This window comes from Aethalodelphis obliquidens, unplaced genomic scaffold (genome assembly GCF_003676395.1).
Source record: "Aethalodelphis obliquidens isolate GAN/ISIS:26980383/991018 unplaced genomic scaffold, ASM367639v1 scaffold57, whole genome shotgun sequence".
NCBI lineage: Eukaryota > Metazoa > Chordata > Mammalia > Artiodactyla > Delphinidae > Aethalodelphis > Aethalodelphis obliquidens.
Genome location: NW_020838001.1, coordinates 10,437,896 through 10,581,698, shown reverse-complemented (window position 1 = coordinate 10,581,698; position 143,803 = coordinate 10,437,896). Strand labels below are relative to the sequence as shown.

Below are 143,803 nucleotides of genomic sequence, written 5' to 3'. Positions count from 1 at the left end.
GCTGTAGGACTGAGGTTCCCGTCTTCTCCCTGCCGTCAGCAGACTCTTGCGGTCTGCTCCTAGAAGCTCCCCGTAGTTCCTTGTCATACGCCCCCGCAAGCAGTTCAGGACGTGGCTACTTGCTTTCTTCCAGGCCAGCAGGAGCACACTCCTCTGACTTCTTCTGTCCCTGATATCTAGATAACAGTTAAAGAACTCACCTGATTAGGCCAGGCTCACCAAAGATAATCTCCTTTTTGATGATGAACTCAACTGATTAGGGCCCTTATTTACAACCACAACAACCCTTTTTGCCTATAATGTAACTATTGGGTGAGTGGTATCCCTCGTATCACACTCAAGGGCATTAGTGATTGGGGATCATCTTGGATTTCTGCTTACCACATCATTTTATCCATACATGTTTTTTAAAAAACAAAGGACTTAAAAAAAGCAATAACTGAAATACCATTATTGTATGTTGAGTAATAACTCTTTAATATTATTAAATATCCAATAAGTATTCTAATATCCAGTTGTCTCATAAATCTTAGAATTCTAAAAATGTTTGAATGAGGATTTAAATAAAGTCTACAAATTCCAATTGGTTGATATATGTCATCTATCTTTTTTTAAAAATTTTTTTATGTTGCAAACATTTTAATGATTATTGTTGAACATACATTTTAGAACTTTTTTTACTTCAAACTGCAACAAATTAAATCAATGCTTATAATATACAAGGAAAATACAACCAAAAGTAAGACTTGCATTAAGTTTGCCTCGTATCTAAACCAGTATTTACCACCACCCCCGCCTTAGTATATCTTTATTTTTGAATTGCACAAACACACTTAAGAATTTGATCTTTACAGTATGGCATTTAGGAAATAAAAATATACTCCCACCTCAAAGAAATAAAAAGGTTGTGCATGATTTTATGCCAAACAAAAGAGAGAACACTAGATATACTCTGATAGTGCAGGCATCATTAAAAAGGGAAAGAAAAAGCTTGAGATGCTCATTAACTCTCTCTGTCATCTATCTTTTAATCTACAGATGTCACCCTCCAACTTTTCCTTCTCCCTGGCAGTATGTTTGTTGAAGAAACTGGGTTGTGTGTCCTGTAGATTTTCCCACAGTCAGGATTTTGCTGATCGCAGCCCTGTGGTGTAATTTAACATGTTCCTCTGTCCTCCGTATTTCCTATACATTGGTGTTTAGGTTTAGTGGCTGGTTCAGATTCAGGACTTATTTTTTTTGGCAAGACATCTTTACAGGGGGCGGTGTGTTCCTGCAGCAGGCGGCAGAGAGTCTGGGTGTCTCTTTGTTTATGATGTTAGCAGCCCTTGATGATGGACATAGCCCTTGCCTATACTGATGTGTTCACTAGGGTTTGCAAAATTGTGACCTGTATTGATTTTCATTCTTCCACTGTTCCTGCTCTGACAGTAGGAATGAAGCTCATATGTTTCAAACCACCTTCATTCCTCCTTAATTCCCTGATCAAATCGGATTTGGGGAAACAGAGTTCCAGGCAGAGCCCATTTTGATGGTCTTCTCAGACTTTGGATTTGCCTTAATTTCATCAAACGATTTCTTTACTTCCATCTAAGAAGTTGGCACATTATCTCTATATTAAGGCTCTTGTTCCTTATTTGGTTATTAGTAAACTCTATCACCTGTCAGTGGGTGAAGCCACACTATGTGAAGTCATGGTCATAGTTCATGTAATTGATAAAGACACATGGAGGATGGTGCCCTTGAGAGCCTGTGAAGCAGCCATGTGAATTCCAGAAGCTTCTTCTCTCAGTACCCAAAGCCATTAAAAACAACAATTCTCTCAAAATAGTAATAGAGTTTGGGGCAGCCAATTGGGCAGAACCTGCTTGGGCCGGGCAGCACTTCTTTAAAGCCAGACTCTCTGTAATGCAGTTGAGAATCCCAGCCTGCAGACCGGCTGAAAGCCACGGTAAAATCCACAATCATTGTTATCAAAACCCTGCCTCTTAGAGGTGAAGCGTTACTGGAACCAAAAGATGGTCACTTATAATCAAATCACAACCTAGACCCAGACCTGATCTCGTTACCAATAATCAGTCATGTCTCCTCCATAACGAATTTCAAGGTCCTAGCCAATGGTGGATTCACCATGAAGACAACGACGTTTAAGCTTTGGACCTCTCACCTGCCTGGACCCTCTTCAAAGCCCTCAATGAGATCCTACTAATTTTGTAATTTTTTTTTTTTTTGGCCACACTGCATGGCTTGCAGTATCTCAGTTCCCCTACGATTAAACCCGGGCCATGGAAAAGTCTGGAATCCTAACCACTAGGCCACCAGGGAACTCCCTGTAATACTTTTCTTAATGAAAGTCCCTAAATTATATAAGCATCAGGGTCCCCACGCCTGGCCCCACCCCGTTCCTAGCCTTTCAACTCACTCCCTCTATTGCCTCAATTCCAACAATGCCTTGGCCCACCAGACTGTACAAATCCATGGCCCTACAACCTACTCACTGTACTCCCCAGCTCCCCTCTCCCCATATTTTCACTTTCCTCTAACCCATTTTAGATTCTATTTTCCATTGCTTTAATCACTTTCTAACATACTCCACACCCTTGCCCCTTTTGCTACATTTATATACTCTATTGGCAAAATCCCAGCCCTAATTAAATTCAGCCTTCTGGTCTACTCCTGCACCTGTGCAGCTCAACGTAGCAGGAGAAAACACCACCCTGCTGGTGAGCTGAGCCAGAAGATCAAAGCAGAGAGAGACATCACCCTCTCAACGACTCTTTCCCAATCCTTCTAACTAAAATCTCAGGACTGACTCTCATTGGACATTTAATGATGGCAAGCAGGGACGGGATACTCTGATTGGCCAGGTCTGGGTCATATACCCACCCCTGAAATGGGGCTGGGGGTAGGGTAGCTCCATCCAGACCCATGGACTGCAAGTGGGAGAGAGGTCATTTTTGTTTTGAAACGTAGGTTTTATTATTATTCAGGAATGATGAGGCTAACAGATCAGGAGGTGGCTGCCATTGAAAAGATGGTTTTGTACCCACAGATTCCAAAAAAAACTAATGTGTCATGGGGGAGAATGGGGGTTGGTCAGAGTGAGGGGGTGGGAGAAACATTGCCAAGAGCCTTTCTTGTGGTTTCCATGAGAGGAAACAAGGAAACAGGGTAAGCAGCCTCAGGACTGGCTAGTTTGAATAACTTCAGTGGGCTCTGGGGCAGAAGGGCTGTCCCTAGTGGCTTGGCCCGTGGGCCAAGTGATCAGAGCAGGTGGATAGTGGCCTGGAGTGTGAGCGCCAGCAGGGGAGGTAGTGCGGGTGTGGCTCTGAATTGGCTGGTTTGCATATGAAAAGCAAGCTCCAGGGCAAGAAATTTACCATCTTTAGGAACTGACTAACTCTGGGAGGGGCAGTCCCTCCAGGGTCTGCAAGGCCCCAAACGTCAAAGCATCAAAAATACAGAATAAAAAAATGTAATTAATACAGTTCTCCAAATAAACATCGAATTTCTGTGGCCAGAAGTGGAGACAGATGCTGGTCAGGCAGAAACAAAAGATCCACTACAGAAATACAATTCCAGCCGTTCTCACCCCAAATTAGGACTCTGCTTACCTTGTCAATTTTTTATCCTTGATCTCCCAGAGGGATGCTCCCTCTTTGTCACTGGGATTTAGTGCACCCTCAGGCCTCCTGCTTGGTCCTGTCCTGGGATCCCTCACAGAATGTCTAGGTCTTCTCCAGGTTTCTCAGCCTCAGGTCACCGGGTCCTGGGCCCGCACCTGCTCCTGCCATATTCATTCTGGATCACTGTGGGGAAAAGCTGACAGTTGACAGTGGCCGTGGTTCTCACTTCCCCTGGCACCAGGCCCTCTTGTTTTGTTTAATTGTGACCAGAAATTGTGCCTGCTGTCGCCAGGAGCAGGGGGTGATCCGAGCCACATGAGATGTTTGTCTTCAGGCGGTAACGGGATTGTCAGTCACCTCAGAGGCACGAACATTGGACAAAGTGAGAGACGCACCATCAGGGCACCTGCCATTCGTTTTGAGACGCTTTGGGCTGTTCAAGGGACTGGGCCCTTTTTGTTCCCACATCCGTATGTGTGTTGAGCTCTTTCCCAAGGGAGCTGGGCATTCATTAGAAGCTGCGGATTAGAAAGTGCCTCCTTTGTGGTTTTGAGGTTGAATCATGTCCGAAGTGGGAGCTGATGAGCCAAGGTGGCAAGAAGCGGGGGTCCGGGATTCTGCGTGGGGAGGGGGCTCAGGTGCACCCCCTTCCTCCTGCAGGAGGCTTTTGTGCTCAGCAATCATCCTTCTCTTTTCTCTAGCAGCCCATTTTATCTCTCAGCTTCTTCCAGCAGGAGCTTCTGAAAACTGAATTCAACAGTTTTCTCTGCTGCTTGTAAATTGCGTGAACTGAGCAGTTTCCCTGGCGCTGGACTGGTGTTTGGGTTTTTGTCAGTGGTTGTTTTGGGATCACCTTGATCTAGATGAGTCCAGATGAGTCTGGTTTACTACGCTGATCTTCCCCCAAACCCACCCCTCCTACAGCGGAGTCCGCAGCTCTGAAAGTGGTACCACGCTTGCAGGTGCTGAGGCCACGAACCTTGTAATCATGCTCTCTCTCCCTTATTCCCACATCCCATGTGCCATCAAACCCTGTCCGCTCTACCTGCAAAATACACCCAGAATCTGGACCTCTGCTGGTCTAAGCACCGTCACTTCCAGCCGGAACTGGTGCATCCCTGGTCTCTGCTCCTACCTTGCCTGCCTCAATCTGTTCTTCCAAAGCAGCCAAAGGGAATCTGTTAACACCTAGGTGGTTCCTGCCACACGGGTGCTCAAAGCCCTCCCCTGGCTCCCATCTCACTCAGAGTAAAAGCCAAGCTGTCCAGAGGACTGCCAGCTGCCCTCTCACTTCTACGGCCTTGTCTCCTCTGCTCTCTCCTGCTCACTCTGCCCCAGCCACACTGCCTCACAGCTGTGCTGCCAACATGCCAGACTTGTGCCTCGGGGCCTTTGCATCGGCGTTACCTTCTGTTTTGCCCAAATGTCACTTTCTCAGGGAGGCCTTCATTTACTTAATTAAATTAAAAAATCAAAAATTTAAAATGCAATTTTAAGTTACACATTCTCTCGGACTTCCATGCTTTGTTTTTCTCCATGGCATGTCACCCTCTGACATAATTATATTTTTCCTGGTTTATTTGTTTACATCTGTCTCCGTCACTAGAATGGCAGCTCTGTAAGGGCGAGACTTGTGTCTGTTTTGTTCCCTGCTGTATATCAGTGCCTAGAACACAGGAGGTGCTCAATAAATATTTGTCAAATGATTGGTTGAATCACTCTGGCAACCATGTTATGGTCTGAATAAGGGTTTGGAATTGGTGATGACCCATCAAAAAAAAATCTGCGTGTGTGTCTGTTTTGAGGATGCATGAGGGTTCCCTTTTGTCCGCTGCTCTCAGAGGCAAGTCACTTGCCAATTCGGTGGCTGAGGCAAGGAGTAAACCGATTACTCTTCCCTGTGAGTGAAAAGTTCCACTGATACTGTATCTACACATTCTTTGCAAATGTCAGTGGGGGTGAGTCATGGGCTGAGGGATTGCTCCATGGAGCTGGCCTGAGCCGACTCGATGACTAAGTCTCCCCCATGTGATGTCACCAGAGTCAGAATGACCCCCCGACCCTCGCCAAAAGGGAAAAGCATTTTCAGTGAGGATGCCTGAGGTGACTCGGCTGCCGCCAGGCTGGACCTGGGTAGTGTGGCATAGGTCAAAGGTGTGACCTTCGGGGACACCTCTAACTGTCTGGCAAGTCACTCCTACTCTTGGAATTTCCTTGTGTGTGAAGTGAGGATACCATTTATTCATTCAACAAATATTCATTGAACACTGAGTAGAGGCTGGAGATGTTTAGTGAGCCAGACAGACAGGTACCCGTTTTCAAGGAGCTCACAGTTGGCGAAAGATGCAGATGACAAACAGGTGAGGAGAGAAGGACAATACTTTCTCTATTGGGAACGTCATGGAGGGAATAAAACAGGATAGTGGCAGAGAGAGTTGGGGGCCAGCGTCAGCAGGACAGCCAGGAGGAGATGGCAGCAGGCAGAGACCTGCAGGTGGGGAAAGAGCCATGTGAAAATCTGGGTGGGGGAACCAGCAGGGGTAAAGGCTCTAAGGTGGGAGAAAGCTCTGTGCATTTGAGGACAGAGGCTGGTGTGGCTGGAGGTGGGAGGGGGTGAGGGGAGGAGACAGTGTAAGGTCAGGGTCAGAGGACGTAGGCACTGGGAAGGTACAGTGAGAAATTTGGGTTGTGTTCTATGGACCTACCAAGTGCTAACTGCCATGACGTATAAAGATCACAAGGGCAAGAAAGGTGAGTCCTCCCTTCTGATGTGTCTGGTGGGGCCTAGACCCCTGCTGGAGTGGAAAGACCTCTGGTGAGCGTTCCCTGGGCTTCCTCAAGCCTGCAGACATTCCCGGGAGAAAATCAGGCTGTCCAGAGCAGTGCCATACTGGGGAACCAGAGACGGATCCTGGAGTGGGTGCAGGGTGGCTGGCTGAGCATGGGTTACCTTCACCTGGGCCACATCGAGCCCTTGATTACCAGTGAACAACAGTCTCTGACGAAGGTGAGCTACGGAGCTGACATGGTCCGTCTCTCTCATTTTCTGCTTCTCAGAGGATCAGCCCGGCGCTGCTGCCCCAGTACCAGGAGGGGGCACTAGTTTGCTTTGAAAAAGCTTGTCATTTTGTACACTTGTACTTTTAAAAAAATGGAACATTCTTTAAATCAACTTTTAAAAATTCAGAACATATTTTAGTCGAATTTTAAGCAATTCTATTCACGAAGTCATAGGTTTGCTGTACTGGTTTAATCTTTTCCCTAATATACATGAAAATAAATATGTCCCAACCATCATAACTATAGCCATCCTTTATATAGTACTTCCTGTGAGCCAGGCATTGTTCAAACAGCTTTATTAATAGGGCTTCATTTAATTCACACAAGCTTGTGAGGTGAGTCCTTTTGTCATCCCTGCTTCACAGATGAAGAAAAAGAGGCAGAGGTTACCTGACTTGCTCTGGATCCCACTGTGGCCAGTGGCTTCAAGGCTTATATAAGGTACCTTGAGTAGATAAAATCATAGGAACAGAAGGTTGAATGTGGTTACCAGGGGCTAGGGGGAGGGCAAATGGGGAGCTGTTGTTCGATGGGTATAGAGTTTCAGTTTTGCAAGTTCTGAAGGTCTGTTGCACAAAAATATACTTAATACTAATGAACCGTGCATATAAAAACAGTTCAGGTGGTAAATTTTATGGTATGTGGCTTTTTAAAACAACAATTAAAAATTAAGGGACTTTGGAGATTGGTTCAAGGTGGCAGAGTAGAAGGACGTGCGTTCACTCCCTCTTGTGAGAGCACCAGAATCACAACTAACTGCTGGACAATCATCGACAGGAAGACACTGGAACTCACCAAAAAAGATACCCCACATCCAAAGACAAAGGAGAAGCTGCAATGAGATGGCAGGAGGGGTGCAATCACGATAAAATCAAATCCCATAACTGCTGGGTGGGTGACTCACAAACTGGAGAACACTTATACCACAGAAGTCCACCCACTGGAGTGAAGGTTCTGAGCCCCACGTCAGGCTTCCCAACCTGGGGGTCCGGCAACGGGAGGAGGAATTCCTAGAGAATCAGACTTCAAAGCCTAGCGGGATTTGATTGTAGGACTTTGACAGGACTGGGGGAAACAGAGACTCCACTCTTGGAGGGCACACACAAAGTAGTGTGCGCATCGGGACCCAGGGGAAGGAGCAGTGACCCCAGGGGAGACTGAACCAGACCTACCTGCTAGTGTTGGAGGGTCTCCTGCAGAGGCAGTGGGTGGCTGTGTCTCACCGTGAGGACAAGGACACTGGCAGCAGAAGTTCTGGGAAGTACTCCTTGGCATGAGCCCTCCCAGAGTCTGCCATGCCATTAGCCCCACCAAAGAGCTGGGTAGACTCCAGTGCTGGGTCGCCTCAGGCCAAAGAACCAACAGGGAGGGAACCCAGCCCCACCCATCAGCAGACAAGTGGATTAAAGCTTTACTGAGCTCTGCCCACCAGAGCAACACCCAGCTCTACCCACCACCAGTCCCTCCTATCAGGAAGCTTGCACAAGCCTCTTAGATATCTTCATCCACCAGAGGGCAGACAGCAGAAGCAAGAAGAACTACAATTCTGCAGTCTGTGGAAAGAAAATCACATTTGCAGAAAAATAGACAAAACGAAAAGGCAAAGGACTTTGTACCAGATGAAGGAACAAGATAAAACCCCAGAAAACAACTAAATGAAGTGGAGATAGACAACCTTCCAAAAAAGAATTCAGAATAATGATAGTGAAGATGATCCAGGACCTCGGAAAAAGAATGGAGGCAAAGATCAAGAAGATGCAAGAAATGTTTAACAAAGCCCTAGAAGAATTAAAGAACAAACACCTAGAAGAATTAAAGGAGAAACACCTAGAAGAATTAAAGAACAAAGAAACAGAGATGAACAATACAATAACTGGAATGAAAAATACACTAGAAGGAATCAATAGCAGAATAACTGAGGCAGCAGAATGGATAAGTGACCTGGAACACAGAATGATGGAATTCACGGCCGTGAAACAGAATAAAGAAAAAAGAATGAAAAGAAATGAGGACAGCCTAAGAGACCTCTGGGACAACATTAAATGCAACAACATTCGCATTATAGGGGACCCAGAAGGAGAAGATAGAGAGAAAGGACCCGAGAAAATATTTGACAAGATTATAGTGGAAAACTTCCCTAACATGGGAAAGGAAATAGCCACCCAAGTCCAGGAAGCACAGAGAATCCCAGGCAGGATAAACCAAAGGGGAAACACACTGAGACACATAGTAATCAAGTTGACAAAAATTAAAGACAAAGAAAAATTATTGAAAGCAACAAGGGAAAAATGACAAATAACATACAAGGGAACTCCCATAAGGTTAACAGCTGATTTCTCAGCAGAAACTCTACAAGCCAGAAGGGAGTGGCACAATATATTTAAAGTGATGAAAGGGAAGAATCTACAACCAAGATTACTCTACCAGGCAAGGATCTCATTCAGATTCAACGGAGAAATCAAAAGCTTTACAGACAAGCAAAAGCTAAGAAAATTCAGCACCACCAAACCAGCTCTACAACAAATGCTAAAGGAACTTCTCTAAGTGGGAAACACAAGAGAAGAAAAGGACCTACAAAAACAAACCCATAACAATTAAGAAAATGGTAATAGGAACACACATATCGATAATTACCTTAAATGTGAATGGATTAAATGCTCCAACCAAAAGTCATAGGCTCGCTGAATGGATACAAAAACAAGACCTATATATATGCTGTCTACAAGAGACCCACTTCAGACCTAGGGACACATACAGACTGAAAGTGAGGGGATGGAAAAATATATTCCATGCAAATGGAAATCAAAAGAAAGCTGGAGTAGCAATACTCATATCAGATAAAATAGACTTTAAAATAAAGAATGTTACAAGAGACAAGGAAGGACACTGTATAATGATCAAGGGATCAATCCAAAAGAAGATATAATAATTATAAATATATATGCACCCAACAGAAGATCACCTCAATACATAAGGCAACTGCTAACAGCTATAAAAGAGGAAACTGACAGTAACACAATAATAGTGGGGGATTTTAACACCTCACTTACACCAAAGGACAGATCATCCAGAGAGAAAATTAATAAGGAAACACAAGCTTTAAATGACACAATAGACCAGATAGATTTAATTGATATTTATAGGACATTCCATCCCAAAATAGCAGATTACACCTTCTTCTCAAATGCGCACGGAACATTCTCCAGGATAGAACACATCTTGGGTCACAAATCAAGCCTTGGTAAATTTAAGAAAATTGAAATCATATCAAGCATCTTTTCTGAAGAAAACGCTATGAGATTAGAAATCAATTACAGGGAAAAAAATGTAAAAAACACAAACACATGGAGGCTAAACAATACGTTACTAAATTACCAACAGGTCACTGAAGAAATCAAAGAGGAAATTCAAAAAGTACCTAGAGACAAATTACAAAGAAAACACAACGATCCAAAACCTATGGGATGCAGCAAAAGCAGTTCTAAGAGGGAAGTTTACAGCAATACAAGCCTACCTCAAGAAACAAGAAAAATCTCAAATAAACAATCTAATCTTACACCTAAAGGAACTAGAGAAAGAAGAACAAACAAAACCCAAAGTTAGTAGAAGGAAAGAAATCATAAAGATCAGAGCAGAAATAAATGAAATAGAAACAAAGAAAACAATAGCAAAGATCAATAAAACTAAAAGCTGGTTCTTTGAGAAGATAAACAAAATTGATAAACCATTAGTCATCAAGAAAAAAAGGGAGAGGACTCAAATCAATGAAATTAAAAATGAAAAAGGAGAAGTTACAACAGACACGGCAGAAATACAAAGCATCCTAAGAGACTACTATAAGCAACTCTATGCCAATAAAATGGACAACCTGGAAGAAATGGACAAATTCTTAGAAAGGTATAATCTTCCAAGACTGAACCAGGAAGAAATAGAAAATATGAACAGACCAATCACAAGTAATGAAATTGAAACTGTGATTAAAAATCTTCCAACAAACAAAAGTCCAGGACCAGAGGGCTTCACACGTGAATTCTATCAAACATTTAGAGAAGAGCTAACACCCATCCTTCTCAAACTCTTCCAAAAAACTGCAGAGGAAGGAACACTCCCAAACTCATTCTATGAGGCCACCATCACCCTGATACCAAAACCAGACAAAGATACTACGAAAAAAGAAAATTACAGACCAATATCACTGATGAATATAGATGAAAAAATCCTCAACAAAATACTAGCAAACAGAATCCAACAACACATTAAAAGGATCATACACCATGATCAAGTGGGACTTATCCCAGGGATGCAAGGATTCTTCAATATACACAAATCAATCAATGTGATACACCACATTAACAAATTGAAGAATAAAAACCACATGATCATCTCAATAGATGCAGAAAAAGCTTTTGACAAAATTGAACATGCATTTATGATAAAAACTCTCCAGAAAGTGGGCATAGAGGGAACCTACCTCAACATAATAAAGGCCATATACAACAAACCCACAGCAAACATCATTTTCAATGGTGAAAAACTGAAAGCATTTCCTCTAAGATCAGGAATAAGACAAAGATGTCCACTCTCACCACTATCATTCAACATAGTTTTGGAAGTCCTAGCCACGGCAATCAGAGAAGAAAAAGAAATAAAAGGAATACAAATTGGAAAAGAAGAAGTAAAACTGTCACTGTTTACAGGTGACATGATAGTATACATAGAGAATCCTAAAGATGCCACCAGAAAACTACTAGAGCTAATCAATGAATTTGGTAGAGTTGAATGATACAAAACTAATGCACAGAAATCTCTTGCATTCCTATACACTAGCAATGAAAGATCAGAAAGAGAAATTACAGAAACAATTCCATTCACCACTACAACAAAAAGAATAAAATACCTAGGAATAAATCTACCTAAGGAGGTAAAAGACCTGTACTCAGAAAACTATAAGACATTGATGAAAGAAATCAAAGGTGACACAAACAGATGGAGAGATATACCATGTTCTTGGATTGGAAGAATCAATATTGTAAAAATGACTATACTACCCAAAGCAATCTACAGATTCAATGCAATCCCTATCAAATTACCAGTGGCATTTTTTACAGAACTAGAATTAAAAATCTTAAAATTTGTATGGAGACACAAAAGACCCCAAATAGCCAAAGCAGTCTTGAGGGGAAAAAACGGAGCTGGAGGAATCAGACTCCCTGACTTCAGACTATACTACAAAGCTACAGTAATCAAGACAATATGGTACTGGCACAAAAAGAGAAATATAGATCAATGGAACAGGTTAGAAAGCCCAGAGATAAACCCACGCACCTATGGTCTAATCAATGACAAGGGAGGCAAGGATATACAATGGAGAAAAGACAGTCTCTTCAATAAGTGGTGCTGGTAAAACTGGACAGCTACATGTAAAAGAATGAAATTAGAACACTCCCTAACACCATACACAAAAATATACTCACAATGGATTGGAGACCTAAATGTAAGACTGGACACTGTAAAACTCTTAGAGGAAAACATAGGAAGAACACTCTTTGACATAAATCACAGCAATCTTTTTTGATCCACTTCCTACAGTAATGGAAATAAAAACAAAAATAAACAAATGGGACCTAATGAAACTTAAAAGCTTTTGCAAAGCAAAGGAAACTACAAACAAAATGAAAATACAACCCTCAGAATGGGAGAAAATCAATGGACAAAGGATTAATCTCCAAAATAATTAATCTCATGCAGCTCAATATTAAAAAAACAAACAACCCAATCCAAAAATGGGCAGAAGACCTAAATAGACATTTCTCCAAAGAAGACATACAGATGGCCAAGAAGCACATGAAAAGCTGCTCAACATCACTAATTATTAGAGAAATGCAAATCAAAACTACAATGAGGTATCACCTCACACTAGTTAGAATGGGCATCATCAGAAAATCTACAAACAACAAATGCTGGAGAGGGTGTGGATAAAAGGGAACCCTCTTTCACTGTTGGTGGGAATGTAAATTGATACAGGCACTGCAGAGAACATTATGGAGGGTCCTTAAAAAACTAAAAATAGAATTAGCAGGTGACCCAGGAATCCCACTACTGGGCATATACCCAGAGAAAACCATAATTCAAAAAGACAGGGGCTTCCCTGGTGGCGCAGTGGTTGGGAGTCCGCCTGCCGATACAGGGGATACGGGTTCGTGCCCACGTCCGGGAAGATCCCACATGCCGCGGAGCGGCTGGGCCCGTGAGCCATGGCCGCTGAGCCTGTGCGTCCAGAGCCTGTGCTCCGCAGCGGGAGAGGCCACAACAGTGAGAGGCCCGCGTAACGCAAAAAAAAAAAAAAAAAAAAAAGACACATGCACTCCAATGTTCACTGCAGCAGTATTTACAATAGCCAGGTCCTGGAAGCAACCTAAATGCCCATCGACAGACGAATGGATAAAGAAGATGTGGTACATATATACAATGGAATATTACTCAGCCATAAAAAGGAACGAAATTGGGTCATTTGTAGAGATGTGGATGAATCTAGAGACTGTCATACAGAGTGAAGTAAATCAGAAAGAGGAAAACAAATATCATGTATTAACACATATATGTGGAACCTAGAAAAATGGTACAGATGAACTGGTTTGCAGGGCAGAAATAGAGACACAGATGTAGAGAACAAACATATGGACACCAAGGGGGGAAAGTGGAGGGGGTGGTGGTGGTGGTTGGATGAATTGGGAGATTGGGATTGACATGTATACACTAATATGTATAAAATAGATAAGTAATGAGAACCTGCTGTATAAAAAATAAATAAAACAAAATTCAAAAAAAAGAGAAATAGATTTAAAGAAAAATATTGATTATAAACAATAGTAATACATGCAACAAAAACTGTGACAATGGTAGGCAAATAACAGAAGTTTGCTGAGTACTGCCTTATCTCCTAACTAGTTTGGGACATTAGCCAAGTTAAAATCAGTAAGTGCTATAAACCACTTTATAATGTTCTTGTCAGATTTCACCACCAGGGTGATAGATGGTTTGTGTTTGAAATGTATACACAGCTTGTGTAGAAAGGTTTGAATCAGTTTACAGCTTAAACCAATCCAAACAAGCCAAGTGGAGACTGAATCCAGGTACGGACTCAGGAAGAGTGGACACCATCATGCTTCGAGATTCACAGATCACTATCTACAACTTGGCCCCAAAGTCATGGCAAACATTCCTGGCAGCAAATGCAAAAACAATAAATGTTGTGCACAACCATTTCTGTTTTCTTAAAAAAAAAAAAAAAAAAAAATTAAGGGACTTCCCTGGTGGTGCAGTGGTTAAGAATCCGCCTGCCAATGCAGGGGACACGTGTTCGAGCCCTGGTCCTGGAAGATCCCACATGCCTTGGAGCAACTAAGCCTGTGTGCCACAGCTTCTGAGCTCACGGGCCACAGCTACTGAAGACCATGTGCCTAGAGCCTGTGCTCTGCAACAAGAGAAGCCACCGCAACGAGAAGCCCATGAACTGCAACGAAGAGTAGCCACTGTTCACCGCAACTAGAGAAAGCCCACGTGCAGCAATGAAGAGCCAACGCAGACATAAATAAATACATTTATTTTTTTAAAAAGTAGAATAAATTTTTTTTCTTATTCAAGGTCCAGCTGCTTATATATTCTCCAACAGAATACAAAGGTTCAAAGGAAAAAGGGTGTGTGTGGGATACTCCACAGCATGGTATCTGTGGGAGAACACAGAGATTGGGGACCTCTCCATCCACTTTGTGACAGCCATGCTCCACTGGTGTCACCCCAAGGGCCCTTTTCTGGGAGAGGATTCTGAGCAGGGTGGACCATGTACTTGACCTAGTAATGTGTTTTTTTTTTTTTTTTTAAGTTTAAGTATGTAGTCATTTTATCACGTATTTAATCTCTTCCCAACAAATGTCACGAGACTCTATTAAGTGTTTTGGCTTCAAGGATTAAGCCTGAGATTTATTTAAACTTTGCAAATTGAACTTTTTAAAAAAGAGATGTTTGCAATGTTTAAAAAATCCCAAACAATTCAAAAAGATAAAGAGTAAAAAGGAACTATTATTCCCACCCCCAACTCTCAGACCCCCAGTTCCCTTGCCCAGAGCAGCCATGGTTATCAGCATCCTGTGTCTCCTTCCCGAGATGGTATGTGTGTGCACAACCACAGATGTAAAGATACCCTTCTCTTAAATATAAATGTGACCATAATACACACCATTCCACACCGTTAACAATGTCCTTTTAAGATTGTTCTAGCTCAGTACATGTAGATAACCTACTTCTTTTAAATAGCTCAATGACTATTCCACGCTATGCATGTACCCCAATCAAATCAACCAGTCTCTTTGGATGAAGGGGCTCTTCAACTTTTTTTGTGCCATTGTTACTGAATACAACTTCGTGTGCCTGACACATAGTGAGGCCAAACAAGTCGAAATATTGGAGTTGGGAGCAGAGAAGGTTTTACTGCGGGGCCAAGCAAAGAGAATGGGTGACTCACGCTCAAAAACCCTGAACTCCCCAGCGGCTTTTGGGGGAGAAGTTTTTATAGGCAAAATTTGGGATGAAGGCTGCAGGATGTGTGACTTTCTCCTGACTGGTTGGTGGTGAGGTAACAGGGTGGTGTTCCAGGAATCTTGTGCTCAGCCTGATGTTACCATCCTCCACCTGGGTGGGGGCCTTAGTTCCAGCAGAACTCAAAGATATTGTTATGTGTATCCGTTGAGGAGGAACCAGGATCCTACTTTAATCGTTGCACTATCATTTCTTTCTTTCTTTCTTTCTTTTTGCGGTCCGCGGGCCTCGCACTGTTGTGGCCTCTCCCGTTGCGGAGCACAGGCTCCGGACGCACAGGCTCAGCGGCCATGGCTCACGGACCCATGTGGGATCCTCCCGGACCGGGGCACGAACCCGCGTCCCTTGCATCGGCAGGCGGCCTCTCAACCACTGCGCCACCCGGGAAGCCCTGCACTATCATTTCTTGATTGCTCCGCCTTTGTTTCTGCATTCTCCTACTTCCCTGATCTGTAAATGTTTGAATCTGCCCTTTGGTACTCCGGGAAGGCCTAGGAGGCTGAAGCCTTTACCTGAAAATAAGAAATGGGGGACCTGAAAAGAAATGTGCCCAGGAGAGCCCCACAGGGTCCCACTTGGTTCCACCATAGTTCCCTTTGACAGGCTGGTGAAACTAAAGGACATCTCAGAAAAAAATGTTTTTAAGAGCATAAAGTAAGATACATGGGGACACAAGAGAAACCAATTACATGGAAAAACATATCTGTCCATGGACACTCTGGGAGTCTGTGGACCCTGGGATAAGGACCCCTAACTGGTTCCCAGTCTTTTCTTCTACTATAAACTGCTTCAGTGAACATCTAGGTACATATACTTATTTATTTCTGTAAAATAAATTTCTAGAAGTTGAATTGCTGGGACAAAGATCTCAATTTTCCATGAAAAAGTACTGCCTCTACATTAAAAAGTGTATTTATAAAAGTAACACTGTCATTGGGAAAACACTTTGTATTCTGTTACAAGTTAATCACTAAAGGGATGTTGCCTATAAACTTAAATTATCCATAATGGCCCATCTCTGGGAACCCTGCCTCCCAGGTAACAAGTGTTAAACTAAAATACTTTTGTTTCGCTCACAGGAAACATACTGACCAGGCCCACCTGTGAATGGCTTCAGGAAGGAAGAAATGAACACATCCCATTCAGAGTCTGGCTGGAACCAGGACTTTACCCCCTCCCCTTTTAGTATGAAAGAAGCCTAAATGAATTCTAGCTCCGGGAAGATGGTTCTTTGAGACACTAGTCTACCATCTTCTTGGTCTGCTGACTTTCCAAATAAAGTTGCTATTCCCTGCCCCAGCAACTCATCTCGTGATTTATTGGCCTGTCATGTGGTGAGCAGTACGAGCTTGGACTCGGTAACAACACTAGTCCCCGAAAATGATAGTGAGGGTCAAATTAGACCAAAATAGAAGGATGCTTACCTTATGCTTGGATCAACAGGTGATCAGGAAGAACATACATAGGTGATAACTAATTTTATCTATGAGGGGATTCAATCCTTGTGATGTGATAAGGAGGTTCTAGGTGGGCAGGTGGGTGATACCTTCTTAGAAAAGGATGGCCAAGGCAAAACTATAGACGGGGTGGCACTTGAGTTTGAGGACTAAAGAAAGAGAAGTAGCCAGACATGTAAAGATATGGGAAGAGATTGTATTTTTCTCATGCTTACATTATCCAAGTTTTAGGACTGATTTCTAATCTAAGGTTGAAACCATGAAACTATTGTGAAGAGAGCCCATCAAACGTCTACATGACATGGAACAGATGTTAGAGACCACTTGAATGATTTCCCCCTGCCGGCATGGAAGGGTCTAGAAGAACATGGAGAATAAAGGAGAGCCTAGGAGAGAACTTCTTCCGGATGCACAGGTATTTTAGGGTTCTTACCTCCTTTATGGAACTTTACAGACCTGAACCTTCACAAGCAGGGTCAGTGGGAAGAGCGGTCTTGACTCCAGGTTGTAGTTCTCAGAAAGACCAATAGGTGGGGCTGAAGGACAAGAAACAGCACTTCGTAGCGTCTATAATAGATGGTTGCCGTTCAGGTTGAACTAATTACTCCCACAGTGTAGCTCAGGAGTACACGAATGCCAGCTTCTGGTAGATTAATACGTCTGAGGACATGGGAGCTCCAAAGGAGGAAATTAATAAGGGTTTACGTAGCACTTGTTATGGGCCAAGGAACCTCAAGCTTATTTGCTTGCAAACCTTTTCCTCCCTCCTCCCTCCTCCTTTCTGCTGCTAATCAGGCTTGGTTCTAAGTTCTCCCCAGGCCTGAGCTTCTTTCATCCTGATTGCACAGCCATGAAGTTTAGACAGTGCGTTTCAAAGTTTACCGTGCACACCAGTCCCCTGGCGAGCTCATTAAAATGCAGCCTCTGATGCAGTGGGTCTGGGTGGTGGGGCCTGAGAGTCTGCCTTTCTACAGGCTCCCAGATGAGCCTGGTGCTATAGGGCCTTGGACCTTGCTTTGCACACTGCGGGTTCATTAAGTTTGAGTAAAACAGGCACAGAGGTCTTAAGGAACTTGGCCAAATCCTCATATATGGCCGAGCTGACATTTTTTAACTCACTCAGGTCAGCTACACATCAGGGGAGGTGGAGAGGCCACTAATTGATGCTGAGCAGTTAGCTAATTGTTAAGTGTTTCTTTGTGTTGGGTCAAGCGTTGTTTTTTACTGAGGGTGTAGAGTTAGCATTCAGATGGGAGAAAAAAATATCCATCTTTATTTCACTAACCTCTAACTGAAGTTTAGTATTTCCTCCCACCACGAATGTAGCAGCAAACCTCTGTAGTATTAGCCATGTCCCGTGACCTAGGATGGAGTTCAGGACCTGCAGAGGAGTTCAAGACGTGCCACCTCCAACTGCGCTGCTTTGGCACATTGATAATGTTGGGCTTGAAAAGCAGCAGATGCAAAGAGGGCTCTCTGGCCTCTCCTTTTCTTCCTGAAAGCAGGGGATAAACTCCCAGGTGAAAGAGGCCCTCCCTGGACCAGGAGGAAAGAAACAGTCCTATCACCAAAGATGAGGAGGCCGAGAAAAATCTGTACAAACAGACCTTGTGAAAATATTTCACCTTCCTTTATGTTTTTATTTTAGTTACTTTTATTTTTGGCTGTGTTGGGTCTTTGTTGCTGTGCGCAGGCTTCCTCTAGTTGCGTCGAGCGGGGCTACTCTTCGTTGCGGTGAGCGGGCTTCTCATTGTGGTAACTTCTCTTGTTGCGGAGTGTGGGCTCTAGGTACGCGGGCTTCAGTAGTTGTGGCACGCGGGCTTCAGTAGTTGTGGCTCGTGGGCTCTAGAGCGCAGGCTCAGTAGTTGTGGCGCACGGGCTTAGTTGCTCCGCGGCATGTGGGATCTTCCCGGGCCAGGGATCAAACCCGTGTCCCCTGCATTGGCAGGTGGATTCTTAACCACTGGGCCACCAGGGAAGTCCTTATCTTCCTTTAGTCTCCCCATAATTTTAGTTATTTTTTCCATAACTGCTACTCTTTCTTTAACCTAGTATATAAGCACTAAGGCCTGGTCACTTCTTTGGGTCTTCACGTCCTTATGAGGAAATGTCACATAAAACTTTTATTAAATCAATTTCTATGCTTTTCTCCTGTTTATCTTTTGTTGCAGAGCCCAGCTGAGAACCTAGAAGGGTAAAGGAAAAAGCTTTTTTCCTAGATCTATCCCCTACATCTATCATAGAGAAAATTCCAGATATTTTCATATTACATTACACTTGCTGCAGGTATCTTGAAATATTGTTTATGTTCCTCAGTGTCTCCAAATTATGGTAATTATTAGAACCACTGCTATATCTTATTAATTCATGGATAACAAAGAAGTTCATTTACTACTGAACTACCTATTCATTTAAAAAATATTTAATAGGGCTTCCCTGGTGGCGCAGTGGTTGAGAGTCCGCCTGCCGATGCAGGGGACATGGGTTTGTGCCCTGGTCCGCAAGAGTCCCACATGCCGTGGAGCGGCTGGACCCGTGAGCCATGGCCGCTGAGCCTGCGTGTCCGGAGCCTGTGCTCCGCAACGGGAGAGGCCACGACAGTGAGAGGCCCGCGTACCGCAAAAAAAAAAAAAAAAAACAGGCTCCGGACACGCATGCTCAGCGGCCATGGCTCATGGGCCCAGCCGCTCCGCGGCACGTGGGATCCTCCCGCACCGGACCACAAACCCGTGTCCCTTGCATCGTCAGGCGGACACTCAACCACTGCGCCACCAGGGAAGCCCCTATATATATATTTAATAGCTGTGTTTCAGTATGATAGGCTTCCGTTGCAATCCTATACATTTTATTTTATACATTGAAAACTATTGTTCTGAGCAGGCACCCATGGTCGCTGTTTTAGTGCTGTGCTCTCCATGTCCTGTCTTATTTAACTTTCAAAACAGCTTATTGAGGTTTGGGTTTTTTGTGGAGGAGGATACGGAGGCTCAGACAGGTAACTTGGTCAAGGTCACCTACCTGGAGAGTTGGAGCCTGGATTTGAATGAGGCTCTTCCTACAAAGGGAAGTGTTGGTGTTAACGGGTGAACCTGTTTAGAAGGATTCTCCAAAGACAGAGCCCAGGCGCAGAGCAGGCACCAAGAAGAAGTCTGAGCAGTCCCTGCCTCTTCCTGACCTTCGCTGGCAGCTGCATCTGATTGGTGGATCCCAGGTCACGTGCCTGTGCCCTGGCTGCAAGGGAGGCTGGGAAAGCGAGTCTAATAGTGGGAGGCTGGCTCTGCACCATAAAGTTGGGGATTCCTCAAAGCTGGAAGGAAGTTCAGAAGACAAAAACCAAACCAAACCAAACCAAAAACTAGTTCACTACAAACCCTAGCTATAGACCAGGCAGCCCAGGGGATGCAAACTTCTGGCAGCGCACAGGCTATGAGCTGTGGTTGGCAGATAATAGTAATTACAGCAATGCTAATTGAACACTTACTATGGGCCAAGCAATATTCTAAGCACTTTACATGCAGTAACTTATTCTATCTTCACAACCCTATGAGAGAGGTAGTATCATTAGCATACCCATTTTACAGAGGTGGAAACTGAGGCTCAGAAAGGGGAAGTTGTTCCCTCTTAACCACCTGTAGTGTCATCCATTGAATGTACCTATCTTTTGAGTGGCTTGTGTACTCTCCAAGCCCTGCCACCCTCTATTGCCTGATCCTGTTCCTAATTCACACATGCAGGCTGCCAGTCCGGGCTCTTCAGTTTTACATTTGAGTTTCCCACCCCTGCCCAGTTCTCTGAGATTTTTGGGATAGAGATGAGGGGGAGAATGTCTTGCAGGTTCATCTGAATGGTTCTTGACCAGAATCTCTGGCATTGAGTCCAGGTATCTATAATTTTTCAAAGCCCCAGAAGATTCTAGTGTGAGCAGGGCTGAGAACCTCTGGATTGCTTAAGAATCTTAGGCCGGCTTGTGTGATGAATCCCGGTTACACACTGTCGCCTCACTGGATTGGCTGTGTCTCTTTGCAAATGTGTACAGAGCAGGGGTCAAGGTAGGCACCGGGATGCAGCGCTGGAGGTGAAGAGAGGCACAGCCGCTCACAGTGGGGTTGCTGGGGGGTGGGGATAGGGAGTGAGAAGGCAGGTGGGAAGAGCATTCCAGACAGAGGGGACTCTGCACGTGCGAAAGTCTGGGGTCAAGAGAACTTGGAGGGTTTGGGCATGAACTCTTATGCCATCAGCTGCCACTTGCCTGTGCCTGGCCCCCTCTCCCTCTGCCTGCATGCCCGTGTTCCTGGTTGCAGACCCCTACGTGCCTGGAGCTTTCAAGAGAGGTTGGAGCAGTGAAAGAAGAGGAGGCTGGGAAGCGGAGCTGGGGCCAGACTGCGGAGGACTTGAGACCACCCTTAGATGTTAGCCTGAGGGCCCTGGGGAGCTGGGTGTTTTATTTGGGACTTCTAAAAAGCATCTGGGCTTCCACAAGCTGGTAGAGGTGGTTTGGAGCAGCAGCTAAGGTAATCAGGTGTCCTGGTTTACTCAGGGCTTTGAATTCTAAAGCCAGGAAAGTCCTGGGCAAACTGGGATGGTTGGTTGCCCTACTGGAAGCTAAGCGTCCCCTCACCTTTGTCTCTGCAGGATTCTGGTCCCACCAAGTGTAGGTGTAGACCAGTGTTTCTCAAACTTCACCATGCATACAAATCACCTGGATTCTTGTTGAAATGCAGACTCTGATTCCACAGGTCTGGGATTGGGCCTGAGAACCTGCATTTCTAACAGGCATCCAGGGGGCACAGGTCCATGTTTGAGTAGCAAGGGTTGAGAGCACACTCAGGCTCACTGTAAACCAGCTACTTTGGATCACAACTAGGAGAGAGAGGCTACGATCACCCAAAAAGTGCATCTATCTCCCAAGGCAAATGCAAACCAGTCCCCTCTCTAATGGGTTGCTCAGGCCCCAACCAGACAGCAGAAAAATTAGCTGCTGACTATATTTTTGTTTAAAATCCAATGCACACCTCTCGCAGGCAGCACCCACCACAGGCACTGTCTACTTGGTTTGCTTTCCAATCATTGGGTCCCTCCTGCTTGGGTGCAGTGGGGCTGCATTTTGCATCTTTCTCTCCCCCTCTCTTTTTCTTTTATCACTTGTACTTTTCACTCTACAGCAGCCTGGGTCAGTGTGCAAATGAGACAGTCCCCTGGAAAATGACAACTCTTGCTGGGCAGCCTGTTGGAAAGAGATTGAAATCAGTATTTTTTTTTCTTTGTCCTCCTGTGCAAGTAGACATAGGTTTGTTGCAATTGCTGGAAGGAACGACATTGACCTTTGAGCTTCTAGGAATGCTTTTTTGAAGAGTCTCTGTTATAGCACTGCCATCACCCCTGCTTCCTCTTGCTGCTGCTTACATAGAATGGCTCCAGGGCTGGGCAGTTCAGCACGGTGAAGCTGGGTGCTATGTGAATTTGGCAAGTTTCTTGTCCTAGCTGTAAATGGGGATAGCGACTGTGCCTGCTGAGCTGGGCATTCCCTGTTGGCTCCCAGACCTATTCTCTGCCCTGAGAAGCTGACCGTTAGGGACTGCGTCCCTTGGGCATCCTGTCTTCTGGCTTTGGGTTGGGTTTACAATGGGAGGTACTTGTAGAAGACAGGTGTTGTTATTTATTACCCGTTCCCTCCTTACTATAGGTTGCAGCTGTGCATTTCTGTGACCACAGCTCCTGCCAAGAAGATGCCGCTATAGCTCCAGCCCTGGATTGTTTGCCAATTACTTATTATTGCTTCTGAGCTCCAAATTCACCCTTCAATACCTGCTCTGCCACGATGGAGAGTTCCTTTCCAGCATCTCCCGTTTGAAGTGAGTGCAATGTTAAGCTTTATCAGTAGAGGGAGCTAGAGGGACACTGCTGGCTCTGCTTGTTTTTATCCGTCATTCACTTTTTTTTTTTTTTTTTTTTTTTGCGGTACGCGGGCCTCTCACTGTTGCGGCCTCTCCCGTTGCGGAGCACAGGCTCCGGACGCGCAGGCTCAGCGGCCATGGCTCACGGGCCCAGCCGCTCCGCGGCATGTGGGATCTTCCCGGACCGGGGCACGAACCCGCGTCCCCTGCATCGGCAGGTGGACTCCCAACCACTGCACCACCAGGGAAGCCCCCGTCATTCACTTTTACTCCATGAGGTGGAACACATCTCCAGGACCTGGCCAATCAGAGCACCGCCTCCTCTTGGCCTCACTGATTGACTCAGGGATGTGCAGGTGATGTAGGCTCCCAGTCAGAGTGAATCTCAGGGCTTATGGCAGGAGCTATCCCAAAGATACCTTGATCTTTCCTGTTAGACTTGAACTTGAGAAGATGAGAGGCTGGGCTGCTGCAGCCATGTTGTCACCAGGGAGGGAGAGTCTTGAGCTGCCAGGTGAAACAGGAGCGTTCACCACAGGGATCATGAGAGTGACGCCGACAAGGTGGGGATCGTAAGATGGGGAGAAACAAGACTCCTCATGACACTGAGCTGTGACCTTGACTCTTCAGTGATGCAAGCTTATAAATGTCCTCTCTCCACATTCCTTCCTCCACCACCACGTTCCCTCCCACCCCCCTTAAGCCAGTTTGAGTTGGATTTTCTGCTATTTAGAAACATAGCAATCCTGCCTGATAGAATATCTGTTTCGATTTTTACAAAATGGCTTTAGGAGAAGAACTATTGCTAAATATCTGCTTTTTGCCAGGCACTTTACTGCATTATCTCATTTAATCCTCTCGCCATCCCCTCACAGCCCTTGTAGGGTGGAAGGAAGGTGTGTTATCATTATCTCCATTTTCCAGATGAGGAAACAAGGCTCAGGCAAGGTAAGTAACTAGTGAAGGCCACCCAGCTAGTCAGTGATGGAAGCAGATGACGGACCGCGCAGAGTGGAAGCCAGTTGTCCACCTTCTCAAGTGGCCAGAGCCGTGCATCGCAGCAGAGGGCGTCCACACTGGCCAAGGAGGAGGGCAGGGGTGAAATACAGATCCCTGAGTAATCGTACAAAAATGCAGCTCCGCCACATTCATTCTCTGCTAACGAAAAGATCTCCAAATTGTGGTTCTGCCAAGTCTTTTGGAATGAAGTGTGAACGTGCATTTGTAATTAGCAGCCGTTGTGCAGGCAAATGAGAAAAGTGCGAAAGTCCCTTGAAATGTTATAAAAAGTCGGGCAAAAGCATACCTCTATTACCTTGTGTATACTATTAATTATGTATCTGTGCTGTGACAACACAGCATCTGGGGGCTGGACAGCTATTAGGGACGTAGTCCTATTAGGTTCTTTTTGCCCCCTATTTTTAAAGGCAAGGCTAGTTGGTGGCTTTAAATTTATTAAAACAAATTTATTTATTTGGACATTTCCAGGTCATTTGGGTAAATGGCACGTTCTTCTCAGAAAAGAAAATGAAAAAAATATTTCGGGGGCTTCCCTGGTGGCGCAGTGGTTGAGAGTCCGCCTGCCGATGCAGGGGACACGGGTTCGTGCCCCGGTCCGGGAAGATCCCACATGCCGCGGAGCGGCTGGGCCCGTGAGCCATGGCCGCTGAGCCTGCGCATCTGGAGCCTGTGCTCCGCAACGGGAGAGGCCACAACAGTGAGAGGCCCGCGTACCACACACACACACAAAAAATATATATATATATATATATTTCGGGCTTTGTTTTATGTTTTCAAACAAACTCCCACGTTATCTTTTTATACATTTGCTTAATGATTTTTTTTTTGGTACGCGGGCCTCTCAGTGTTGTGGCCTCTCCCGTTGCGGAGCAGAGGCTCCAGACGCGCAGGCTCAGCGGCCATGGCTCACGGGCCCAGCCGCTCCGCGGCATGTGGGATCTTCCCGGACCGGGGCACGATCCCGTGTCCCCTGCATCGGCAGGCGGACTCTCAACCACTGCGCCACCAGGGAAGCACTCTTTTTATACATTTAATTTAAAATACATGGATGTTGATGGAGGACTAAATTCACACGGTGGAGGGACTTCCCTGGCGGTCCAGTGGTTAAGACTCCGCGCTCCCAATGCAGGGGGCATGGGTTTGATCCCTGGTTGGGGGAACTAAGGTCCTGCATGCCATGCAGAGTGGCCAAAGAAATAAAATAAAATAAATTCACATGGTGGAGATGGTTTCTAAGCAGAAATCATCCGGGGACCTGGGGGTGGGGGTGGGTTATTTGACCGCTTAATTGTGGTGCCCTTTTACAGGAATAGATTGTAGTGAGAGTCATGCCACCACATGTATGAACAAATACGGTTGATATGTGTATGTAATTTGTAGGACTCTGTATAGAAGGGATCCACAGATTCATTTATTCAGCAATATTTATTGAGCACCTACTACGTGCCAGGTGCTGTCGTAGCCTGAGGATACTGCTGTGCAGCTCCCTGCCCTCATGGAGCTGACCATCTAGTGGAGAAAGAAAGCCCATGCGCAACAAATATATAAGGTATTGGGTGATAATAAGGCTCTCAGAGAAGGATGAAGCAGGCTAAGGGGCTGGGTGTTTTAAATATAGATTTTATTATTATTCAGGTACGGCGAGGCCAACAGATCAGGAGACAATTGCCATTGAAAAGACAGTTTGTTATACTCATAGTTCCCAAGAGAAGGGGGCATGCCACATCGTGGGGGGACACATGGGGAAGCACAGGGCTGGTCAGAGGCAGAGGGAGGGGGTGACTGTGGGCAAGAACTTTACTGAGGTTTTTGAGGGAAGGAGTGGGTGAGGCAGGGTAAGCAGGCTTAGGATTGGCTAGTTTGAAAAATTTCAGCGAGCCCTGGGGCATAGGGCTGTGCTTGGTTGTCTGATCTGGCCCTGGGGTGATGAGGGCATGTGGACAGTGGCCTGGTGTGTGAGAGCCCCAAAAGGGAGGTGGAAGGAGGTGGCTAAGGGTATGGAATCCGGATTGGTTGGTTTGTATTTGAAAAGCACGCTTGCGGGTGAGTGGTTTACCATCTCTAGGAACTGGCTGTCCCTGGAAGGAGCAGTCCTTGCAGGGTCTGCAAGGTCCCGGATGTCAAAGTATCAGAATACAGAAAAGAAAAGCCATGGTTAATACACTGGGGGCATGCCAGGAGTGTGGTCTTTTATACAGGCTGTGGGGATGAGGTCAGATAAGGGCTCTCTGTTTAAGTGACATTTGAGCAGAGACCCTAATAAAGAGAGGGAGCACGTGGATATACCTTAGGGAAGAGTCTTCCAGGCAGAGGAAACAGCAAGTGCAAAGGCCCTGAGGAGGGACTGTATTTGGTCTGTTCATTGAATAAAGAGTTTGGTGTAGCTGAAGGGAGAGATGAGAGGGAGACAAGGACACCAGGTCAGGGAGCTGGGGCCGCGAGAGGCACTGGCTTTGACTGAGTGGGATGGAATGTCACCAGGTTGGGGGAGACACTCTGTGCAGAGGATGAGTATGATCAGAGTTGTGTTTCAACAGGGTTCGTCTGGTGCTGTGCAGAGAACAGATGGGAGGGGAAGCAGGAGAGCACGGAAACCAAGCAGGAGGCTTCAGCAACAATCCACGTGGGAGAGGATGGGGGCTGGACCACTGGAGGAGGTTAAGTGGCCAGATTCCTGATATAAGTTAACAGGACTGGATGGAGAGATAGGAGAACCAGTGTTAGGAGGAATACTATTTTTTTTTTTTTTCTGGAGGAAAATGTATGTGAGGCCGTTTTAGCAAATGTAAATCTGAGTGAAAATCACGCTTCCTTTCGCTGATGTCTTTTTTTCTTTTTCTTTTTTGGCTGTGCTGTGAAGCTTGCAGGATCTTAGTTCCCCAACCAGGGATCCAGCTCAGGTCCTGGCGGTGAAAGCACCGAGTCCTAACCACTGGAACACCAGGGAATTCCCAGTTGATGTCGTTCTCCATGCTCGTACAGCTCCCTGCGCCTGCACCCCCATCATCCCACGTGCGCAGAAATCTTCTATTCACGTGTCTTTCTCTCCATTAAATAATAAGCACCTCTGGGGCAGGGACTGAGTCCAGTTCTGTTGTTTTATTGTTTTGTCCCCAGCTGCTCTGAGAGGGCCTGGCTCAGAGTAAGGTCTCTGGAAATGTTTGTTCAAAGAGGGTCAACTTTGCAGATCTGAGTTTTCTCCCTAGGAGGAAGGATTCTCGCAGTGGGGCCATGTGCCCACAGGCTCCCTCGACAGCTGGTGGGATGTCCAGGGCTTCCCCACCTCTGGGCTTTGCACTGGCTGTGCCCTCTGCTTGGATGGCTGCCCCTTCCCCTCCTCCTGGTCCCCATTTCGATGTCACCTACTCAGAAAGTCCTTCCTTGACTCTCTTCAGGGGCTGCTCTCCACCTCTCCTCTGGCCCCCGTCGCTGTGTGCCAGGTCACCCTGTGCTCACCAACATCAGAAATTATTTTCTTCAATTTGCATTTCTCTATCTCTCTCTCTCTCCCCACCACTGTGCGGGCCCCATGAGGGCAGGGGCCTGGTTCTCAAATGTTCACTGGGGTAGGAGGTGGGGTTGGTGGCCATTCTGATCCCCTCCAGTGGGAAGGGTGCCCATGCCCAGCAGCTGCGGTGCCAGGTGCTAAAGGCTCCCACCTGTGCTTCCTGGGGGACTGGCTTGGCTGGCTGGAACTGTCCTATAGGATACGGCAGGGGTGTCCAGTCAGGACCGGAACTAAAGAGAGGTATGTGGGTCAGAGTTATGCAGTTGCAAAGGCAGATCCTGTCTTTATTTTGTTCATCATGGGTTTTTAGCATTAGTCTTGAGTTTTTAAAAATATTGCATTGAAATATGATTTATCTTGATTACTAAGGTGTTTTTTTTTTTTTGACTCCCCCTTAAATTCTGTGCCCGAGGTGAGAGGTCCCAGCCCTCCTCTGAGGTGGGCTGAGAATCTGTACTGTGAAATCAGCCTTTCCCAGTCCCCATTGTGAGTCTTAGGGAAGCCCTGAGCTCAACTGTAGATGGGGGATGTCCATGTGACCTAAAAAATAAGACAAATTTGGGAAAGGTCTGCTTTGCCGTTTCCCCTAGAGCAGTGATTTTCACTCACCGTAATTTTCACTGCATGGAGTTAGCTGTCTGAACCGGGGTCAAAAGGGAGGTCCCCTTAGGACCGGGAGAAGAATTGTGCCCCCAGCTTCCAACAGAACAGCCCTTATTCAGTCCAATTTTTAGCTGGGCTTCTTCATCAGATTTCATATTGCTAAAAAAGAGTGGAAAAGCCACTATAGTCAAGTCTATGATGGTCCTAGAAGTGGCTAGTTAGGTGTCCTGAGGCCTCCGGATTCTTAATTAGGGCAAAGGATCTTAAGCACCACTGTGGGTGTGAAGGTCAGTATCTCGAGCCCCTTTGTCCCTCAAGGGAGGTCTTGAGAGGCGCCTGCGTCTGGGCCTCCACCTCAGCCACCAGCACAGATGAGAATTTGGGCAAGAAGATGCCAGAAACCTGGACCTTCAGTGACCCAGCTCCTCCTCTGCCCTCAGTGTGGTGGGTGCGTGACTCCCCTCCCAGCGTGGCCCGCTCTGGGCTCCCCCCACCTCAGATGGTATTTGCTTTCCCCTCCCTGGAGTTTTAAAGGCTCTTTGTGTGTCACGTTTCTCTCTGTTCTGCGTTTTCAATTGTCTTCCGTTCTCTCTTAGCCACTTCGGAGGGGGGCAAAGCTCATTCCATAAATCTAAGGTATTATTACGGGTGACGGCAGTGCCTGATCTCTGTGACACCCACCGGGCTCCAGAGGGTAGAGCTAATTAGTCGGAACACTTACTTTTCAGGCGTGAGTCACTGGAAGCAGGTGTCAGGGGGAGGCTTTAACGAGGCCCTAGTGACTTGCATATTTCCAGTCGGCATCACTGCGTGTACACTGTGCAGAGGTAGCCCTGCCCCTGCCTCCCCACTGGGTAGGGGGAGAGAGAGGGAGAGGGAGGGAGAGGGAGAGGGAGAGGTGCTCGGACGTCCCGCTATCCAGTGTTAAAAGCAAAAGCCTTTCTACTTCTGGCCCTTTTTCTTGCTTCCCCTCAGTCTTTCATTCATTCCACAAATGTCTGTTGAGTACCTGCTGGCTGCCGGGTCCTGTGCTAGCTGTTGGGAGTCAGCCGTGAGCTCTATCGCTGAATCCCTGCCACGATAGCACTGACCTCCTTGGGCGGGAGACAGACCATAAGTGAGGAGCAGAGAAATAAACAAGGCAATTCCAGAAGCCGATAAGTGGATGGAGAAGATAAGCTGGGTGAGAGAGACAGCGAGGGCAGCGCGCGTGCTGGAGGGGATTCTCTAGGCAAGTGGTCAGGAAGGTGATGGGAGGAGGCAGCTCTGCAGTGCTCGGCAGGACGGAGGGATCTGAATGTGCGAAGGCCCGGGGCGGGAAATGGGCTGGGTGCTTCTAAAGAGCAGTGTGGAGGCCAGCATAGTCGGATGGAGTGAGCGAAAGAGAGACACGTGGGAAATGGGGCTGGAGAGGGCCGCAGGCCCAGGCAATGCCGGGCATTTGCGCTTTATTCTCAGCGTGATGGATGCCGCTGTGGGTTTAGGCAGGACAGTGATGGGACCAGATTTATTTTAGAGCTTGCTTTCCGCAGCTGGCCGAGGGGAGGAGCCGGGGCCAAGGCAGCAGGTGTTTGGGTGGAGAAGCCAGCGATGCTGCGGTATCTGTGAGGTGGAAGGCAGGCGTGTGACCGCCACCTGGGTGCCAAGCCCCCTCTCCGGACTGGCACCGAGGGGCTCTGAACTCTGCAAGCAAAGTAAATCTGGTGGGCTGCCCTGGGGCTCCCTCTCTACCTGGCACCATCCACACTGCATGAGATCGGGAGGTGCTCCTGGTCGGGTGGGTGCTCTGTAGGTCTTTGAGGGGCCCAGGGAGGCCTTTGGGGGCTTCAGACTATGCTCTCAGATGGCCCAGGAAACTGTGGTCCACCTTCCCAAAGCATCAACCTAATGTCATCTAGGTTTACATTTAGATTCAGATAAACAGTCTGAAGCATTTTTTTTCAAAAATTAAAATAAATGTGGCATAGAATAAAAAAATCCACACTATTTTTTTTAAAGAGAAAATGAAGTGATTTCACCTTTGTAGTCAGCAATGCTGACTTGGTGTCTACAAGGCTGTTAGGGGTGCCTTGGGGGAAAAGTTTGAGAAACAGGCCTTAAGGTGCAAACGAGGAGAACAGCAGATGGGAGAGAAGGAAAAAGGAGGGAAAGAGAGGCCTGGAGGTGGGAGGAATCAAAGAGAAAGAAGAGCGAGGGACTGCAGTCTTTACCAGCAGTTTCCCAAAGGTACCTGCCCTGTTTTCCTCCAACCCCACGGGGACCCCACCAGGCAGGAAGGACCCAAGGAAACAGGCCCTTTCACTTCTGGTTCCCACACTGGCTGGCCTTGCTGGGAAGCGCCGTTTCCTCTCTTAAGAGAGCTCCGTGGAAGGCTTTTTCTCTCTTTTTCACCGGTTTTCTTTAATCGCACGTGATCCACACTGAGGACAGACGTGTAGCTGCTGCTGTTGGTATTTTTTCTCTAGGCAGCCCCAGAAAGCAAGTCTTTGCTGGGCATGTTATTTACATGGTGGAAAGAACAAGCCATTTCCTTATTAGGGAAACAGGCATGGGGGCTGGGGCGGGCGGGGGGACCGACAGGGCTGTGTGCTGGGCTTCACTTCTGGACTCTGAGGACCAGGGACCCCCTGCGGATGGACGCTGGGACATCCTCCCTGGGGCGTGGCTCGGTCACTCCTAGGCCAGGGCTGCGCTCTGAAGCAGCACGTGCCTTTGAAGGCTTCTGCAGTGATGGCGATAGCTTCAAGCCTCAGAGGGCGGGTAGGGCTGGGGGTGTCCTGGCGGTGGCGGTGGCGGGGTGTGTCCTCTGGGCTCAGTTGTTGTCTCTGGTGTCTGAGGAGGCACTTCCAAACAAGATGTCACTGTCGTGGGACATGCTGCTCAGCTGCGACTTGGTTTTGATGAGGAACTGGGTCCTCCGGAACATCACCCTTTCTTGCTCCTGCTTGAGCTCCAGGTAGGAGCGGGAGAAGGTGTGGAAGATGGAGGTCACGGGGAAGGCCATGAGGAGGATGCCGCTGAGGATGCTGCTGAGCGCCACCACCTGGCCAGGCGTGCTCCTGGGTACCATGTCGCCGTAGCCCACAGTTGTCATGGTGATGACGGCCCACCAGTAGCAGGCGGGGATGCTGGTGAACTCGGGGCTGTCGGCCATCTCGTTCTCGATGACGTAGAGGAGGGGGGCAAAGAGGGCGATGGCCACGCAGAGGAAGAGCAGCAGGAGGCCGAACTCGCGGGTGCAGCGGCGGGCCGTGAGCCCCAGCGTCTGCAGCCCCAGCGAGTGGCGGGCCAGGCGCATGACGTACAGGATACGCAGCGCCCGCAGGACGCGCAGCACCAGCCCCACCTTGTCCAGGTAGCTGTTGCCTGTGCCGGGCTTGCGGCGGTCCGCGGCGGCGCCGTCCACCAGCAGGGTGATGTAGTAGGGCAGGATGGCCACCATGTCAATCAGCGTCAGCGGGCTCCGCAGGAAGGCAAACTTGCTGGGCGCCTGGATGAGACGCAGGAGGAACTCGAGGGAGAACCAGCCCACACACACAGACTCCACGATGAAGATGTTGCGGCACATCTGGGAGCACTGGCCCTGGGAGAGAGGGGAGAGGTCAGCGGTCCCACCAGCAAGGAGCACGGGGCTCTGTCCTGGCTGGGCTACCCGGGTGAAGGGTGGTCTGGGCATGTGCCTGTCTGTGTCCTGCGGCCCCGAGTCCTCTCTTTCTCTGGCTATGCTCACTCCCTGGTTGATCCCGTGCAGACCTAGGGCTTGAAGTACCATCTCAACACTGACCATTCCTAATCTCTCTCTAGCCCAGACCTCGCCCCTGAACTGCACACCCCAGACGGGCTGCCTCCTGGGATGTCTGGTAGGTGTCTCAAACTCATCATGCCCCGAAACGGGCTCCTGATTTCTTTCTTCTTAAAATTTATTTTTATTGAGATGTAATTGACATATAACATGGTGTAAAAATTTAAGGTGTACAATGAGTTGATACATGTATATATTGCAATATGAATAATTATCGTTCCGTTTATTGTGTTGAGAACATTTAAGATCTAGTCTCTTTGGGCTCCTGATTGCCTGCACACCTGCCCCCTGTGGATTCCCTTCTTAGCTATCAGCAATCCCATTTTTCCGGGTGCTCAGGACAGACTTGGCCTCATCCTGACGCCTCCCCTGTAATCCTCATGAAATCCCACTGGTGCTTCGTTTAAAATGATTCCAGAGTCAAAGCACTTCTCACTCTGTCCACTGCCCCACCTGGGTCCAGCCACCGCCCTCTCTGACTTGCACAGTCGCAGGCACCTCCTCCCTGGGCTTCCTGGTCCCTGCAGTCCACTTCGCACACACAGCCAGAGGGACTCAGAACGTGAATCGGATCCTGTCCCTCCTTGCTGAGCATCCTCCATGGCTCAGAGAGATGGCTCAAGTCCCCCAGGGGCACAGGTGGCCAAGCCACCACCTCTCCCACTTCCTTGCCCCCTGCTGCCTCGCTCACCTGCTCCAGCCCCACGGGCCTCCTCACTGCTCCTCCAACACCCCAGGCTCACCCCCAGCTCAGCGTTGACTTTTCTTGACTTTCCCTGCAGGATTCCTCTTCCCCCAGACACCCGTATCACTCTGCCCTCCCTTCCTCCAGCTCTTTACTTCCATATCACCTTCCCAGGGAGGGCTTTTGGGACCTGCCCTGTTTAAAAGCCCTCCCCCTTTGTCCGGTACCCCGATTCCCCTTGCTCTGTTTGATCGTAATGCTCATCATCTTTTAATATGCTCAATAAGTTACTTATTTACCATGTTTATCGTCTGTCTCAGCCCTGCCTGCCTGCCCCACTGCCCCAGGAGACTGCAGCCCCACAGGGCAGGACAGTTTGTGTATTGTTCACTCTCAGGACCCCAGTGCCTGGAAAGGCCCAGCACGCGCCCAGTGATCCATTCATATTTGTTACCAGGATGGACGGAAGAGCCCTGGCCTGGTGTTTAGACGGGGTGTCAGATGAAGGCCAGGCAGGCAAAGGGAAAGCCGCGGAGGTGGCCCAGGTGGGGTGGAGGCCTGCTGGGGTGCGCAGCCGTCTAGCTCGTCGCCCCCTGATGGCTGTCCCAGGAGAATTCGGTCTTGAGGCTGCCTCACCGAATTTTTCAAGAGAAGCTGGAAATTTGGAGTTTTACATGAAATCTCCTGGGTTTTAAATGTTGTGACAATTCAATACAAAGAAAGCACTCCATGGTTCACTCAAACACATCTGTACTCTGTATCTGTCACGTGGGCTGCCAGCTGTTGCTCTGGTCTGCAATACAACTGGACGGTGGACCGTCCCCAGTGGGTTTGGACCTCAACCTCAAAGGGGCCTTTGGCAGAGAGGGAAGGCACAAATGGTTCTACCTGGGGCATCTTGTCGGTTCCCGGGCACAGCTGGGTTCTACCAGACCTGCTCTGCTAGCTTTTTCTCTAGGAATATGTGAGAGGCTGGAGAGATGAACTAGTACTGGGTGAGGCTTTGAGATCTCAGACCTCTGGGACAGGAAGCCCCCTCCTCTGGGAAGCCTTCCTGGAGTGCTTCCCCTCCAAGTATCCCCAGCACAGTTGGTGGTCCTCTCACAAGAGCCCCCTTATGGTCACGGGGCTGTCACCTAGACTTGAGCTTCCTGAATCTGGAGACCCACTCTGGTCATCCTGTCTGCCGGGTGGAGCCTGAATACAGTAGGCACTCAAACGTGCACTCAGGTGAAACAGTGAACCCCACTGGTCCCCCAAATGAAGCAGAAGAACAGCATTTTTACTGAGTCATGAAAGAGGCCGGGTATTTTTTTTTAAAGCAAGTATCAGAAGTTGAATAAAACTGTGGCTTTGTTAGTATTTTCCTGATAAAATCAGTATTGTGTATGTTGGAGCCAAGAAGAAATCTACACTAAATACAGGTGCTTCCAGACAGGTCTCCAATGACGGGCATTTTCTCTTTTTTTGGTAGGCACGTATAATCCTTATAGTGAGCACTTCCTGCACGCACATCGCCAGGCAATGTTCCAGTCACTTCCCGTAGACCCATTCGCTGAACCCTCAAGTGCTGTGAGGTGAGCCTGTTCACAGCCTCTTGGACATGTAGGGAAACTGAGGCACAGAGAGGTTAAGTAACTTGCCTACAGTTACACAGCCAGAGTGGACGAAGTGGGATTCAAATTCAGGCCGTCTGGCTGTAGCCCTGCCCGCTTCATCACTACCCCTTTTGCTTCTCAAAAGTTCATTTTACTGGTTGAGTGCTGTTTTCTTAACACTGGTTTTGAAAATTCAGTGTATTAAAAAAGAAGTGTCAGAAACTCCCTGCAAGTTATAAAGGCAACACTATCACGACTCTTTCCATAATATATGTGTGTGGGAAAACCCTCACGTGGTGAGTGGTTCTAATGTTTGATCAGAGAGTTCATGTAAAGCCCCTAGCACATGCAGGGTACACAGCCAGTGCTCAATAAATGCTGGCTGGCATGATATTTATGTTGAGTTCCTACTGCCATACTACCTATTTCTCCAATGCCTACACAATTTGCACCATCTGAACCTTTTGGTCTGTCTTGAGACCTGCTTCCAGAACACCTATGTATGGGGAAAGGGTCCCAACTCAAAGGCTGAGGGTCTCGTACATAAGGAGGCTGAACTGTGGGGCTAGATGAGGTCTCAGGCTGACATGTGGCACCCATACTTCCACGTTTAAGAACCAGACTAGGGACTCAGTCAGACCTGGGTCTGGGCAAGCTGCTTTGCCTCAGTGTTCTCAGCTGTCAAGTGGGTGTGAGAACACCTCCCATACCAGGATGCTGGAAGATTCGCTGAGACGATAAGATGCAGGCAGAGTGGCAGCCCAGCCCTTGGCTCCTAGTAACTGCTGGCTAAGTGAGTGGTATCCCTGAGAATTGGACACACACCCCGTCAGGCCCTGGAGTGAACACTTTATGGGAATTCTCTCATTTAACAGAAAGAGATGCTCACTATTTGAGGTCATGTGCACACACACACATCTATCAATAAAACTCATATTCAGGACCCAAAAAAGCTTTCTGGGATATTCTCATGCAAGGGAATTAGGAAGGCTGAGAAAGGATGCAAGTTGGTGAAATAAATTTTGATGGTATATGTCATGTGCTTAGCTTGGGGCCAGGTACATCATAGATCACATCATCCATCCAACATCCATCCATCCAACAGGGAGTGGCTGAGTGCCTCCTCCCTGCTGGACAATGTTGGGGGGGCAGGGCACAGCGCAGACCTGCACAGGCATGGAGCTTGAGTTTGAAGGTGGAGACGGGCAACACACATGTAAACACACTTATAAACAGATGTAAGCACAATGATGGACTGGGGTGCTGCTCAGCCAGTGCACTCAGGGAAGACCTCCTGGAGGAGGTGACAGTGCAGGTGAGAAGGCTGTGCACTTCTGGGAGGAGAGTGGTCCTGGGCTCTTACCTTCTCCTCCTCCTCCCTCAGGCTGGGTAAGGTGCTGATGGAGAGGTTGACGGCGGTGACGGTGACAAAGAGCACCGACAGGCAGGCGAACACCTTGCCGGGCAGCCCTGAGTGTGGCCTCTCTACCATGTCGCGCAGTCTCCGCATGCAGCGGCCCAGGCGGCCCTCGCCCTCCGTGGGGCCCTCGCTGTCGTGGTCCTCGCTGTCCAGCGGGTCGTCCTCATCCTCCCGTTCCACCATCTCGGCGAACTCCTCGATCTTCTGCAGGTAGCGGCGCTTACAGCAGCCGTCCAGGTGGTCCTCGGCGATGCCCCAGTAGAGCAGCTCCTCCTGGAAGGACAGGGCGCACATCTCCCGCAGCAGCCGCAGCTTGCCGGCCCTCAGGAAGGTCAGGATGGTGCCAAAGGCCCCCGGGTTGCGGTCGAAGAAGAACTCGTTGCAGGTGACGTCGTAGTCATCGCACACGTTGAGGATGTCGTCAAAGTTGGTGCAGGCCTTGAGCTGGCCCAGCCGCGTTAGCGGGAACTCCTCCAGCGTGGTCCAGGGCAGCGAGTACTTGATGCCGCCCACGTTGATGATGATCTGGCGCCTGCGGTCCTCTGGCTGGCCGCCCTGGCGGGGCTCGTCTTGTGGCCGCAGCCGCTGGGCTCGGCGGTAAAAGACGCCCTTGAGTGATTGGCTTTGGGGGAAGAAGGCCGGGTGGAAGGAGGCGTCGGAGGCGCAGCTCAGCGCGCTGTAGTCGTAATCAGAATTGTCTCCCGGTAAGAGGGTCATTTTGGGCCTTCACATCCCTCTCGGGCCTGGGGGGAGAGGGGAGGAAAGACCCACAGTGACTCCTGAGTCTCCGCGGATGATGCTGATTCTGCAGATATTTGCTGATATGGACTGAATTGTGTTCCCCCAAATTCACAGGGGGAAGCCCTAACCTCCAATGGGTTGGTATTAGGAGGTGGGGCCTTTGGGGGGTGATTAGGTTTAGATGAAGTCATGAGGGTGGAGCCCCCGTGGTGGGATTAGTGCCCTTATAAGTAGAGGAAGAGACACTAGAGGTCCCATGTGAGGGCACAGTGAGAAGGTAGCCACCTGCAAGTCAGGAAGAGAGCCCCCATCAGAACCCGACCATGCTGGCACCCTGATCTCAGACTCCCAGCCTCCAGAACTGTGAGTAATAAATGTCTATCTGCTGTTGTGGCTACAAGCATAGATTTTGGAGTCACGTGGCCTGGGCAAGTTACTCGACCTCAATGTGTTTCAATTCCTCATCTGTAAAATGGGTATGACCATATGATCTACTTCACAGTATTACTGAGAGGATTCAATGAATTATGTACTGTCTCAGACCACTTACTACAGTGCCTGGGACATGGTAGGTACTCAATACTTGCTGTCTACTATTATTTTTTAAATTATTTTATTTTATTTATTTTTTGGCCATACAATGTGGCTTGCAGGATCTCAGCTCCCTAACCAGGGATTGAACCCGGGCCATGGCAGTGAAAGCCTGGAATCCTAACCAGTAGGCCACCAGAGAACTCCCACTGTCTACTATTATTAGTATTTAACTCAAACGGACACCTTGTATTCCTTCCATACGTGGAAAACTGATATCACTTGCCATAAATCAGGGTCAATGTCCAAAAAATGCACAGTTATCACCACGGTGCCATGTTTGCTCATATATCAGTAAACATCATCTTGAGGATACAGGAATGAATTGGACAGGCATGCTCACTCCTCCAGAAAGCCCTCCTTGGCTCTTCCAGCTAAATCGAATGTCAGCCCCTCCCCCCATTTATCTTCACTGCACTTGTCACCTGTTTTCGAATGACCTGTGTGCAAGCCTGGCTCCTTTAGTAGGCTGCTTGCTCCCTGGGGGAAGAGTGTGCTTTACTCGTCTCTGAATCCCTGTGCCCAGCAGTGTCAAAGCTCCAAGAAATGCTTAACAAATGATTACGTTTCCTGTTGGTGAGGCCAACACGATGAGGGCACTTCGGAGAAACCGAGGTCAAAATCTCAGCTTCTATAGACTTCTTCCTTCCCAACCCTCAAAGCTAAGGGTTTGTGCCACTAGAATGAGATCGCTTATTCATTCATAGCTCATGGGCTGCATTTGGTTCACAAATATTTTGCCTGGCTTGGAGAAGATTTTGAAAAGGGAGACATTTCCTGTAAAAATTCGTATATCTTGGTTTCTTTTTTTTTTTTTTTTTTTTTTTTTTGCAGTACGCGGGCCTCTCACTGTTGTGGCCTCTCCCATTGCGGAGCACAGGCTCTGGACACGCAGGCCCAGCGGCCATGGCTCACGGGCCCAGCCGCTCCGCGGCATGTGGGATCTTCCCAGACCAGGGCACGAACCCGTGTCCCCTGCATCGGCAGGCGGACTCTCAACCACTGCGCCACCAGGGAAGCCCTCTTGGTTTCTTTTGAAAAATCAGACTATCTGGTAATGTTTGGCCCAAATTCCAGCTGAGAAATGACTGCCCCCTTTAGGCAGGGCATGAACGCTACAATACACCACAGTCCCTACCCCTCCCTGTTGTCTTCCTAACACCCACTTTACTTCTCTCATGTATGTTTCCTTCCTGGCCCCTGTAGGCATTTGAGTTTGAGACCCCTATATGACAGCAACAGAGCTCTCCAGAATTCAGCTGATCCAGGGAAAAGTAGTAAGGGTCTAATACTTTGCTTTTAAAAATCACCATTCCTCTCCCCAGCTCAATTCCCCACGGATGCAAGTGGTACCAGCAAAGCCTATCAATTACAAATGGAAACTATTTCCGATACCTGAGTGTCCATCTGTGCTATGGACATGTTCAGGGGAAACACACGCGGGTCCACACACATACACGCAGCCCTGCATGGATGAGAAGCAGTGCTTAACAGGAGCCACGGCGGTTTCCACATCTGAAAGGGGCGCCTTCCTAACAAATTCTTTCACAAAAGCAAATCCTCACTCCACTCATTTACCTTTGGGGCAAGCTATAGTTTCACAGATCAGGTTTTGGAAAACTAGGGTACACCCGTGTTTGAAAAAAACGGTTTGATTTTAAAGAGTTGAGTGTTTTTAACTTCACCTAAAATTGGAACTCATCTCCTCAGGCAAAGCCTGCCAGAATCCCTTGAAGGGGAAAGATCGCTTTTAAGTGGGACCGCTTTTCAGCTCTGCTGCTTTCTCTTTGCCACCAAAGACAAGAGGGAAAACGACATTCTGTTTGGCAAGAATAGTGATGAAGGTAAAGGAATATTCCTCTCATCCTGCAAGCCCTGGAGAGCTCTTGTGAAACCCCACATCTTTAATCACTTCTCTTCTTGCAGAATTTCTTCTTTCAACCCTCCTCGATTTCCCTCCAGCAGAAAGCACCCCCAATGAACGATTCCTCATTTTTTTTTCTCTCATGACCCACGTCAATTGTGAGTTAAAGCCTCAGCCTCCTATGTGGAAAGTTGTCCTGTCTCAGAGACTTGTTAGAATGGAGAGGAGAGAAAAAGCATGCTTCGTTCAGGCTGCTTGTATGCAGAGGGCCAGAGGGCCCTGGGGAGGCCCAGATGCTGGAATTTGCTAAGCGAGGGGTGGGCACACTTCTCCCGAGCCTTTGGTCTTGGGGTTACCCAGTCTGATGGGTGTGGGGTGACAGTTCTGCACGCTAGAGTCTCGGGTGAGGATCATAGATCAAACAGGCTCCAAAGTCCTGCTTCTGGAATATAATGCTTCTTTCACCCAGCCTGATACCCTCACAAAAAGGCTGATCTTTTAAAATTACCCTACAGTGTTAGGTCTGTCAGTTCTCGAGCATGGTGAAATTCAATGATTTTGCCTCTTAGGGTCTATATGTGTACTTGGGAAGAGGAAGCCATTTGAAAAAGGGGCTCCGATGGTGGGCATGAGGAGGAGTCGTCCTGAGGGAGCCGTCATGCATTCAGTCAACACTTATCATGTGTTGGACTGGGCTAGGTCTGGAGGCACAGCAGAGGACAAGACGGACCCAGCCCTGTCCTCACGGAGGTGACGTTCTAGTGGGGGAGACAGTCTCTAAATAAGTACACAGGCTGTAGTGGGTGTTGTGATGAAAACAGAACAAGGTGACAGTTGGGAAATGACTGGGGGTCAATGTTAGCTGGAGGGCTAACCCAGGAGGGCTTCTCGGAGGAGGGGACCCTGGGGGCAGAGCCAGCCCTGGGAGGACCTGGGGGAGGGTGTCTCAGGTGGTGGGAATGGGAAGAGCCTGCTCCTCGACCTGGGGATGGGCTTGGATGGTCAAAGACCAAAATGAAGCCCGAGTGGCTGGGCAGAGTGAGTGAGGGGAAGGTAGGAGAAGATGTGTGTGGGGGCATCGGCAGGCATCAGACGGAGCTGGGGTTTATTCCTCGTGGGCGAGGCGTCCTCAGAAGATTCAGGCTGGGTTGGGAACAGCAGGCTGAAAGCCCCTGTAGTCATTCTGGAAAGAGACCATCGAGGTTTGGATCAGTGGAGGGGTCTGGAGAATTGGATGGATTTGGGGTGGACTTTGGTGGAAGAGCTGACAGGACCTGCTGCAGGACTGGAGTGTGGTGAGGGGGAAAGACTAGGTTGCAGGATGATTCCCGTGGTGCCATTCACCCAGGTGACCGATAGGTGGTGCTGTGATGAGGCCTGAGTTAGAGGCAGCCTTTCCTGGCTGTGGGATGATGGACAGGAGAGGGTGTGGGCAAATCAGGGAGAGAGAGCAGGGATGGGGGCCTCGCACATGGATGGATGGGTGGTGTCAGACCACCAAAGCTGACCTGATGATCATGTGTGGTCGGGGAGGGGATGGTATTAGCTGGTAGCTTTGACCTGGCTGGGCTGGGGTGGGCAGGAGGGCCAGGCTAGCAGAGATACGGCGAGGCGCGGAAGCCGGTATTCCCTGTGCTCAGTGCCCGCCGCCCAGCACCCACTTCCCTGCTGAAGATGCACTCCACCCCAGGCCCGAGTGGTCAGTGTGGGTAGACACCACTAGGGGGGCTCTGGTAGACAGAATAATCCCCCCAATCCCCACCCTGCCCCACCCAAAAGATGTCCGTGTCCTTATCCAAACCCCTAGAACCCCTGAATATGTTAGATTATATGGCAAGCAGGAATCAAGCTTACAGACAGAAATAAGGTTGCTAATCGGTTTCCTTTGAGGTGGGAAGATTTTCCTGGAGTCTCTGGGGCCTCCATGCAACCACAAGAGTCCTTAAAGATGGCAGAGGGAGGTAGGAGGGTACATCAGAGTGATGCAACACTGTGAGAAAGACCCGACTGGCCAATGCTGGCTTTGAAGATGGAAGGGGCCACGGGCCAAGGAAAGCAGGCAGCCTCTGGAAGCCAACACAGGCAAAGAATGGACTCTCCCCTAGACCCTCCAGAAAGGAGCACAGCCTGCCCACACCTTTATTTTAGTCCTGTAATGCCCATTTGAGACCTCTCTTCTCCAGAAGTGTGAGGTAGTAAGTTCGTGGTTTTTAAAATTATTAATTAATTTTTTTTTGGAGTATAGTTGATTTACAATGCTGTGACGTTCCTGTTGTTTTAAACCACTCAGTTTGTGGTGATCTGTTACAGCAGCAATAGGAGACAAATACAGGGGATGCTGAGAAAAAGCTGGTTAGACTCCAGCTTGGGGGGCAACTTGCTGACTACCCCAAGATGGGGAAGCAGAAGAGCCCACTAGCTCTGAAGTCTGAACATCTGGGTTCAAGCCCAGTCACTCTGTGACTTTGGAAAAGTCATGTCCTGCCTCTGAGATGCAGTTTCCTTCCCTGTAAAATGGGAATATGAGTTGCTCCAACCTCCCCGAGTTATGCTGAGGACTAAAGCAGATTTCACAGGCGATGTGCTTGGCCCAATGCCTGACACCCTGTGGACCCTCAGTGGGCCTGCTGTATTGTTATTAGCTATGAGGGAGGTTTGTCGTCCTCCCCCTCCACCAGCCAACTGTGACTCCTTTCTTGACCTGATCAAGCAGGACTGGAACCCAGCATTGTCTGACCCCCAGAGCCCATTGCTGGAGGGAGTGCAGTCTGGTATAGCCTCTGGGAAAGCCATCAGGGGTACTGAGGGGAATGTACCTTATGATGCAGGAAACCCACTCTTTGGTATATTGCCCAGACCTGGGTCCACAGGGGTTGTGATAGACATTGTCTGTAATATATTATTTACACTCAAATAGTTGACTCAGCATCTGCTTCTGGGGACTCGTATCTAAGCGAGGAACAAGGCACAAGAATGTGCAGCTTGTGTTGCTTTGGTGCTAGGAGGTCTCCCAGTGTCCCTCCCAGGGGGGAAATGAACAAGCGATGCAGATGGCGGATGCCTGGAGGTTGCACAGGAATTAGAAGCAACGGACTAGATGTAGGTTTAGCAACACATTTAGATCTTAAAAACATGGTGCCGAGTGGAAAAAGAAACAGAAGTTTATAGCACTATGCTATTTATGTAAATGAACACACACACAACATTACATATTTTACGAAGACTTGAGCACATGTAAGGACCTCTATCAACCACAGGGAGGGTGCCTGGGAGGGCAGGGCGAGGGGAATAAGTGTGGGGATTGGGATGAAGGGAACAGTGACTAAGGTGGCCTGGCACAGGCCAGTGATGAAGAGTGGTATGAAGTAGAGTGTGGTTAGCACACCCCTGGGTTTTAATCCAGGTTTTAGAAAAAAGAAGAAGAAGAAGACGAAAAAAATCAAGCCACTGCATTCGGAATCTCCCTGGACTCAGTGGAGTTAGATTCCCAGGCCCCCCCCACCCAAGAGCCTCTCCATCAGAATCCCCAAGGGGGAGGCCCAGGAATTGGCGTTTTCGAAGGCTCCCTGAGAGCCTGCTGACGTTTGAGAGAGAGAAAAGGGAGGGGGCCAGGAAGGTCTGCAGACCCTCTAGCTGCTCTGGGCTTTGGCAGAAAGCCCCCTGCCCAACTGCTCAACCTCCTTGGGGTTCTGGAAGCCTCTGTGGATCCCACGCTAGGGGAGCTTCACTGGAGAAGTGGAGACCCTCTGTTTAGAGAGAAAAACCTTCTGCACTGGGGCTGCCTTGATCAAATGCCCCTTTGTGAGCCCACAGATCCGATGACACTCCCCGTGCAATTTCTTTTCCTTCTTCCTGGGAGAAAGATGATGTTCACGAGCTATGATGGAGGGCTGAGTACATTTCCAAAGAGGAATGAGCATTGAAGCCAGGAGGAGTTCTGAGGGGCAGCCCCCCCCCGCCACCATGAGGCTGCTCTGTGGTCAGCATCTGACTGAGGGTGGGGTGCAGGGCCTGGGGGGTAGCAGGATGGGAGGAAGGTCTAAGTCAGGCTTGCCTCGCTGTTACTACTGCTTTTGTTCATACCCATTCGGCCTGATACAGCCGTCTGCACCTACTGAGGCGCCGGCCCTGTTCTGGGCCTGTTTCCCCCTATAAAGTGGGGATAAGTGTGCCGACCTTACTGGGCTGTTACGAGGATGTGGTGAATGGAGGTTTGCTGCAGGTATGATCACTGTCGCTTGATCTCTCATTCCCAGGGCCACATCCCATCAAGGACAGGAAGGATTCCACAAACTGTTATGTGCTGATCCCAACTGCTAAGACACCTCTTGGGTCTCCAGGGTTTTGACCAACTGCTGTCCTCTCTCGACTCCACTCTTCCAGTCCTAGGCCTGTCCCTCTTCTGAGCAGGAGGGGGGAATGCAGAGAGAGCACCAACCACTCACAGTGCTGTAGCAACACACGTCACAGCCTCCCATAATCACACACCAGGCGCCAGGCGCTGTGAAGAGCCTTAACTGTGCGAGCCCACGTCCTTCCCTAAGAGGCAGGTGTTACTATCAACACCCCCATTTTACAGATGAGGAAATTGAGGCTTTGAGAAGTGAAAACTCATGACTCTGGTGATGAAACCAGACTCCAGCTAGGTCTGTGGGATTCTGAACAAACCTCCCTGACTCTGCATTTTACTGGGCCCCTGCATTGCTCATTCCTGGTGGAGTGGAGAGGGTGTCCAGCACCAGAAGCAAGCCAGGGACGGGGTCTCTCGTCTCTATTTTCTATGCACAAGCTTTTGAAAAGTCTTTGCGGATGGGGAGAAGCAGGCAACTGCCCATAGCTGGGGAACCATCTTTATTCCTACTGCGTATTTGCACAAGAGCAGTGTAAGAAATCAACAAAACTCCTGCTTGCGTCAAGTTCCCAGTTGCCATTTTGGTCTCTGGGCAGAACTCTCCTATGGTGTAGACAGGCACCAGCCAGGGGTGAGGGTGTGGCCTCTGGACCACGCTGCCTGGCTCACCATTCACCACCTGTGCAGCCTTCTGCAAATAACTTCACCTCTCGTGCCTGAGTGTCCTCAGCTGTAAAGTGGGGGTAATCATCGCACTCTCCTCCTAAGTGCTCGGAGCCATGCCTGGCACATGAGAAGGGCTCTGTGCTGGCTAGAATGGCTTCTGCACAGCACGCCTGGCACCTCCCCTGCCCGCTCCTCCCCTTGCATTTCCTCTCTCAGAGTTGGAATGTGAAGCAGACAACGCCTTCCAGAGGGCTGGCCCTCAGGGCCGGCTCTCCATCTCACCTGGCGCTGAGGTCAAGCCACTCGCTTGGCTGGGCCTCAGTTTCCCCGTCAGCAATGTAAACTGATGAGGCACGTTCCTGTGCTTGGCAGAACAGTGGCCTCCCAAAGATGCCCGTGTCCCAAGCCCCGGATGGAACCTGTGAGTATGTTACCTAACGTGGCAAAAGAGATTACGCTGCTGTGATTGAACCGAGGGCCTTGAGATGGGAGATGACCCTGGATCGACTGGTGGGCCCGATGTCACACAAGGGTCCTTATAAGAGGGAGGCAGGAGGATCGGAGTCAGAGGAAGGGATGTGATGACAGAAGCAGAGGTTGGAATGATGCGAGCCAGGAGCCGAGGCAGGCAGCCTCCAGCAGCTGGGAAAGGCAGAAACGGATTCTCCCCCCAGAAGGAACACAGCTCTGCTGCCCCCTTGATGTTAGCCCAATGAGACCTACTTGGACTTCTGATCCCCCCAAACTGTAAGATAAGAAATTTGTTGCTTCCGGCCACTAAATTGGTGGTAATAGGTGGCAGTAAGAAATGAACCAAGTGCAATGCAACTCTCTTAAAAAAAAAAAAAAGAAGTGTTTCCTGAGCTCCTCGGTCTTTGGCTTCTTTCTGCCCACCCCACTCCACACCTGCCAACTTGTGTGATCCCGTGACCCTGATCGGGTGTCGAGGGCACCCCACTGATCTCTCCATGCAGCCCTTCCCCTGCCTGGGCAGCTTCATCGGTCACGTTAGGGCTCCTGGCTGGGCTGACTCAGAGGTGGGTCACGCCGCATTAATCCTCAATTAAAACGTTAATCAAAACAGATCCAGCCATTAGGCTGGCCCAGGTCCTGGCATGCTGGACCTCTGTGCGATGCTGTGCCCGCGTGGGGCGATCCATCTTCCTCGGCTTCCTCCTGTCCTCCCTCGTTACAATCCAACCATGCTGGACCTCAGCCCTGCTTCCTGCGAGCTGGGGCCCAAGTCACTGGGGTGGGGGGGATATTTGCTGGGAGCTGGGCTCTTTCCTCCACCCCGCCACCCCCAAAGAGAGAACATGCCGGAGACGCCCCTCCCCCCAGACACAGGCAGCCTCTGGAGCCTCCCCGCTCCGCTTCTGGCAAAATAACAGTTTGCCTTCTACCAGGAGGGGCTTTGGGGTGGGAGCCGGAAGGTCCATTTCTCTTTGCCTCCTTGCAGCCCCCCCAATCTGGGAACACAGGCGTAAGCAGAGGCACAGGCTTGGAGAGCCGTGAGGACCTTGGGGCAGCAGGAAGGGGACACCGGCTTAAACAATCCCTCGTTTCTTATTCCTTAGCAAGTGTTGAGGCCGCGTGCCCGTGGTCAGCTGCGGCGGGGAAGGGAGGAAGGAACGAGGGAGAGCATGGCGTGCCCGCCCGCCCAGGGAGACGCAGGTGTGAGGCTGTGACCACAGGGCAGGGGAAGGGCTGAGGCACCATTTGGATCCTATCTGGAGCACATTCACTCCAGGTTCTGACTTTGTCAGTCAAATACTGGCTGCTATGGAACAAAAATGGCCACCAGGGATTGAGTGCTTGCAGCTAGACTTTCTTGCCTCCCCCTTTATATTAATTCTCTTTAGAGTGGCTTCTCCAGCCGCCATTTTCCACCCAGGGGCTCCATCTCTGGGTTTAATGAGCCAACCAAGAGTGGATTCCCAGACCCTATATCTTTGGCAACCGGAAACGTTGACTCTTCCTCACATATTCCGAAGGGGGATGTGGAGAAAAGACAGCCCAGTCAAGACACCTTTTAGGGGTCCAGGGGGTTAATTCCTTAGTCTCGGTTTGAGTCTCTCAGTCCTACATCCAGGACACATCTCTCTGCTCTTCTGTTCCCTGGGGCATCTCCCTCATCTCTTGCCACAGCCCGGCTGTGTGGCTGGTGCAGAGAATTCAGAATGGCAGTGGGACAGGAGCTTAGCCCCCAGATCTGCCCCAATCAGACTCCAGGACTCCCCCAGCCTGGGTTCTCAAGGCTCGGGACAGGAATCAGGGCTGTCTTGTTTCTAACACACTCACAGTCCCCCATGGGTTTGGAGTGGGTCCCATGACAGACATCTTTCCACTGGAATGGGCTGGCTTAGGGAATGACTGGTGAGGGCAATCCCCAGGGGCCATCCTCACCTGTCTTTCAGACACACCCTCCCTCCCTGTTCGACAGGTGCCTCTGCAGAGCTCCAAGACAGAGGACACAGGGTCAAGCTCAGGTCTGACAGGTTCTGAGAACTCCACTCAAGAAAGCCAGCACGTCCTGGGTACCTGCCCCTCCCCTGGCTCCAGCAGTGCCAAATCTGCCTTGGAAACGTGCTCCCGGGGAGGGGGGGTCCCTGAAGTGACTCTGACTGCAGTCATGTGTGTGGGTATCAAACACACCCTAGTGAATAAACCTCTGCTTAGATTCATAGAGTCAGAAGCAGCCCCTTCCCCCTTAACACACACACAATGAATCAGAGCAGTTCCTGCTCCCTTCTCCCACCTCCCCTGCATTTGTCTTGAGGGGTCAGCAAACGGGGTCTCTGTGTCCGTCTCGTTCTCCTTGGTGACTTTGGTGCCTGGCACCCTGTATGTACTTAAGAAGAGCAAGTGCTTAAGAAAATGCCTGCGGAATGGACAACTTAACTAATACACCCCATTGGTGGGAGCCTCCCTTCATCGGTATGGTTAGATCAGTGTTTCTCAGCCCCCCTCCCCACTACCACCCTCCCCTAAAGAGCTTTTTAAAGACCTTTTCTTCTTATCCAACAACCTATTCCAGCCTCCCCCTGCTCCTCCTTGAGAATGAATGCAGTAGGCGAACCAAGGAAAGGCTGTTCTGCAACCTGTCCAGTGACATTCTGCCTACACACATGGGGAGGGGGGATGTTCTCCAAGCTGCAAGCTGGCTTCCATCCTCTCCTGCCCCCATCCCATCCCTCTCCTTCACGGTTCTCTCCTCAGCACAGTGCCTCAATAACTGTTAAATGAATGAAATTATGAACGTTGGGCACTTGGCATAGTGAGCTGTGCGTAGTAGGTGCTCAACCAATCTTTGTCCAATCCATGAATGAATGAATGAACTTCTCTCTTTTCCTTCCTCATCCGAAGACTCCAATCCATCCAGGCTGAGCCCCTTCTTGGTAGGGAGCCCCGGAGGCTGAGGAGTCCCCAGAGCCCAGCACACAGTGGGCGCTCAATAAAAGCTTGTGGCGTTAATGAGTGACTCAATAAAGCCCACTGACAGGATGCTCCCTTCGGAGCGGTGCCTAAGGATGGAGTGAATGAGCGAGTGACAGACGCCCCCCTACCACCTCCCCCCAACACTCCCTCTTCCCTGGATCCTCCCGCGAGACGCCGAGAAACCTCTGCCACAGCCGGGATGTACCCCCCACCCTCCTGCCCTGTCACTTAGCACCCCGGGGACCCCAGGGAAGAAAAGAAGCTGGACCCGCACCATGACCGTGGCGAGCGAGCTCCACCCCACCGCCCGCAGCTGCTCCCGGATCCTCTGTCGTCCCGGCCGCCCCCCTCAGTGGTTTTCGGGGTCCCCTCTGGGGCGCCGGGGCCACGGCCACGTGCATCTCCCCCTACCGGAGCCCGAGTCCGCCAGTCCGGCGGTGCTCGGAGAGGCTGCAGCGCGCCAAGTTCCCACCTCAAGTTCGCGGCACAGCGTCCCCACCGCGGAGTTGGCCGGGCCGCGGCTCGCCGGCGGGTCCCGGCGAGGACACGACCAGGGGCTGGAAGCCACCCGCGCCACCTCCCGGAGCCGCCGGCAAACTTCGGCCCCCAGGCCCCGCTCGGCTCCGGCACTCGGACCCAGGGCCACCAGCCTCTGCCTCCCGGTCCCCGCCGGGCTCCGAGTGCGCCGGGAGCGCCGCGAGGCAGCCGCCGAGGGAGGGAGGGAGCGGGGCGGGAGGCGGGCCGGAGGGAGGGGCGGTGCTCGGGGCGGGGAGCGCGGGCGGCGGCGGGGAGCGCGGAGGCCACGCGGCGCCGACCGCAGGCGTCCGGGCGGCCCAGGGCTGGGCCCGGGCCCTCGGATGTGCAGCGCTCCGCTGGGCGCCTTCCCGAGTCCCGGCCCGGACAGCACGCGCCGAGCGCCCAGCCGCCGCCCTCTCCCCTTTCCCCGCCCTCCCGCCCGCGCCTCTCCGCCCGCCTGCCCTCGTGGTCCCCGCGCTCCGCTGCCCTCGGGATGCACTCGCCCCGCAGCGCGCCAGCCTCCTGGGGTCAGGTGCTTCCCCCCGAGGTTCGAGTCCCCGCTGGCCCTGGACCCCTCGCGTCACTGCCCCAGGCGCCAACGTGCCACGTAAAGGCTCCACGCTCCGCTGCCGCGGGGCCGCACGCACCACGCGCCCGGTCTTGTGCTTCTCCCTGGAGGTCCGAGTGCGCCGTTGCCCTTGGGCCCCTCGTGCCACTGCGGGCCAGGGACTGCACGCGCCTTGCGGCGTCAACTTCTTAGGGACAGCACGTGCCGCGCCAGGTGCCTTTCCCTCCAAGTCCCTGTGCGCCACCAGCCCGGAGTCCGCGTGGCCCAGCTGCCAGCACCTCCAGCCGACGCGGGGCACTCGGACCGGGTCCTGGGGTCCCGAGCCGGCTGAGAGCGACGCCTCACCTCGGAACTGGTAGGAGTCGCGCCTTTGCTGGGGGTTGGTTTGGAGGGCTCTGCCCGAGAGAGGGCGCCACCGCAGAGCCGGCCTTTTAGGGTCGCTGGCCTCGCACCCCGTTTTCCTCTTTTCCTTCCAGTCTCTACCGCCCTTTCTCACCATCAGAGCACCCAGCAAGGCCGTGAAGAAACCCTGCCCTGAGCCCGGCCTGTGGCCTCCTCCTCAGGCGTGGGGAGCAGGCTCCGGAGCTGAGAGCGCTGCTCTTTCTGGGACTGCGTGAAGAGGAGTAGGGTTAGGGTGTCACGGCTCACCCGTGCCGCAGAGGCCACCGCCACAAGGAGCTGCCCCCAAGAACTCACTTTCTGTTGGGAGACAGGCTGAACCAGCAAAGCCGCTGAGGCGCAAGATGGGAGGCTGTGAGAAGGGCAGGGAGGAAGCCCGAGCAGGCGGTGGGGCTACAGAGTGAGGGGAGAGACCGCTTTAGCGAGACCTAGGGGGAGGCGACATTTACACTGAGCCCTGAGCAAGGAGAAGCAGCCCATCTTTGGAAGATCTGGGAAGAGAGCTTTCCAGGTAGGTGGAACCGCAAAGACAATGGCCCCGAAGCCCAGGAGAGAGAGGTGTGTTTGAGGAGCAGCAGGGACACTAGAGAGGAGTATTGGGGGGCGTGTAGGAAAGGAGGTCTGCCTGGCTGTGTGGGCTTTGGTGCTCAGGTGGTCCCTGGAGTGCACTTTGAGAAACACAGCTCTATGTGGTGGATCAGGCCCCTGCCTTCCTCTCCCTTCTGAAAATCGGCGTTTATATCTTTTTTCCTTGCATATTATCTGTCTCCCCACTAGCCATCAAGCTCCACCAGGGCCAGGATTGGGTGCTCTCCTCCTGGCATCTTCCACACTGTCTGGCACAGACAGACCAGGCTTCTGAAATAGTTGTTGGAGGGATGCTTAGGACAGTCCCATAGGATAGAGTTGATCCTCTCAGTGAGACATAGGCCTTGCTGAAGACCACAGGATAGAGATGGAGAGCGGGAGTTCTCAACCTTAGCGTGCATCAGAATCCACTGGAGGGCTTGTTAAAACTCAGGTGGTTTTAACAAGCGGTTTTGTTTCAGTGGGTTTGGGGTGGGGCCTTTCAAACAAGTTCCCTGCTGCTGCCGCTGCTGATGGGGTCGCTGCTGGTCTCACGCTTTGAGAACCTCTGATGTTGAAGACTTGAAACTCAACCCAGCTGGGTCTGACTTCAAAGTTCATGTGAGCTACCAGATCCACTGGGGTGGGAGGGTGGGGAGACTCAAGCCTTGCTTTCTGTTGTGTAGGATCAGCTGGGCCTTATGCGCCCCTCCGTGGAGGCGCTGTCCCCATCAGAACGCTGTGAGTCGGAGGCAGATGTTGGGGTGACCTGTGGACAGAGGACCCGAGACACTGGTGGAGACCATGGTAAGAACCATTCCTCCCTCCCACCCCCCATCCACCCCACAGGCACAGACTCGCTTGCTGGGCCCAGGAGTTAAATTACTGCCTGATCTTATCCCTGACTTGTGCTAAACTATGGCCAATAAAATTCTTTTAAATCCTTTTAAGGAATTCCCTTGGCAGTTCCTCCCTCCCTTTGGAGCCTTCCAGATTTTCAGCTCTTCTTTTTGTATCTTCATTTTCCTCCTGAGAAGCATTCCTTCCCAAGCTGTTGTGTGGAAATGGATGTTGATGATGCCTGGAGAGTTTCCTGAAAAGATGGAAATGACCTGTGTTTGCTGAGCACCTACTAGGTGCCAGGGAGGTTGCTGGGTGATTTGTGGATGTCAGAGGCACAAACTGGGCCAGTCGGTGGGCTCTGGCTCGCAGAGCTGCTTTATTTGGCCCTTCTGGGTTGACTTTTTTTTTTTTTTAATTTTGAATTAGTTGGCCAGCCTGTAAAAATCAGGAGATTTCACATAATTTGTTTTTCTTTTGAAACACTGCGAGGTCTGGCTGACATCCCCCATGAGAGCAGTGTGCTGGTGTTGGGTTGTGCCCTGCCCCCTTTGCCCATGGTTTGCCCCTCAGCCCTCATCATGTCCTTTAAGTTACCCCCAGATCCCTGGAAGCATGAGTTGCTATTGTCTCGTCTCAATAAATTGTCTAGGGCCACCCAGTAAATGGCAAAACTGGATCTGAATCCAGGCCTGGCTGACCTAAAAGCCCAAGCTTATCACTAAAAAACAAGGTGCTATTAGAACCAGGGGCAGGAGGAAGATGTGGCGTCTCTGGCCCCAAGGAAATACCTTAAAAGGGAGTTACAGTCTGCGGTTTAAGGGTATGCTTTCCTTCCCATTCATAACCCACTGTCAGTAAGTCATAAAGTTCTGGGTTGTTTCTCCATGGCAGAAAGGGTTACCCAGAGCTGTCCAAACTTTTTAATCCATCCTGCCTCTGGAGGTGAAAAGGCTAAGATTTACGAGACAATTGGTTAGAGTTAGGAGGCGGGTGTCTAGGAAGGGGGGTGGCGGGTGGAATTTTCTCCCTGAGCTCTCCTGGCAGGGGGTCGAGCTGGGTGTCCCCGGCACACAGCTTGTTGCAGGAAAAATGCTGCCCTGCAAGTTGGGGTGGGGATGGAGGTCGGGGTGGCATTCACCTGCCACCTCTCCCAGCACTCTGCCGCTTTTCTGTGCCTCAGACACCCCAAGCAAGCCACATCCTGGGAATTCCCTGGAAGGGAATTTTTGAAGTTTCCGGAGTGATTCTAAAGTGCAGAGGTTGAGGGAGTTCCCTGGCAGTCCAATGGTTAGGACTCCGCGCTCTCACTGCTGAGGGCCCAGGTTCAGTCCCTTGTCGGGGAGCTAAGATCCTGTCGTGATCTTCCTATAGGTTTCCACACAACCATTTCCTCCGCGTCTTAGTCAGTTGTCACTTCAGGGCTCCTAGTCTAGGCTGGGATCAGGGTGCAGTGGAGGAGGTTGAGGCACATGAGGGTACAACTTTAAGTCTTTGTTTTAAAAGTTGCTGTGTTGCTTATCATGGATTTGTTTTGCACTGGTTTTGTTTTTTAAAAAATATTGCATCCCAAAAAATAAATATTGCATCAAAATGCTACTTACCTTGATTACAGAGCATTTTAGCCTCCTTACATTTTGCTTCTCGGGCGAGTGTGCCTCACCTGCCTCACCCTAGTCCCAGCTCTGCTCCTAGTCTAGAGTGTCCTGGAATGGGAGTCAGGAGAGCTGAGCTCTGGTCCAGCCTGTGCCCCTAGACTTGCTGTGTGACTGGACACAAGTCCCCTAGGTGCCCTGAGCCTCTCAGCTGCACCATCTATCCAGGGAAGGGCTTCAAATAATAAGTTAGCTTATTTTAAATTTTTATAATACATTAATTCTAGAATGATCCGAGACACCTACTGGAGCTTTGATAGGTTGTGCATCTATCTCCTGGGGGCTTTGGGATGTTGTAAGCCTCGCTGACTCTGGTCTTTATGGGATGACACTGTCCTTTTCCCGACACCCCACGCAGGGTATTTCTCTGTACAAACACCAGGTCTTCATGGCTGCTGCGTGCAGTGAGCGCTGAGGCCTTTGCTCATTTTCCCTGAGGGAAATGTTCAGTTCTGGAAGTGTGGGCATGCACCCTATTCTTTGATGTCTTGCTTCTTGTTCTTTGGTTTCATTCAGTGGATCATGTGACACTCATTCATTGCGGACCTTCTATACGCCCAGCACGTAGAAGTCACATTTCTGGCTTTAGAAGAGCTTAGTTGTAGTGAAGGAGGATGCACGTAAGCAGATCGTGTGTTGAGCGAGGTCTGCACGGGGTAGAGGACTTCCAGCTAAGGCCACATCCAGGGAACTGGGCACTGTCCTTTCTCCTGGGAGGAGCCTGCATCCTTGGTGCTATCTCCAGGTGCCACCATCCCAGAGCAGTGTACAGTCACCTTCCTAGTAGAATCCTCTGGATAGAGATGCTGTGTGACATTTTGCATCCACACTTGAACAGGCAAAGCTCTGAGTTAGAGCTTTCAGTTCCTCCTCATTCCCCATCTCCCTCCATCCCTCCTCTGGACTGTGCTTTGTTCTTCAGTTTTTCCTGGTCCGACAGCACCCAAAACCCATTTCAAAGCCCACCTCCTTCTTTTAGCTTTCCTCCACAGCTCCAGCCCTCAGGGGGCTCTTTCCTTCACTCTTTTCCAAAGCCTTTATCAACTAATAGGCGCTCTGCCTGGAGCTTTATTAAGATCTGTCTCGAGTTCCTTGTGACTTCAGCCTAGCCAGGATTCTGATTCTTGCAGGGAGAGGGCAATTGCCCAACAGACAGTAACAGTTGGGAGGGCTCTGCCCCTCAAGTCAGTGGGTACAAACAGATGAATCTTGCTAGGACTTCCATATTTTAAAAATAATGAATTACGTGCCAGTATTTGAACATCAGGAGATCTCACATAAAAATCTGGATTGCTGGCTTCCCTGGAAAACTAAAAGATGCGCCAACTCTGGACCTGCCTTCCTCCCTGGCAAAAATTGGCTAGAGCTGGTAGCAGCTTTTTCCTTCAGATGGGACCTGGGTTCTCTAGTTTGCCACAGTCCTCACTACTCCTTGATGTCTAACGCTGGGCTCCCTTTACTCATCTGTTTTACCTTCCTGGCCCCTGTAGGCATTTGAGATTTTAACCCTTGCTTTCAAATGTCTTTTCCTCTCAGAGGAGGGACAGTTCATCAGAGCGCTGTGCACTGGCAGAGGCTTAGGAAGGCTCAGAGGGAGGCTGGGTGTCATTGCTAAAGAGCGTTGGGTTGATGGGGGAGGGGAGAGTCAGGAGGTTGTTTGCTATGAATGCAGGCTGTAGATTCTTAGTATCAGTGAGCTAAGATGGGCGTTAAACTTGACTGGTACTGTGTTGCTTTACCTGTACATATAGAGACATAGTTAACGTGACTACAAAACAATGTAAAAATTAAAGTAAACTAACTTATTGAGGGCACTTACTATGTGCCAGAAACTGTACTCAGATTTTTACATTGAATTCTCATAATAACCCTGTGTGGTCAGTACTATTGTTTCCCCCACTTTAGAGGCAAGGGAACGGGTAAGTAACTTGCTCAGGATGACACGGCCAGAAAACAGTGTCCACAGATGACCCTGGAACCTCGAGCTTAGCAGGACTGGAGGCGCCGGTAGATGATGGGTTTTAAAAATCACTGTCTTCTCTATGTTGCCTCCTTTCCTGGGATTGGAACCTGCAGGCCTTCTGCTGGGAGGCTGTCAGCTTTGAGGCTCCTTTCCCTGGCACAGGGTTGGAGTTAGCCAGCCCTGCAGGTCAGTTCCTGGAGGCTCTTTGATCTGGAGAAATGCAGGAGGATAAGGCTTTACCGAGAGGAGGATGGGGTGGGGGTGGGGCAGGGGCCCTGTCAGCCCAGCCCAGGTCCCCTCAGACAGCCCCTGGATCCCAGAAACGCAGGCCCCGCCAGCCGGCCCTGGGGCGTGAGCTCATTCCTCCAGTGTCCCCACATCTGAGGTCAGTGCCCCGTTGCACCGCTCTCTGCATCCATCTTTCTGCAGTGGAAGATTTTAGTGCCCTTGTCGTTACTTTGCATTGCTTCTGGGCTGCGTTCCCTCTTACTTCATTTTCATCTGAAATCCTGAGCTCACCCTCCTCGGAGCTGATGGGACCATTTATTTCCAAGGTTGCAGCCAGTCGGAGGGCGGCCGACAGCTAGGCGGAGTACTCTGTCTGGGTTTTTGCCACCTTGTTTTGTTCCTGTAGACAAGGATGGGAGACAGGAGAACGTCTTCATTTTGCAGCAGCAAAGCTGTCAGAGCCTTAGAGCCTCAGTGCGTATCCCCTTTGCCCCAGAGGACACTGCCTTGGTGGACTCTGTCCCTCGGTCTTTTATCCTTTCGGACTCAAAAGCTTGGGAGAGCACAGCATGGGCTTTGCAAGTGTCCAGTCAGATACTCCTGGGTTGTCATAGTTGCAAAGGCTCCGAGAGACCGTTTTCAGACCTTCTCTCAGTGTTCTGATAATGAAACAAAGCCCAGAGAGGGCAAGAGATTTGCGGAGATTGCACAGCAAGTTGAGTGGCAGAGCAAGACTGACAGGCTCCAGCTCTGTTACATTACACGAGCCGGCCTCTTCAGAATCTCAGGCCAAACCTCAGGAGGTCCCTTCCCTATGCACCAACCGTCTGGAAAGCTCTGCTGCCGGCCCTTCATGGGGCACTCCTATTCCTTCGGTTTGAGCTCAGATGTTTCTTCCTCAGAGAGACTGCCTCTGAGGTCTTCCTCTAGAGCAACCCCTCTCCCACACCACATTCTTTCACAGCCTCTATTTTCTTGTCCTCAAGAGCTCTGATCCTATCCCAGTTGATCTCCTATCAGAGTTTCATTGACATTTTTATTGTCTCTCCCACCAGAATGCAAGCTCCCTGGGGGCAGGGACCATGTCTGTTGTCTGTTTTATTTTCCACTCTCTCTCAAGCACCTGGCACACCAGGGGTGCTCCATAACTATATTTAGAACGAAGGAATAAACCTGTGCAGGTGGATTTCAGGGACTTCAACTGATCCTTAAACAAAGGAAACCGTTTTCCGGAAGTGATGAAGATTTAAACGTCTTTAAAGCAGAATCACTTTCATTTGCTTTAGGTTAAGATTTTATTTGTGGAAACAGAGTCCACTCCTAAAAATGCTTCAAGGGCATATATCTAGCCTCACTTTTATTGGTTCATTTGACACTATTTGCTCAGCTCCAGGTCTGTGCCACGCCCTGTGTAAGGTGCTGGGGGGTGCAGAGACAAGGAGAAGCCGGGATTCACCAGGATTCTTCTCAAACTGGCCTCCCCACAAAGGAGAAGCCACTGGTTCACGTGGTTGAAAAGTCAAGGGCTTGGTCTGCCTGACTCCAAAGCCCGTGTTCTTTAAAAGCTACTTAAATAATGATGGTGTAATTTACATAGGGTGAAATGCTGCAGATCCTAAGTGTGTGGTTTGATCAGTCTTGACAAATGCATGCACCTGCATAACTCACACACCTATCAAGGAACAGAGTTTCCATTACCCCACGTAGTTCCCTCCCCTTTCCTATCAGGCCCCCCTCCCCCAGACCTGCCATCCCAGAGGCCACCACTGTTCCCATTTCCTCCACTGTAGATTAGCTTTATGTCTTCCGGAATTCCGTGTGAATGGGGCCATACGGAGTGTATTCTTTTATGTCTGCCTTCTTTGGCTCAGCATAAAGTTCAGTGCTCAGCTTTGAACTTGGCGTGTTGCTGCAAATATCACTAGTTCGTTCTTTTTCATTCCTGAGTAGTGTTCTGTTGCATGGGTGCACCACGTTTTGTTGCTCTGTTCCCCTGTTGATGGACATTTGGGTGTTCCCAGTTAGGGACTTCTGTGGATAAAGCTATGAATGTTCTTGTACACATCTTTCTGTGGACATGTGCACCCATTTTTAGTAGATTCCTAGCAGTGAACTTGCTGGGTGAAAAATCCCACATCCTCATTTACAATGATAGACTACCTCCCTGTGCTAGGGTCTTCTGTCTGGAGGTGTGACCCGGTTGTGAACTGTGTGAAGGCCCAGTGTATTATTATTTGAGGCACTCTGCTTAGTAGCTCATCCACAGCCAGCTCTGATGAGTAGGTTGAGGGGTGAGTCTTTTTTGGATTGCTGGTTGTTTGGAGATAATCCTCCTGGGTGTCTTGTGTTTCTGCATGTCTTGTAAGCAGATTCACAAACTGTTTTCCTTTAGACCACATTTTAGAGGATGTTTGTGTTGGGAGAAGTTTTGGAAGATAGAGATAGTGTTTCTTTCCGGAGCAAAGGACAAGCATGTTTACTGTCCATTAGAAAAGATTTAGGTTTCCAAATCTTATTCCAACTTTTAAATTCCTTTTTAAAGAAAGGAAATTCTGACAAGGGCTATGCCATAGATGAAGCTTGAGGGCATTATGCCAAGTGAAATATGCCAGTCACACACACAAAAACCCAAATACTATGTGATTCCACTTATATGAGGTACCTGGAGTGGTCAAATCCATAGAGACAGAAAGAAGAATGTTTGTTGCCAGGGGGGTTGGGTGGCGAGTGAGTGGGGAGGTGTTTAAAGGGTATAGAGTTTTGGGAGATGGAGAAGTTCTGGATATCGGTTGCATAGCAATGAGAATATTAACACCACTAAATGTACACTAGGAAATGGTTAAGATGGTAAATTTTATGTTGCGCGTTTTTAATTTATTTTTGGCTGTGTTGGGTCTTCATTGTTGCGTGCAGGCTTTTCTCTAGTTGTGGTGAGCGGGGGCTACTCTTCTTTGCGGTGCGCGGGCTTCTCATTGCGGTGGCTTCTCCTTGCGGAGCACGGGCTCTAGGCGCGCAGGCTTCAGTAGTTATGGCGCGTGGGCTTCAGTAGTTGTGGCGCGCAGGCTCAGTAGTTGTGGCGCACGGGCTTAGTTGCTCCGCGGCATGTGGGATCTTCGCAGACCAGGGCTCGACCCCGTGTCCCCTGCATTGGCAGGAGGATGCCTAACCACTGCGCCACCAGGGAAGTCCATATGTTGCATGTTTTAAACACACACAGACACACATGGACGAAAGATGTGGGTTTCCTAAGCTCAGGGTTCTTCTCCTGTAATGCAACTCACCGTATGTCTTTGCACTACCCAGTGGGAGCTGGGGCTTGGGGAACTCATATGAGAAAATGTTGATCCTCTAGCTTGCAAGTAGGGCCAATCTCAGAACCTTCACAGTTCTTGACAAAAGTGATCTCTGTATTTTTTTCCTTGGGGCACTTTTGACAACAGTAAGTATAGTTCAAAACTTATCTTTAAAAATCTTGAAGTCCTTGTCTACGCCCTCTTGTTCACAGCTTTATTTCCAGGGGCTTGCACAGTGTACAGTGATACATAGAAAAGGCTTAATAAATATTTGTAGAATGAATGACTGGATGGCTGAGTGAATGAACGCGTGTTGCCTCGATCCCATCATCTCTTCCTCAACAAGGGAACTTCGGGAATAGATGGCCTGGCTAATTGTCACAGCTGTTTGGAGGCCAGCTCCTGGGGAGCCGCCTCTGCTTTGTGCCAGGCTGGCTGTCATCTTCCCCCCCATCACCTCCCCTGAGCTTCTCCCACACAAATGCTGCTGAGAGCACTTCAAGGGGGACAAAGCCCCACCTTTCTTGCTCTGCCAGGTGTTTGCCTGTGATGGTCAAGTATTGCCCTCTCTGTGTTACAGAAGAGGAAACAGAGGCTCACCAAAGTAAAGGTCTCATGTAACTGCCCTGCGCTTGGCCACTGGCTGGCCAGTCTCAGATGGGTCCAGGTGCTGGGACTTTTGCCTCCTTGTACTACTAGCAGCCCTCTGGACATCAGGGGGGTGGGATGGGGGTGGAACTTAGAAGTATCTTGGGCTGTTGACAAGAGGGTCGGCCCACCTGTTAGTGCTCGACAGAGTCCTGGTTTTAGGTGGGCATCATCCTGCTGGGGGATCCCTGGGGGCTTCTGGGCAGCTGCCAGAGGAAGGCCCTTGTGTGACTCTGAACAGCCCCGGGGGTTATTTAACTGGTGGCTGGTGGTCTGCAGGGGTGGGCTTGGCTTTCATGGCTCTCTTGATACTGACTCACATCCTAATCTTGGTCCTCCCAAGTCTGGTCCCTCAGTCTCCCAGTCTAGTCAAGTCCCCTCCAGCCACCCCTGGAATGGAGGGCTCCGGCAATTTCTCTGCTCTCTTTCCAGACCCTTATTATGGAGCACACTTAATGTTCATTCCCCTGGGGCCTCCCATTTAGTTTCAAGAGCTTCCTTTTGAACTAAGAAAAAAAAAGGAACCTTATCAATTTCTCCTTTTATTTCCTCTGAAACAGTTTTAATTCTCTTTCACACAGTGCGGATCCTTCTGACTTATTGGGGCAGAGTCTTGGATGGGAAGGATGGGCAGAGAAGGCAACAAAAACATAAAGACATATTTCCAGAGAGTCTGTTGTGGCATTTAGAAATTGTAGGGTGGGTTTGGGGTAGAATGGGGCTCCCAGGTTAATGCTTTCTCATCACTTCAGCTTACATGCCTGGTCAAGTTACTGAATATTTATTAAGCATCTACCGTATGCCAAACGCTTTGTTGACTCATGGACCCTGAATGCTTAAAAGCTATGCTTTCTTAGGGGTAGAGCGGTAGCTCTTGCTTTTAATTTCATAGGGACTGAAATGAAAAACCTTTCGGGGGAAAAGAAAAAAAACATTAGCTGTCAGCAGTAGTAGCAGTTTGTGCATTCATCGGTCCACTCATTTACTCATCTTGAAACAAACATTTATTGAGCACCTGCTATGATCCAAGCCTTCTACTGGCTCTTGGGGATATGGCTTTGGCCATGACAGGTAAGATCTCTGTCTCCATGCATTTTAAATATTAGTGTGAGGGAGAGGCAGTACATAATAAACAAATACATATGGAATGATAGATAATGGTAAACGAAGGGCAGCAAAGTAAAATGGTGAGGGTTCAAGAGCAGTGGGGGCAGCTCTGGGAAAGCCATGTCCGGGGCTGAGTGCACTCCGCTCACTCAGTATCACTCCTTGCGGAGCATAGGGCTGAGCCGCAGATCCTTTGTCCATAGCGTCTGTCCCTTGTGTTCCTTCTCTGCAAGTCAGGAACTTGCCGTGCTGAACCATTGTCACCCTCGCCCCCTTCTCTTTGGCTCCTGCCCCACCTGCATTCTCCTAAATCCAGTACATCCACTAGTGCCCTGGGCCACCCCTTGCTCATCTGCTCCAGCTGCCCCTGCCGTGGCTCCAACACACCAGGCGTCTGGAACATTCTTCTTCCCCAAGCTATCTGCACAGCTTGATCATTTACTTGTTTTTAGGTCTTTGCTCAAAGGTCAGTGACCTTCATGGTGAAGTCTTTCCTGGTCACTCTATTCAAAAGTACAGTCACCCCATCCCTACTCCTAGACCTCTCCATTCTCTATCCTGTTTCCTTTTCCTCCTTAGCTTTTGATTTGACATACTGTAGATTTTGATCATCTGGGATGAGGGAGGAAGCATTACCGGAATCCGAGGGAGAATGGAGACGGAGAGCTGTCTGGAGAGAACCAATGACCTGCAGTTGAGGGACCAGGCAGCCTGATGAACTCGTCCTCTCCTCACTCCCTCTGGTCTTGGCCAGGCCCAATCAGAAGATGGAGGCGGGTACCTGTCAGCCTCTAAGGGCACAGAGAAGGGTGGAGAAAGTGATCTGGAGGCAAGTGGCCTTCAAACTCTTGTTTGGAGCCCTAGGCTTTTATTAAAGAGTTTGGGGGCCATCACAGTGGGCAAGGGTTGACCCAGTGGACTGGACCTTGGTCAGGCCAGCAACATTTCCACCAGTATGAGTGTGGAGAATTACAAGGCCTGAATTTGAACTTCAGCTCTCCCACTGACCCGGTATGTGATTTTGGACAAATCACTGTGCCCTCGGCCTCATCTGTTAAATGCAGCTAAAAATCCCTGCTCTGCATCCCCTTCTGGATGGTTGTGAAGTTTCCGTGAGGTTCAAGATGTGGAAATGCTTTGCAAATGGCAGAGTCTTGAACAAATTTGTTGCTTTCATTTCAGCCACCAGCACATTGCCTGCGTTGACTTGGGAATTCCAAATCTAGATGCAAAATGGGTTACCTGTCACCGTGAGGACCTGGGAATGACAGAAGTTTTTAGCACAACCGATTCACTTCAATTGGTTTCTGATGGAAAAATCCACAAAATTCTTAAACTCCCAGGTGTGGGTAGTAGTTCTGTTACCCATCAGTATGCAGGATACCCAGTTTTTGCTGGGGACCTGTAGACAAGATCTTGACTCCAGCTTTTAATAAATGCTTCAGGCAGTGATCAGTTTATTTCCCTCCTCCCTCCCTCCCTCCAGCCAAAGGGAGCACCTCTCCGGGGGTGAGGGAAGGTGGCAGGGTGTGGTATGCCAAGCAGCAGGAAGAGTGTAGGGAAAACTGCCCTCCCTCTTTCTTTGTTCCGGGACTCACATGCCAGGCTGTAGCAGCTAGGAGACACCCCACAGCCGGAGCCCTATGATTCCTGCTCCAAGGAGAGCAGAGAACATTGCTGTGGTTGCCAAGGCATTGAGATGCAGAGGGCGTGGCTCTTCAGCAATCTGGACCACTAGCCCAGCGTGAAGTTGGCTGGTGGGCACTACACGGCTAATTGCTGTGATTTGGCATTCAGTGCTGGGTACAGGCATTGTACCAAGCGCCAGGGTTAGAGGCAGTTCTCAGTCAGCCACCGCTGCCTGCTGTCAGTCTCCGGCTTTGATAATGATAATCGTGTTTGTTGCTGAGGGTGGGGAAAGAGGCCCTCTTTTTCTCCCTTTGTCAGCTTACTGAATCCATCCTCGTTTCCAGCGATGGGGTCTCATGGCTCAGCGGCCCGAACTCTAGCCTGGGCAAGGGAAATTTGAGTATTCGTCTCAGCTCTGTTACTCCCTCATTCCATCTTTGGGCAAGTTACTTCCTTTTCTGGCCCTCAGTTTATCTCTTAGTAAAATGAGGGTGTTGTACTGTGATATGTAAAGTTCCTTCCAGTTCGAATACCTTGTGTTTCTAGGCACGGTTTCTCAGCCCAGGCACTGCAGGGCGCCTCGTGTTACTGTGCCTTGCCGTATTGCACTTCACGGGTATTGCGTCTTTTGCAAATCGAAGGTTTGAGGCCACCCTGTACCGAGCACGTGTATCGGCTCCACTTTTCCAGTAGCACCTTTTCACCTCATGTCTCTGGGTCGCATGTTGGTTATTCTAGCCACCTTTCAAACTTTTTCATTTCTATTGTATTTGTTATGGTGATTGGTGATCAGTGATCTTTGATGTTGCTACTGTTAATTGTTTTGGGGCATCACAAACCCTGCCCACATAAGATGAGGAACTTAATCGATAAATGTTGTGCATTCTGACTGCTCCACCGACTGGCTGTGCCCCTCATCTCTCCCTCTGTCCAGCCTCTCTATTCCCTGAGACACAACAACATTGAAATCAGGCCAGTTAATAATCCTACGATGACTTCCAACTGTTCAAGTGAAAGGAATCGTTGCGTGATTCTCACTTTAAATCAAAAACTAGATATGATGAAGCTTAGTGAGGAAGGCCTGTCACAAGCTGAGATAGGCCAAAAGCTAGGCCTCTTGTGACTAACAGTTGGCCAAGTTGTGAATTCAAAGGAAAAGTTCTCGAAGGAAATTAAAAGTGCGACTTCAGTGAACACATGATAATAGGATGAAACAGACTTACTGCTGATATGGAGGAAGTTGTAGTGGTCTGGATGGAAGACGAAACGAGCCACAATATTCCCTCAAACCAAAATCGAATCCACAGCCAAGGCCCTAACTCTCTTCCGTTCTGTGAAGGCTGAGAGAGATGAGGAAGCTGCAGAAGAAAATTTTGAAGCCAGCAGAGGTTGGTTCATGAGGTTTAGGGAAAGAAGCCATTTCCATAACAGAAAAGTGCAAGGCGAAGCAGCAAGTGCTGATGGAGAAGCTGCAGCAAGTTACCCAGAAGGTCCAGCTCCGATAATTCATGAAGGTGGCTACGCTAAACAACAGATTTTCAATAGAAAGAAAACAGCCTTCTACTGGAAGAAGATGCCATCTAGGAATTTCATAGCTAGAGAGGAGAAGTCAGTGCCTGGTTTCACATCTTCAGAGGACAGGCTGACTCTCTTGTTAGGGACTAATGCAGCTGGTGACTGTAAGCTGAAGCCGGTGCTCATTTACCATTCTGAAAATCCCGGGGCTTTTAAGAATTATGCTAAATCTACTCTGTCTGTGCTCTAGAAATGGAACAACGAAGCCTGGATGACAGCACATCTGTTTACAGCATGGTTGAGTGAGTATTTTAAGCCCACTGTTGAGACCCACTGCTCAAGAAAAAAGATTCCTTTCAGAATATTGCTGCTCATTGACAATGTACCTGGTCACCCCAGAGCTCTGCTGGAGATGCACAATGAGATTTATGTTGTTTTCATGCCTGCTAACACAACATCCATTCTGCAGCTGATGGAGCAAGGAGTAATTTTGACTTTGATGTCTGATTCTTCAAGAAATATACTTCATAAGGCTATAGCTGCCACAGATAAGTGATTCCTCTGATGGATCTGGACAAAGTCAATTGAAAACCTTCTGGAAAGGATTTATCATTCTAGATGCCATGAAGAACAAGGGGTCAATAGAGTCTGTCATACAGAGTGAAGTAAGTCAGGAAGAGAAAAACAAATACCGTATGCTAACACATATATATGGAATCTAAAAAAAAAAAAATGGTTCTGAAGAACCTAGGGGCAGGACAGGAATAAAGACACAGATGTAGAGGATGGACTTGAGGACACGGGGAGTGGGAAGGGTAATCTGGGACGAAGTGAGAGAGTGGCATGGACATGTCTACACTACCAAATGTAAAATAGATAGCTAGTGGGAAGCAGCCACATAGCACAGGGAGATCAGCTTGGTGCTTTGTGACCACCTAGAGGGGTGGGATAGGGAGGGTGGGAGGGAGGGAGATGCAAGAGGGAGGGGATATGGGGATATATGTATGCATATAGCTTATTCACTTTGTTATACAACAGCAACTAACACAACAATGTGAAGCAATTATACTCCAATAAAGATGTTAACAATAAATAAATAAAAATTAAAAATAAAAAAAGAACAAGGGGTCTGTAAGGTCGGATCTTAACAAACGGCACCACGAAACAGAGGAAAGCTTCAAGTGAGCTTTATTAGGGAGCGCTCCCGGGCAAGGTTCACTGGTCCGAGAGAAAGGGGCCAGAGAAGTCGCACCCGGGCGAGGGTTGGGCAAGATTTTATAGGGAAAGAAGGGAAAGGGGTGTGGTGAATCTGGGAGGGCGCAGGGTATTCCTTATTTGGCGGTCTTTTTGGGTATCCTGGCGACCGTTAGTCCCGCCTCTCGAAAGGCGGGAAGGCTGGGCTGGGTTCAAAGTCCCCAGGTCAGTTCCTGGAACTGGGTGGTCCGGAGAGTTTCGGTCTGAGGCAACCTGTGAATCTGATTGTGTTCCCCTGCCTCGGGCCAGTTGGCCTTACAGGGTCAAAATCTCTCTGAGGTCTGCCTGTATTGACACTTGGGGCAGGAGCATGCTTAGCTGCGGGGGTGGTCCTGTATTTTGTCCGGTGTCTCCAGCATCCCTGGTCTCTACCCTGCTGGATGCAAGGAGCACCTGCCCTGAAAGGCATGACAAAGAGAAATGACTCCAATAAAAAATGATAACAAATATCCCTGGAGAGCAAAATTGTGCCTGGTTAGGTTAAGAGCTATTGATTTAGGGTGTAGGCTAAAAGTTTTGTGGGTTATGGGAAATATTTTCCCTGGATATTACTCTTGGAGGGTAAATTATTGTCATTGTTGTTATTGTTTCTCCCTCTCTCAGTATACGTAGAAGACCATGTACTATGTGCCAGACATTGGGAATATAAAATTGGACCAGACAGACCTGTTTCTGGTGTGTCCTGGTTCTGGTCCTACCCACACATTGAAGCCCATATTCTAGAGAGGGTTTGGGGAGAAGGAGACAATATTCATGTAACCACATAAGGCAATTTCAAATCTCACCTTTAAAAAGGGGATGTGATGGAATGCTTCATGGTGCCTAATTTATCTTCATGTTTAACCGTTTTGAAATTTAACACATTAAATAATTAAGTACTATAACCAGAGCGTATTAAGCATTAGGTAACATATCCAGAGATAGGACTAGAAAAAATATATTTTTTTTTCCTAGGTGGGGAAAAATCCTTTGAATTCCTAAGCTTTGTGAAATTTATTGAGGAGTAAGTAATCTTATTAGAAGTCTGCGTTAGTTTCTCGTGGCTGCAGTAACAAAGTACCACAAAGCAGGTGGCGTAAAAGAACAAATATATTCTCTCACAGTTCTGGAGGCCAGAAGTCTGAAATCGGTGTATCAGCGGTGCCATACTCCAGAGCCTCCAGGGGAGAATTTTTCCTTCATTTTCCAGCTCCCAGAGGCTTCTGACGCTCCTTGGCTTGTGGCAGCATCCCTCCACTCTCTGCCTCCGTCCTCGTGTGGTCTCCTTCCCTCTTGTGTCTCTGGGTCCAAAACTCTCTCTCTTTTCTCTTACAAAAACACCAGATTTAGGACCCACTCTCATCTAGTGTGACCTCATCTTAACTTGGTTACATCTGCCATGAGCCTATTTCCGGCTAAGGTCACATTCTCAAGCAAGAGGAATTAGCTCTTGAACATACCTTTTTGGGGGGCAGATTCAACTCAGTGCAAAGGCCAAGACTGATTCGTCAGTCATGGCCAAGGAGAAGTGAAATCAAGTCCCTCTGCTCTGTGAGTCTTTGAAATAAGCCAGTGAGAATCAAGCCCAGTTTCTGATGTAACAACCCTGGGAAGAGCAGGCCCCTCTTAAATTCCAGTTCCACGGTTACAGCTGGTCTGTGCACACAGCTTCAGCTCTCCGGTCCCTCTCCCTCTGTTGAGTCCTTCCAGCAAAACCCTGACCCTGATTAAATCCAGCTGTCCCCAGCTGCGCCCACGCTGGACACTACCTGGACAGAAAAAGACAGCTGTGCCAAGGGTCTCTTTTTAAATCTTCATGTACAAAAGCCCTCAGTGGACCCTGAGAAATGCCGACGATCCCACCTCACTTCCTCAGTCTCTCTGTTCATCCTCTTTCTACTGAGGATTACTGTTTTGCATTTTCTACTCCATCCTCAGTTTCTCTCGCCCTTTACGCTCAGCTGGTGATGTGGCTTCTTACTTTCCTGAGAGAGCAGAGGCAAGCAGAAGAGAACTCTCTCCTTGCCCTCAGCGCGCCTGCGTCGGTAGCCGTACACCCCACCTTTTCTCCCTCTCCATCCTCACCCAACTTCACTTGCACACTGGAACCCACCCCCTTTCCTTGCAGATTTTATTCCTGCATTGATCTCCTCTCCACCTCCTGCATTCTCTCCCCACCCCTCCTTCAGTGTCTAGGAAAACCTCTGCCTACAGCCCTCCCAGTTTCCCACTTCTCTTGAGAGTGATGCCCTTGAGTTGTATATACCTGGGTCTCCAGTTCCTTCCCAGCCCATTGTCTTTTTTTTTTTTTTTTTTAACATCTTTATTGGAGTATAATTGCTTTACAGTGGTGTGTTAGTTTCTGCTGTATAACAAAGTGAAACAGCCCTACGTATACACATATCCCCATGTCTCCTCCCTCTTGCCTCTCTCTCCCTCCTACCCTATCCCACCCCTTTAGGTGGACACAGAGCACCGAGCTGATCTCCCTGTGCTATGCCGGCCCATTGTCTTTTTTTTTTTTTTTTTCTGTATCTAGTGGTTCGCGGGCCTCTCACTGTTGTGGCCTCTCCCGTTGCGGAGCACAGGCTCCGGACGCGCAGGCTCAGCGGCCATGGCTCACAGGCCCAGCCGCTCCGCGGCATGTGGGATCTTCCCAGACTGGGGCATGAACCCGTGTCCCCTGCATCGGCAGGCGGACTCTCAACCACTGCGCCACCAGGGAAGCCCAGCCCGTTGTCTTTTGAGCCACTCCAGCTGCTCAAGAGAATCACAGACTCTCAGCAGCATTTGATACAGTTGACCTTGTCCTTGAGCTACTCTTGAGCTACACCTCACGCACTCCTGGCTTCCCACCTACCTCCCTGACGGCTCTTCCCCAGCCTCTTCCTCCTGACTTCTGAATATTGGAGTAAATCACCACTTAGCTTTTGTCTCTCTCCCCTCCCCTTTCTACATACAGAGGCTACGTGATCATATTCAGTCCCAAGTCTTAGAATACCATCTATATTGGGATGAATCCTAAATTTATATCTACAGCATTGATTCTCTTTTGATTTCCAGACTCATGTATCTATCTATTCAACAACTCCACTTACACAAAGTACCACTGATTCCCCTCCAACCCAGATCACTCTTGCCCCGTCTTCCTCACCTCTTTCTAACCCTAATTTATCAGCCTAAAGTCCTAGGAGTCTTCCTTTATTTCTCCTCTCCCCCCATCCCATATCCAATCTATCAGCCAGTGATACTGTTACTCCCTTCAAAACGAATTCTGCAATGAACATTTTGGTACATGACTCTTTTTGAATTATGGTTTTCTCAGGGTATATGCCCAGTAGTGGGATTGCTGGGTCATATGGTAGTTCTATTTGTAGCTTTTTAAGGAACCTCCATACTGTTCTCCACAGTGGCTGTATCAATTTACATTCCCACCAACAGTGTAAGAGGGTTCCCTTTTCTCCACACCCTCTCCAGCATTTATTGTTTCTAGATTTTTTTGATGATAGCCATTCTGACTGGTGTGAGATGATATCTCATTGTAGTTTTGATTTGCATTTCTCTCATGATTAGTGATGTTGAGCATTCTTTCATGTGTTTGTTGGCACTCTGTATATCTTCTTTGGAGAAATGTCTATTTAGGTCTTCTGCCCATTTTTGGATTGGGTTGTTTGTTTTTTTGTTATTAAGCTCTATTTACAATAGCCCAGAGATGGAAACAACCTAAGTGTCCATCGATAGATGAATGGATAAAGAAGATGTGGCACATATATACAATGGAATATTACTCAGCCATAAAAAGAGACGAAATTGAGCTATTTGTAATGAGGTGGATAGACCTAGAGTCTGTCATACAGAGTGAAGTAAGTCAGAAAGAGAGAGACAAATACCGTATGCTAACACATATATATGGAATTTAAAAAAAAAATGTCATGAAAAACCTAGGGGTGAAACAGGAATAAAGACACAGACTTACTAGAGAATGGACTTGAGGCTATGGGGAGGGGGAAGTGTAAACGGTGACAAAGCGATAAAGAGGCATGGACATATATACACTACCAAACGTAAGGTAGATAGCTAGTGGGAAGCAGCCGCATAGCACAGGGAGATCAGCTCGGTGCTTTGTGACCGCCTGGAGGGGTGGGATAGGGAGGGTGGGAGGGAGGGAGACGCAAGCGGGAAGAGATATGGGAATATATGTATATATATAACTGATTCATTTTGTTGTGAAGCTGAAACTAACATACCATTGTAAAGCAATTATACTCCAATAAAGATGTTAAAAAACAAACAAACAAACAAACAAAAAAAACCCAACAAAACAAAAAAAAAAAAAAAAAAGGGGTTGAAAGAAAAAAAAACGAATTCTGAATCCATGTTTTCATCCCTCCATGGTTCCTCTTCTGATCCAGGCCACCATCATGTCCTGCCTGGAGGAATGTAGCAGCCTTTCAACTGGGCTCCCTGCTGCCATTCTTTTTTTATTTTAATTAATTAATTAATTAATTTATGGCTGCGTTGGGTCTTCGTTGCTGCGCGCGGGCTTTCTCACGTTGAGGCGAGCGGGGGCTACTCTTCATTGTGGTGCGCAGGCTTCTCACTGCGGTGGCTTCTCTTGTTGCGGAGCACAGACTCTAGGCACATGGGCTTCAGTACTTGTGGCACACGGGCTCAGTAGTTGTGGCTCGCGGGCTTTAGAGCGCAGGCTCAGTAGTTGTGGCACACGGGCTTAGCTGCTCTGAGGCATGTGGGATCTTCCCGGACTAGGGCTCGAACCCATGTCCCCTGCAATGGCAGGCGGATTCTTAACCACTGCGCCACCAGGGAAGCCCCCTGCTGCCATTCTTGCCCTCTTACGAGTCATCCTCCTCTGTGCAGCTGGAGGGACCGTTTGAAAACTTAATGGCATCACCTGCTTAAAATTCATCAGTGGCTTCTCATTGCACTTAGGAGGAAAAAGAAATCCCAGTTCCTTCCTGTGTGTCTGGTGGGGCTCCTGCCTCCCTCTCCAGCCTGTCTTCTCACCTCTGCGTTGTCTAGGATGCTACTCCAGGCTTCTTTCTTCATCTTGCACAGGCTTACAGCTTTTGCCCTTGGTGTTCCTTCTAGATCTTTTCATGGCTGCGTCTTCTGTTTTTCATGTTTCAGCTCAGAAGCCACCTCTCCTCAGAGACCTTTCCTGGTAGGTGACCACTAGTAGTCTTTGGTAGCTTCTTCAATTTCTGTTATGACAAGATGTCCCAGACTCATCTTGTATACTTCCTGCCCCAGACCTAGAATCAGTCATTTCTCCAGGGGGCTCTGGTTCTTTTATTGCAAAATGACACCTAGAGACCACGATCTAGGCGCTAGGGTGCTCATTGGTACTGGGTTGGTCATTGTTCCTAAGTCTTTTCAGAAGATAGAGTTAGGAAATATTACTTAAATATATATATATATGTATACAATAAATCATGATTTCATACATCAAATTCAGGAACTACAGGGCTTTTACTTAACTTCATTGATTTTACATTGCGTCTTCTTTCCCTCATGCCAAAACCCTCATTCTTTCAACAAAAACATAATTGCTCACCTTCTTTATCCCATTACACACACACAACAGTCTCAGAATAGCAAAACGTCAACATTACTGTCAACAGTATGATTACCAAAAACAGTTTAAGATTTACTTGCAGTCCTTTTGCCCTTAGAATAATGTAAGTCAAAATACTGTCACTTAAAGTCCCTTGGCATACTTCCTCTCTGTGAGGTGATGCCACCAGCTGGATACATAGTATCTTCTGTTTTAATTTATTTTCATCTTTCAAGTATTGCCTTGTGAAAAATTCAACTTTGCAAATATGTAAAATATTTGTATGGTATCTCCACCCTTCCCCTGCCACTGGCTGCAGATGTCCACAGTCTAATCCCTGGACTGGAACCTGTGAATATGTTACTTTACATGGCAACGGGATTTTGCAGATAGTATTAAGGATCTTCTTTTTTTTTTTCTAATATTTATTTATTTTGGCTGCATGGGGTCTTAGTTGCGGCATGCGGGATCTCTGTTGCCGCGCGGGAGATCTTCATTGCGGCACGCATGTGGGATCTAGTTCCCTGACCAGGAATTGAACCCTGGCCCCCCTGCATTGAGAGCACGGAGTCTTACCCACTGGACCACCAGGGAAGTCCCCAAAGGTCTTGAGATGGGAAGATGATCCTTGATAATCCAGGTGGGCCCAATGGAATTATAAGGGTCCTTATAGAGGGACACAGGAGTGGGGGAGTCAGAGAGAAAATCTGGTAATGGAAGCGGAGGTCAGAAAGCAGAGCAGACGCTGCATTGCTGGCTTTGGAGATGGAGACACAGGAGCTGCAAGCCCGGGGATGCAGGCAGCCTCCAGAAGCTGGCAAAGTCTGGGACCGGGTCTCCCCCAGAGCCTCCCAGAAGAGCACAGCCCTGCCAGCGCCTTGATTTTAGCCCAGTGCGCCCCCCCCCCCCAGACCTGTGAGAGAATAAGTTTGTGTTGTTTTAAGCCACTCATGGTACTTTGCTATAGCAGCCGAAGGAAACTCATACAGTTCCAAAAACTGCGTCTAGCATTTATTCCTGCCACCTCCACCCTATTCCATCCTTCCCTTATAATCTTTAAACTATATTTATGGCATATCCTTCCATCTTTAAGAACTATAATCATACATATATATGTGTATCTACATATATATGTAATCAACTATATAAATACATAACCAAATACATATATCTTTGTATCCCCTGCTTAGATCCCTAGGTTCTCTACATGTTCTTTCCCTTGCGTCTTTCACTTAACCGTATCATCTAGAGCTCACTCCATAGCGGTATGTAGAGCTATTCCTCCTTCCTTTTTACAGCGTCGACAATCCCATTGTGTGGAAGTACCGTATTCTATTTACTGGTCTCCTTTTGATGACACTGGATTGTTTCTAGTCTTTTGCTGAGACAAATAGTGCTGCAGTACATATATCCTTTTGTATTTTTGCCAGTGTATCTTTGGGATAGATTCCTAGAAGTAGAATTGCCAGATCAAAGAGTAAATGCATATGCAATTTTGCAGATATTGTCAGTGCCCTTGACAGGGGGTATAGCATTTTGCGTCACCACCTACAATGTGCAGGAGGGCTGGTTTCTTTCCCCCAAACCTTGTGTATAAATCTTTGGATTTTAGCCAATCTGATAGAGGAAAGATGCTTTACCAGAGTAGTTTTTTAATTTTAATTTTATATTGGAGTACGGTTGATTTACAATGTTGTGTTAGCTTCAGGTGTGCCAGTGTAGTTTCAATTTGCATTTTTCTTATTATGAGCGAGATTGAACATCTTTTTTATGGTTAATAGACATTTGCATTTCTTTTTTTATGGGTTGTTCCAATTACATTTGAACGAATGAGTAAATGAGTGAATATATCAGAATTTCTAGGAAGAAGATGAGCTCCTTGAAGCAGAGCTAAACATCTCCCATTTCTTTGTTTCCCAGCCACTACCACTCTGTCAGACGCCTAACACCGCGCCAGGCACCTCACTGGTACTTGGTAAACATTGCTTTCATCAGGCTGGAAAGGAGAATCTGCTGGCTTCTCTTCAATGTCCCTTCAGTAAAGGGAACAGCGAGAGCTGGCTTGTGACTATGAGCACTTGAGAAACCGATCCGCCAGGTTCTGCTGTGGGTTGTTAGAGGTGGGAAGCTGAGCGGTAGCTGAAGGTTGGGATAGATGCTCATGTCGCACCTGCAGCAGCTGCGGCCCCAGCCAGGACTCAGCTCTGGCTGCGAACTGACTGGCAATTCCTGCGCCCTCTGTTTCGCCCTCCCCGCAGCTGTTCTATACCCACCAGCCCGATCCAGCTCTTTGTGTTCAAGGAGTGGGAGTCTTTAGATGGATACGGAGGGTGCAAGGCAGGGTACCGTGGCGGAAAGGTGACTGGCTTTGAGCCTAGTAGCCCTGGGTTCGAATCCTGGCTCTGACACTCCCTTAGCTCTGATTACTTGGGTGAGTTGTTTAACCTGCCCTGTCTCAGATGCTTCGTGGAAAATGAGGATAATGGTAACTTCAGCATCATTTTTAAAAAAACAAAAGTGTGAAATTGTACTTGTGGAGCACATGGTATCTGGCAGCGATGTTTATACCAATAAGCGTGGTCAGCTATTGCATTCCTAGTATAAGTGAGGCCTGGCGCTTTGTGTTCTTATGTATCGTCTCATGTATTCCTCATGGTGACCCTAGGAGGTCATCGCATTATCATCCTGCTTACTCAAATGAGGAAACTGAGTGGCAGAGCTCAGGTCATGGCCTGCGGTCTCAAAGCTACCGACTGTCAGAGGCAGAAAGTGAACCCAGGTAATTTGCCTCCCCAGCCAAGGTGCTTACACCCCGGCCTCACCTGAAGGCCAGTGAACCAGACCTGGCCACCTTGTGGTGGGTGGTTTTTGGACAGGCTGTGGAGTTTGCAGGGTCCAGTGCAAAATGAAAATGTGGGCCCTTAGTTTTAAAATATTAAGCATTTTGAGATGGCAACAGCAGAGCATTCACCCAAGCACAGGGCTCTTCTGAACAGGGGGCCCACTGGTCACGTGCCCTTTGCAGCCCCCCCGCTGGTCTTGGCAGGGCTGTGCCTCCCAGCAGACTCAGGGCTGGTGGGGTGCAGCCTGCCTGCTCTGAGGATCCATCTGAATGCATTGCCAGCCTCCTAACTTCTCCAAAGACCCAAAGGAAACCCTGCGATCTGCTGACTGGCCCCCAATACGAACCCTGAAAACATTCCTGGCTGCCCTTGGTTCCACAAAGAGCATCACCATGTGTGCATGAAATCTTTACACGTGACTCAGGCTGGCCCGGAGCCCTGATGTGCTCAGATGAGATCAGGAAACGCTCCATGGGCAGGATCCTCACGTTTCCTCTCCAGCATTACAACGTAAGAAATTATAATAATAAGTACGTCAATTATTATAGCAATAGTAATAATAGTAATAACATAATGACTTTTAACAGTGATTAGTAATTTACTCTGCATTCAGTATTCACATTTACTTAACTTCTGCAGGCTACAGACTTTCTGAAAAATCAGAAACCAAGCTTTTTATGTTCCAAGTTATAACCAGTGTTCTCTTTCTTGTTCTGGAAAACTCTCAATGCTGCAGTTTCCTGCAAAATTCAGTGAAGATTCTAACACCTATCAAATCGTTGACAAACAGGAAGAGCACCCTTCTCATCCCCCACCCAATACACACATACATTAATTAACTACATTATTATAAATACAATACTGTAGCGTAAGGTTCCCAGCGCAGACGTGTCCTTACACAGGCCTCTCTCCGACCAAGCTGCTCGCACCTGGATTCACAGCTTGGGTCTCATACCCTGGCCCGTGTCATCTGAGGAAGAGCTGCTTTGGCCAAGGTCACAGGCAGGTGGAATAACAAGGCATCGCTGTGACCGGCCTTGCAGACAGGAGGGCTGTGAGAGGTGGTCAGAGGGATGTAAACAGCCTGGCTGGGGAACGTTGAGTCATTCTAGTGGGATGTTGTGGGGCCCCAGCTGGCCCGGTGACCTCGGCATTTATCTCACATGGACTTTGCAGGGGACATTGTAGCAGCTATAAGTCTTAGTCCGTAAATATTGGGCGGGCCAGAAAAAGAAGTAGCACATTTCTCTACTTTCTTTCACTTCAGCTCGTGGCAAATTCAATCTCGGTCATTAATGGGGTTCTCTATGTCCCCTCCCAACTGCCAGGAGTGTGCCGAGGACCTCGCAGATCCAGAGCAGTGGGAAAGCCCTGGCTTTTGACCTGTGTTTGAGCCATAGGTATCTTCACTGTGGCTGGGATCTGACCTTATCATCCTAGGACAGTCATCCTCAACTCAGGGCAATCTCCCTCCCCTCCTCCCACCCCCTGGGGGTGTTTTTCTGGAGACATTTTTGGTTGTCACAACTGGCACCTGGTGAGTAGAGGCCACACACACTGCTGAATGCTCTGCAGTGCATAGCACAGCCCCCCCCGACAAAGCAAAGAATTATCCTGCCCCCAGAAGTGCTGACATTGAGAAACCTGCCTTAGAGCCTCATAAGCCTCGATTTTCCCAGCTTTCTGACTTCTGACAACTTCACAGTCTGGGAACCTCTTTTTCTTTCTCTTCCTGTTGTTCTGAATGTAACTTCCCTTTGCATTCTTGTCATCTTCTAAGGTACCTCTCCCTTCAAAGAGCTTAGTCTTTTACCAGCCACAGACATGAACTGTGACAGGTCTAAGCCAGTTGTGTACACACCCCAGTGCTAGATAATTCTTGCTTCTCTTGCAACTCAAGGTTGCCATGTGACACAGGTCTGGCCACTGAGATGTAAGGGGAGATGTGCTGGGGGCTTTTGGGAAAGAGACTGCTGCTTTCCTGAGAATGTTCTGGAGAGGAAGCTGTCTGGTGTCAGCCCCTATAGCTTCCCTGCCTGGAGTACCTGTGTGGGGATGTGATAAATAGGGCTGTGGCAGCCATCTTTTTTTTTTAATATATAAATTTATTTATTTATATTTTTGGCTGTGTTGGGTCTTCATTGCTGCACGCGGATTTCTCTAGTTGCGGTGAGTGGGGGCTACTCTTCGCTGCAGTGCGCAGGCTTCTCGTTGCGGTGCTTCTCTTGTTGCGGAGCATGGGCTCTAGGCACACAGGCTTCAGTAGTTGTGGCACACAGACTCAGCTGCTCCACTGCATGTGGGATCTTCCCGGCCCAGGGCTTGAACCTGTGTCCCCTGCATTGGCAGGCGGATTCTTAACCACTGCGCCACCAGGGAAGCCCTGTGGCAGCCATCTTGAGACCATGAGGTAAGTCAGGAGACTCACAGAGATGTCTGACCTTGGTGAACCAATGAATAAAGCCTGGAAGCATCTACCTCTAGGCCTCTTGTTAAGGCACAAATATCCTTAGAGTTTAGACCATACTTGATATACTTGGGCAAGCAACTTAACCTGTCTCTGTCTTACTCTTGTGTGAGAAGGGAAGAATAAATACTTACTGCACGAAGTTGGTGTAGAGATTTAATGAGATGATGTATGTAAAACATATTTCTAAGTTTCTAAAATATAATAAATATTCAGTGTATTGTAAATGCCATTGTTACTGTCACTATTAACTGAATTAATCAGGGATGATATTGCAGGTCTTATGGGAAGTTTCTTCTATTGATTGATCCTCATTTGATTATCCAGCAAATATGTATGAGGGCCTGCCATGCTAATATACTGGAAATAGTAGGAAAATATTTAAAAGGAATAAAATCAGAGGGAAACAATACCCAAGAAGTTGTATATTAGATTCCATCAAAATTCCCTTTTATTTAAGAACAATATTTTGCAAACTTTAGTTTTCTGCATTCCTTATATTTGTCATATCCATTTACCATGTCCATGCCATAGTAGAATACCTGTGCTATTACTGACAAAGTTTTTTTTTTTAACAATTCTTTTTGACTAAATGGATTTATTTTAAAAAGAAGTTTTAACAGAATCCAACAGCACATGAAAAGGATCATACACCATGATCAAGTGGGGTTTATCCCAGGAATGCAAGGATTCTTCAATATACGCAAATCAATCAATGTGATACACCATATTAACAAATTGAAGAAGAAAAACCATCTGATCATCTCAATAGATGCAGGAAAAGCTTTCGACAAAATTCAACACCCATTTATGATAAAAACCCTCCAGAAGTAGGCATAGAGGGAACTTACCTCAACATAATAAAGGCCATATACAACAAACCCACAGCAAACATCATTCTCAATGGTGAAAAACGGAAGGCATTCCTCTAAGATCAGGAACAAGACAAGGTTGTCCACTCTCACCACTGTTACTCAACATAGTTTTGGAAGTTTTAACCACAGCAATCAGAGAAGAAAAAGAAATAAAAGGAATCCAAATTGGAAAAAAAGAAGTAAAGCTGTCACTGTTTGCAAATGACATGATACTATACATAGAGAATCCTAAAGATTCTACCAGAAAACTACTAGAGCTAATCAATGAATTTGGTAAAATAGCAGGGTACAAAATTAATGCACAGAAATCTCTTGCATTCCTATACACTGGTGATGAAATATCTGAAAGAGAAATTAAGGAAACACTCCCATTTACCATTGCAATGAAAAGAATAAAATACCTAGGAATAAACCTACCTAAGGAGACAAAAGACCTGTATGCAAAAAACTATAAGACACTGATGAAAGAAATTAAAGATGATACAAACAGATGGAGAGATATACCATGTTCTTGGATTGGAAGAATCAACATTGTGAAAATGACTCTACTACCCAAAGCAATCTACAGATTCAGTGCAATCCCTATCAAACAACCAATGGCATTTTTCACAGAACTAGAACAAAAAAATTCACAATTTGTATGGAAACACAAAAGACCCCGAATAGCCAAAGCAATCTTGAGAAAGAAAAAGGGAGCTGGAGGAATCAGGCTCCCGGACTTCAGACTCTACTACAAAGCTACAGTAATCAAGACGTATGGTACTGGCACAAAAACAGAAATATAGATCAATGGAACAGGATAGAAAGCCCAGAGATAAACCCACACACATATGGTCACCTTATTTTTGTTAAAGGAGGCAAGAATATACAATGGAAAAAAGACAGTCTCTTCAATAAGTGGTGCTGGGAAAACTGGACAGCTACATGTAAAAGAATGAAATTAGAACACTCCCTAACACCATACGCAAAAATAAACTCAAAATGGATTAGAGACCTAAATGTAAGGCCAGACACTATAAAACTCTTAGAGGAAAACGTAGGCAGAACACTCTATGACATAAATCACAGCAAGATCCTTTTAGACCCACCTCCTAGAGAAATGGAAATAAAACCAAAAATAAACAGATGGGACCTAATGAAGCTTAAAAGCTTTTGCACAGCAAAGGAAACCATAATCAAGACAAAAAGACAACCCTCAGAATGGGAGAAAATATTTGCAAATGAAGCAACTGGCAAAGGATTAATCTCCAAAGTTTACAAGCAGCTCATGCAGCTCAACATCAAAAAAACAAACAACCCAATCCAAAAATGGGCAGAAGATCTAAATAGACATTTCTCCAAAGAAGATATACAGATTGCCAACAAACACACGAAAGGATGCCCAACATCACTAATTATTAGAGAAATACAAATCAAAGCTACAATGAGGTATCACCTCACACCAGTCAGAATGGCCATCATCAAAAAATCTACAAACAATAAATTCTGGAGAGGGTGTGGAGAAAAGGGAACCCCCTTGCACTGTTGGTGGGAATGTAAATTGATACAGCCACTATGGAGAACAGTATGGAGGTTCCTTAAAGAGATAAAAATAGAACTACCATACAACCCAGCAATCCCACTACTGGGCATATACCCTGAGAAAACCATAATTCAAAAAGAATCATGTACCACAATGTTCATTGCAGCTCTATTTACAATGGCCAGGACATGGAAGCAACGTAAGTGTCCATTGACAGATGAATGGATAAAGAAGATGTGGCACATGTATACAATAGAATATTACTCAGCCATAAAAAGAAACAAAATTGAGTTATATGTAGTGAGGTGGATGGACCTAGAGTCTGTCATACAGAGTGAAGTAAGTCAGAAAGAGAAAAACAAATACCGTATGCTAACACATATATATGGAATCTAAAAAAAAAACGATTCTGAAGAACCCAGGGGCAGGACAGGAATAAAGATGCAGACGTAGAGAATGGACTTGACACGGGGAGTGGGAAGGGTAAGCTGGGACGAAGTGAGAGAGTGGCATGGACATATATACATTACCAAATGTCAAATAGATAGCTAGTGGGAAGCAGCCGCATAGCACAGGGAGATCAGTTTGGTGCTTTGTGACCATCTAGAGGGATGGGATAGGGAGGGTGGGAGGGAGACACAAGAGGGAGGAGATATGGGGATATATGTATATGTATAGCTGATCCACTTTGTTATAAAGCAGAAACATACCATTGTAAAGCAACTATAAAGATGTTAAAAAAATAAATAAAAAGAAGCTTTATATCATCACTATGGTAAATGGAAAACCAACATCACTTGGCATAAGTAAAAAACAGCCAGATATAAATGCAATAAAAGATTCCCTAATGTTACTAAATTAAAACAAAATATTGATTTGTGTGCTACCTAAAATCACCTTGTGCACTACGATCATACCTATACTGCACTTAGAAAACCCTGAAGAGAATAACCATACTTAGTGAAAACATTTAAAAACCACCTAAGATTCATAAATGCTGCCATGTGTCTTGATATAGAAGTTAGACATAAATAATATGACTATTATACCTAATTATTCCTCAGCAGATCACCATTCTTAGAGGAAAATCACTATGAAATATAGTGTGGCTTTCCGGTTAGCAATATTTTCCCCCTCCTTATTAACTTTATGAAACATTTCTCTATCATAATCCCCAAGATATTTCACTGTGAACGTAGGAATCCAGTAATCCCTTTCAACAGTAATTTACTCTGCATTCAGCATTCACATTTACTTAATTTTTGCAGGTTATGGACTTTCTGAAAAATCAGTGTTACTGAACCAGCCTGTTTATGTTCGAAGTTATAAACTTTTTTCTTTCTTGTTCTGGAAAACTCTTAATGCTGCAACTTCCTGTGAAATTCAGCATAAGATTCTGACACCTTTCAAATTGTCGACAGAAAGTTTACCCCCCACTTTCACTGTCCCTCTGCCCTGGGATTTGGGGGTGTATGTCTCCCAAATACTGTAGGATACTGTAGGATACTGTAGGTCCCCAAACATTCAGCCTCCCTGAACTTGTTGCTGAATTATTGCAGTTCCTTTTCTGATGCTGCCTCCCGCCCTGAACCAAATGCATTTCTCACAATATGTTCCGATTCTTCTCCCGGACTCTGTCGCTCTCTATCTCCCTTTGAAAACAACCTGAACTAAGCGTAGCATTCAAGGTTCTCCACAATATGATTCTGACCTGCCTCCCTAACCTTGACCTACTCATCTTCGGCACCTGGCTGCAGACCGAATAAGTACACTGTTCTCTGCACACAGCCCCACTCTCTCGTGTCTGACCTTTTTGTCCTTGTCACTCCTTCCTCCCAGACACTCCCTCTCTCAATCTTCTCCATCCTTCCAGAGTGAGGTTTTTTTAAAATAAATTTATTTATTTATTTTTATTTTTGGCTGCGTTGGGTCTTGGTTGCTGCATGCAGGCTTTTCTCTAGTTGCGGCGAGCGGGGGCTACTCTTTGTGTGGTGTGCGGGCTCTAGGCACGAGGGCTTCAGTAGTTGTGGCATGCGGGCTCAGTAGTTGTGGCTCTCGGGCCCTAGAGCGCAGGCTCAGTAGTTGTGACGTATGGGCTTAGTTGCTTCACGGCATATGGGATCTTCCCAGATCAGGGCTCGAACCCGTGTCCCCTGCATTGGCAGGCGGATTCTTTTTATTTTTAAATAAATTTATTTATTTTATTTTATTTTTGGCTGCGTTGGTTCTTCCTTGCTGTGTTTGGGCTTTTCTCTGGTTGCGGCGAGCAGGGGCTACTCTTCGATGCGGTGCGTGGGCTTCTCGTTGTGGTGGCTTCTCTTGTTGCGGAGCACGGGCTCTAGGTGCGCAGGCTTCAGTAGTTGTGGCTCGTGAGCTCTAGAGCATAGGCTCAGTAGTTGTGGCACACGGGCTTAGTTGCTCTGCAGCATGTGGGATCTTCCCAGACCAGGGATTGAACCCGTGTCCCCTGCATTGGCAGGCGGATTCTTAACCACTGGGCCACCAGGGAAGCCCCAGAGTGAGTTAATAGTCACTTCCTACAGGAAGACTCCCGGATTCCTTGTCTGTTTACTGCTTTTGGTCAATCTTGTCAACGGCTATACTGTACATTATTATTTGTGTACCTCTGAGGGTTTCTCCAGCCTGTTTCTAAGCTTCCTGGGTAAGGAAGTGCTTGTGATTCATTTCTGTATATCTGGGCTTGATTACAGGGGCGGCACATTGGGGTGATGACAGGGAATAGATAGTAATGTGAGTGGGAAAGGGTCTGACTGAGATACAGCGGGGGTATGGCTAGCTGCCCCTGGTGGGGAGAAGGGATTCGGCCAATTGTTGCCACGAGAGAAGACAGCCCAGCGCTGTGGAGCCTCTGTTTTTCCCAGAGCGGGAGGCTGAAATCTGGAGTTTAATGTGAAGCCTCATCCAATGGGCCATCAGCATGGGGTCTCTGGTTTGACACTGTTGATATCCCAGCCTGCTACCTGCCTTCAGTGTACGTTATGGAGCGTGTGGACAAAGAATGTTGCCTGCCGTTTCAGTAAACAGAGGTTGTTGTGGGCATCAAGCAATCGGCCACTGCAGCTGCCCCTGACGTTGCGCCCGGAGGGGACTCAGGATGGAGAAAAATAGGATACTGGCCCCAGATAGTGAAGGTGCATATCCAAGGAATAATTTCAGTGAGCCCAGACTCTTGCATCTTCTCATACATGGGCAAACACTATAATCATTAACTTGAGATGTCTGTTTCTTATGATGAGAGTCATTTTTTGATCTTTGACTACATGGGTGTTTTGTTTTGTTTTGTTTTTTCAGCAGAAACTCCTGTATATCCTTGTTTCTCCTTTACCTCTTTAGAACAGTCCCTCAGAGCTATTTGAAAGGCTGCGATACCGGGCTGTAGCCCTCAGTGAGGCTGCCAGATAAAACAATTCCCAACTTTTAGGTGGTGCATTTTTTTTCAGTCAACAAGTGAATAACTATATATTGAATAATTTAGAAATGGAAATCAGCTCACCCCACTAGACCTTATCTGTCATGTGACACCACTGGTTTGCTGGTGTTTTTTCACGCAAATGACTGAATTTGGCAGTAATGTAGGTGTAGTTTATGGGGTGCTTACTCTGGGCGGGCCCTGGTTCTAGGTCCGTAGGGGAGCGTGCTCATTTCCTCATCTTGACAGCCGTGAAGCAGACACTATTATTATGCCTGGAGGGATGCGGTGACCTGCAAGGTGGCAGACAGGGCTTGCATGGGGCCCAGGCGAGATTTGAACCTGGGGCATCACGTTGGAGTCAGGACCGAGCCACGAGGCATCAAGTCAAACCCCAGAGGACCCTGCTGGTCGGGAACAGAGAGCACAAAGCTGTCTTCATTCCAGTGTCCAGTGTAATTTGTTGATTTAGCCCCATTTTGACCCTTATTTCTGGGTCCTGTGCTTCTGAGAGTCACTTAGGCCATCTGGATTCGTCAGGTTTGTTTCAGCATTCAGGGAAGCCAGGGCCTTGCAGATGAGAGGCTGGGGAAAGGCTAGGTAAACACAATTAAGCACCGTTAGAGGGTCTTGAAGGGCGAGGGGAGTGACAGTGAAGTGAGAGTAAATAATTAGGTTGGAGAGGAAGACCACAGACTGAGACTGCTGCTGTCCTGAGGCAGCTCATCTGTGAGATGAATCGCAATTCAGCACCTGCCTTGGCTTCATGTCCTGGAGGAAAAACTCCCTCTGCAAGCCTGGCACTGGGGGACCTACGCTATCTGCCCCTGTTCCAAACAAACCCCATCTCCTGGAACAATTTTCTTTAATCTTCCAACTATTTGGACTCAGGCTAATAATAATAATAATAATAATATTAATAGCTAGCATTCATTAAGGGATTATGTGCCTGGCACTATTTTAAGGGCTTTCTATGTTTTAATTCATTTAATAATCCTAGCCATTTATGAGGTAGGTCTGTTATTTCCTTTTTTACAGATGAAGGAACAAGAGGCACAGAGAGGTGAAGGTTGCTCAGTGGGATTTGAATCTAGACCGTGTGGCTTGAAAGCCTGGGCTCTTACTTCCGGACTGTGGAGAGTGTCCCCTTGGCTTACTGGCTCCTCTCCCCACCCCCCCATCAGTTGCAGTCTCTTCCCCCAAGGTAATGACTGCTGTCAGATAAGGGTATTGTGCCCTGGCCCTTTATCTGTATTCACAGTAGTATCTCGCTACTTATTCCTCTCTAATCCTCTCTTTGAGGTAAATTTACATGTTAATTACATGCAGGTCGATTTCATTCTTTTTTGTGGTGGTGCTGGTGGTAACATATATATATAGCATAAAGTTCACCATTTTAGCCATTTTTAACCACCATTTTTAAGTGGACAGCTCAGTGGCATTGTACTCACATGGTTGCACAACCGTCACCACCATCCACCTCCAGAATGTCTTCATTATCCCGAACAGACACTCTGTATCCATTAGACACTAACTCTCCCAAGTCCATGATCGCCTACGATCTCACTCGTCTTCTGTAGCTCTAGCTGTGCCAGTGACGCCCCATAGAACATGGCAGAGCCACCTGCTGTTCCCACCTACTGAAAGGCAGAAACACAGCCCTGGTGAGCTAGGCTTCGACTTTGTCTGTCCCAAGGCTGTGTCACAATAGTAACACTCCAGCTCCACCATCTGCGTCTCTTGAAAAGTCCCCTCCTTTCCGTGAATACCAGCAACCCAGTGGTCATCCTTCCATTCAGTTTGTGCAATTTCTTCTACCAGAGTTACTACCTTCAGTAGTTTCTGCTTAATTCATCCCATCCATTTAGTTATTCCTACCTTGGTTCTGCCTCTTCCAGGAAGCCTTCCCTGCTTACTCCCACTAATTCTTATCTCTTTCTTTTCTGAACTTAATAATACTAAATAATAGTTTCAGGTGTGGTAAATATATAACCTTTAAAAATCCTTACACAGGCTCTTTGGGGGAAAACAATATGGTTATTTACATTTTAAGAGGATGAAACAGGCATAGAAAGGTGAAGTAACTTGCCCCAAGTTAATGCACTGACCAATGGCAGAGCCGGTTTCACGCTCAAGCAGTGGGGCTTCTGAGCCCTGAAATTCATACGGTGAATTTCATGCCTCCTGCTTTTGCCACCTTGCTGTCTGAACTCTTCACTTTGTCACATCATCAGAAACCACCCGGCATCATTTCTAATGCAAAACAAGGTTGATGCCCTTCCCAAAGATGCTGTGTCTTTTCCTTCCCTAGTGTTCTAGGTGGATAGCAGGTGCTTGTCTTTGTCTCATTGTCATCTGTTAGTCAGTCTACAGGCTGTTTTCCAGGAAGGAGGGTGAGTAATTTCCTGTCATCAGTGGAAGCAGGCTGATGGTAAAGGATTCTTAAGAAGACAGTCCTTCTGTTCGTGAAAAAGAGGAAAGGAGATACAACCAACTCAAGAGGCAGAATGAGTCACTGACCCTCACTTCCACAGGGGACTGATGAACAAAATTAATTTATTGAAAATGTATTGATACCTATAGATATTAGACCCTAAAAACAGGCAAACAAAAACTCAGTCCCTGACTTCAAAGAGCTCACAGTGGGCAAGACTGGGTGGTCAAAATGCAGTGACAAGAAAGTGTGATAAATTCTAAGAACAAGACGTTACAGAGAAGGGATGCTTCCTACTCACAGGTGTGTGAGTGTACGTGAGCGTGGGTATATGTGAGAAAGTGTGTAAGGACCGAGGCATTCCTGGAATGAGGGAGTATACGGGAGTGTGTGAGTGTGAGAAAGCATGAGTAGGTGTGCACGTGTGATTATGCGCATGTGAATATGTGTGTTTAAGTGAGTGTGTGCTTGCCTGTGTGTGTCTGTGGCTAAGTGGTAGGGAAGTCCTCCTAAAGGAGCTGATTGTTTTCATTATCTGTTGCTGTGTAACAAGTGACAAAACCTAGTGGCTTAAACAGCAAACATCTGCTCACAGTTTCTGTGGATCAGAAATCAAGGCTTACTTGGGTGCTGGCTGCCATCAAGGTGGGGTCTCATCTGAAGGCTCAGCTGGGGAAGGGTCGGCTCCCAGCTCCCTCACGTGGTTGAGGGCAGGACCCAGGTCCTTGTGAGCTACAGGACTGAGCCCCCCCTCCGTTCCTTGTCACAGGAGCCTGTCCATGGGACATCTCACCACGTGTCAGGTGGCTTCCATCAGAGCAAGTGAACTAGAGAAGGTGACAGTGAGCAGGATGGAGACCGGAGTTTTCTTGTCACCTAATTTCAAAAGTAACATTCCATCACTTTTGCCATACTCTGTTTGTTAGAAGGGAGTCAGAGGGTGTGACCTACACTCAAGGGGAGGGGATTACACAAGGGTGTAACACCAGGAGGCAGGAATCATCAAGAGGCATCTTAGAGGCTGCCTGTCATCTTTACTTTAGCTGAACCTTTAAGGGTGACCAGGAGTTAATCAGGTGAATAAGGGTCAGAAGGGTGTTCTAGGCAGAGAGAACAAGGGAACGGAAGTACAGATAGAGAAGAAAGCGCACAGCATCAGGGGAAAGCCGTGTCCTGTGTGACTGGCATCAGGTTGTATGTGTGCTTGCACACACGTGTGGTTGCATTCACATGCATGCACATACCTGTGGTTATGGGGAGGCATGAGAAAACAGAGATAGAGCACGTATTTGTCATAGAGGCGGTATCACCAACAGGGAAAATATTAGTTCTTGCAGGGAGGGAAAGATCTTAGGTATTACAATGATAAATGGTCCTCCAGAACTCAACCCTAGGTAGTATATCTGAGGTATTAAATTTCATGTGGAAGAGAGGGTCAATTAGGAAAACACTGTCCAGAAGGATTCTTGGACTGGGAGTGATAATAAAAAGAAGTCAAGAAACTCTGATCTATAAAAAGTCAGAGAACCATTTACTGAATACTTAAAATCTATCAGACATTGTGTTAAGCATTTTGTGTACGTTATATACTTCCATCTAGTAACAACTCTATAGTTTGCACTTCAGGGAGAAGGAAACGGGGGTGGGCAGCTTCTGCTGATCTGGCCCATAGTGATCCCCACCCTGTGGTGTTCATGCCTCTGTGTATTCCTCTCCCATTTAATGTGGGCTGGACCTAGTGACTGGCTTCTAACAAATAGAATATTTGTTAGAAGGTATAAGATGTCATGTCTGAGATTAGGTTACAAAGATGGATTTCTTTTATAACCTAATCACGTAAGCTACTCTTCTGCCTCTTCTCATGTGGTTCCTCTGATGAAGCAAGCAGGAGGGACCCAGGTGGCAAGGAACCCAGGGCAGCTCCTGCCGGCTGTCAGCAAGGAGCCGAGGCTCTTACTCCAAACGCTCCTGAGGAGCTGAATGCTTCAAACACCAGAGCGGTGAGCTTGGAAGTGAATCCTTCCCCAGTTGGTCTTTCAGATAAGACCACAGGCTGACACTTAGACTGCAGCCCATGAGAGACTCTGAGCAGAGGACCCAGTGAGACCATGCCTGGATTCCTGATTCCTAGAAACTGTGAGGTAGCAAATGTGTGTTGTTTTAAGCCTCTAACTGTTGTGGTAATTTTAAAATGCAGCAATATGTAATACAGAAACAGGCTCAGAGAGATGAAGACACTTGTCCAAGGTCACACAGCTATGATCCCAAACCTGGTGTACTAATTCTCAGCTCAGCTCTCTTGATCATCCCCTCTGCGTCTCTAGCGTCTAGATCACAGTGGCCTTAAATGCTTGGTGCAGGGGTGAGGTCCTTTTCATGAAGGCGATGGGAAGCTATGGAAGGTTTTGGCAGGGGGGCAATGTGGGGTAAGGAAAAGCATGTCTTCTTGAGTTGAATGTCCAGATTCTAGCCGGCAGTGGCCAGCTTGGGGGCCAGGGACATCTGGATCATGCCAGCAAGACCTTGGAATGTTCTCAGGAGTTAAGCTAAGGGTCAGAGGTAGAGAAAGAAATACCCCCTTGGTCTTCTTCCCATCACGGTTTCCCGAAGATGCGTGAGTGTTCAGAGGGAAGGCAAGGAGTCCAAGGCAGACTCAAGGCGCCGGCACTCTTTCCTGTGACAGTCCCAGAGACCCGAGGGTAGTGTCCTCTGAGTCGGGTGGTCACTGCGGTGGCCTCCGTCCCCACGCTCAGCCCACGCTCCCGGGCATGCAGCGTATCTGCGGCCACCCGTGGCCCCAAACAAGAGCCACTTGGGAGGCTGGCGCCTTTCATTTCCTTGTGACAATAGTGCAGGAAAATAGATTTCTGGACTTGGCCCCAAACTGATAATTAAAGGAACGCTTTATCGCCAGCAAGAGCAGAAGTGTCCACCAGTGGCCTTTCAGAAAAAGGAAAAAAAAAAAAATAGCCTCGCTCTCTTCAGTGTCTTTGTGTTCATATGGAAATAGCTGACAGGTTTGCGAACAGCCTCGGCTCTGTTTATCTCCTCTATGTTTCTGCCAGGGATGCAAAGGGACATACTTTGCAGGCTGAGAGTTTTATTTCAGTTCCACGTTTCTGCATGAACCCAACGGTCCCATCCGTTCTCTCTTTGTCTTCCTGGGGCCATGTCGTTAGAAGATGCCGTGGGGTCAGCTGTAGAGGGACTAGGCAGACCTAGGCAAGGCCCAGCCATCAGAATTCGGGTGTGAGAGTGCGGGCTTTGCATTTAGATTGCCTTGGGTGCCAGCACTGCTTCCGGCATTTTCCAGCTGCCTAAACCTGGGCGAATTACTTGAATTTTCCGAGCCTCAGTTTTCTGACCTGTCAAATGGTTGCACCTACCACACAGGGCGCATGAGGATCAAAAGGGAAAATGCAGGTAAAGCACTTGGCCTGGTGCCTGGCACACACTGAGTGATCCCCAAATCTTAGCAAGATATTGTTGCTAGTGGGGTTGGGGTGGGGGGAGTTGGGAGGTGGGATAGGGCAAGCCCGTAACCCCCTAAGAGCACACGCGTGGACGTCAGTCTGCTTAGTTGAAAGGCTCGATGTCCTGGGACTTCCCTGGCGGTCCACTGGTTAAGACTCCATGCTTCCATTGCAGGGGGTGTGGGTTCGATCCTTGGTCAGAGAACCAAGATCCCACATGCTGTGCAGCGTGGCCAAAAAAAAAAAAAAAAAAAAAAGAATAAATCTTTAAAAGAAAGGCATGATGTCCTCCCAGGAACACCAGCTCTTGGACCTCCCTAAAAATCGGAGCTTTGTTGTCCTGCCCGTCCTCTACGAGGGGCAATAGTAATTGATGGTAATCAGATTATTAAAATGGGTGCCGCGGCTCATGGAATCCATGTTTGGGGTTAAGGAAACCGCCACAGGCTGGTTTGTATTTATCTTGGGTTGTTTGGAATGAAAGATCCAATTTGGGGTGTGTGTGTGTGTGTGTGTGTGTCTGTGTGCGCTTAAAGATATAATCCTGACTAGAGGCTAAAAGGTCTGATGTGATGGAAGGAGCACTGCAGTGGGGTCTGGATGTCTGGTCTGAGGCTGACACATGTTCCATCATCCTCTTGTCTCAGTTTCCCGAAGTGTGACAGGAACAGCTGGCATCTCTAACAGTTGTGTTGGTTCCACCACCTATGTCTGTATGCCTTTGGCAAGTGGGTTCACCTCTTTCAGCCTTTGTGACATCACCTATAAAATGGGGCTAATAATCGCCCCACCTCATGGGACTGTTGTGAGGGTTACATCAGATAATGCTCCTCCCTTTAGTGGGGTGTCACGTACGCGGTGGGAACTTGACGGAGAGCAAGGATGCTGGTGGTGGAGGAGAAGGCTGCCTCTTAGTGGAGCTCCCCGAAGATAGAGCCTGAGAGGGGATTGCAGCGCCTGTGATTTATTGAGGGGTGCCCCTGCAAAAATGGGGTGAGGGCAGGAGGATAGGGAAGGAGGATGGAGCAGGGGAAGAACTGAGTAAGGTGGTGGTCTCAGCTTCAGCTGAGCTGCAGCCCGTTCCCACTGGGGATGGGTGAGTGGGGTTCTGGCATGTGAACTGCACAGAACTGGTCCCACTTTGGGGCAAGAGGCTAGACCTTGTGACCCTGTGTCAGCCTCCCGGGGTGGAGATGGGGACTTCCTCGTGCAAGAAGGTAATTTGCTGGATTAGGAGGTAACAGGGAGCTGTTAGAAGCCAATCCTTACTCATCCACAGTAGGGAGGGGTGGGTGCACGCCTGGTAGAGGGTGATCGGGGTGGGCACCATCAGGGCCCTCAGCACTTCTTCATTCCTAAAAGATTGAGGCTTGGTGGTCCTTGCTCTTTCTAGGAAAACTCCTGTGTGATTATGGGATTACAGGGGCAGTGGCTGGCATATTGATGGACTCAGCCCTCCCAGGGGTGTCATCTACCTGAAGTCGATGTTTCTTCATTTCCAGTGCTCTGATAGTATCAGGTAGTGGAGATGAAAAGGTGTCTCAGCCCTTTGCACTGTCCTTCTCGTCCTTTGCTGTAAATGAAAGCAGGCAGAAACATTGCTCACACAGAGGCCAGAGAGATGCGAGCCTGGGGAAAAAGCACATTACCACAGAGACAGAGAAAAGGATTGCAGTCCCCAGGGAAGAGTGGGACCTTGGCAAGTCATCAGAAGGCTTCCCAGGGGTGTGACTAGAATTATTCTCTGTGCTAGAGGTTGAGCAATTCCAGTCCACGAGATTTGTTGCAATTTGGTTCTGTCCTTGCAGATAAAGTGGATGGGTGTTAGGATTTGACAGATGAAGTCCCCTTGGCTAGGGACATAACCGCAGTGGGCTAGAAGAAAGTGTCTCGGGCTGTAGGGGGTGGGGGAAAGCTCTTGGAATCAGGGGAGATGCAGAACTGAGAGAAGCTATGTCTCATAAACTAAAGACCTAAAATTGAGCACAGAGCCAGCCACCCTCAAATCAGAGATTAGCCTGGGAGCAGCCTATCCTTGTAATTGGGGCGTGGAGCCCGAGGGGAAGTATTGTGGAGCAAATGTCTGGAATGGGAGTTGTGCATAGACTCATTTTTTTGTCCACCCATCCATTCATCCTCCACCCACCCACCCACTCATCCACCCATCATCCACCCATCCATCCATCCATTCATCCACCCGTTCACCCATCCATCTTCCATCGATCCACCCACTCACTCACTCCCCACCCACCTACCCACTAATCCACCCATTATCCATCCATGTATCCATCCACCCATCCATCCTTCCATCCATTCTTCACCATTAACAAAAATTTTTTTTGAATAGTTCATACATTCACGTGGAAAAATTCAAATAAAACAAAAGAATAAAAGGTAAGCCCAAGGTGGTAGCAACTTGGTTTTCCTCCCTAGAGAGTAACAGTTACCAGTTTCTTTTAGTTCCTTCCGGAAATATTTTGCGCACACAAATGTATCTGTATGTACAAATGGCAGAAAACTATCCTCTTTACCGTGTGCCTTGGCCTTTTAGCATATCTTAAAGACATAGATGGCAACTGTGCCAGCCTGGGCAAGTTTGGGGTGTGCCACGAATGTTTCAAGAACCAGGGTGAGTGCAGTTTAATCGCAGACACACGCTTTGAAAAGTTCTGCCGAGTGGCTTCACAGAAATCAAACATCAGTAAGATCTAATTTTTCACTTTCTGTCTGAGTAGGGACAGCTGGAGTTTCATTCATCTGCAATACTTGGTTTTAAATTGTTTTCTTTCCTGCTTCTCCAATCCCCCGAATAAATTAAGAGGGCATTTTCCATTGATGTTTCTGAGTAACCAGTTTTTCACAACAAAGCTGTTAATAACTTACCTGTTGTTATTCTAACAACGTTCACACCTATTGCTAAAAGAGGGCTCCCTTTATCCACACACGTAATTGGGTTTTCACGCCCAATTCTTCATTTTCCCCAACTTTTATTTCAAACCTTTTCAAGTCTATAGAAAAAGTAAAAGAATTGTACAATAACCAGCCTTATGCCCTTCATTTAGACTCACCAGTTGTTGGCATTTGACATTTTTGCCACATTTTTCATTTTTTCCCAAACTATTTGAAATTAGATTGCAGACATTATGATCCTTCATCTCTTAGGAGCCTGCATCTCCTAAGAACTAGGACATTCTCCTACAAAGCCGCAATACCATCATCATGCTCAGACATTTACTAATTGGTATAATAATTTTATCTAATGTAAAATCCATATTCATATTTTCCCAATTACCTTCTTATTGTTCTCTGAAGCAATTTTTTTTTTCTTCCTTGACCCAGTCAAGGACAACTGCATTCAGTTGTCAGGTCTCTTAGGGTTCTTTAATCTAGAATGTTCGCCACATCCCCTCCCCTAGCCTTTGTTCTTTCCACCCCCATGACATTGGCATTTTAAAAGAATCAGCCAGCTGTCTTCTAGAATGTCCAATAACTTGGATTTATCTGATTATTTCCTTATGATTCGATTTAGGATAAACCTTTTTGGCAAATGTCATACACAGGGAATGTTTTTCACTTCCCACTGGTTCCCACTGGGAGGCACATCATGTCAGTTACTATCCATTATTGGTAATGCTACATTGGAGCACTGTTCAAGGTTGTATCTACTAGTAAAGGTACTTCTTTCCTTTTATAATTAACAGTTGAGGCCATGTGACAATTCTGTTCCAAACAGCCTTTCCTCTATGGTTTTAGCATCTGCTGATTATCCTTGCCTAAATCAATAATCATATTGGCAGTTACAGTCTTCTAGTTTTGCTGTTCTTTGTACATTTATTATCTGGTATTCTTGTGTAAAGAAGCGCTCCATCCACCTGTCCATCCCACTCACCTTTAAGTTTCTTATTTTCAGTATCGTTGTGGAATTACAGAGTCTCTCCACTCCCCACAAGATTTGGCCAGTGGGAGTCCCTTCAAGGTGGCTTCTTTGACCTTGGGACATGCCTCCGTCAGTTCTGAGCACTTCCTTACTCTCTGACACAATAAGATGTTGCCCCAGAAATTGAATCAGTCATTTCTCCTTTTAGAAGGGGCATGGTATTTAGAAACCAGGATCTGGGTGCTAGGTGTGCTTTTTTTTTTTTTTGTGGTACGCGGACCTCTCACTGTTGTGGCCTCTCCTGTTGCGGAGCACAGGCTCTGGACGCGCAGGCTCAGCGGCCATGGCTCACGGACCCAGCTGCTCCGCGGCATGTGGGGTCTTCCTGGACCGGGGCACGAACCCGTGTCCCCTGCATTGGCAGGCGGACTCTCAACCACTGCGCCACCAGGGAAGCCCTAGGTGTGCTTTTTTGATACTGGAGTGTTATTAAGTCTAGATCTTTTGAGTGAAGAGCTAGGATATGTATATATTTATATCATGAGTTCATAGTGATACCACCAATTTTCCTCATCTCTCCTCATTTCATATTTATATCTTCATTCTCCCACAGTGGGAACCCTAATTTCCAAAAAATTTAATATAGGTACTCATTTAATCTATTAAACAACACACACAGAATACTTTCAGAATTATTGTCCTGTTACCACAAATGTACTAAATGAAGTTCAGAATTTCTTTGCAGTTCTTTTTGTCCCACCTGCTAAGGCTATCCAGTTGGAATGTGTGTCTAAAAGTTACTTGAATCAATTATTTTCTCTGTGGATTACATTATTTATTTGATGTAAGTTAGAGTTATTTGTTTCTGCTTGTATTCAGTTTTAGGGTTTGCTTCTTTCTACCCCTTTTAATTTAATTTACATGGTTCCAAAGCAAAGCTATATGAAAAGTTATACTCAAAGTGATATCCCTCCCATCTCTACCTCTGACCCCATTCTCATCTACACACTATAGCAAATAATTTTCATTAATTTCTGGATTTTTCTTCCCATGCTTTGTTTTGCCAAAACCATCACACACACACACATACACATACACACACACACACATACACACTACTGTTTTGCACCTTGCTTTTTTCTCTTGACAGCGTATCCTGGAGATAACTCCATATCAGCTCACAGGCTGATTCTTTTTTTCGTTCAATCACTCTCCCATGGATGGGCATTTAAATTTAGATTATTTTTCATATTTTACTATTACTAATAATGCTGCAATGAATAGTCTTGTGCATATTTTTTCATATTTATGGCGTTATATCTGCAGGATAAATTCCCAACAGGGGGCTTTGGTGGGTCAAAGAGTAAATGCACATGTAAATTTGTTAGATATTGTCTTGCCCTTCCTAGTGATTGTACCTTTATGTACTCCTACCAGCAGTATATGAAGTGCCTATTTCCCCCTAGTCTCACCAGCAGAATTTGATGTTAAGCTTTTGAATTTACCAATTTGTTAGAGGAGAGATATCTCAGTATAGTTTTAATTTGCATTTCTCTTATTTTGAATAAAGTTGAGCATCTTTCTTTATGTTTAAGTCTCATTTATATTTATTTTCTGTGGACTGTTCATGTCCTTTGCCTATTTTTCCAAAAGGCTTTAGGTCCTTTCCCCCCCCCTCTATTTTTTTTTTTTTTTTTTTTTGCGGTACGTGGGCCTCTCACTGTTGTGGCCTCTCCTGTTGCGGAGCACAGGCTCCAGAAGCGCAGGCTCAGCGGCCACGGCTCACGGGCCCAGCCGCTCCGTGGCATGTGGGATCCCCCCGGACCGGAGCACGAACCCGTGTCCCTTGCATCGGCAGGCTGACCCTCAACCACTGTGCCACCAGGGAAGCCTGAGATTTCTCTTTCTTTTGCATGTCTTTATTCAACTAATTATGAAGACTTGATGTTTCCTTCTTCCCAATATTTCTTGAATCTGGTATTTCCTTTCCACAGACCCATGACTAACATCCTAGTCACTGTGCCCACACGGCTGTGAGATCCATTCTCCTGGATCCAGGTTTTTTGCTCCTAGGCTGCCTGAATGATCTTCTTAGACCTCTTAATATTGCTCTGAAAGTTTCAGATGTTCTATTCATTTTTGAAAAAAATGTTTTTTTTTCCCGTATGTTCTTCAGATTGGATAATTTCTGTTGACCTGTAGTCAAGGTGAACAACTCTTTCCTCTGTCATTTCCATTCTGCCATTATACTTGTCCATTGAGTTTTTTATTTCATATACTGTATTTTTTCAGTTCTAGAATTTCTGTTTGGTTTCTTTTTGCATTTTCTTTTCCTGATGAAGTTTCCTATCTTTTTATTTATTATGATCATATTTTCCTTTAAATCTTTGAGCAGTTATAGTAGCACTTGTGAATGGGCTACATTTTCCTATTTCTTTGCATGATGAGTAATTTTGTTTTATATCTTAGACATTGTGAGTATTATACCACAGAGACATAAGATTGTTTTACTTTTCCAAAGAGTGTTTGGTTTTTTGTAGGCAGTTAACTTGGTTGAACTAAAATTGTAAAATCTGTCTCTTGATTGGTGGCTAATACCTCAGTTTATTTATTTATTTTTTTAAACCATACCTAGGCTTCTTGGAGTCTTCCCCATGCTATTCAGGGATTAGACAGAGATTTGGGCAAAGTTTATTTACAGAATTCTGGGGCCTTTCCTCTCTGTAGCTCTCCCTTTTAGGATTCCCCACATTCCTCACTTTCCAGTGGCTGTAGTTGCTTTGAACTCTGCCTTCCAGTTATTCAGGCCAGAAGGATTGTGGTTTTTCTATCAGAGTTTTACCTTCCCATGTAGCACTGACTGTGGCCTGACCCTAGGCTAAAAAATATAAAAAGTCAGGAAACCTACTTCCTGCCATTTCTTTCTTCCAATGTCACCTCCTCTCTGAAATCTGCCTGCGTTGGCTGACTTTCCAGTGCCTTCATGTAGTTGTGTCCTCTGCCCCCTGAATTGTTGTTATTTGTGGGAGAGTAAGTCCAATAGGAGCTGACTCAGCAAGAAGCAGAACTCTGATTAATTTTTTGAAAACATTTTCATCTTTTCCCTCTTTGTCAAGAACTGGCTCCTCTTTTACTTGTCGTATGTTATAGGTCAGGATGCACATGGCTAACACTTCAAACTACTTGCAGTTCAAGTTGTCTGTTCGTCTATCCATGATGCCTTTACTGTGGGGATGAATCCACCCACAGAGTCTTTATTTAACCATGGAGAATGAAAATATCAATGCGCTATTTGAAAATAAAGATAATATTTAGAAGAATAACAAGCATGTCTAATTATTTCTAATGATTAGTATTTATACTTATTCAGTGGAGGATGTAATTAAGAGCATGTTCTAAAGGAATACAAACTCGTCAATACAATTTAGTATCATCTTATCGTCTTGCATTCTTTATTACCCATGATTGCTAAAATTAATTCTGGTTTTTCTTATTTTGCTTAAAGAAGGACCCTTTTACCTACCTATACCCTAGCTTTAGGCTTGCTCACAGGTTTCCTAGCAACTGGGCTAATGAATGCAGTAAATTTTTTTTTTTTTGTATTCCCGTATACTATGCTATTTTTAAATACCAAAATACTGCCTTTAAAAAATGTAATACCGTTATTTTGGTATTTTAGGAAATCTGAAAGCTGAATCATTTACATCTTGAGATTTTAAGAGAGTTTTATGCTGCATTGAATGTTCTAATTGAACAAAAGATCACTTGTTTAGAAAACATCTTTCTCATCTCCCTTATCCTCAAGAGAAGGAAAAAAATATATTTATTTGACAAAGCAAAGCATGTGTTACAAAGATACTACTAATAAAAATTCTCCATGTAAGTGGGATGTGAACGTGATAGCTTCAAAACTGACACAGGGCACTCTGCAGCAACAGCTGAATCAAATGATTCTGTAACTGTCTATGAAGAAATGAAAGAACTTGAAGGTGAGCTGGTAAAACAATTTCCTTAAAACAAAATTCCAGGCTCCTATCAATAAAAATTATACTCTCGGGCTTCTCTGGTGGCGCAGTGGTTGGGAGTCCGCCTGCCGATGCAGGGGACACGGGTTCGTGCCCCGGTATGGGAAGATCCCACATGCCGCGGAGCGGCTGGGCCCGTGGGCCATGGCCGCGGGGCCTGCGCGTCCGGAGCCTGTGCTTCGCGGCGGGAGAGGCCACAGCATTGAGAGGCCCGCGTACCGCAAAAAAAAAAAAAAAAAAAAAAAAATTATACTCTCTGTGAAGAAATCAGTTATTCCAAAGGATCTCAAAGATATTTGAATATGAAAGTGTCAGAGGGAAATATTTGGATTAGCTGTTTCCTCTCCATTCCTCTGAGTAGATGTTTTAAACACCTTGAAAATTTTTCACAAGAAGATGCTCGGGACTCAACTGTGACATCATTGATACACACTTTTATTTTTTATTTTATTTTATTTTTGCGGTACGCGGGCCTCTCACTGTTGTGGCCTCTCCCGTTGCGGAGCACAGGCTCCGGACGCGCAGGCTCAGCGGCCATGGCTCACGGGCCCAGCCGCTCCGCGGCATGTGGGATCTTCCCGGACCGGGGCACGAACCCGTGTCCCTTGCATCGGCAGGCGGACTCTCAACCACTGCGCCACCAGGGAAGCCCCTCACACTTTTACTTTTTAATGATTGCATTTAAAGAATCATAATATTTTATTTTAAATTTTCCCAGTTACTAAAAATTCCTTTTAATTTTTTTCAATGTTGACTATGTTATTTTTGTTATATTTTATTAAATTGTATCTGCTAATAATTTGTATTAAAGTATAATATGTATTGCTTATATTTTCTGTGCTCATTGTAGTGCTTAACATTTTGTAATGTTTATACAGTTAATGTCTTCAAATTATAGTGGATGATTCGTTTCGGTGGTTTAAAATAATTTTATTAATTCCAAACACTTTTTGATAAAATAGCCGTATTAAATACAAAATGCAGGTATAGTCATTTTCTGTTGGTACCTGTACTCATTTATCTGGCCACTAGTAGTATTATATCTGCTGTTAAATTCCTAATAGAATATATTTATCTGCACTCAATCCCAGGAAGGCAGGCTGGCAGAGGACAAAGTGCTCAGATCACTGTCATAAGAGGCCGTCTGGTGAATGAGAAAGAATAGATTCAGGTGTTAGACAGAATGCAACCTCACGTTTACATCCCAGATAAGGAGTTCACTCCTCTGAGGCTCAGTTTCCCTGTCTGTAAAGCGAGGATTGATTTTTGTCCACCTTGTGGGGTTATTGAGATTATTAAACGAGCATGTGTGCTAACATGGCTGTCTCCTCAGAGACGCTGACCTTGTTTGGGTCTTCTCCTCTCCCTCCTTCCCTGCAAGAGACTTTTTCTCTGCTAGAAGTTACCTGGCAACAGACAAGGAGTCTGGCGCCATTGCTAGAGTTGGGGTGTCACAAGTTTGATGACACGCGGCTCCACTGGGGTCTTTGACAGCCCAGAGTGAGCTCACTACAGTGGGGTCAGGGGAGGTGAGAGTGACAGAGGAAAATGTAGTAAGGAATCTAGAGTCAGAAAGCAGCTACCCAGATTCACATTTAATGTTAATTTTCTCCTTTGAATGCATCTCAACTGGAAGCGTAAATTGAAACGGTGGGAACTGCAATGTGGGAGCCTCTTCATTTGTTTTTGGAAGTGCTGTGAGGCTACCCGGAAGGAACCAGTGGGGCTGTGAGCAGGTATTTGTTTTGAAGGGCATTTCTGCGGAGTGGTAGGGAGGGGTGGAGAAGGGGGCATTTCGGCTGTTCCTTTGGAACTGAGTTGGACCTTGCAAGTGGCTTCGGGAAACCTCCAGTTGACTATTTTCCAGTGATACATAACACACTGTACCATCTCTTTCCTTGCTAAATAATTCAGAGGTCAGCAAGCTCAGCGCCAAGAAGGCGCGTATGTGGGTGTCATTGTTTGCAGTGATTCCAAGTTTATCCGATTTTTGCAAACCTTGGTCTGTTTATCTGATTCCATGACATAAATCTAATTGGTTTGAAATTTTCAGCTGACAAACCCTGTCTTGTTCAGATGCCACCCAGGCTGTGATGAGCTCTCTCTACAACGTGCCATGCATCACTTCACCAAGTCCGTTTTTAAAATACTGGTGACATTGTTTATTTCATTAAAGCTTTGTGCCTGGGCTGGTTAAACAGACTCATCCACAGAATGGAGACGTGGATTACGAAGCTTTAACCCCCCTCCCCCATGTCAAGTACATTTGTTCCACTCTGTTGTGAACAGGAACCCTCTCCCCTAACCACAAGCACAATACTGGGCACATTGTAGGGCTGGTGAATCTACTTTTAGTCAAGATGCCTGAAAGGCTGATTATATCCAAATGTTATGGATGATTTTCATGGACATTCTGTCCATTCGTTCAAATCAGGACTCAATTCAATCGATATATATTACCCAGCCTTAGGATGGCTACTGTCCCTGCCCCCCAGCAGTGGTCCACTGGTCAAGTGATGTTGGTCCACCCTTTTGAATGGACCAGTTGTCTCCTAGGACTTGGACTGAGCATCCCTCACTCTCCAGCGAGGCACTTGCCTTGGCACTAGGATCCCAGAAGCTGGAACCGGAAGGGATCTAGACGGTCTGCTAAGTTGGTGGTTCATGATCTCTTTTGGGGTACAGGTCCCTTTGAGAACTTGATGAAAATCCTCTTCCCAGAAAAATGCACATGTGCCTGTATTTACCTTTCATTCCAAAATACATACTGAGCCCCTGCAATGCCCCCCACACACCCTGTTCCAAATGCTGGGATACAGCAGAGAAGAAAGTGATAAAAAGCCCTGAACTTACCTTCTAGGTTTAGGCGTGGGAAGGATAGACAAAAGTAGTAATTAATAAACAAATATATTGTATCCTAGAGTGTGATAAACGCCAAGGAGCAACGTATAGCCTGTGAGAATGGCAGACACGTCGCTGGAGGAGGGCGGAGACGGTACCACGTTCTGCTGGCTCCATGGACTGACTTACCCAGAGCCCGACTGATAGATACTGACTGGAAGCCGGGCCACTGTCTGCAGGTCAGGACGGCGGATTAAAACCTGGCCAGAGGGGGGTGGGACGGATATGTCACAGTGACCGTGGGACTCTCTGCGCCTAAAGACTTCCTGGCGAGGCAGGGCAGGCCTGGGGAGAAGTGGGCAGTGGCTTAGGAGTGTCGAGTCCACCCTGGCATCTATATGCTGCGGGGTCTATACCTGCTCTCTGTCTTTCTCCTCCTCTTTCTCTGGCTAATGCTTATTCATTCTTTACATCCTAGTTTAAACAGCACATCCCTGGGGTGGGGTGGGGGGTTGCTGTTCCCCAGACTAGGCTGAGGCTGTCCTCCCAGGCTCGCTCAGCACCCTGCACTTTTCTGTCATCACCGTGTACCTCGGCAACTTTCTGGCACTCCCGTGTTTTCTGCTTGATTCCAGCAGCTGGACCGTGGCTTCGTGGCCCAGGGGCTTGTCTTGTTCTCTGACCTCAGGGTCTTGCTCGGTGCCTGGAACACGGCAGGGCCTCGGTACATCTCGAGAGAAGGAAAGAGTGACTATTCACAAAGCATAACAGAAATGCAGGGAAGGTGGCTGACTCTGGGGAGGTGCCGGGGAGCGCCAGGCGGGGAGTTGATGTCAGTTACGTACCGAAGGATGAGGAAGCATTTTCCAGATGGAGAACGAGGGTGGGCCTTTCAGGGAGAGAGAAGAGCAGGTGCGAACGCACGAAGGTGTGGAACTGCACAGTATGCTTGCAGAGTGATTTGTGTAGCAAGTCTGGGGAAGGACGTCAGGGGACGGGGCAGGGGGTGGGGTCAATGAATCCAAAGTGGTTGGCAGAGATCAGAGTCCAGAGGACCTTGTGAGCTGTGTTTGGTTGTGGGCTTTACCCTGGGTCACTGGAAGCTACTGGATGTTTGTGAGCCCATGGATGAGATGGTGAAATTTGTGTTGTAGAAAGATGACTGGGGGTGGTGGACTGGGGGAGGCTGGACTGGAAGGGTATTAATGCTCACTGTGATACATCTGGAAGCTAATTCCTGTCCTTTCCCCCAACTCCTGGGACAGGAAGCTGGATGATGGGCACCCACCATTATACCAGCCCTCTCTCCATCGTGAGGGGCGTCATGAGGAAGGGGAGCCAGGGTCGTCATGGATCAGTGAAAGGGCTTCCGCATCCCCCCGGCTGCCATCTAAGTGGCTGGAAGGGGACTTATTTGGGGAAATCTCCCTTACTCCCAGCAGATGCGGGGGCTGACCAAGGCTCCGCTCCCCTGTCTGGCTTCCAAGACAGCTTGAGCCAGGTCAGGAGAAGTCTGCGTGGATCCAGGAAGGGCAATCAGTGGGGCTGATTAAGCATTCAGAATAGGTTGGGCCTCCTCGGGGAATCAACTGCTAGTTTCGGTACCTATGGAATCCATAGGAAGCAGCTGCCTGGCCACTCGTGCCTGGAGATCAGGCTTTCAAGTAGAGCCAAACTTGAAGGTGGACAAAGGCTTGGACCCACCGTTTCTTGAGGGTCTGTTATGTGCCAGGTTCCATTTCGTCCTCATGCACCCCTCCCCGGGACGTATTACAACTCCAATTTTCCAAAGAAGAACCGAGGCATGGAGAGGTTAAGGACCTTGCCTGAGGTCACACCGCAGGTTCCTAGTGCAACAGGCAGAGCCTGTACTGGTTCTCCTGAACCAGCTGCAAACTCTTCTGATTTTGTCCCGATGTGTTATCATCGCTCAGCCTGGTCCCTCTGCGAGTGAAACAGCCAGTGCTTATTAAACACCCTCACAGTTCCAGGCACTCTGCATTATGTTACTTTGAATCCTTGCAACAATTCATTTGAGGTGAAGGTATTTATCCCCATTTCACAAAGAGCTGAGGCTCCAGGAGCTTTGTCGAGGTCACACAGCTGGTAAGCAGTGAAAGCAGGTCTGAACCCAGGTGGCCTGACTGATCTCAGGGTGGGCGAGAGGGAGTGAGAAGGGTGTGGCAGCTTGAAGCAGGCCCCCAGTCCTCGTCTTCGTTGAAGAAAGAATTCAGCAAAGAGACAGAGCTTACGAAGCAGATGAAGTGTTTATTAGAAGCAAAGAACACACGGGCGAACTTGGGGAGTGAGTTACGCCCAATGAGGGTGGCTGAGATCGTTTATATGTGGGCAGTCTTCTGGGTTGTCTCTGGCCAATCATCTTGCTTGTGCCCATATTTGGCCTGACTCAGGATCCTTCCTGGTGAGTGCACGGCATTCCTCAGTCAAGATGGATTCTGGGAGGTTGGCAGGACACGTTATGGGTTGGCAATTCGGCCTTCCTTTGGCCCCTCCCTAGGCTGAGGACCTTCTCTGCACATGGGTCTGCTGGAAAGTCCCCTTGACCACAAGAATGAGAAAAATGTGGTCGCTTTGTCTTCCACCCAATCGGGGCTCTGCTCCTGCTGGTCTCTTATCTCAAGGTGTCAGCAGGAGACTGGTTGCAGCTGTTCAGCCTGGGGCCCATCTATCTCCAACCTCAGGACCTCAGCGTGGGAGCCTGTCTCACTTCCTCTTTCTCCCTCTATTGCTCTCTCTGCAGACAGCACTTCTTCCCATCTAAGTCCTTCCCCAGCCCTCTCTTCCTCCCCGTTCCTCCCAAGCAGACTCTCCACCCTGGCACTTCTGCTCAGACCTGTCTGTTAAGGAGCATAGAAAGTGAGCGTGCGTGTGTTAAAGTGAGTTAGCAGGTTGTTTAAGCAGAAGTCTCTAGACAGCAGTGTGAGATGCCTTGACAGAGTCAATTACCGAAGCCCCAGGGAAGGGCTGTTTAGCATCTTGAAAGAATTAACCAACCAGTGCATAACATTGCAAATGAACCGCCTCTTAATTATATCCGTGTTTCCATTACACACCCCGTTGGGCTCCAGCCCCAGGCATCTGTGGCCCCAGGTTTATTAAATCCCCTTGGCCACAGCCAACTTCTCAGGGAGGACAGCGACACTGCACATGTGGGAACAGCTACTCTGCTTGCACTATCAACTTAAATGTCAAGTCTTTGCTTGTGGACATGTCTGCCAGAAATACAGGAAAAGAGCAAAGTTGTTTCAACAGGCTCCAGCCTTTCTGTGCTCCCGGGGAGCTGTCTTCTGCCGGATTCAATTCAGTTCCGTAACAGTAGCTACCTTTGCTGGCATATCTCCTGTGTGCCAGGCACTTTCTGTAACTCTCACCTGCACCGTAGGTGTTGTTATCTCCCATTTTACAGGCAGGGAAACTGAGGCTTGAAGGTCATGGGGACTTGCCCAAGGTCATGTATTTGGTCAATTGCAACCAGGGTCTACCTGGTATCTGAGTCTGTGCGTCAGATCATGCCACCCACTGCCCCTGAGTCAACCCAACGTGTGTTTCAAATAACTCAGTTCTTGTCTGTGGTGTCCATACCTCTTACCTCGTAGTTAGAGTTTGTCTCAAACCCTATTTTATGCCAGTGGCAGTTTGGTGCTTGGCCCCAGGTTTCTGAGAAGTTTCTAGAGGCGTTCATTTCTGTTGTGTTGGGTTGGGTTCTGGCCTTTCTGGCCAACTCTCTCAGCTGCCCCTTATTACACATGGTGCCGATTCGGGGTTGACTCAGAAGGAACAGTCAGTCTTTCTGCCCACTTCCCACAGAATAACCCCACTCCCACCAGGCATTTTTACATGAATTGCAAAATTCGGGGTTGACTTGAAGAGAAAGGTGCATTTGTTTTTCTGGGTTTTTTGGGTTTTGTTTTCGTTTTTTGGCCTGCCGTGCAGCATATGGGAGCTTAGCTCCCGGATGAGGGATTGAACTTGGGCCCCTGGCAGTGGAAGCTCAGGGTCCTAACCACTGGACCGCCAGGGAATTCCCTAAGAGAAAGGTGCTTTTGTTATCCCCATTTTACAGATGAGGAAATTGAGGCTTAGGTTAATTTGCCCCAATTTTTTCTGCAGGTAAGTGTAGACCCAGGGCTTGAACCTGGGGCTGCCTGGCTCCAGCATTCCGATTCTTAACCTCTAGACTGGGAAAGTATCGTCACACACTTGATTCCTCTGTGTATGTTCCAAGTCCTCACTGAACGCTGACTTCACTTTCCAAAGGTGGGGTCTTGTAGTGGTCTTTGGTGTCTGATATGGTGCAATGCATCCAGAAGGCATTTAATAAGTGCTGGACAGATGAATGACTAAACAAAATACGGTTGTTTGAGGCATAAGTTGTCTACTCAGATCTGCCTTGGAGAGAAAATGCTACCTAAAAGAGGCTAGTTTGTGGCTCTTTTCTAGAAACCAGCCATTTGCACACCTCTCCCTGGGAGGCAGTGGATTGCAAAGCTGAGCCATCCTTTGGTCTGGTTTCATCAACATTTCCTTGTCTTTTAATTTGTGCTAAGAGGGCATGAAAAGAAATAAACAGAGCGATGTGGCGGGGGGAACTTCTTCTTGGCTCCCGTGGTGGGGTAGGCATATAAGACGGACTGAGTGCTCTGCCTTCCTCTCAAAGTTCACGCTGTTTTTACTCCAAAGTTGTTTTCCCACATGTTTTATCGTGCTCTCTGGAAAATCAATTTTTTCTTCTCAAGACCACAGAAGAATCTCTGTTTCAAAACACATTTGTGCCCTTAAAACTAACATATTCAGTCTTACTGCCTCTGGTTTCTGTAAGCAGGCCCATTCCATGCTATTTTTAGGGTCATTTCCAGAAAAATAATTTCCTTTTCACTGTGGACTCTGTCAAGCTGAGTGGAGTTATTTTCTTTGTGAAGTTGGATGAGTAAATCCAGTCCGAAAAGATGGGGATTTAAAACATTTCCTGCAGAGATGGGGCTCGTCGCTGTGTTTATCTTATGGATTAAAATAAAAAGAAGCTCCCAGAAGGTCAGCGTGTCCATTGTGCTTTGTTACCATCTATCAGGTCTATTTTCTTAAGTAGTCAGAGCTGTTTGCATGAATAATAATAATAGCTCCAGCAATAATTGCTTTTGGGTGCTAAAAATAGCCTCTTTCTTGGGGTTGGAGTTGGATGGACCTGGATTCAAATCTGGACAAGTTACTTAACCTCTCTGGCTTCAGCTTCCTGCTCTAAAAAGCAGGAAGACTAATAGTACCTACAGCATCAGGTTCTGTTAAGGGTAAAGCAAGATAAGGCATGCGTATCAGGATGGATGGATGTCTCCATTAGGGGCAGAAGGCACAGGACCCATGATTCTTTTAGGGATCCACAAAATGTTTCCATTTTACTTTTTTTAAATCATAAGAAAAACATGAATATGGTAATAATAGATACATAATAATGAATCCAGTCCAGATTATACTTACCTTTCTACTTGCATAGTCATACAATATAATTTTAAACATTTTTATGGAGGAAGGAGCCCATGAAGGCAGGTGCTGAGGATCCATGAGTCATAATGCAGCCCTGATGTGTATCCATTTGGATTAGATTACCCAGTGACAGTATCTTCAAAAAATGGAAGTATATTTTTCTTTCGTGTAAAAGAAGCCCAGAAGTCAGCAGTCTGAGGCTGGTTTGGCAACTCCTTGGTCTTCAAGGCCCTGGACTTCTGTTTTTCTGTAGTACCTCCTTCAAGTTTGCCTCGTGGTGCAAAATGGCTGCTGGAGCTTTAGCCATCATGTCTGCATTCCAGGGATCATGAACAGAGATGGGGCAAAAGACAAAAGGGGCCTACTTCTCAGCTGGGGCAGCTCCCTTTAAGGAACATTCTAAGAATTTTTTGCACAACACTGAACTTGTGATCACAAGGCGACAGCTTAGCTACAAGGCAGTGGGGGGAGGCTGGGAAATGTCAAGTTTTGGTTGGATGTATTGCTTTTCCAAACAAAAAGCTTATACCAAAGAAGGGAAGAATAGGGCCACGGTACACAACTCAGAAGTGAGGAGGCAGTAGCTCTCTCTATGGGCAACACCTCGACCAAGAGGGAGACAGGAGAGAACTGGGCAGACAGATTCCTCCTGCCAGGTACCCCACCTGTGGTGTGGTGCTTGAGCCAGGTCTGAAAGAGGAAGGGCATCCCTGCAGAGGTAGGGCTCCAATCACGTGAGAGGGTCAGGAAGGAAAGGATGAAGGGAATCCATCAGGTACATGAGCTCCGTATCCCATACAGCGGGTTCCCTCACTCCATAGGTCTCTGCTTACGTGACCCCTCCCCAGAGAAGCCATCCCTGACCACCGGCTCTCAGTCTCAGGCCTCCTTTCCCTCTCCTCTACTCCTTACTACCTCGGGCTATTTTTTCTTTATGGCGTATGTCATCACCTGTAGGTTTACTTCTTTATTGTTTAGCTGCTCTGCTAGAATGTAAGCTGTCTGGGAGGCATGGATCTTACCTGTCCTGCTCATCACGGCATCCTGCTTCTGGCATCTCCAGCATGTCGTGCCTGGCGTGTGATGGGCGCTCATGCATATGGAATAACTGGCCTGATGTATGAATATTGAACAGCGCGGGGGGGACCGGACTGACTTGGACTCTGGTACCCAGGCTCTCACACTCTCTTCTACACTCTTCAGCTCTCTTGTTTCATTCATTGTCATCCAACAAAGGCTTGCTGAGAGCCTCCTCTGTGCTAAGTGCTGTTCTGGGCATGGGAACCCTGCAAGAAACAAAGGAGAAGGAAATCCTTACTCTTGTGGAGTTTGTTTTGTTTTGTTTTTTGGCCACACCGCGCGGCTTGTGGGATCTTAGTTCCCCGACCAGGGATCGAACCCGGGCCCTTGGCAGTGAAAGCGCAGAGTCCTAACCACTGGACTGCCAGGGAATTCCCAAGTTTATCTTCTAAAGGGAGTGGGGGACAAATAAATATGTCAGCAGATGATACGTGGTGTGGAGAAAACCAAAGAAGAGAGGGGACTAGCTTCTGGGAGTGGGGTGTGGTCATTTTATAGGGAGTGGCCGAAGGAAGGCTTCACTAAAAAGTGGTAACAGTGGAGCAAAAATCCGAAGGAGCTGGGGAGCCAGCCATGTGGACATCTAATAGAAAAATGTTCTAGGCAGAGGGAACAGTAAGTGCAAAGGGCCTGGGGCAGGAGTGTGCCTTGTGTGTCTGATGAACAGAGATGAGCCAGTGTGGCTGGTAGAGAGAGTGGGAGCCAGGTGGAGGGTGCCAGGGTCAGGGAAGATCACTTAGGTCCTGTAGGTCACTGTTGGAACTTTGGTTTGTTTTCTGAAGGCTTTGAGAAGCCATTGGAGAGTTTGGGGCAGAGGAGTGGCATGATTTGACTTTTGTTTTAAAAGGATTCCTCTGGCCGTGTGTTGAGGATTGACTGTACAGAGTGGGAGTGGAAGCAGGGAGATGAATGAAGAGGCTACTGCCTTATGAAGGTTAATTTTATGTGTCAACTTGACTGGGCAAAGGGATGCCCAGAGAGCTGATAAAACATTATTTCCGAGTGTGTCTGTGAGGGTGTCTCTGGATGAGATCAGCATTTGAATTGTAGACAGAAAGATCACCAATATCAGCGTAGGCGGGCATCATACAAGCCTTTGAGGGCCCGAATAGAACAAAAAGGTAGAAGAAGGTCAAATTTGCCCTCTCTGCTTGAGCGGGGACATCCATCTTCTCCTGCCCTTGGACATCGATGCTCCTGGATTTTGGCCCTTTGGACTTTGGACTTGGACCAGGACTTACTCCCTACTTCTCTGGGCTTCAGGTTCGAATTGGAACTACACCACCAGCTCTTCTGATGGCAGGGCTCAGCTTCTATAATCATGTGAGCCAATCTCTCATAGTAGATCTCTTTCATTATATATCTACGTATATATGTATCTCCCCTGCTTCTCTGGAGAACCCTGACTAATGCATGCCTCCTCTAGGGGAAAGATGACCAGGGTTTGGACCAGGGTAGAGGCAGAGGGGGACATGAGAAACTGCAGTTTAGTTTGACAGGACGGAATTTTCCCTTCTTTCGCTGAACACTTTCTTAGTCATGCCACGGATTCCCCCCACCCCCCCGGCCCCACCTCCCCCGACAATCAAGTTCCCACGGGAGAGGCTCTGTTCCATTAGAGGTGTATCTTTGTTAATGTCACACGTGGGCAAGGCTCAATCCCCGCAATTCTCAGCGGGTGCAGATGTAGGAGTTTCAGTGGGCAGGCTCCAAGGTGAGCCTGCCGACAAGGTGTTAAAAATATGTGAACTTTCTTTACAGGAGCTTGGGCTGTCTGTTTGCCCCCAGTGCTCTCTGCTGCCTTTCACGCCCTGTCAGTTTCACTAATTTCCATTATCCGGTTTCTGAAGAAGACACAGAAGGTTCATGTGAAGTAGTGTTGCTAACTCTACTCTGTACCAGCTGGGATCCCTATTATACAAATAGGGATCTTGTTAACCCCATTTTACAGACGGGGGTAAATAAACTGATTCAGAGCAATGAAATGACTCACCCAAGGCCATGTGGTTCTTACTTGCTGATTACAACTCTTGGCTTCAAAGCTCTCTCCACTCCCGTCTACTGGGTTTGTAGTTGCTGAGAGTTGAGAGAGAATTCTCCCTACGCCAGACAGATGTCATACCCTGCTTGTCAGTAGATGATCCCAGAAACCGAGTAAGAGACAAGGGACTGTGTTTGTATTCTCTTCCAGCTCTCCAGTAAAGAAAGGAAAACATTCACCTGTGTGCTCATCATTTGCACCGTGAGACCCGGGCAGCACGCGGCGTGGTCCTACTGCTTACAGCAGAGCGTTCACAGAATGTGTGCACTTAAGTTTCCCCAAATGAAGGGCTTCTCTCCAAAAGACTATCTGTAGCACGTGTGTGGTTGTCAGCACTTATTGTTACATTTTTACACCCAAAGCCCTGTACCTTCTTACTCCATGCTCCTGCCTAGCCTTGGTCCTTGAAAACAATCCTTAGAAGGTGGTTTTTAGTAAAATTTGTCATATTCAGAATTAAATTTCAGTGACTTGATGAAACCCTTGCTGGGGAGTGGGAATGCAACAGAGTTGGAATTATATTCTCAAGTGTTCCTGGAGCCTGCCCCAAGTACCAAGGCATTCAGAAATGAAAAGGCATTTGCCCTCTGTGGGTTTCCAGGAAAAAAAGACACTGGGCAGTCATTTACCTTTTTCTGCAGTTTCCTAATTTTCTCAATCTGTTCCCATAGCAACCCTAATAGGGAGTGGGTTGCTAGAAAAACATTCGTTTCTATAGAAACAATTTGTTTTATAAGAGAAAAAGTTTACTTGGTAGCGCATGAAATCTAACATTAGGATTTTGGTTTTGTCGGTGGATTTTTTTTTTTTTTTGTCAGCCTGGAGAATATTTCCCGAGCCACCTACAGACGTATGTTGCATCTTCAAGCTCACATTTTCATCTCATAGTGTGTTCTTATATGGATTCTGGATGGAGGGTGCTGAATCTTAGTCCCTAGGGATCTTTGCTAAGAATATAAAATAAAATTTAAAAAAAATCAGAGCACTTGCATTCTTATATACAAGGGGAAAGACTAAATGATCTCTTGAGACTTTTTTGTGGTTGTTGTAGCAATTTGCTGTTTCTCTTGACTTTCTTGTGAGAACCCTGAGGGGTTTTTACTAGAATCAGATAGGTGGTTTTGTTGCAGGTGACAGAAATCTAACTCAAAATTGGTTAAGAAAAACAAAGGGGGCGTTTCTATTAGTTTTCATATTTTAGAAGTCTGGAGGTTTCAGGTAAGGCTGGATCCAGGGCTCACTAATGCCTAGTTGCTTTCCCTCACTCAGCTCTACCTTCCACTGTGTTGACTTCATTATCAGGCAGGCTCTTCTCATGAGGCCCCAGCAACTCCAGCCATATCCTCTGCAGCTTCCAGCTAAGTGTCTCCAGTGGAAAGGGAGCACTGTTTTTCCAGTAGTTCCTGGAAAGGTCCTGGGAATGACTCTAACTGGATGACATGCCCACCCCTGAACCAATCACTGGGGACCTGGGGAATTAAATGAGCTGATTGGCCAGGCCTGGGTCAGGTGCTTACCTGTGGGGTCAGAGGCGAGGTCAGCACCTCCCAGCCCCCACGGACTCAGAGAGAGGGAAGAAATCTGTAGAGAAAAATCAGGAGGCAGAGCTAGATGAAAGGGGGGTTGGGTGTGATCCAGGCCCCAGTCAGTCACTCCAGTGGGTGATTCCAAATTGCTGGAGTAGACCCATTTCACCACATGCTGACATTAGAGGGCTGGACCTTAAAAGCCCACTTCTTCCCAGCCTGGGCAGAAAGAAAGAGAGAGAGAGAGCCAGTTAGATTTTCCCTTTCCCAATCATCTCATTTTTCTAATTAACCTGCTACCAGCTCCACCTCGAGAACATCTTTCAAGATTTTTTTTTTTTTCTCCTTCTGGAGGGAGTTGAAAAAAAATCAGAATACATTTGCATGTTACCTAAAACATTCTAAACCCGTGTCTTATCTTTGTCACTGCACAGCCTTTTCTTTTCAGTGTTGGTAGCTGTAAAATTACCGTCACCTTCAGCCTCACCGATTCCTTCTTGAAAAGGTTATTGTGGACAGGGGTCCAAAAATCATTTGGAAACACAGCCTAGGTCTGTTTTTCAATTGTCTTTTTAACCCAAAGTTCAGCGATTTCTAGAAAATCATATGTCAGCAGAAGCAGCACATAAACAATCTCATGTAGTCTTTTGGTGGGGGGGAAATGTTCCCTGAGATGACTGAAGGTGGGAATTATTTCAGGGAGGGTGTTGGTGTAATTACTGTTGGCCAGTAATTTAAATTAACTGGATTTCCAGGGTTTATTAAGAGCTTAAAATAGGATTGTTAAAATTCAGAGAGCGTTTTAGTTTGAATTTAATTTCTGCTCTGGGGTTTCTCTCATTTTCAAAATGCTTTGTTTTCATTGTCATTAGTTTGCAGAGATATTTAAAAGTTTAAAATATCCTTAGGATTTTTTTCCCCTTGTTAATAAATTGGGTTAATTATTTCCATGGAGATTACTTCCAACAAGACCCTTGTATTTTAGCAAGGAGCTCTCCTGTTGGGATCAGATGGGAATCATTTGAAACCTTTAATCTCAAGATAAGACTAAGCATTTCTTATGAATGAATCCCTGGGTCTCAGCGGGACATCTGAAAGGCCCTTCAGGATAGAAAGGCTTGTGCTTCAGAAGAGAAAACCTTTCAAGTAAGGCTCACAAGTGAGGGACTTTGGCAAGCCTGGTCGTAGGAAGTGTGCTCGCGTATGTGTGTGTGTGGGCATGTATGCAAATGCATGCATGCATTGGAGGTGAGAAGCATTTGTGTTCTGCTAGGTGAAGCTGTCCTTTGTAATACTGAGAATGAAGGCTGACGTTCAGCTTGGAACTCACTCCAGAGGCCTTGACATCAGGGGAGATACAGAGTCACCCGGAGAAGCAGGGACCAGTGCATCACGAACCTGGATGCACAGCCACATCGCCTGGGCATCTTGTTCAAATCCATGCTCTGAAACAGTAGGTCTGGGGTGGGTCCTGGGATTCTGGATTTGTAACAGACTCCCGGTGATCCCTGGGCAGATGGTCCACGGACCTCACTTTGAGTAGGGAGATTGTAGATTGCTTCTTCATTTTGCCTTGATTGGGAAAGGGTCTGAAAATCAAATTTTGGATTCTCCCAGACCTTAGCAGTGCTGGCTTTGGTGTATCTTGGGACTTTACGTCACACCAGAAAAAGAACTCCCATTTGAAGGGTAAGGCCCAAACACCGTCTAAATCAGAACTGCGAGATGATGTCTTAATCCTGGTGAAAGAATCTGGCTGCAAATGGAGAGAGAGGGAGAGAGGGGACAGCTCAGCAGTGATTCAGACAAAACTCATCTTTCAAAGCAGGAATGGAAATGAAGCCCGTTGTTCCTTCAGAATTTCTTTAAGAATCTTTCTCAGCTAAGGGGACTGTGTTCCCCGAGGGGGTGGAGATGTTCCGTAATGTCTTTGTTCATTAAGCTGAAGGCAGATTTCTCTGTTCTCCTTACTGGGGATGATCTTGTACCTGACTCTTTAGATAAGAGGAAGCCACAGTGAAGCATTTCATCAGAATTCTTGATGAGGTGGCAGATTCGGAGGGGAGAAGGCAGCGGGCACCTCTGAGATTCTGGGTGGGACAACAAGGTCGGGGCAAAGAGTGTAGATGCAGGGAGGCCTTTAATTGGGGCCACTGGTGAAATTAATCAATTGCACAGCCCTGACTTATAGCTTCAGCTTGAGCCTATAAATCTCGAAGGACAGGAGGGACGATTCCATTCATTCACTCATGAAACATTTACTGTCTTTCTCTTATGCAAAGCAGAGGCTCGTCAAACTTAGCTTGCAAGTTGCACTTGCTCCTCCAAGATCCACACCCACCTAAATGCCACCTCCCCCTTGTCTCCACGTGGAAACCGTGAAAAACTTTGGCTCACTCCTCTGGGGAGCTGTGGGGCCTGTGGAATCATAGTCTGTGGAGTGAGGGAGAGGGTCCCCTTCCCAAAGTCCGTGAGGGCAGCACCTGCCCAATGCCATGAGATGCCTGGTAGCTGTGAACAGAGCCTACCTGCCATCTACTCCTGGGGCTGCTACCTTTCAAGATAGAAGGGCCTGGTTAGAATTCAGGAGGTCTGTGGTCCACTGAGGCCCTTGGGTTCATCACCTATGGATCCTGTTTTCATTATTATCAATGCAAATAGTTCTTTTTTCACAACTGTGAGGTTTTTTTTTTCTTTTTTTGATGGATTTAAAAGCACCGTAAACCCTAAAGTGCCATGAAAACGTAAAGATTTCTTACTATTTTGTGTAGGAAGGAGTGCCCAATGTACCCTCCTAGTTTGGTAGTTAAAGATGTGCTGGGACACTGGCTGTGGATGGGGGTGAGGTGAGGTGGGCGAGGGGAGGGGGGAGAGAGAAAGTCCAGATTTGTAACAGTTGCAGATTTCCTTGGTGTAAATGCTCATATCATGGCTGATTTCTACTGTGGTTGCCACCAATGATTTAATAGCCTGTTTGTAAAATTCTTGAATAGGTAATCATCAGAATCCCTGGCTATTTATCAACTTGCCTTCTCAAGCTGGTAAGAGCTAGCTCCAGCTCACCTGGTCCATCTCAGGTAACAGCCTGGACTGGAACCAGATCTGCCTCTTACTCTCTCTGTGATTTTGCATAAATGACTAAATTATGTCTATTTCCTCATATGTAAAATGGGGATATAATAGTACCTGCCTCGTAGGGTTGAAATAAAGATTAAATGAGATAATGCATATGAGGCCTTTGCCGTATAGTAAGTGCTCAATAAACGGCAGTTACTATTATCTGTGCTGTGTATCTTGGTCAACTGATGGTGCCAGGGTCTGAGGGGACACACTCTCACTGCAAGGTTACCAGTCCTGTCATCTGAAAGTTGTGGGCTCATCTCTTCTACTGCCCAGGCCCATTTTAAGACTCCAGCCTCCTACCAATCATTCATTCATCTTCTCTCGCAGAGCTCGAAGCACTCCCCTTGGGTCAGGCTTTTTACAAACAGCATCCCACTTAGTCCCCACAGCAGCCCTATGAAGGAAGGATACTCTCAATATTCCCATTGTACAGATGGGACAGTTGAGACTCAGGGAGGCTGAATAAGTCTTACAGCTAAGAGTAAGGAGAGGTGAGATTTCAATCTAGATTCCTTGGGTCTACACCCCACTCCTACTTTTTTATTTTATTTATTTTTTTTTGCGGTACGCGGGCCTCTCACTGTTGTGGCCTCTCCCGTTGCAGAGCACAGGCTCCGGACGTGCAGGCTCAGCGGCCATGGCTCACGGGCCCAGCCGCTCCGCGGCATGTGGGATCTTCCCAGACCAGGACACGAACCTGTGTCCCCTGCATCAGCAGGCGGACTCTCAACCACTGCGCCACCAGGGAAGCCCACTCCTACTTTTTTAAAAGGAAAAACCTTTTATTTAGAATAATTTCCTGATTGTCTCTATTCTTAATTTAATTTCCATGCATAAGAGTCACCTTTTAAAGTATGCAACTGGATTTTTAACATATTCACAGGGTTGTGCAACCATCACGATGATCCAATTTTAGAGCGTTTCCATACCCCTAAAAAGAAAACCCAGACGCCCCCTCTTCTCTCCAGAGAAACTTAAGAGACACTGGACATGACTCTGGGCTTCCACAGAAACCACCCTCCATTCAGCCAGCTGGGCCCATGGGTATGTGTGTGTGTGGGGGGGTGAATGGGGGAAGGAGTCAAGCAGAAGCGTTTTGCTCACATCCCAGGTCCCAGAAAGCTTCACCTGATTATACTGAGCTCTTTAGTCTCCCCTCCCTCCCAATGTGAAGAGGGAATTTTTAATTATTTCCAGGGCTACAGGCCATTCTCATTTTATTGCCTTGTCATCCCTCCAATCCCCCCGAACTTTCTTGGTTTGGGGAGAAGGCAGGCATGTGGAGAGCGCTAGTCCCTCCTTGCCTTTGTTCAAGCTTTTGCTCTCTTCCCTTATTCCCTCTGCCTCCTTTCAGCTGCTCATTCCAGTCTTCCACTATCATCTGATTTTAGGCACCAGGATGAAGGAAGTGATTGGGACCCCCTAGTGTGTCAATCAAAAATAGAAATTAATGAGTGGTTTTTCCAGACAAACCTGGAGGCAGCTGTTTGGTACTTAAAACTCAGGCTGTGTTTAACCACTGGGGGGAAAATGTGTATCAGTTGCAGTCTGATCATAGTATTGTCTAAACAGCCCTTTGAATTTGTAAATGACACGTGACACAGGTATTTTTAGCTCCTGTTACTTAGAAGCTGAACAGTTCCCCCCAACTCTGTGTTACACTTCTAACTTGATAATCTCTGGTTCTGTTAGTTTCACCTTCCTTTGGGCTGTTAGATATGCAAACTGCGTTCATCTCCCTCACCTTCCAGACCTTTTCTTTGTTCCATGGTGGAAGTGGGTGTACAGGGAAAAAAAAAAAAAAGGTGGTTGGGCAAAATAATTTATCTTTGGTTGTTTTTGAGGCTTGGGAGTCTTTGATTTGAAGACCCAGTGGTAGATCTGTCTCAAGGCTCATGAAAGGTCCTCTGGGACCCTCATCCCAGCGCCCTTCAGTATTATTTCCTGGGTTGCACATTTAGACTTAAAGGCCAGTGCTTGACCTTGTTCACAAAACAAGACATTTCTCTCCTTTGTGCGCTGCAGGCCCTTTCCTAGGGAAGGAAGTCAGTGACTACTTAGTAAATGAATAAACTTTGGAACCAAAGTGCCTGAGTACTCAGAGTGCTTTTTCTTCTTTCCTTATTATAAGTAACCCAGACTTCCCCATTGCAAGAGTGTTGTGAACAATATCATTAACCCAAATAATAAGAGCTGACTATGTGGCAGGTGCTGTTGCATGTGCTTTACGTGTACAATTCTTTTATCTTCCTGTGATCACAGGTTTCTCACCCTCAGCACCGTTGACATTTGGGGTTGGATAATTCTGTTGTGCGCGGCTGCCCTGGGTATTGTTAAGATGTTGACAGCATCTACTGACCTCTACTCTACCCATTAGCACCTCCGTCCAGAATGACAGCCAAGTATTCTTCAGACATCATCAAATGTGGCCTGGGGGAGAGGGGTTACCTGCAGTTGAGAACCACTGGAATGTTGAAGGGGGCAAAAAGAAAAAAAAAAAAAATTAGAAGGAAAACAGTAGGGGAAGGAAAATTAGGGACATAGGAGTGAAACCAACACAGAGGAAAGGCGACGTGTGAGCACAGAGGGAGAAGGATGTTGGGGGTTGGGATCAGAAGCCCTGGCCTTGGTTCTTGGCACTGAATTGGCTGTGGGCACCCTGGGCAAATCTTTACCCTTCCTGTGCCTTGGTTTTCTCATCTGTAAAATGGGTATCTGCAGCACAGGATTAGTTGTAAAGAGCAAATAAATTCCCTGTTGTGAAAGTGCAATGCAGATCCAAGTCATTCTTTTCACTGCTACGTGTGTTAATGACACGTCTGTACACTCAGATCCATTTGCCTCTGTCAGTGTCAGCTGGGCTGTGGAAAGAGGAGACTCCTGAACTGAGTGTCCTCCCTGTGATGATTAGTGGTACAGCATTGCCTTCTCATTCATGATCAGAGAATAATTTGATGAAAAGCACGTTTAGATAAGGAACACGGCAAAACACTTGGGAGGGCCAGCCAGAGGTGAAAGGGTTTTTGTGGAAGGGAGAATTGATCTGGGATTTCCAGGTCTAGGTGCCTCTGGATTGCCCCTTATTCCTTTCTTCTTTTCTCTGCAGAATTCAGCTGCAGGAACTTTCAAGTAGTTTGGAAAATGCAGCATTGAAAATGACACTTGCTGTCCATGGACTTAAGAAGCAAGAAATAGAGCATTTCTGTATTAAAAAAAAATCTATTTCAAGCCCGCCTCACTGGTTATTGGGGGCTCCCTGCACCACTCCCACCCCCATCCCTAGGGTAGAGAAAGCTTTGGGGGCCTTATATAGCCTGGAAGCCCTGGCCAGGCCTCTGCTCATCTGTCCACACGTCTTAGCCCTGCCAATCCCAGGTCTGCTGCTTCCTTCCAGCTGCTCTTGGTCAGACTAAGACCCTGTGACCATTCCTTTCCAAGGGCACGACACACTCCCACCCACCTACAACATGGCTAAGGTCCCAGACCCCTGCTCTGTTGAAGGACCACAGTCTCAAGAAATCTTTCTAGGTCATTTCTCCCACTCCTCTCCTGCGTTCTTCAGGGGCAGTCATGTCCTGTCCTGATTTTCCAGGTCATATGACTGAATCCCATCCACAAGCGATTTGTCCTTTAAAAGAGAGCCAGTGGCAAGATCGTCTTGCACACCCTTCCAGCTTTCCCTCTCCTGCAAACTCCCCCTCCTCCCTTCTCCCCCCAGCCCAGACAAGGAAGCACAGAACTGGTCTTGCTAGAATGGGGGACAGGAAAGTGAATACACGAGGAGAAACCCAGACATTAAAATTCCAAAAAATGGTCCTGCAAGTTATTTGTCATCTCCTGAATTCTTGGCCCACCTGGCCAAGGTTCCAAAGCATGGAAAACCACCCAAGGCTAGAGCCAGGAGGTGTGGACATGCTGACACTTAGCAGATGCTCAATGCACGTTTGGTAAGTGAGAGAATGAATGGGGCTTTTTTTTCTAAGTTAGAAGGGTCTGCGGGCCCAGCCTCCTGTGTTCCATGCCCTCAAGTGGAAATTCACCCAATGGGTAAGATGTGGGTTTTGACATTCCCCCCAGCTACCTTCCTCATGTAACAAAGAACCTTTTTTGTTCCCTGCTGTGCTGCTTGGTACAAGTTGGGGAAACTGCTCAGCCATGCCAGAGGGGGCTTTTGCTTCTTTAATATAGCATTGCTGCTCTGACATTTCCCCAGCTCTCCGTCCCCCTCCATCCTCCTGGTTGTCAAGGAAACAGTTTCCTGGACAACCTGTTGACTTATTTGGTTGCCGAGTTTGTATTATCCAGTGTGGGGAGCTGTAGTGGAGAATTTTTTTTTTTAATGTCACCAAGGTAACCGCCAGCAGCCGCTTAATTATAGTTTTAGGTAAAGATGAATTCTCTTTTGCAAATGTTAGTGTATTTTTGGGTTGGGGGAGGGGATGGAAAACCACCCAGAGATTAACATTCTCTAATTACATGCTTTCAGTTGTGGACAGTTCAGTTTTATTTGCAACTAAACTTGGCTTCATTCAGGATTAATTTTTTTTTCCACTAAAAAATAAGGAAAACAAATATAACAAGGAGGAAGAAGGAATCAGTTTGGTAGGAAGCGGGCACTGAGTGTGGAGGGTATGGCTGAAATGTAGGCATCGCCAAAGTGATGTCACTAGCGGCTGTTTCCTGAAATGTGAATTTGTTTGTGGCTCTGAGAGGTAGTGCGGTGTAGTGGTTATATGCCTGAGCTCTGGAGCCAGACTGTCTGGGTTCAAGTCTCATCTGCAGCTTGCTGGCTGTTTGACCTCAGCAAGTGACTTAACGTGTCTGTGCTTTAGTTCCCACAGAGGTAAATGGGGAGGTGGGAAGGAGTTGATCTTTTGCTGTAGGTGTTAAGGTGTATTTATTAGGTCCCTAGAAGAATACGCAGCATGGTGTAGGCACTCTACAGGATCAGGCTTCATTACAGAGCCTCCTAGTAAACCATACTTTGCATATGATGGGCTACTGAGGAGGGAGAGATTACTATTTTTTTTAATTAAAAGATCAAACTTTTAAGGAATTTATGAGTAACCTCCTTTGAGCCGTGTGTAACTTTGTTTTATGCTCTCTCCTTGGCCGCATGGTATTGATCAAACCAAGAATCAGAGTGGAGGCTTTGGGGGTTACCTAACGTTCCGAGAATTTGGATTTGTTCCGGGTAAGCTCTTTGGGAGACGCGCAGATTTCTTGGACCCCAAACGGCTGGGATTTCAGGAAGTCCTCGGCCGTGCTCAGCCTCCTGCACCCGGGCCCTCTCCCAGGTCTGGGGGGCAGTCAGGCTGCAGAGCACAGTGCTGAGGAGTGGGCTGCCTTGGGGGTGGGGACGGTCCTCTGGGTCATCCTGCAGACAGGTGAGCCAGAGGTGATGGTGATGACCCAGTTCAGCCCACAGCGGAGCATCAGAGGTCTAGATGTGTGAGCCCAGGCTGGCCTTCCCTTATGTTCCCAAGTTTCCATACCTATGAAATCAGGGAGTTTAAATAGATGGTCTCCAGTAGTTTTTCAAAGTTTAAAATACCGTGATTCTATAGGGGAAAAATGAGTCACAGATCCAGCATTCGCACCCAGGTCGCTCTGACTTCGAAGCCTGTACTTTCAGCCACGGTCCTAAACCCCTGCTGTCCTGATCGTTACTGAAACCACGGGCTCTGCAGGCAGAGTCCTTGGGTTAGAACCTAGTGGAGCCACCTGGGCAAGTAATGTGTCTGTCCGTGCCTCGGTCTCCTCATTGGCCAAACAGAGCCAATAACAGTACCTACCTCTCAGCTTGTTGGAACAGGAAATAAAGACTCAAAGTGCTTCTAACAGTGTATTCCTCCAATAAACGTTAGGTATGTTCTAATTACTCGATTACACTGTAACAGTAACTGTTCGTCTTAGCTAGTTGGTGGCATAGTGATGGCAGAAGTAGTTAACATGCAGTCGGGCCTATGCGGAGTGTTGTTTGTATATTTTCTCACTTCTCCCTAATCATCATTATACAGTGCTTCTGGAATAGAGTTCCTACATAGGTTTACGTATCATTAATCTCATTGTTTTATAACTTACGCTGTGTAGGCAGGTTTCTCTTCCTTCATCTTTATAAGTGTCCCAGTGGGGCCCTTTTGAGAAAAAAACCTCCTTCAATTGAAATTCAGCTGCATGGGCCAGCCCCCATCAGATCTGCTCGCTAAGACCGCTGGGGAATATTTGTTTTGTGTGTTTTCTCCCTCTTCCTGTGGATTACGTATACTTTCATCATTTTAGAACAAAGACCTGAGTGGCAATGAACATGTCGGTCCAGAGCAGCTGGAGCAGTTGGGTTTGGCATCAAATGCCCTGTACCCACTGGGATGGATTGATTAAGGTACCCAAGGTTGCTTCTCAGGTCAGTGGCTTCAGAGCATGTGAAGAGCACGCAGTTACCCGGCTCTGTCTGTCTGCCTGCTCCCCGCCCCACCCCTGCCCCGTATTTTTTATTCATTACAGTCTTTCACAAGGAACAGCAAATCAGGAGCACAAACATGATATCCATCTCTGCTCACTCTCCCCTCCAGGGACCACAGAAGGTTCTTTCTGGGCATTGAAAATACATCTCACCCATTCCTCCATCCCATTTTTTAAAAAGCCTCAGTGTTAGGTTGAAAAGCACATATTCCACCGAGATGATTGAAGAAAGGTAATTATGTATTATTAAATGCAAAAAAGAAAGAAAAAGAAAAAAGTGGTTCTATGCAACACCCCTGTGGCTTGGCAGGAATGAAAACAGCGAAGTGCTTAAATGGTTTTTCTGCCAGTGGGATGAATGGATGCTTGATTTGAGGTCATCAGCCGTGGGGACTGTGCCCAGTGTGAGGGGGGGCATCTCTGAGGACTGGCGATGGATGGCTCCGTTGTTGGGGCCTTTGCGAGGACTTGGGCTGCAGAAGGGAAGGGAGGATGGAATTTACAGAGGAGCTGCCTTCTTGTGTTTCGCTTGGCTCAGAAGGTGGGCAGTCTCTGTGTCTTTGGACAAGTCACCTAACCTTTCTGTGTAAGGGAATAATAATACCTGACAATCAGAATCATTGTATAGGTTTCCAAGTGCTTTAGTGCGGTGTGGAAATAAGCTTGGGCAGAAGGGCCAAAGTGCCTGGGTTGGAATCTTAACTCTGCCTCTTATCAGCTGTGTGACCTTGGGCAAGTTACTTAATCTCTCTGTGCCCCCATTTCCCATCTGAAAAACGGGGATATTAATGATATATACCCATGTCATAGTTGTTGCAAAATGAGTTAATGCTTGTGCAGCAATGAGAACAGTGCCTCCCAAGTACTCTCTTAAATGTTGGTTATTGTTATTACATCTCTTCCCATCACCAATATTCAAACAGATGAAGGCAGTGAAACTGGCTCAGCTTCATCTCCGAACTGCAAAGTGGAAAAAAACAGCATTTAAACTCAGGGCTTGGGATCTGAAATCTTGCTGAATTTTCTTTATGCCCTGCAGCTGCCTTCTGAGGGAGTTTTTAAAACAAATAAACAAACAAACAAAAAACCCAGCACTGGTGATAGCTTGGTAACCAGGTCTAAACCCGGAGTTACACACATGGTTAGATGACTGCGGGTTGAACTTGTAGAACCCGCCTTCCGGAACCTCTGCTTTTCTCTGCAAAATAGACTTAGTGATGAGGACCTTGACCCAATATGGCTCAGTTACAAACAAAACCAAACGGCGAGCGGCAGGGAGGCCAGAATTAACCAGGCCACTGTCCACTGACCCTGGAATGTCAGAAGATTTGGGACAGGAGGTGACCTCTACCCTGTATCTTTCCATAAGAAGCTGGCAGGTGAAGTTCAGTTTTCAGAACTTCCAGGTTCTCCGGGGCATCCTCCTTTTTGACCCTGGAAAAGGAAGGCAGCTCAGACTTTTCCAAGAGGGGCTTTCTCAGCTAAATTCACAAAGCGCATCTGCTGGGCGTCTACCTGTTCTGCTCTGCAGAACTCGAAAGAAGGCCGAAGCCTCTTCTTTGAAACAGAGTCGTGAGGGCCTCACATTGCCTTTTGATGAGTCCCAGGCTGGGGTAGAGGATGAAAGCAACTGGTGAAGTCGGAAATCCGCCCCCTTGGTTGGCTGTGAGCTACAAAGGGAAGGCGGCCTGACCATTTACTCTGGGATTTACCTCTGTACTTGCCTGGTCCCAGGAGGCTCACGCATTGACGGGTGTAAATGCTTTCCTTGGGCCCTGTGAGTCAGTTCCCCGGGGACCTGGATACTCTGCACAGCTCAGGAGACTGGCTCCGGGGAACCAAGGCTGCTGTGCCCCTAGAAAGCTCCCTCACCCCCACTCTGCGTGGGGTTGTTTGGGGTCTGGGTGACAGGAGTGTGGAAGGGAACCTGCCACTTGTCTGCTCAATACACATGGATGAGATGCGGGTGAGAAAACTGTTAACATTTGGAGGGAATTCACTTTGTGTAAGTGCTTTATTCATATAACAAACAGTGTGGAGTGCTGCTGGGATGCTCTTTGCTTCCTAACATCCATCCTTTCCTTCCTTGCTAAACAAAATGGATTTTATGCTGCATGGCAACATGCCCAGCTCCGGGTGAATCATGCTTGGTTTAAGGCTTATACCTTTTCTGTTTCTCATTTTTCCATCTTCCTGTGAAGCTGTGGATGGCTGTGAGGCCCATTTTAGACCAACGAAACCTATGTGGATGTCTGTTCTGCTGGCTCATGAGAAAGCTTCATTTTCTTAGATACAAGAAGTCGATATGGGTGGCATACGCCTCTGTCATGCCTTTTTTTGTGCCTTGCCTGCAAATGTGATGGTTGGAGCTGGAGCAGCCATTTTGTAGCCGTGAGAGAAAGGCCAAGTGTCTTGTTATTCAAAGTGTGGTCCGAGGGCCAGATTGTTAGAAATGCAGAATCTTAGACTCTACCCCAGATCTACTGAATCAACGTTTGCATTGTGACGGGCTCTCCCAGTAAGCTGTGTGTACGTTAGAGTTTGAGAAGCCCTGCTTGAGCTGCTTGAACGATAGCCAATAAGAACCAACCTCTGAGCTTTTGGTCATGGGTTTCCTGTTACTTGCAGCCAAAAGCATTCTTAGCTGATATAAGCACTTAAAAGTTAAACAGGCTTATGTGAAAAACCACCCTAATTTACCCAAGAGCCCTGAGAATGAAGAAAGGACTATTATTATCCTCATATTATTTCCCAGCATAAGACAGCTGATGACCTTGGTGAACCCAGGTCAGCCTGGCCCCTGTACCCGGGCACTGAAGCGGGATGCTGTGCCCATTTTCCACTGGAGCTCGGATGGAGGCATTTCCTCTAAGCCGGCTGCACAGAGCCATCACTGCCACTCAGACAGGCCTATCCACTTGCCCTGAGCTCAGGTCTGTACTCAGCTGTACCCTATTTGTCTTGCTTTGTATCGCTGGCCTTTCTCTTCCCTCAGAATCCTTCCATTTGGCTCTATTGCTCCCCAAGGGCATCCTCTTGATGTGTCATTAATTTCAGAGTTCAGGGGAGAGTCCAGTACCCTGTGATCCCCCTCACCCTAAGGCATATAAGCCTTTCTCATTTATCACCTTCAGGTGTTTTTGTTGTTGTTTTGTTTTTTTTTTTCGGTACGCGGGCCTCTCACTGTTGTGGCCTCTCCCGCCGCGGAGCACAGGCTCCAGACGCACAGGCTCAGCAGCCATGGCTCACGGGCCCAGCCGCTCCACGGCATGTGGGATCTTCCCGGACCAGGGCACGAACCCGTGTCCCCTGCATCAGCAGGCGGACTCTCAAGCACTGCGCCACCAGGGAAGCCCTATCACCTTCAGGTTTTAAAGTCGGAGACCAGCGCTTTAAGGAAGTGCATAAGAATCACCTGGGGGAAGACAGACACATTTAAAATCCAGATTCTGGGGCCATAATGCTTGGAGGGTCTGAGCCAGTAGGCCTGAGGTGAGGCCAGAGGAATCAGCGTTTCTCGGTTACGGCTCCCCAGGTGCCTCTGAGGGTCACACCTGGAAGAGCGCTCCTCTGAGCTGGGAAAGTTTGGCAGAGAGATGAGGGTGACAGATGAAATGTCCTTCCTCCATCTTTCCCACATTTTCTACAGCCGCTTGATTAACGTGTTCTTTGGGTAGTTGCAGCCCGCTTGGTGTTGGCTGCATAAAAGTCCATGGAAATTCTCTGTGAATGCAGTTTTCCTGGGGAGAAAACTATCAAACACCTCTGTACCGCCCCCAATTCAGGCAGCTGAAGTTGGTGGGTGCGTTCCAGCCCTAGGCAAACGTTTGGAGATGCGGTCAGCTGGGACTCATCTGGGTTGGATGCAGAATAGGAGGCCCATTCTGATGTGTGGTGTCAGGCGATCAAGAAGTGAGGTCAAGAAGTTTTGAAATTAGGAGGAAAGAGTCTTGGGGTCTGTGTGAGGCAAAACGGCCCTGCAAAGGAAACCATGCCCTAATCCCTGGAGCCTGTCGGTGTATTATGTTATCTGGCAAAAGGGACAGCTTATGTTGTTAAGGTTATAGACCTTAAAAGAGAGATTAGCCTAGAGTACCCGGGTGGGCCCAGTCTAATCACCTAATCCCTTGCAAGCAAATCAATGTCTCCAGCTGGAGTCAGAGAGATGCCACAGAAGGTGAGGTCAGATTTGAGGCCTGAGAGGGACTTGAGCTGTCGTTGCTGGAGGGGCCACATGAAAAACAGAAGGAAGAATGGAGGCAGCTATTAGGAGCAAAGACCAGCCCTGGGTGACAGCCAGCAAGGAATGGGGACCTCAGTCCTACAACCGCAAGGAGCTGAATTCAGCCAGCAACCTGAACGAATTTGGAAGTGGATTCTTACCCAGAGCCTTCAGTGAGGGATGCAGCCCTGCTCACACCTTGATTTTGGCCTTGTGAGACCCCAAGCAGGGGACCCAGTGCAGCTCACCTGGACTTCTTACCTATGAAAACCATGAGATAGTAAATTTGTGTTGTTTTAACAACACTATGGCAGACATAGAAAACCAACCAAGTCCCATTTCAGAATTCGGGAGAGGACCTTTGCCATGACGTCATCTCATTCTGACCCTCCAGTCTCACCTGTCCAGGTGGGCTCTTAAGGAATGAAGTCATAAAGCACAGGAAAGTCCCACCTGCACCCCACATGCTAACTTGGATTGTCCTAAAACCATTTTTCCTGGCTTTGTCATCCTTCCCCACTCCCCTCCTCCATTTTAATGTCTTTCCTTGCAGTTATTTTTCTAATGCATTTTATTCACACATTCGGGATGTGCAAGTTTGTATCCTGCTTTGCTCCCTCACATGAAATATTCTCACATCACTGAAGCCTTTGCACAAACCTCACTAATGGCTGCCTCATAGTCCATCTGATGGATGTACTGTAATGTACTTGTCCATTCTCCGATTCTTGGCCTTCAATTTATTTCCTTCCCTCTTTTCCCTAATTATCAATAATTTAATTTTTTACCTAAAGATCCCCCAGCATTTTATATGAAATCCTTATCATAGATTCCCAGAAGGGGAATTACTAGGCCAAAAGGTACAAAATTTTTTGAGGCTCTTGGTACAAATGCTAAATCACCTCCAGTTTCTGGGCACCATCTAAGCCCCTTAATTTCGCTCTCTAAGAGTGGGTGGGGCCACCCCTTCTCTTTTTGCCTCTTCCACTGCGCTCTGCAGGGCTGGGCACACCCCGGGTGTCCCACTAGCTCTGGGCAGCTTCATCTTGTTCTTTGTCATCCTCATGGACTCTTTACGACGTCTGATCTATAGACAGAAAGGGAAGGCACTGGGAAGCTGGGTATCGCTCACCCCATCTTGGAGACTCATTCTGCCATTAGCCTTTGTCGGAAGCGGGAATCCCAGCCCACAGCCTTCCGGTGTGCACCAAATACTGCATTTTGTTGTAATCGATGTATTTTTAACCCCCTTCTGCCTTCTCTGAGCATTGGGCTGGTGGGAAATCCGGTCTTGGTCATCCTTGGGCTTTTTCTCACCTGGTTCTGTAAAATGTCTTGGGGGGCATCTCAGAGAGCAACAGGCATTGTGTATGGAGGGGGCGCTCCTAATTACCAGGTATCATCTGAGAAATCCCTCCTTTTGTCTGGAAGCTCTGCTGCCTCCAGAGAATGGAATTCTCTGCGAGGCACCCTACTTCGTTGGAGTCCCGCCAGACACGTGGAGCGGGGCAGGGGCTGCCACTTCGCAGAGCTCTGAAGCTGCGGGATGTCTTCTGTCTCTAGCTTTGCAGATTCTTTCATCTCTCTCCTTATCCTGTGTTTAGTCCGTTTGGGCTGGTGTAACAGAATGCCATAACTGGTGGCTTAAATAACAGTTATTTCTCACAGTTCAGAAGCCTGCAGAGTCCAAGATCAAGGCGGCAGCAAATTCAGTGTCTGGTGAGACCCCACTTTCTGGCTCACAGATGGCTGTCTTCTCACTGTGTCCTCACATGCAGAAAGGGCAGGAGGGCTCTTTGGGTCCCTTTTATAAGAGCACTAATCCCGTTCATGATCACGACCTAATCATCCCAAGGCCCACCCCCTAATGCCATCACATTGGGAGGTTAAGATTTCAACATATGAATTAGGGGGGAGGGGGACACAAACATTCAGTCCATAACAGCTCTGAAACCCATCGCCCTTTTGCTGTGGCTAGAGGACATCCTGCACTCCTCTGCTGTTTTACCTGACTTACTAAAGGCAGAAAGAGACTTTGCTTTGAGGCTGCTTCTCTTCCCACCCTGCAACCCCTCCCCCCCACCCCAGGGCAGGAAGCACAGACGTGTCTTTGTGCCTTCCAGGTACAGGACCCGCCGAAAAAGGTAGGAAGGAAAAGAGCCACAAATCTATTTTTCAAGAAAAATTGTCATTCTCGGTAAAGGCTCTGAGAAGTCCTACAATAAAGAAACTTATCTAACTTCCTTTAACCCAGTTTTTCCCCACTTATTTTATCACAAGGTCCTGCCTCTTTCTTACCGTTTCATAATTTTCTTCAGACTTGTGTCAAATACACTGGAAAATACTGGTTTGACTTAATCACTGTATTGGATGACAAATGAAGATACTGGGTAGATCATTTCACCCCATACCCATAATCTGACCCCTAGATGAGGCAGGACATAAATATCTATCTGAGAGAATTTTCTAGACGGGGTGAAGTCAGTCAAGCTCCTTTTCAGGAAAGCCACGTTTTTGTTCCGTCCAGGGCTCACTGTTTGAAGGCGTCCCATTTAAATTCTTTTTTACAAAGCAAAGAATCCAGTTTATCACTTGTGTGTCTGGATCTCATGTTTCAGCTTTTGCATCAGCCTGGACTGGGGGTGTCTCAGAGGACCTGAGAAGCCACTGTAGAATCAGGGACCTGACCTCGCCAAGCCTTGGAGCCTAGTTTCTCTCTCTGAAACCCCGAGTCACATGGCCTTCATTGCACAGGGCATGTCAGTCTGCAGGGCTTGGAACTGCTCTCAAGATGTGAATTGTTGATAATGTTCAAGGAGACAGAATGTGACAGATAAAGAAATATCCTGTCTGAGGCTCTCTGAGAATAACTTTGACAGTGGGGAGGAGGGAGCGGAAATAGAATTTACTGAGACTGTTCCAAGCCAGAGAGTGAGATAGGTGTTTATTTAAAAATTATATTTACTCTTTAAATAAGTAATACATGCCCAGGACACAAAATTCATACAAAAATGTAAACATGGAGTGTCTCCCTTCCACGTCTATGTCCAGCTCGCCCATTACCCTCCCAGGAGATGACAACCATCACGTCTTCTTGTGCCCCCTAATGACATCCGATACCCAAATAAGCAAATATGCAAATTAGGTGAACAGAAAATTAGCTCACTACACATACTGTTCTGCACCTTGGCATTTTCGCTAGAAGATCGTCCTGTGTCTGTTCATATAAGGGCTGACTTATTCTTTTTTTACCTGCTGAATAAATTCCACTGGATGGGTGTGCCATGATTTATTTAACTGATCCCCTCCGAATACAATTTTACATTGTTTTTTAATCTTTTTTACACTTGATCAGTGGTTCTCAGCTCGGGATGATTTGGCAATATTGGGAGAGATTTTTGGTTGTTACAACTGGAGGGGGCGATGCTACTGGCTTGTAGTGGGTGGAAGCCAGGGATGCTGGTAAACGTCTTATGATGCACAGGACGGCCCCACCACAGAGAATGGTCCAGCCCACAATGTCAGTCGTGCAGAGGCTGAGAAGTCCTGTGCTGGTTGATCTCTCCAGCGTGTAGGTTGGGCTTGGGGAGTCAGGAGAGAGTGAAGTGTCAAGTCCAAAGTCACAGAACTGGAGCAAATGCTCGTGCCACGAGAATGCTTCCCTTTTCGGAAGGGGTGGGGGGTGGGAAGCTCCCGAGCGTATACCCGCTCAGAGTCGAGAGGAGACATGTCTGGACCACCCCCAGGGGGAAGGGCTTCTCTTGTCTCTCATGTACCATTTTTCCCCCTAGATGCTGCCTGGGAACCCCAGAAGAGTGGGTAGAAGATGCAATTATCCTCAACAAACCAAATGCAGTCATTAAACAGAATCTTGAAGCTCTTAATTACCAGCATATTAGCATGTTACAAATGGGGAAGCAGCATTTCGTATATCATAGCAGAGGCATCGGGAAGAAAAACCTATTTTTACCCCTAATTAAGAGAATATTATGAAATAGTTAGAGAATTAATTGTACTCCAGTACATCTTTATGAGGAAGATAATTGGATAAAGATTGTTTCTTCCCTCCCACATCACAATACTTGCAGGCAGATGGCATTGTTCGGGCTGAGACAGTGTGGTGTATCAACACACGCCATCTCCTCCCTCAGAAGTATTTAATACGTTAATTGGCCTCCTCTTCGCAGGATATTATTATGATTATTTACATCTGTGCAGCACTTCATAGTTTTCAAACACATCCATGTGCACTATCACGTGGCCTCTTATGGGATGGCCAGGAGATTATTATGCCCTTTTGACTGGTGATAAAACAGCTCTGAGGGACCGAAGTGACTTGTCAAAGGCCAGCAGCTGCAAACAGGTGCAGCCAGGATCTGACGTGGGCCCACCCCGAAACGTCGGCTTCTGGACTGTGGGTGATTCTTCATTTTCTCTGCAACCTGGATGGTCCGGTGCAGCCCCCATCCCCAGTGGATGTGTGCAAAACATCCACTGGGAAGGGGGTAAGATAATGAAGGGGGAAGAGGGTAAGATAAAGAAGGTTGGGGCACCACCTGTGCAAGTTCAAATCCCAGCTCTGTCACTTTTGGTTGTTTGACTTTGGGCAAGTAGATGAACCTCTTTGAACCCCAGTGTCTTCATCTGTAGAAGAAGTATCATGATCCTTATGTCGTGGGGCTGCGGTCAGGATTCAAGGAAATGGTGCCCAGAAGATGCTCAGCGTGGCTCCTGGGAGGAGGTGGATCACAGCTGTTGTTACTCTGGCCTGAATTTGTGGGCTCGTCAAACGTTTCTGATTGTATCTGGGCTTCACGTGTGCACACAGCTGTCCCAAACGTGGGTGGCTTCCGTGGCCATGGTTTCTGACGTGTCCTCTGGGCTGCTGCTTGCCTCCAAGCCCTGCTGGTCCTGCCCATGCTGGGTAGCAAGTCCCTTTGGTCTCTCTGGCCACCAGAGCTTCCCATCTTCATGGTAACCGGTCAGCCCAGCAGCTAAGACGGGGATGGCCCTGCCTTTGCAAAATGCCCTAGTGGGGAATGGCCACAGTGGGCTGCGGGTGCACTGTGCTCTGGTGGGGGGCACGTCTCTCCAAGTTATTCCCACAGCCTGTGCCTTCTTAGGGAAAGCCTGGCACTGAGCATGGGCTCACTGCCAGATGCGCATAGAAGCCGGCTTTTGAAAAAAGCAAGCTTTATTGCCAGGTGACGGCAAGGAGACAGGAGGCAGGGCTCAAATCTGTCTCCGCGATCCGGGGTTTGGGACAAGATGTAAGGGTTTAGGGGAATTTCAACCCCGGAAGCTGATCGGCTAGCCTCTAATCAGTCCACATAAGTGACGCGTGCTGCTGAAAGCCAGATTTTCCTTATCGACGGGCTTCTTGCTTCGTAAAGGGCTCTTGGTGGCAACATTTCTATTCTTGCCGTATTGCCGTAGACTGAAGATTCTCAGTTCCAGGGTCATGGTGACATGGAGACAGCCTGGAGACGTGGGTTCCTGTCTTGCACATGTGCTGTGCTGTCTCTGTGAAATAACTCAAGCTTTGGCAAATCAAGAACCTATTTAAGGAGGCAAAACCAGTTTAAGCTGGTCATTGTTTTACGTGCGAAGCCCACATGGTCAAGGCCACCTAACTAAGGCGCGGTCGAGTTCTAGACCTCGCGCTGTCCAAGAATAACGCCTTCCTTTCGAATCCCAGGCTCAGCTGCCGAGCTAGATCCCTTCCTTGAGATGAACTCTCCAGGAGCCTACCCCGGGCGGCAGTGGTTCTTGTCTGCCCAGAACCCCTTCCTCTCATCTCGGTAAACAGACCTCGCTTTTACTGTAAACCGGTGGTTTCCAGGGGAGCTACGTGTTCTTCACTGTCAACCTCTGTGGTTCAAGAAGGGTCAACTTCAGGGTGGTCCAGGTTGAGAATGGCAGCAGCAGCTGCGTCCTGGGTTTTTGGGTTGTGAGCTCGGTCCCGGCCACAGCTAGGGTGGCCTATGTCAAGGGGCGCCCATGGCGAGGAGGGCTCAGCTCGCGTGTGGAAGGCCCTAGCATGCTTCATCACGCTTCCTAGGGTGGGAGTGACCCTGCCGATCATCTTTCTGAGTTTGCAGCATGGAGGGCATAAGAGACCAAGTTCATAGTCCATCCCCATCTCTGCATCAGGTCCAATCCCTTTCCCTGAAGACAGTCACCATACTCTATTCCATAGCTCTCATGTGAGTCTGCTTCCAACTGGCAATGAAGATGAATAAGGAGAGCCTGGACCACGGCACCAGTGGTTTGGACCATCACTCTGCACATGGACCAGAAAACTATGTGGGACCTTAAGCTTACCTTCTTTACTTGCATCAAATTATGACCAGTAGACTGAGCTGCTATCCCTTTGCTTATGGCAAGGGATGGCTTAAATAAATAACTTAGGTTGACCATGAAAAAATAAAAAAAGGGTTAACTCCAGGCCCTTGGTTCCAAGAGTGGACACATGATCAGTGAGAATGCTTGTTTTCCTGGCCACAGATTGATTTACGGATTGGCATGTGACCCATCAGGCCGATCAGAGCCAATCCCAGGACTTTTTAGGGAGTTATTTGAGAAGGGATGATCTTTCTGCTGTGTTTGTTCAGCCGATAGTGTATACACCTGGGACCGTAGAGGCCACTGTGCAAGGACATGGGGCATGCCTTCTGAGAATGCAGCCAACACAGAGGATGACAGAGACCAGACATGGCCAGAGACAAATTCCTGATTATATCATGAACACCTGGATCCAGCCATGCTTGAAGGTTGCAAGTGTGAGTTGAGTTTCAATCATTTGCAACCCAATGAGTTCTGACTAATTCAGGGTCCCACAGCTGCCCCTAGTGTTTAGGCTTCTCTCAAGCCCTCCCCCTCAAGTCCACAAGAAGAGCTGCAATTTACCTGAATTCCATCGATGGGCTGACTTCAAGTTCTTTTCACGGGCAGCCAAAAAAATAGATGCCTTCAAGAGGGGGATGCAGAGAGAGGGGAAAGAAAAAAAAAGTCTCCTAATTTTCAATGCTGAATCTCTCCAGCCTGGAGAGATTCACTGGATCTCTGGATAAAATGATCAGAGATTATCTCTGGATAAATTATCTCTGGATAAATTTATCACTGGATAAAATTCACTGTCTTGCATTTTATTAGGCTTCTTTTTGCCGTTTATTTTCCAAGACCATCTTTGAAACTGGCCATTTTCAAGAGGAAATGACCTAGATTATTTTTTCATGATGGCTGCCCTTTTGCAACCTGGCAGATGTTTAATTAAAATTTTTATTACCTCCTAAAGTTAACATAGAAATGCATGTATTATGGTAGCATAAAGACCCATCTTTGAAACTCTCCTTTCATACTCCAGTCGAGAAAACTATCATTAGCCACATCCTAGCATCTCCTCCTTCAGCATCTCTAGATAGAGCTGGTGCTGTTTGTACAGCCCTGAACTTCAGCTCAGACACAAACTCCATTGTGATACTTCTCTTGAATGCCCCCACCGCCCGGACACAGCCCCAAGCATGTCTTCATTTTTGTTTTGTTGTTCCCTGCCCTGAGCCCTCTCTCAGCACCTGTGACACTCTGTGCTCCGACACGTTTATCTGTCTGTCTCCCTTTCCAAGCTCCTTGAGCACAGTGATTCTATCTCCTTCATACTAGAGTGTATAAGTATTTTGGTCTGGGTTTTATTCATTGGCTATCTCCCCTCAGCTTAGAACACTACCTGATACCTAGTATGTGCTCAATAAATACTAAATGCCTCTCTGCATCCCTCATGCCTTACAGATGGCTTAGTACAGCAGACGGATGCAGGACCTGTAAGAAGGAAAGTTGTTTCCAGTGTCCCCAAAACCATGTTCTCCAAGGCACGTCCATCGTGGGCTCTTCTCCATCCTTCCATCCGCTCGGACACCAGCTGCCTTTCTTTTCATTCATTCATTTCATGTATCCCCCAAACATGGGGGGTTTGATGCCTATGATGTGTCAGGCGCAAATGGATGAACATGCACCTGATATTCTACATGAATGCATTCAGTCTTCACCACAGCACTGTGACGAAGGTACACTGCTCCCATTTTACCGACATGGAATCTAAGACTCTGAGAAATAAAAGAGACAGAGATACCAGATTTAAGTGGTGGAGCTTGGATGAACCCTCTTTTTCTCCAATTGTCTTACACATGCATCTTATCTACCAGCTATTATAGCAGTTTCTGGAAAAGCAGAAGTTGGTGTCTTATATTTTGAGGGAAAGAGGTAGTGAGGCCTCCAGTGGGCTCTCAGGAATAAACAACTAAAACCTCATTGCATGTGTTGCTCTGCCTTTTCTCCCTGCAACGGGGACCCAGTCATCTCACCTTTTCTGAGAAGCAAAAGCCCCTCTGTGTTTCCTGATGGACCTGATTCTGAACCTTCTGGGTCCCTAGCGAACACCATTAGCTGTTCCTGACTTCAGGATGGAAGAGATGCCAGAGGGGCAGGAGAGCTTGTCACACTACCTAGAATGTAGCCACTTTCTACAGAGTTAATGTGAACCTAACATACATACATTATTGCACATACATAACTGTACATGACGGTGCTAAATAATTCAGAGAGGAAGTTGGCAGCTCGGTGCTTTTTAATAGTAAATAATTCAAGTACTCTTTACATTTCCCCCACCCGTAGCTCAGTCTACCTGCCTGCTGTGGAGAGAGAAGCAGGAGTTAGAGAATAAAGAATGCAAGGACCATGATGACTAGAACATTCTCCCCCAGGTATGTTTACATAGTGTGGTGGGCAAGACGATTTGCACTTGCCCTTCGATTTAGGGGCAGAGTAGTTTGGACTTTCAGCACGCTGGCTTTTGTGACATATTTTAAAGAGCAGGGGAAACAAGAAAACAATTTCCCCAGGCATTTACTCTGATTAAAGACTAGCAGGTGTGCCATCGTGTACCCATGCCGTTGTTAGCCATTTAAGTCTCTCAGCCAACTGTTCAAAACGAGTTAGAGGCTTGAGAGCTGTGGGTGTCTTGAGCAGAGCAGCATCCTGGTATATAACGAAGGAGTCTGGGTTCTACCTTACTACCTGTGCAACCCTGGGCGAGTGATGAAGCCTTCCTGTGCCTCAGTTTCTTCTTCCGTTAATGGGGTCCATAACAGGACCCCCATAGGATTATCAGGAAGACCAAATGGGAGTATGCAAGTGAACAGTTTAGCACAGATCATGAATGGGCCTGGAGGGTATTACGCCTAGTGAAATAAGTCAGTCAGAGAAAGACAAAAACTGCATGTTTTCACATATATGTGGAATCTAAAAAATAAAACAAAACAAAAGAGAAACAGACTCATAGATACAGAAAACAAACTAGTGGTTACCAGAGGGGGAGGGGTAAGGACAAGATAGTGAAGGGGATTAAGAGGTACAAACTACTAGGTATACAATAAATAAGTTACATGGATATAATGTACAGCGCAGGGAAAATAGTCTATATATATATATATATTTTTTTGAAGATGTTGGGGGTAGGAGTTTATTTATTTATTTATTTATTTTTGCTGTGTTGGGTCTTCGTTTCTGTGCGCGGGCTTTCTCTAGTTGTGGCAAGCGGGGGCCACTCTTCATCGCGGTGTGCGGGCCTCTCAGTATCGCGGCCTCTCTTGTTGCGGAGCACAGGCTCCAGACGCGCAGGCTCAGTAGTTGTGGCTCACGGGCCTAGTTGCTCCGTGGCATGTGGGATCCTCCCAGACCAGGGCTCGAACCCGTGTCCCCTGCATTAGCAGGCAGATTCTCAACCACTGTGCCACCAGGGAAGCCCAATAGTCAATATTTTATAATAACTTTGGAGTGTAATCTATAGAAATATCAAATTACTATGGTGTACACCTGAAATTAATATTATATTGTAAGTTGACTACAGAAAAAAAAAAGGTTTAGCACAGGGTCGGGCAGTTAGAAACGGCTCCATAAATAGGACCCGATGCCAATAGTAAATCAAACTCCTCCCTTTACTAAGGAGGTCACTGAGGCTCAGAGAGGGAGATGATAAGCCCAAGGTCACACAGCTATAGCTAGCATGACGGGGACAGAAATCAAATCCTTCAAGTCCTCGGTTTCCCATAGAAGTGAACTTATGACAGAAGGGAGGGACAGTGTTGCCTGGTGGGCTGGCATGTAGTGAGGAGACATTTTTTTAGCTAAAGAATTCTTTGGAGTATTAAGTTTTATCATATAGACTTTGCATTTCTCTGTTTTAGTATAAAATAACATTAATTTCTTTTACTGAACACGTATTTATTTAGCCACCATTAGATACCTGGCATGGGGACTATAGCCATAAACAAGGCAGACTAGGTTCCGGTCGATAAGTAAACCAGTTGACAGACCATTTTATATTGTGGTAAGTAAAAAGGAAACCCTAAAATGGGGTAAGGAGCTAGAGAGTGACTGGCAGCTCCTTCTACTGGGGGCCTGGGGTCAGGGAAGGCTTTTGAGCAGGGACAGGAATTGTGAGAAGGAGCTGGGCATCGGTGAGCTGGGACAGAGCACGGTAGCAGAAGAGTCAGCATGTGCAAAGGCCCTGGGGTGGGGCGAATTCAATGACTTAACTTTCCTTTTTAAAATCCAGAATAATTTTCATTATTCTGTGACTGCTGTAAGAATTTATTACGAACTAGGTAGCTTAATAAAACAGAATTGAGTTCTTTCGTAGTTCTGGAAGCCAAGAAATCTGAAATCAAGGTGTCAGGAGGGCTGTGCTCCCTCTGGAGGCTCCAGGGGAGGATCTGTTCTTTGCCTTTTCCAGCCCGGGTTGCTGCCAACATTCCTTGACCTGCAGCTGTATCACCCCAATCTCTGTCTCCATCCTCACATCACCGTCTCTCCTCCCATCTGTCAAGCCTGGCTCGGCCCCAGTCTTGTAAGTGGATTTATAAGAGTGATTTTGTCATTAGATTTAGAGCCCAAGCAGATAATCCAGGATAAGCTCCTCCTCTCGAAATCCTAAAATTAATCACATCTTTTGCCACATAAGGTAATATTCACTCTTTTACCAGATAAGGTAGTATTCACAGGTTCCAGAGGAGAGGACATGGACATATCTTTTGGGGGCCACCATTCAGCCGACTATAACCATTGAGGAAGATGTGTCAGTTTCCAGACGTTAAATTCAACAACAAAGGGGCAAAATTTGACCTGTTTTGAGTAGAGTCAAAAAAAAACCAGTTTCCAGCTGTGTTAGATATTTCTGACAACTTCAGCTTCTCGATATTCAGAATTAGCTCAAAATATGCTGCTTGGACCCAGCAGTGCGGCTGAAACATGGACGTTTGCATTGAAGTCCTTGCAGTCTGTGCTTTCTCTGGTCCTGTTTTTATCTATGGAGGGTTTATGATGTGGCAGGCTCTGTGCTAACCAAACACACCCCTCGGGGAGCTTATTAAAGACAGGTTCTGCTCCTCTCATAGGAACGCTCCTTTAGTGAGGCTAGTTGGGGCCCGGGAATCTGCATTTTAAACACGCCAGCTGATTCTGATCCAGATGCAGGCACTCTGAGATCCCCACCTGGAGAGATGCTGATGTAAAGGGCGGGGGTGGGGGGGACTCGTGCTTAATTATTGGGGGCAGTGTTGGAAAAAATTTCCAGGTTCGCACTCTATTTGGTGGACACAATTGAAGTAACATATCCATTTGCAAGAAGGCTCAGGCATCCTGGAATGCTTTTCTCGAGCAGAGGGCTCAGCTGGTAGAACGAATCCAACATAGGCATCTAAGGTTGGAGAGAGACTTGTGGGGAGCCACCCAGGACAAGAGCCCTGGACTCAGCTTGGCTCTACGTTTGCTGGCCCTGAGGTCTCAGCAGGTCGTTCCCCTCTGTGAGTCTCAGTTTCCCCCTCTGTGAACAGGACCAGCTGGACTGCCTTATGCATCTCACACCCCTGCCTTGAAGAGTCATGGAGATTATTGGGAAGTTACAAATCCCGAGCGTGTCTGGACTTTCCTGCTGTCTGAGGGCTGCCGTGTTAGCCTGAGTTGGCGTTTCTCAGAGGCTGTGACACTGGTGGTGCGTAGGGTCCCCGAGACCACTGCCTGGGCTGATGGTTCCCTAGGAGGACTCAAAGGACTCAACATATGGTCATCCTTGTGGCTATGATTCATTATAGTGAAAGGATGCAAAGCAAAACCAGCTAAGGGAAAAGGCATGTGGGGCAAAGTACAGAGGAAACCAGGCAAAATCTTCCAAGGGTCTTTTCCCGCGAAGACCCCCAGGATGCGATTCGTTCCTCAGCTACGAGTTGTGATGATGCCTATGGAGGGTTGCCCACCAGGGAAGCTCCTTAGAGACTCAGTGTGCAGGGTTTGTACTGGAAGCTGGTCACATAGGCAGCCTCTGCCTGGCACCAGATTTTCAGACCCCCAGAAGGAGAGCAGGGGTCCAGCACAAACTACATCGTGTGTACAAATACCTTAGGTGTAGCAAGCCACCGTTGTCAGTTCATGGGGGTGGGACCCCTACCCACATCTGAGTTCCCGTGTGTTAGCCCAGGATTGTGATGGCGGCCTGGGCCAGTGTGGGCCTCCTGGAATCTGCCCTGGGTCAGTTTTGCAGGAGGCTTTGAGCACCATGGCCCCAGCCTGAGTCTCTAGTCCTCCTGGAGTATTGCTGGGTTCCCTAGTAACCGCATAGCAGACTATTGCCTTCCTGAAGTTGGACAGGGTTGGATTTTGTTTTTTAATAAGGAAGGTCACTTTAAGATGATGCTAAACAAGATTGCACCACAGAGTGAAATGTTCCCTTTTCTACTCTTTTTCAGCCTTTCTGGTTATTTAGGAGAAATTCTCTGCTCTTAGCGTTCTTAGTCTCTTTAGCCTCTTTCTAATAGTTGTGAATCTATCTTTTATTTATTTTTTTCAGCTTGATTGAGGTACGATTGACATATAAAATTATAAGATATTTAAAGTGTATATTGTGGCGATTTGATATTACATATACATCGTGAAAGGATTCCTCCCCCCCACCCCAATGCGATCTCCCTTTTATCTCTATTTATTTATTTAGGCTGTGCTGCAGGGCATGTGGGATCTTAGTTCCCTGACCAGGGATCGAACCCATGCACCCTGCAGTGGAAGCACAGAGTTCTAACCACTGGACCGAGACGGAATTCCCAAGATCTCCTATTTTGGGGGGGCTGCACTGGGTCTTCGTTGCTGCACGTGGGCTTTCTCTAGTTGCAGTGAGCAGGGATACTCTTCCTTGCAGTGCGCAGGCGTCTCATTGCGGTGGCTTCTCTTGCTGCGGAGCACGGGCTCTAGGCGCGCGGGCTTCAGTAGTTGTGGTGCACGGGCTTAGTTGTTCTGCAACATGTGGGATCTTTCCGGACCAGGGCTCGAACCCGTGTCCCCTGCATTAGCAGGTGGATTCTTAACCACTGCGCCACCAGGGAAGCCCAAGATCTCCCTTTTAAACGAAGACAGCAGACTGGAGGCCCGGATCAGTGTCTAGCTAGAATTTAATAATGTGGATATTACAAAGTGGTTACCTTCTCTTTATGGCAAGTACTATATGGTATCAATATAACCTTTCCTCTTAAAACCAAAGTATTTAAGAAAAAAATCACAATCCAATTCATGAAAAATAAAATAACTAATAGTACAATCGTCTATTGTGAACATGGTTCTCGAATGAGAGAACTGGGGGAGACAATGTGGCTGAGACTCAAATTAGACCCAGAAGGGGTCCACAGAAGTTAGTGGGGGGGTTCTCGAAAAGCGCAGGCAAGCTGCTTCCCCGAAACCTGACAGCTGGTGGGTAGGGCTGTTCATTTCCCAGTCCCTGCGCTGGTGAGCTGGGGCCCCTCAACTCTTGCAGGGGAAGATGTAGCTGGTGCCCCCACTTCCCCCAGCATCCCATCCGTGGTATGGGGCCAAGAGTGACCTGCCTGGGCTGGCCAAGCCCTAGAGCTGGGCCCAGCTCAATGCTCGGCAAGAAACTTCACTCAACAGGCAGGGACGGTGGGCCCTTGTAGGCCCTGGCCCCTCCGCTGCTACACGGTCTGCACGCCCTGGAAAGCAGCCCTGGCCAGGAACTGTGTCTCATTCACCGCTGTCCCCCAGGGCCTGACACAAGCCTGGCACATGGCAGGCCGTTACTAAGTATTTGTCGACTGACTGAAATGATGAATGAATGAGCGGTATGACTCCAGAGCTGATGGCGTTAGCTGCTACTTCATCTGTGAAACAGAAATAAAATACTTCTAACCATTTATTACTGAGATCAGCTTGTCCATTAAGATTTAAAGGCAGGGTCGGGCCAGGAGGCCTGGCAAGGGCAGGAGGTTTATTTTCAGAGCAATTCTAAGAGCCTCTGAGGCTTTGCTGTGGGGCTGTGATGAGTTGGAGTCACGCTGTGAAATTTCACCCGGGTGGCCACGGGCAACACAGTGTAAACTTGGGAGGAATTGGAGCAAGAAGACCCCTGCAATGGTCCAGATGATGGAGAGATGAAGAGAGGTGGGGGATGCTGGTTTAAACCAATGTCAGGTAGACCCCTGCATCCTATCTTACCCCCCACAAATGCAATGGAGCGGATTTAAAGCCTTCAGAGAAATATCGTTCCCTGCCACGTCCCAGACCTTCCCCTGATCCTGGGGGACGGAGGAGATGGTCTACGCCGACAGCACTTACACACCCCATAAAAGTTAAGTGTATTTATACATAACAGGCAGGCTTGGAAAACCCACAGTGCAGTAGTTACGGGAAGAAACGTAGCCCTCGGAAGAAACCTCTTAGAACAAGCGACATGTAGCCGGGGACTCTGTTTGGAGGAAAGGTGTCCCCTCTGTGGAACCTGGAAAGTTACAGTTCGACTTGAATTACTTCTAACTCACAGTGGCTCCAAGGCACGAGGTGAAACGGGTAAGGTGGCAGCATTTCCAGGTGAGTGAGGATAAACCATCATTCACAGAGCAACTTCCCGGCAAAGAGCAACTTCTTTTGGAGATCACCAGACATGAAGTGAGAACAAATAATCATACGAGGAAATACCTCTGGAGTGTTTGTATGCGCCCAGCAGCGTTCCAGAGCGTTTATCTGTATTCACCCATTTAATTCTGACCACAGCCCTGTGAGGCTGATACTAATATCTTAGGCACAGGAAGGCTAATAATTCGGCCAAGAAGGCTGCACAGCCAGGGTTCAAACTTGGGCATCTGGCTCCGGGCCCACACATTTACCACCATGTGAGGTCAGGGACCAGTGCTGTCCCCGCCTGGCATCCCGATGGCCCTGGCAATGTGTTGGCCCTGCTGGCCGAATGCTTGGTGGCCTTTGCAGATGCCCAGAGCACGTCTTACTCCTGAGAAGTGACACCCAGACCAGCTTGGTGAACAGCACTTGACGTGGACGATCACATTTGATTCTCACACCTACCCTTTGCGGCAAGGGCTGCGATTGTCTGTGTGTTACAGACAAGGAAACAGGCACAGAATGCGTATACACTTGGCCCTAGTCCCCACAGCTACTAGGCAGCCAAACCAGCCTGGACTTCAGGCTGACTAAAGCCTTCTCTGTTTTTCTGAAACCTCCAGGCTGTAAGCCTTTATTTCCCTATTTCAAAGCCAGACCAGCCTCGTTCATTTTGTTTCTTTTTTTAATTGAAGTATAGTTGATTTACAATGTTATGTTAATTTCTGCTATACAGCAAAGTGACTCAGTTATATATACATATACATTCTTTTTTATATTCTTTTCCATTATGATTTATCCCAGGATATTGAGTATAGTTCCCTGTGCTATACAGTAGGACCTTGTTGTTTATCCATTCTATATGTAATAGTTTGCATCTACTAACCCCAAACTCCCAGTCCATCCCTCTCCTACCCTATCCTTGTTCTTTTTATAGGCATTAAGACTCAGAGAGGTTAAACACTCTGCCTGAGATCACACAGCTGGTTAGTAGGGAGATGGGACTCAAATTCAGGTTGGTCCCAGTCCAATGCTTACACTCTTTCTTCCCTTCCAAGCAGTTTAGACTGACCACGATTTAAAATTATGGGGCATCTCCCTTTTGAAGCAGATTTCCCATGGGGAGGTGTATGGTGATAGTCTCTGGCCAGACCAAGAACTTGGATTGGGGAGTCAGGGAGATGGGGTTCTAATTCTAGACCTGGCTCTCACCAGCGGCATGGCCACAGCTGGTCATTCTCCTCTCTGAGCCTCCGGGACGACAGTAAGAGCACCACCTCCAGGCTGGTCATCAGGACGAAGTGAAATAATCCCCTAGGGAAACACAGACTCCCAATGGCCCGGATTTGTGTCCGTGCTCCCCCAGTATCCAAATCAGTAAGTGCTTGACAAATACCTCTACAAGAAAGGGAAGAAGGAGAGGGGAAGGGGGAAGGAGGGAGGAACCCATGTAAATGTGTCTATTTATCTGATCTCATCCATCTTCTGAAGAACAAAGGGGCAAAAGTAAGTCTACCCATTTCACAGGTGGAGCACTGAGTCCCTGGATTGTAAGGGACGGGCTGGCCAGAGCGAGCCCAGTGCTCACTCAAATAGATTTCTTTGCCTCTTTGTTCTTTACCATGACCTTTTTTTTTTCACCACAAAATTTCAGAACTTCAACACAATAAAGTGCCCTGCTGTGCCCTCCCCGGCTGGGCTCCGGGACCGTCTGAGGGGAGCCAGGCATCCGGAGGCCGGACAGCCTCTGCAAGGAGGAGGAATTGACAGCAAATTCCTCCAAAAATACCACCTGCTCCTCCTGAGTCCTGGGCTCAGAGGACACACAGCCCTTGTAGACCCAGGAGTCGATTCTGATGGACTCTGCGTTTCATCTCAGAAATGCAAGACTGAAATGTCCATCTGCACGTTGGCCCCATGGAAGCCAGGCCTCCACAGGGCATTTCCCCTGGGAAGGGATACCTGTATGACTAATTTCTAGCTAATTCATCTTGATTAAGTCTAGTCTTGTTTCTAGAAGCTGAAAACCTGGTGAGGAGGCAAGGCTTAGCTGGTACGAACCACTTGGTTTTAATACTGGTTGTTAAAATATTGACAAAAAATTGTTTCGTTTCAAACCTCTTCCTCCACCCAGGCTGCTCCCCTGGGACCTCCCCATTATCCAGCAGTGAAAGGGTTAACACCTCATCATTGTCTGTTCTGACTGGTCAGTCCCCTGGTGGCTCCCACCTGTTAAATATTTAGAATATTACCCTGGAGGCGATTTATGCAATAAGGAAACAAGCCACAGTATAAAATACTGCAGAATGTCACAAGGGGCAAAGCAAGTTGTAATGACCACTCATCCAATGGGCAGCAGATTTCTTTGGAAGATGTCCATCCTCACCCCCCCTGGGCCAGGCCCCTTCCTGTCTCATCTGGATTCCTCCTTCAGCCTCCTCCCTTCTTAGCTTTCTCCCTGGCCTCCTTGCCGCCACCATCAGCTCCCAGTCAATTCATCTTCCACTCACAGGTGGAAAGACAAATTACCAGGACTTGGCTTAAAACCATTGGATGCCTTCTCAGGGTCAGGCGAAGGCTCCCTTTGGAGCAGCTGCTGCAATCTGAAGTTATATATTTGTGGGGTTTTTTTTGGTCTCCCCCATAGGACCTCAGGCTCCACCAGGACTCCCCCGTGTTCCTATCCAGTGTCTAGCTCAGTACCTGGCACTCATGAGATGCTCACTAGATATCTGTTTAAGAACAGGAAGAATAAATGAATGGATGGGTGAGGACTCCCTGTGAGGTCTGTAAGACCCTAGAAAGGACTGAAGTTTTTTCCTGGGTGGCTTCTGACTTGTAGGCAGAGAAGAGACTGGCATTCAAAGCAGGGGGACAGCCCGGCAAGGGCCAGGAGGTGGGAGGCAGGTGGCTTTAGCCCCTGCCCCCACCCCACCCCGTAAGGGTCCTTTAAGCAGGAAGACGGTATAAGGAAGGGATTGCAAGCCTGGGGCTCTGGTGTCAAAATAGCTGAGCTCCACCATTGCCAGCTGGTAATCTTGAGAAGGATGTCACCTTTCTCTGCATCTTACAAATGGGGACAATGGGGATATCTACCTTATACAGCTGTTCTGAGGACTAAATGGGATAACAGGTATGTAATAAATGTTAGCTCTTGTGTTTGATTCTAGGGAAAGAAGTAACACTTGCCAACCACTTTCTGTGCGGGGTGCTCTCTGAGCTGATCTTGTTAACTTTTCAGCAATCCAGCAAGTTTACCTGGTTGTCTCAGTTTGACAGATCAATTAGACATCCACCCCTGTGAAGCCCACTGTCTTCAGCCTCTGGTTTATTAAGGTTGGTCCAGCGCAGTGATGTTTGACCCTCACCGAGCCATGGGAATCACCTGGGGTGCTGTGTAAAATGCCCACACTTGGGCCCATCTCGGCCAAATGAATCAGAATATCTGGGAGTGAACTGAGTGTCAGTATTTTTTGAAACTTCCCACGTGATCCTAATGGGCAACCAGGGTAAGAACCACTGGACTAAGTTTGGGGTTGAAGACCGTGGAGTTGTCACAGTGAGCCCCATGGGAATAGGAGTGGAGTAGGGAGGGGGCATGGGGATAGGGTCTGAGAGTCACTTCTCACCCTGACCACTGACAGCAAAACCAGACAAATGACTCTACTTACCACCCCGTGTGGGCATGCCCCAAGGTGTGGCTTCTAAGGACTCAGCACTATTGCTTGATGGGGTCCACGAATCCCAGGCGTCCTTCCTTTTTATAGGGTTGTCTGCTGCAGGCAGCCAACTTGTCTCAGTCAGCAAAGCCCCAATCTCTTTCAGAGTGGGGTGTAACAAAAGGGAACCCAAGATAAATGGTGATTTTCTCTGGGCCTGCCTGGGGGCTGACTTTGTTCCTGGTCCTTGTTGGAGGAGCTCTGGGGCCCAACCTCTCTTTTCCTAAAACCTCGGGATTACCGCATTACTTTCAAGCCTCTCCCACAGCAGTTTGCAAATGGAGGTGATTTTCCTACAAAAAACAAACAAGATGCCCAGTTAAGTTGTAACAGAGAAGGACCCTATGGAGCCTTCCCAGGACAGACCCCTCTCCCATATCTGCTGCTTTAGATTCACTCTGAAGTACTCAGATAATAGTATCTGATGCACATTTCCTTAGTTGTTTTACAGATGCTAAAACCCCTACCAAATGGAAGAAATTAACTGCTTAATGACCATGAGCACATCGTGCCCAGACCTCCTGGAGCCTAAGGACTGATAACGTTAATCCCTGTGACACTGTCCTGTTACCTCACCATCAACCAATCAGAGAGTTGTACATGAGCTAATCAAATACCTGGGAACTCCCCTCCCTCACCTGGCCTTTAAAAATGCTTTGCTAAGGGCTTCCCTGGTGGTGCAGTGGTTGAGAGTCCGCCTGCCGATGCGGGTTCGTGCCCCTGTCCGGGAGGATCCCATGTGCCGCGGAGCAGCTGGGCCCGTGAGCTGGGCCTGCACATCCGCAGCCTGTGCTCCGCAACGGGAGAGGCCACAACAGTGAGAGGCCCGTGTACCGCAAAAATAAAATAAAGTAAAATAACATATATAAAGCACATATTAAGCTCTCAATAAACAGTAACTGTTATTAGGAAACAACATCAGAAATATATTCAATATTTTTAAAGCATAGCCTTTATTTTTGCTAATTCTAAGGGTAATACATGCTAATTATGGAAAATTAGAAAATGCAGACAGATGTAAGAAAAAACCTACCCACATTTCCACCATTCAAAGGTAAGTACTTCTGGTGATTATTCTAGCTTATTTTTTTTTCCTTAAAAACGTACCTATAGGGCTTCCCTGGTGGCTCAGTGGTTGAGAGTCCGCCTGCCGATGCAGGGGACACGGGTTCGTGCCCCGGCCCGGGAAGATCCCACATGCCACGCAGCGGCTGGACCCGTGAGCCATGGCCGCTGAGCCTGCGCGTCCGGAGCCTGTGCTCCACAGCGGGAGAGGCCGCAGCAGTGAGAGGCCGGCGTACCGCAAAAAAAAAAAAAAAAAAAAGTACCTATATAGGTGCAGAAAAATCAGTTTTATGCTGTGGGTCCTGCTTTTTTTCCCCCTACTTAACATTGAATCATAATTGTTTCCCCTGTTTGTTAGATATTCTTTGAAAATCTAATTTTCACAGTTTGGATAGATGCACATTTATTTAGCCAGTTTCCTCCTGTTGATCATGCAAGGTTTTGTTGCTGCTATAAATGGTATTGCAATAAGCTCTTTATCTTTTATTAAAAATTGAGTTAGCACTTGGTCAGACTTTCAGAGGCTTGTCCCGAAGTGTGGGCTCCCGGCTGCATTTCTGGTTGACTGGCCCCAGCTTTTGCCAGAGTACTTGTGTCAACAGCAGATGGAAATGGGTTTCACCCTTGATGGGTGGGCCCAGTGCTCAGTCTCTGCCTCTTGGAAGTGGGGCCTGCTAGCTTCACGAAATGTACAAACACATAATCCTTTTCGATCAAAGGGGAATCCTTTCTTTGGCCTCCAGACATGGTCTGCTCTGTTCCTAGTTGCGTGAGTGACATTTTCATTTATTGCCCTTACCTTTCCTGTTTAATGGAACTGGGGAAAAAACAATCTCCTAAGGCCCTGAAGTCTTCAGATCCTTAATAAACCATCTCTGTTGGGACATCACTCCTGATCTTTTGCTAGGACAAAAGAAAACCTTAATTTCCCAGTGCTGAGTCTGCCTTTGCCTGCATTGATTACCTGCATTGATGAAGTCTTCCGATTTATGAGTAACCAGCTAATGGCTACATCCATTCTCCGGACTGTGCCCAGGGAAGTCTTGGGGGGGACCACCGCTTCATATGATGCTTGTATTAATCTACTTTTGGCCTCTCCTTTGTCGAAGGGCATTGACAACTTTTGATAACCCCATGGCTATTTGTCTTTGGGGAAATGGGACTAAATCCTAGGGCTGATCTCACTTGGGAACAAGACTGCCCAGTAACTCAGCTGCAGCGATGGTGGGAGAAAGGAATCTCTGAATACCAGCAAACATACAAAGAGAAGAGCTGCTCTCAGGCAGCAGTGGGGCAAACTGAAGCAATTCAGCCCTGTTTTATGTGTTTTTTTTTTTTATGTTTTGGCATTTTAAGTTCAAAGAACATAGCTTGGTTTTATAAAATAGTTTCAGTCCAGAGGGCAGACCACATAAAAGTATCCAAAGAAGTCCTTATGGCCGGAGGCCAGTACGAATGGCTCTTTACCTGTTTTGCCCTCCATTCTTGCCTCAGAACCTTCTGGAGTGTAATTCTCAGAGCAGATTTGAGAGAGAGAATTGATTTAATCATGGGGCTCATGTGAGTCCCCAGCATGGTTTCTTGCTTGCACTGATTTTTTTTTTCTAAATCAGTTGAGTTTAGAAACGTAATAATTATACCCAAATCTGCACAGCCATTTTTTCCCCAGAAAATTGATGTGATCTGCATGTGTTATTTGGCTATAGGACATATTGGAGCAGTGCAGCTCTTACATTTTGCAGAGGTGTTGAATGCCTTGTTTGAGGTATCTGGGTCCAGGAGGGCGGCTGGGATGATTCAGGGCTTGTCTATTCCCAGGTGAATCACCATCTGAGGGGAAGGGCAGCAGGTACCAGCCCACTTGGGCTTGAATCACAGCCTCAGCACGTGTGGGCTTTGAGACTTTGGCAAGTTACTTCACCATTCTGTGCCTCACTTTTCTCATCTGTAAAGTGAGGATAAGAATAGTCCCTACCTCACAGGATTATTGTGACCCATAAATGCATTACTATGCATTAAGCACTTGGAACCCTGCCTAGTTCATTGTTAGCCGTTATTATGCTCCGAGAGGTATTTGGATTCTTTCAATGTGAATGACTGTGAGCAGGGCTTCTCAAACATTAATGTGCATATGAAACACTGTAGGTCTTGTTTAAATACAGACTTTTAAAAAATAAATTTATTTATTTATATTTGGCTGTGTTGGGTCTTCGTTGCTGCGTGCGGGCTTTCTTTTTAATTGCGGCGAACGGGGGCTACTCTTTACTGTGGTGCGCAGGCATCTCATTAAGATGGTTTCTATTGTTGTGGAGCACAGGCCCTAGGTGCGTGGGCTTCAGTAGTCGTGGCACATGGGCTCAGTAGTTGTTGCTCGCGGGCTCTAGAGCACAGACTCAGTAGTTGTGGCGCACGGGCTTAGTTGCTCCGCAGCATGTGGGATCTTCCTGGACCAGGGCTTGAACCAGTGTCCCCTGTCTTGGCAGGCGGATTCTTAACCACTGCACCACCAAGGAAGCCCTAAATACAGGTTCTTACTCAACAGGTTGTAAGTGGGGTCAGACTATAGCCAAGCAGCTGGTCATAACCACACTCTGACATGCAAGGACCTTGAGAACTTAGATGAAAACTGCAGATTCCCAGAACCACAGGTTCAGGATTATTCGTGAGCCCTAAGATCTCATGGAATTTGCCTTGCTAAGTTTTAGACTTTTTGGGGACCTGTTACCCCTTCTTTCTTCCCTCTCATTTTTGGAATGAGAATGTCTGTCTTATGCCTGTCCCACCACTGTATCTTGGAAGCACATAACCTGTCTAGTTTCACAGGTTCACAGCTGGAGAAGAATTGTGCCTCAGGATGAATCGTACCCTGAGTCACACCATATCTGATTTAGATGATATTTAGATGAGACTTTGGACTTTAGAGTTTAGAGTTGATACAGGAATGGGTTAAGACTCTTGGATCTGTTGGGATGGAATGAATGTATTCTGCATGTGAGAAGGACATGAATTTTGGGGGGCCAGGGGAAGAATGAACTTAACTGTGTTCCCCCAATATTCATATGCTGAAGCCCTAAGGTGATGGTGTTTGGAGACAGGGACTTTGGGAGTTGATTAGGCATTAGATGAGGTCCTGAGGGTGGGGCCTTCATGATGCGATTAGTGCCATTATAAGAAGAGAAGCCAGACTATTTTCTAAAGGGTGGTATCTAAAAATACATTTTTCTCTGTTCCTTTGCCAGTATTGAGTGTTATATATTAAAACCTTTGCTAACATAAAAAAAAAAGAGACACCAGAAAGAATTTGTTTGGTCTCTGTCTGCCATGTGAGGACGCAGTGAGAAGGAGGCCGTCTGCAAGGCAGGAAGAGAGCTCTTACCAGAACCTAACCATGCCAGCTCCTGACCTAGGCTTCCAGCCCCCAGAACTGTGAGGAATAAGGGTCTAGTTTTTAAGCCCCCCAGTCTGTGGTCTTTTGTTAGGGCAGCCCGAGCAGACTAAGACGCTGGGGGTGGGGCTCAGGGGTCAAGTGCTTAACAAGCTTCCAGGTGAGTCACATTCTCCAAAGTTTGGCTGGAGGGAGTTAATTTCACTGTTAGGGCAGGCACGGCTTGTTCAAAACCTGTGTGTGGAATGTTTTGTTTTTTATTTACAGCTTAGGTTTCTCCCTCTCCCGCTTCG

General features: G+C 47.5%; 1 protein-coding gene and 1 long non-coding RNA gene across 2 annotated transcripts; one reads left to right on the top strand and one right to left on the bottom strand.

The window, feature by feature from the left end:
- Positions 1-25,109: 25,109 nt before the first annotated feature.
- On the bottom strand, positions 25,110-47,625 carry KCNG1 (potassium voltage-gated channel modifier subfamily G member 1). The gene is made up of 3 exons (XM_027086987.1): positions 47,392-47,625; positions 35,212-36,011; positions 25,110-31,346 (listed from the first exon to the last, which is right to left on the bottom strand). The coding sequence occupies exons 2-3, from the start codon at positions 35,983-35,985 to the stop codon at positions 30,576-30,578; spliced, it is 1,545 nt and encodes a 514-aa protein (XP_026942788.1). The 5' UTR covers positions 35,986-36,011; positions 47,392-47,625; the 3' UTR covers positions 25,110-30,575.
- A 123-nt stretch (positions 47,626-47,748) lies between these two features.
- LOC113609586 (uncharacterized) lies at positions 47,749-128,702 on the top strand. The gene is made up of 5 exons (XR_003428711.1): positions 47,749-48,358; positions 49,656-49,776; positions 96,523-96,681; positions 127,010-127,177; positions 128,184-128,702. It is a non-coding gene; the product is annotated as an uncharacterized LOC113609586 (long non-coding RNA).
- The last annotated feature ends 15,101 nt before the right edge of the window (positions 128,703-143,803 follow it).

Coding starts and splice junctions, on each gene's coding strand:
- KCNG1 (XM_027086987.1), bottom strand. CDS start 35,985: ATGACCCTCTTACCGGGAGACAATTCTGATTACGACTACAGCGCGCTG. Junction 31,347..35,211: donor TGAGGGAGGAGGAGGAGAAG/GTAAGAGCCCAG, acceptor CCTCTCTCCCAG/GGCCAGTGCTCCCAGATGTG.